The following is a 126,113-nucleotide window of genomic DNA, read 5'->3' on the forward strand; positions in this document are numbered from 1 at the left end:
CACCCTTAACAGGTGCCATTGTAACGAGATAATGTTATTCATTTCAGCTGTCAGTGGTTTTAATGATATGGCTGATATAATACATACATTTTTTTCATGACTCTGAATGTCCCCCTTGTGCCAATCAGGCCCCAAGCAGCTGGCAGGTTTGCCTGGACCTGGATCTGGCCTCGAGTTCGGACAGAAAAGGCTGCTATAGAAGCTGGTTGTCAAAGGGAAGGCTGTAAGGTAGCTTATCACAGTTAGCTACTCCCCCAAAGCACTGCGAATATTAAGTGTGGGGGTTTAAAGCTGGGGTGTTATGATCATCTCAGTTAACGAGCCACTTTGGATCAGGTCCAATCTCAAGTGGGCTCAACCAAGAAAATCTATACGTTGCTAATAACACATTAACAACACCTTCAAGATTTTTCTGCACTTACATAAGCAGGATAGCGGGATAGCAAGATACATTCTGAATGCACAAACAGGCTGATCAGAAATCACCTACATATGCAGTGCAATGTTCATTTTCCAAAGTATCAGTAGTTTCCCCCATGCAGGGCATCCTCAAAAGCAAGTGCAGAATATCAGTGGTGCTTATAAGAACATGATCATATAATGCGACCTTGATAAGCGAAGCTGTCAGGTTGAAGAAGGAGATTAGGGTTGCATGGTGGTCTCCTGAGATGACTGAAAGGTACCGACGGGCTTCCACATAGGCAGGCAGGGGCAAAAGCTTGAGCATTCGTAGATTTTGGACGGGCTAAGTTGACAGATAATTAGCTGGCCTCAAAAATGTTTTGGGTGTTACCGATGGCCATGATGAAGGACGGACGATCCATGTCGTGCATCACAAAACTGGACTTCATTAAACCTCAAAAAGAACAAGAAGCAAACAGACCACAAGGGATCAAGAACAAAGCAGGTAAACAAAACTAAGGCAGGGAGCAACAGAGGAAAAACAGCAGCAAGCAGCAGCTACAGACACACAATGACCAACTGAGGAATAAGGGCAAGAGCAGGCGCACACATTCACGGAAGAAAAAGGTTGGGGTTAGGGTTAGGGTTAGGGACAGGTGTGGGCCAATTACAATCAACCAAACACTAGAGCTTAGAGCAGCAAGACACAGACGAGAATCATAATCACAAAAGACTCAAATACTAGGAGTAAATACTAATACTAAGGGGTGACTAGCGACACCTGCTTGCCAGACACAGGCTGATCCTGACATTCTGACAATCCATTCAGCACCTCAGATGGTAGAACCGTGACCTTGCTGACCAACTCTGTGGATATTATCTAGACACTTTGAGGAGCTCTTCAACACAGTAGATACGCTCACTAATCAGGAGGCAGTGTTGGAAACCTCTGGTGGCCACCATAATGGAAAGTTTGCAGGGGTAGATAAAATCCGTTAAGGGATGATGAAAGCAGTGGGTGTTGTTGGGTTGATGTGGCAGAGAGGTTGGCTTTATTTTGACAAAGGAGAACCGGCAGGGGTGTACAGAGAGGGGGGGGGGGGTTGGCGGTGCCTGAGCACATGGCCCTTTTGCACAAATGATTGGATGTGCCCCCCTTCTGAGTCCTGAATGCCCTTTCCCTCCAAATGTCTCTGTACAGCACTGGGAAGCAGAAGATGAGTTTCAGCTAGAGTGAGATCAGCACCGCAAAATCCAAAGATGATACTCCCTGGGGAGAAACTTCAGACACAGAGGGAGAGCAAAGGAGTTTTAGTGCCTTGAGATCTTGTTCATAAGTGTTAGCAAAAGGAAATGCAAGGTGGACAAGCAGTTCGGTTCAGTGACTCCAGTTCTGTGGACACCTGTGGTAAAGTGTGAGTTAAGTCCTAACACAAGTTTACCAGTCAGTCTTTGCCCGTATCCTCACCTATGGTCAAGAGCTGTGGGTAATGACTGAAAGAACCAGGTCACAAGCAAAAACAGCCAAAAGCAGGATTCTCTGCAGGGTTGCTGGACTGACTCTCCGTGACACGGTGAGGAGATCAGAGAACCGCAGAGACCTCGAAATAGAGCAGCTGCTCCTTCGGATCAAGATTAGATAGCTGAGTTGGTTGGCCGTCTTATAAAGACACCATCTGGATGATTCCCAAGGGAGACGCTGAAGGGATGCCCTGCTGGGCAGAGGACCTGGGGAAGATGCAGGACAAACTAGCTCAGGAACATCTAAGGAATCACCACAATGAACTAGAGACGTCTGGTTTGGGCTGCGTGACATGCTGCCACTGTGACCCTCACCAGGAAAAGCGGGGACAAAATGCTGACGATGGTCACAAACTGGGACAGTGCAAGCAAACAGAACTTCACCTGCCTGCCATCTCGGCTGCAGTAAGGTAGCCCTATCACTGCCTGTCCATGCAGTTTATGCAGTCAAGCCATGTACGGTTATTCGCCAAGAACGATGAATAAAGGAAACTCATGTGGTTAAAAAAAGCATTGCTGTCCTGCAATGCATTTGTTCATTCTGAGTTGCCCTTGTCTTTCAGCAGGGTCTGATTCTGATGGGGATGCTGTATGTTATACTCTGTCAGCACTGTAGTGCCCCACAAGTTTGGAAAAAATACTAAAAATAGCACAGCCTTTTATGGTTTTTAAGTGTGGAATGCCAAATTAATGCCTCCATATTTCAAAATCAACTTGTGTCCTTCATGAACAAACCGTGAACGTCATGATTTGTACTGAGTCGTTCCCTTCCCTGTCTTGCAATGATACACGTATACAGACATCTGAAAGAGTCACACACACATATATATATATATATACACACGAAATTTGTAGTTTTTGTCTTAAGTGATGCAATTAATGAATGAGTCTGAATGAATCTTTTAGCTGAATGAACCCAAAAGGATTGATAAATTCTGAAAGAATGACGATTTCCATCTGTACCCATGGTTTAATGGTATGGTACTGTCATAAATTTTATTGTAATTTGCATTCTTTCAGTACTATAGCCCTACTATACAGTTCTGGGTTAGTGATTGCACTTAGATGACGCAAACATTCATTGACTAAACACGTCTTATTGCTGGACATAAAATATTGGGTTCTGTGTTTTTCTCAGCGTAGTGCTTTATGCACGATATACAGATTTACAGCGATCGGCAGACATTGCTTTTAACAAAGCATGCTGATAATGCATTCACAAGTAGTACAGAGAAAGTATAAATTGTAAAACGATCGGAAATGTAACACGATTCTTCAGAAAGTGCTATTAGCATTTACTTACGAGTGTGACCTTCCATGAGAAGTTCCTGCGCTTTCTTCTGATATGGAAGATGATTGACAGACTAACCATTATCATTACTATTAATATTGCATATGATGACTGGAGGGACTATGAATGTTCCTGATTCCATTAATTATTGATTATATACCTTGTAGCTTTGAAAATCGATTACAATTAGCCGTTAACATTAACAAGCAAAAGTTTTGAAAATCCTCGGTGTTGACAAGCAAAACTTCTGTAAAATATATAACAAAGTTGTGCAGAATTATGAGCATATTTGCCATTATACGGTTTCCTTTGAATTCCTTGTTATCAGCGCATGGTTATATCACAAAACTGAGAGTTTCCCAACTGAATTTTTTTAATGATAAGGGATACAACATCTATGAAATGATTCCTCTCCAAAATACAGTTAAAAGATCAAATGAAGGCTCGTTCTGCAGGCAACAGACTTGTTCATGATTTGTAATTTTGCAAAATCTGATTAAGGTCAACATCAATTCTCCCCTGCCCTGAGAGGGTACAGGAAATAAAAAGTAATTTCCAACAGGCCTGTCCTTTGTATCAGGGTGAAGGCACATTGCTCTAAGGAGCATCAGCAATGTAGCAGCACTAACATTTTTTGCAAATTTACAATTTGGTTACAGAAAAGAAATGATATAGTGGTTTAGCGGTTAGCACTGAAATCTCTGTTCTGTGTGGACTTTGTATGTTCTCCCTGTATTTTGAACGATATCCCTGTATTTTGCACATTGTCCCTGTATTTTGCCAGTTCTCCCTGTATTTTGCCAGTTCTCCCTGTATTTTGCACATTCTCCCAGTATTTTGCCAGTTCTCCCTGTATTTTGCCAGTTCTCCCAGTATTTTGCCAGTTCTCCCTGTATTTTGCCAGTTCTCCCAGTATTTTGCCAGTTCTCCCAGTATTTTGCACATTCTCCCTGCATTCTGCCTGCTCTCTCTGTATTTTGTAGGCACCTTTTGGATCCTCCTACAGTCTAGTAACTCATGGTTAGATGAACAGGTGTCTCAAAATTTCCAGCAGTGTGATTTCCTGCCACAGACTGGCCCCCCATCCAGGGTGTCCCTGGCCATGTGCCCTGCTTTCCTAGAACAGGTTACAGGGACACTGTCACACTGAGGGGCAATTCTAGGCCCCCTGACAAAATGTCACCTTGGGCCCCACCTGCCGAATAAAATTAATAATTTTTCGTATTCAATGGCCCCTGGAAAGTGCTGGGGCCCCGGAATTTGCCATGGTACCCATGTCTCTTGTACGCCTGGTCACAATGCATTGGATTATTTGCTATACAAAACTTATAAGACAAGGTAACTTTCTGGTGGAAATGAGTAAACATTACTCTGTATATAGATTATAATGTTCATTCTGTGTTGGTTGGATTTCCTGGAAAATCCAGTTGACCACGGCCATTTTTGAGCTAGTATCAGGTGTAATTCATGTCCCGACCTGGGAAATATGCAGGCCTTATAGGATGTGTTACCCCGCCATGGGAAACACATTTGCTTATTTTGCTTTTTCGTAACGACTCATTGAATTCGCTTTCACTTTGGTGCGATGACCCGGAGACGTCCAGTAAAAACACGCATTCAAATCAACTTCACAAAGTCGTAAACCCAGAGATGACGGCTGGGAGTTTCATCTGGAAGACAGATGAACTTTGTTTTGGTTTGACGGCTAAGATTGTTCCTGAGGGTGGGCCCTTTGCCCTAAAATGGGGGCTTTCCTCGACGGTGTGAATTTGCAAGGGCAGGGTTGGGAGGTAGTGCGACTCTGACGAGTCTGCAGAGGATTTTCTCTTGTCAAGGAACGGCTGGCAAGTGTCTCTGTTTAAGCTGCTAGCAGAATTACAATAAATCAAGCACAGGTTACAGGTATGCAAATGAACGGATTACACGGGGTTTGTACAATAATCCCCTTGGAGTTCAGACAGTGACAGCCCACTGCGCACTGCGCACTGCATAACCCTACAGGCATATTCTGGGATATTTCTCACTGGGTTATTGCAGCATATATGTGGTAGAAAGGTTACATGAAGAACAAGAGTTTTCCGTGAGTTGCGTCACTTTAAAGCTGAGCTCAGCGTTTCAGAGTTTGGGCAGTATCCATCAGGTCTTTGCCAGCCCACAATTCGGTCCAGAGATTTGTGATGCTACTGATTCTGCCGTTCTGAACAGAAGAGTCATTCACTCCATCTTTTGTTGTTTTCTGAGATGAGGCCAGCAGTGATCAGGCTTCCTCATCATATGTTACAGCACTGGGAGTCAAAACTCACTCAGTCCTCTTGTAATACAACATATAACTCACGTTACATTTCCAAAATCACTAAGTCCACAGAAATTTTCTCAAAATTGTGTCCTGCGGACTGAGAGAGTTCCGGAAACGTGCTCTTCGCTTTGTCGCGCCCCCTCATCTGTCTTCCTTTCCTCCTGCTGCAGAGTCACCCGTGTGCTCATCAAAAAATGAAGAGGAAAAAAAAAATGCTTAATTGCAGCATCAGCCACCAGCTGAAAGTGACCACCAGGTGATCGGGCCTCCCCAGCGCGCGTCACCGTTACCGAGACACGGGACTAGCGGTGAGGGGGAGCTGGAGCCTGCCATCGGGTCGCGCGCCGTTGAGCTCTGGAATAATCTAGAAGGGCGGCAGATGGCTCAGCGATGGCGCAGTTTCAAGCGGGACGGCGGGGATAATGCTTGGGCCCTGTCCCTGTCCCCGGCGACTCCTCATGATCTCTGATCGCGGCTGGTGGCGAGTGCCGGGCTGTTTTTCTCCTGCCCTGAGGAGCTGTGCTGTTTATTGCATGATCGAAACCCCCCCGCTGGCGTTCGCTTATATGTCAGAGAGCCTGCGTCCGTCCCCCGGGGCATAACACAGGGCTAACTTGTCCTGGCATAACCTGTTTACATCCACTCAGCCATGGCAGCTTGTCGTCTGCATTCACCCCATCTGCTCTTTTTGCACTAGTGTTATTTAGTGCTACATTTCCACTATTATTTCTGAGCACCCGCCACATGTTGCTGTGCGACTGGCTTATGTAATTACTGACCAGGCCGTTTAATTGCTAGCTAAAGGGTGCGGGGGCGGGGGGCGGACGCGAGCGTGTCAGCGCTGCCCCAGACACCACAAGGACATAGACATTTGGGTGACAATTGGTGCCACCGTGCCCCGCCCCCCTCCTTCTCGAAGCTCGGCAAGGCCACTGCGATTAGGCCCCGGAGGACGAGAGCTGTGTCAAAAGCTGGTATTCACCATGGCTGCCAAGCGCTGGGGCGGCAAAGATCAGAGATTTTGTCCCATCAGAAGTATCACTCTGCAATCCACCTTTGACTCACGGGTGCCAGTAACAGAGCATAAATGCCGTCACTCGACGGGGTCTTGAAACCAGCTGTGGTCTTTCTCCAGGAAACTTCATGCAACTCTCCTCCCAGTTTCAGTCATAAATACCCCAGGTCCTCCCCCCGTGACCAAACGGCGTGACTGCAGACTCGCACAGATGGCTGAGGAGTGAAACAGCCATTCCCAACTCTTAAACTATCATTTCACCGCAGATTCCCTTTTCGCCTTTCACATTAGTCATGAACCGCTCTCTTTGAGTTTATTTAGCGGGGTGTGATAAGTAGAGTAATAATCATAATTAATCACGGGAGACTATGTTTGAGCCAACAAATCTCATTAACGACCGGCTGAGAATCGCCTTCAGTAAGTAACGCGTTTTTTTCCTTCTGTGATCTATTAATAAAGCGTCCCATTCCGCGCAGCCTGTTGCGCACCTGATAATTTTGCGATTGCATATCTGTTTCCTAGTGTCTGCCTCGCATCCTAAAGCACTATGTCCAAGGAACTGTCAGCCTATTTGTAGAAAAGAAATAAGATGGTTACGGCTGTCAAAACAATCTCCAGTTTCATTTTAAAGGAGCTGAATCTGTGCCCTGAAACAAATTATTTAAATAAACTGTGAGATGGTAAGATGTGTCCTTGAAGACCAATTTATGGTGATCCTACAATCCAAAAAAACTACACTGACCTTCAAAGGCCACATTTTACATATATGAGAGCTTTCCACGTACTGGCCCTCGGCACTAACCCCACATATACGAAGGTAACGCACATATTCTCATCTCCTACAGCGTTTTTTTTTTTCTCAACGGCAGAGGGCGCTGTGACCACATACCACCTGTCAGATTAATACGGAACTCGACTTACCAACTTCCCGGCAAACTTTACCAGCAAAAAAAAAAAAACACTAGAAAGAATGTCTTGCATTTGCATTAAAATGGCATTTTATCGGTGAGTCTTTCGATGTAATATATTGCTACGGTATATTTTATGACGTCTCAACATTGTAAACACTTTATAGGAATTACTATTTGTTTTTCCCATAATGCAAAGTGTCAGCCGTATACTTTCCCATTAATTTCACATACCTGTTCGCTTTGTGATTTGCAGCTGATCCGCGCCAATGTTGACACAATGGCGTCCGCGATAATAGCTGGGAGCAGCAGGCCAGCTACTGTGGCACCAACACAATTGCTTTAATTATTTCCTTGGACGAGTTTCTCTGCCTATTAGCCAGTTCAGGTTCTGTGGTTGCTCGCCCCCCCTCCCGTCCATTGTCGTTTGCGAAGCCATTGGTGTGAGCTGGCCCACTTTCTCTGTCCCATCAGTCAGTGTGAAAGGCTGTGGAAGGCCAGACCTATTGGGCTCTGATCCGTATCTGTGGGCCCACGACATGGGAAACGGGCATGGGAAATTGCAACAACGCTGGGGAGACCAAAAGGCAGTGTCAACAACGAGTTAGCTATGTTTTTTTTTTTAAAAGACAGGCCCCTCCCCCTCCCCAGGCTGCCCATACAATGCACAGAATAGGGCCAGCTTTTCATAGGATGAGCTTCAGCAGACCTGGGAGAATAATGGAGTCAAGGCCCAGCCAGAGTACTGGGGAACACAATTAGCAATATTGGCTGATTTAAAGAGGCTGTTAACTTAAAAGGCCCCTCTGCACATCTCTAGTTGGGGTAAAAGACACCGATGTGCAGTTTCTGGCTCTTTCTAAGTAAAAAAAAAAAAGTAACTGCAGATTTTACAGTGTCCTACCAGAAAAATGTGATAGGCTCACAGAAATGCGTTGCACCAAGAGTCCTTTCCCCAAACTCTCAGAAAAAAAGAGTACCGGTTTGTACCTTTGCTTGTCACTGGGGCTGTACCCTCAAGGGTCTGTCAATTGTACCCTTAGCTTAAAATGTACAGAATTGTAAGGTACAGCCCCAGTGACAAACAAACTGGTCCCCTTTTTTCTAACAGTGCAGGATAATCCCGACATACGGATTGTAAGGCTTTCAAATTTGGCAGATTATGATATTATTTTAGGATCTGGAGTTTGAAAGAGCTAAATCGCATGGATGGAACGTGAACATCATGGGTCTGAACGTAATTTTTGTCCTTTATGTTCCTCTAGAAATGAGATCTGAGATCTAAGTTTGAAACTGCACGTATGTCAAAGCAGAATGTGAAAAACGTGGTACCTACAGGTTCTGTGAAAACAAAAACACAACACTAAATGAAAACCAATAGTGCTTTATCCTTGTTAACCACAATGCTAGGGACACAGTATTTTTTTTATGAAAATGAAACGTCAATAATACCGTGAAAAAATGAGAAAATTCCGGAATTGTGAACGTAAAAACACCGTACATGACCTTACTACACGTATCTACACGTACAGAGGAGCCAGTGTACATTTCTTTTTGTAATATTAACCGCGCTGACATATCCGAGGGGTGTGTTCGATTTAATTTGATATATTAAGTAACAGGATTTAGCAATAGTAAATTCCAGAAGACTAGGCAATGTGCGATTATGGTAATTCTCCCCATTTTTGCGCCCATTATATTTTCCACTACTTGCTCATAGTACATGTTTACTTTCACGCTACCATGAGAGAGGCGTCCACTGCGCCAGTATTACATGCTGATTGCATTTTCAATAGAGTATAATCCGACCCCATCCACTCGGTGGATCCAAGCAGGGCAGTTTCTGTGCATAACCCAGGTGTTCCTACAGCTCCTGTATTAGTAATTCAGATTTCTGGGGAAAATAACGCCCACAGCCTGCCTCTTTCAGTAATTTGAAACGGGATAAAACATCGTTTGATTTTAAGATGTGCACGAAACAAACACCCAGGAGATTGTGCGTGATTCACGACAGTAGTCTGTAGAAGGTGCTTTTATTAGTGTTGTTTTTTTATTTTTATTTTTACTGGGAAGCAAACGGGAGTGAACGGCGACGTAGATTTTTTTCCCCCCATCTAGCTTCCTGAGAAATTTTTGCTTCTTTCCCCAGCCCGTGTAAAACGATCTCCTCCGGGCAAAGCCTTTTGTACTGAGTAAGGGGGAGGAGAAGCCCCATTCTCTCCTTCATCGTCATTTTTTTCCTTCTCCTTCTTCCCTGTTTCCTGTTCCCGATGTAACTCCGGGCGGATGTCAGCCGCTCTCACAGGTGTGCCTCGGTAAAGTCGCGGGTTTCAGAGGAAACACACCTGAATTAATCATGTGATCCGGTACCTGGGCGTGGAGAAAGTCTTCGTCGTCTCTCCGCGGCGTTTCGTTCCCAGCGCCAGTCTCCTTTTCTCACTCGCCAAGTGCTTCTTAAGCTGCCCCGTTCCCCGGGAATGCTTGTTTCCTGTTGTCTTCTGCTTAGCTTTGCCAGGAGAAAGATGTGAACTTTTTCCCAATCCACATTGTTCGTATCTGGAGGATTACATTTTTTGATTTTTTTCCTGGGGAACAAAACAAGAAAACTAGGACGACAGAAGTGTTCGCGCACGAATAGTGTTTCCAAGGTGAGTTCGATTATATTTGTTCTTTTTTCGATTGGTGACGTGAAGGTGTCGGGGACAGATTTGAGTGCCTTTTCGGGTTTATCGTGGCCATCAGCTGTATCCATTGCCGAAGTTTTTTTTAAAAAACGCCATGAATTAAAACAATCTGAGGGCGGAAAACACAAACTGGTTACAGAGTAACTAGTAGGAGCCGCTACGGCGGATCGCGGCTGAGCTGCATCTGCAACAATGTTGCGATCAAAAGGGAGCCCGATCCAGCTTTGTTTGTCAACAGCAAGCCCACAGTACGCCGTATTTAAAGGTGTGCAGGTCGGATCTCAACCATGCAAGTCCCCTCATCCGCCATGCGATCCCTCCCAATTTGTGACAATTCGGAGAAAATGTTTAGAGGAGAAAGGTTGGTTTCCTATAATATGGGTAGAAAGGATTTCGAGTAGCGCGGACCGGCGTGTGATCAGGACGCTCCCATCAGTTTTTAAATAAATGTTTGTTTAAATTCCTAGTAAATCAAAACGATTTGCCACATTGTATCGCGACGTGAAAGTAAAAAAAGAAACTACACTGTGTATTCCCAACTACAATCGGCTGTGAAAATCGCTGGGAGCAGAAAAGCAGATCGCTGTTTTGTGCCGATCGTATGTGCTTTAACGATACTTTGCTTTCGTTATCACATGGAGTCCTATTGACAAAAGCTGGGCGGCATATTTTCCACACTGTTGCTCTGGATCAAATTCCACGTTTCGACATATAGCTTAAGGAGTCTTAAGACGGACTAAATGGACCCGATCCCTTTGTCGTACTGTATATAATAATAACACAAATAAATGTGATTTATTGATTATATGGAATGTGGGTTTCCCTCGAAAGAAGTTCTTGGTTTTATCACGTTTTAGGTCGTCAACGTGACTGGAGTCCTCGATTTAATGAGAACTGTTAGCACCTGAATTCAAAAGCCGTAACTGATAAAAGGGACTATGTTTAAATGTCTCATTTTCTAGTGAGTAACTCCGCTGTTTGTTTTTCTTCGTGTTGAACATGAAAACAGTGGGTCCATTCATGTGCTTCCTGGGTCTCTTGATCTGTGCTGTCAATCCGTACCCCCTAGTTCCTGGACCTGTGTATCTCTCACTGTACAGCCTTGTCTCCTCCTGAATCGGGTAAAAAAAAAACCCCACCCAAGCATCCCGTATCTTTACATACAGTCCCTGTTGGGGGAAATGCCTTACAGTAGGGATTATATTCCTATAAATAATTTTTTGATGTTGAAGTAATGGCTGCGCTACAGGATCAGAGTAGATCTCGCGAAGGGGAAGCAGTGTTGCATGGATCTGGGTTGGTGGAGGTATCGTTGCCAGACATTGGTCATGGATGAGCTGGACTCTTCAGTCTTGTCGATTGGCCCTGGATTGCGGGTGTTTAAAGTGGGTCTCTCTGTCCAGCCGTGCAGGTGTTGGTAAATTCCTTTTCCATAAATAGGAATGGACTTTCCTCTTAGGCAGCCCTGCTGGTAATTGCCATGCAGCCCCCAGTAAATTCTTCAGCCGTCGGGCTTTCGAAACATTTATTAGTCTTAAAGCTTTTTGCTGCTTCCTGGTTTGTGGTCATGAGTGTGGGAAGTTGGGCAGCTACAATGTAAATCAGGAACATGGATTATTATGTAAATTTCCACTAATACAGTCATACTACATTTCATTAATAAAGTGGTATTTGCTTTACAAACAGGTTATGGCGGGTGAATCGCCAGTTTCCGTATTTGTTGGGATGCAATCATCTCAGTGGATTTTTTTTATTTATTTACTTATTTAGAAGTTTTAGTTATACAACTTGTTTCACTGAAGGTTGTGAGGACTATTGGGTCTCACCTGAATATAGCTCAGAGGTTTGGTTTGTGGTCTCATTGAATATTGATCCCCGTCGCATTCAAATATTTGCAGCCCATTGATCTGCTTCTTCAGAAGGGGGCTGCTATCTTAGATAAGCAGCCTAATGCAGACTTGCTGTAGGCCATCAGAGTCTCCACTTGATATCTAGTTGCTGTTTACTCCTCAGCTCCGCTTGACGCAAGCTCGACTGAATCTCTCGGCCCACGAGAAGCCCCGCTGGGGGGGCACCGTGGGTCGGCCTCTTCCCACCCCCATGCTTTGACCTTATTTCGGGGTGAGAGTGGCTCTCTGTGTCGGTGTGCGTGTGGCGATTGTGGCTGTCCGGGTGGAATGCCCGTTTGGTATGTCTCTCTGTGGCGGTGGTCTACGCTCACGAGGTTGGGTAGACGTGCTTTTGGTTTAGTGACCTGACTGATGTGGTTTGATGGTGGGTTAGCTGTGTATGTGTAAACTTGGAATAGGAAGATTGAGTATATGTGTGTGTGTGTGTGTGTGTGTGTGTGTGTGTGTGTGTGTGTGTATACGTGTAAACACTCACACATATTCACATACATGTGGATTTCCTGTTCTCAGGTTTCTGAGTTGCGTGTGGCTCAGTGATCAGGGGGGCCCTGATTCAGCAGACAGATTTCACAGCTGGGCCGTTGATCGAGGCCTTTAACCCGCAATTTCTTCAGGGACGGTCTGACCCTGATCTCCTTCCAAAATGTATGTTGCTAAACAATTGAATGAACGTATGCAAAAATTCAAGATTAACCTTGGACTGGGGGGGCAGACTATAGCATAGGCTTTCCGAGGCTATAGCCCAGGGCAATGGCAAGGAGGGAATGGTGACGCTTCTAAAGTTTGGTTGATCGGACTGCCGGCAATGCCCCCCCCCCCCCCACCCCGATTGGTGAGTTTTATCGCTGAAATTCTTAGTTTGATTAGCATATTCTTACCGTTCCATCTCTTAAAATTCCCTTTCGTTTCTCTTTCGGCTCCAAACAATAGCTCAAATTGCCCACTTGGGGGGGGGGGGGGGCTACCTCTGTCAGACAAGGGGCCCCCAGAGAAGCTGCTGCATCCCTGCTGTCTGTGTGTGTAGATCATGTATAAGTTGCATAAGGGGACCAAATGTCCCCATAATGTGATTATTAACCTGTTATTTTGATGTTGTGAGGGACATTTCTTTGGTCCCCACAAGGGGAAATTCAGTTTTATAAAAATCTGTGACTGCAATCAAAAAACGAAAAATGTCAGAATTCTTATTTTATTTGCTTACTTAAGGTTAAGGTTAGGGCTGGGTGGGGGTTAAGGTTAGGGCTGGGTAGGGGTTAAGGTCATTGTTGGGTGTAGGGTTTTGGCCATAGAAATTAATGGATGGTTGTCAGAGTGATTTCACCTAGAGAAAGGCCCTTAATCCCAGTTACATCAGCGCTGGGTCAAAATTTCTCATATGTCTATCTCGTATGTCCTTTGCCTTATATAAAATGTAATACATATGATATATGCGTATTTGGATTCCTGGCCCATCGCACCGTGTCTCAGCTCCGCCTGTCAGTTACGGGCTCTAAGCAGCCGCACACCGTCGCCCACTCACCAGCTCCTTCAGCTTCATTACCGCGGCTAACGAAGGCGCCGTGGCAGGGACCAGGCCCTTAGGTGAGATCACACTCATTCTCGCGCCTTCTAATGAACAGCTGTTGGCACTGCCGAGCCCGTGGGCCAGATCTCGCCTGTGTTGTCGCGTCACCCTCACAATAAAACACCTCTTCCCCCCCCACCCTGCTGGGGCCACCTTCTTCTTCCTCCTCCTCCCATGGCTCCCCCCTCCCCCCCCAGGCCGTATGTGAGTGTTAAATCTCTGACCCCAGGGCAGGCTTGTCCATTCGGACATGACCGGGTGTTTCCATGGACGTACTGAGGTGGCCTTGCCCCCCCCCCCCCCCCAGCCCACACGCAAGAAGTCACCTGCTCTTCAGTACATTCTCCAGCTGAAGATCTGACCCAGGAGTGACATCTTGGAGCTTTTTATGTGATATTTTTTCATGCTTGCTTGTGAAGTGCTGAACAGACTGACATTTAGTACTTCAGATATCAATATGACTCTTTAAAATCTCATGCGGGATGAAATAAAATTAAGTTGTCTAATGTGTCAGTCAATTCAGTGTTAAAATGTTAAGGAATGATTGAATTGCAGCGTTGAAACTAAACTGGTAGGTTTTTTTTTTTAAGGTGCAATAATGTATTTGCTTCATTCAAATGAAACTCTTAAGTTAGTTCCTGTAGTTCGACATGCAGAGCCTCATGCTAAAGACGCAAAGGATTGTGGGTTCACATTCCGGGGAGCACAGAGAAACTGCAGCCCTTCTCTCCACCCTAAGTTGATTTGGATAAAAGTGTCAGATAAACGAGAAAATGTAAATTGATGGATGGTTGATTTTAGGTAGAGTAAATTTATTTATCTTCGTCCCTGGAAGGTAAACGCTTGTCTCGGAAGTGGCCTGTCTTTGTGAGGAATGGCTGAAAAATGACAAATCTCGTGGCGCTTCCTGTCTCCTTAGTGCGTGTTGGATGTTTTGTAGGCGAGTGTTGTTGCGATAGAGGCCAGTTTCAACACTCGGCAGCAGAATCCATTAAAAAACGTAAGCGGAAATGGGGAGGATGCTGCGTGTCGAGATCATTTAGAAAATATTGGCTATATTGTACTAATGATTAACCCCTCCTGTGTTTTATGGTAATAGCCCAGCACGTCCCTGTTTTTTTCTTTCTTCCTCGTGGACTTTTGAAGATTAATTTTTACGAGGTACTAACAGGTTTTGGCCCCGGACTGGGCTTTCATCTGGCCGAACGCGGCGGCTAGTGAGCGCGTGCAGATATCGGCGAAGGTCAGTCCAACCTGTGCGAGTGCCAATGCCGCGGTTGCCAGATCATGCCTGGACTTTGAGTGTGTGCATCCCAGTTGAATCTAATTGTATTCAGCTACACCGGGAGATCACTGCCAGCTTAGTAAAGCAGCCATAAAATTTAGCTGGCTTTACTTGCGGTATTGCCTGTCTGTATCGGTTATTTATAACCATGGAGTAAATGAGTTTTCGGCGCGGTTGCAACTCTTCTTTGACTCTGTACGCCACGGCTCGGGCTGAGGGTCGTGTTCTCCAGCACTGAGAATGAGTTTTAAGTCTGTGTTGAAGAGTGCAGCCTAATTAAGGTTCTGGTGTTTTTCTGCTGGATGAAGGTGATTCGTCTGCTGTGTATTTTTTTAATGACGGTGACGGAGTCCCTGGACTGAACAGTACTGCGGAGGCTGTCGGCCAGCACATTCCTTTCTAGGTCTTGTTTTCGTTTAGTCTTCTCCCCTCAGAAAAATGCGGTGGGGGAGGGGGTGTTTTGAGAGGGCTTGGCCCTCATAGCCGCCCCCAGCTGTAGGGGAAGGCCAGAGAGGGAAGCTGATCGTTTTGTGACCGGGTGTCATTTCTGCTCTTCCACTCTAGATGGCGCTGTCCTTGGCAGGGCGATTAAATTCTGGGGATGTCATACAAAATGAGACGACTCATGCTCCGGTCCCTGTGGCTGTCTGGGAAACTTTTTCCCCACCCCTCCCCCCCCAGCCAACCGCTCTAACCAGAATCCACTCGCATCTGAGAATCGATCCAGTCCCTGCCTATGGCAGGACGCGAACACACTCCTAGGTGGCCCCGTGTGCCTTCCTGGGCCTGATAGCTACCGGACTTCGCCTTCCGGAGAGGTGATGACGCGCATTCGTTCAGCCTGACTCACCCGCTCCACTGAAAAAGGGAAGAGTTTCTTTGGGGGGGGGGGCTACACCACTCAGGATTTGCAAGTCTCCGCTTTGTGTAAACATGCCAAATGGTTTTCCAGTTGGTCGGCACAGGCACATTCTTTTTTTATTTATTTATTTTTTTGGGGGGGATGGTGGTGTGGATTTAAGGGTTTTTCAATAGAACGGCATGTGACCATTGTCTTGCCATAGCTGAGTATATATCTATTGTATGTATGAGAGCCGTTGAGAACCAGAGACAGATTCCCTGTGTGTGAACATACTTGCTGAATAAACCCGATTGTGGTTTTTGCGGTGCTTTACTTTTAATTGGACCAGCTTGTCTGCCTGTTGAATTCAATTTGGGCTTTAACGTCACGCCACAGCGGCTCTGGTCCGCACTGTATCTCCCAAACATATATAGACGTTGTTCCTATACAAAGTGGTATTTCCTGTTGGGTTACTTCCTCTCGACCTGTCGCAAAGCTAGCGTTGATTTTTCTCCTGTTCAGACCTGTAATGGCAGGCTGAGACCGGGGTCACGGACCTTTCTAGAAGCTGTGCTCTTTTCTCTTTGTAGCCGTTAGGGGCCCTTGGAGTCCTGATGTTTATCGCGAATCCTCTGGCAAATTGGGTCTCTAAATTGCATGGCCATCCAGAGCGTTGGGGGGGGGGGGATACTTTTGGAGGTTTATTTCGTTTTTTGTTCTTTTGCTCTAATACATTTTACCAGAAAGCCTCAAGGGTTCTCCCCAGAACTTTGAAGGAAATTTCCAGCGGACTCCAGGTGTCCTGGAGAAGGGCTGAAATGCAGACTTGCTGTCCTTTCTGTACCTCTCTGTCTACCTGTCTCCAAATCCTGCCCATTTCAATATACGTGACTGACAGAGCACCCCCCCCCCCTCCCCCCCAATCCACACCATCTCAGGACTTTGTGTGTTTTCGTCTGTTTTCCATGTTCCTTGCTGTTTTATGGGTAATCATTGTTTTCCCCCCCCCCTCCCCTGGAAAGTCCCAAACGATTGCATGGAATTCTTTTACCTTAACCTCCTATTTTACCCTGAGAAAAAAAATAATGGATGTCTCTGCCGTTGAAGTATGCGACAGCCCTTTTAGAAATGGTGGCCCTAATTTTTTTCTTTAGAGCGACGTTCTTAAGTGCTTTTTGTGAAGTCTGCAGGAGGGGTGGTAGCGTTTCCTTCTAGCATGGTTTGCACCTAGACAAGTTTCACACGGCCGTCTGAACATGAGATTCAGAGAACCAGGAGTGCGAGGGAGGGGGGGGGGGTGCAGGCGTTGGTGATGGAGAGGCTGAAGAAACCTGTCCTGGGGGGCTGAACATGTAAATCCCGGATCTGTAGCTGGAGTTTGCGACTGAGTACCGATCACACATCTGCTCACGTCATACGTGTCGACACGTATGCCCGCATGCCTCTGTTCTCATCCCAACACACTGCCTGCCATGTGAAGGTCTCCATCGGCGCCACCTGTGCAACGTTCCGACTGACCCGTCTGCAGGCGACCGGAACGTGAACCGGGTCCGATAAGGGGACAGCTGCCAGTCCCGACATCTCGTCAGGTCCCCGTCTGATCCAGGTTCTGCCGAGTCGCCCTCCCGGTGGCTTGACCCTGGCGTGACCTCTGCCCGTCTGATGCATTGCCAGTCCGCCCCCCCATGTGTCTTGGCAGCACGTTGGGCTCGGTGACCTGAGTGACCTTTAGTCGCCCGTGTGACTGGCTGGGTAGCCTGCTGGCATTGTGAGGAAATTCATTTTCTTTGTATGCCTACGGCTCGTGACGAGGAGACCATTGATGGGAAGATGGTACTGGGGGTGGCGTTGATACCAGCATAATATTTAAAAATGTGTCGGGTTCATTTGAAAGTGCTGATGTTTTAAACTTGGCTACTGATTTCTGAACTCTGAACAAGCCATGTTTTTATTTATTTATATATATATATATATATATATATATATATATATATATATATATATATATATATATATATATATATATATATATATATATATATATATATATATATATATATATATATTTTAATAATATAAATATAATAATAATAATAATAATAATTTTTTTAATGGTTCAAGTGAGGGAATATGAATCATTCCTCATTTAAATGCCAGGAATGGATGTGGGGGGTGGGGCCGAATCAGCCCAAAGGGGCCCAGACATGAAAAGCCATGAAGGGGGGGGGAAAATACATGTCTGTATATAATACATAATAAGAATAATTACACAACATTAAAATAATAATTAAAAAACTAAATCATATACATCAAATGAACATGCTTATGTGGAGGTAGAAAAAGCAGAGTGTTGACTGGAAGGGGGGCCAAAAATACTGGCTGCCTAGTATTCTGTGATGACTTGATCGGCCCTTGGGGGGTTCATTCCCAGTTGGGCGCATGCAGTCCCGTGCGAGACCACCTCTGATCAGGAGCCACCTTTCCCGCTGTGATTCCACACCCCTGATTGCATGGCCGGTGATTCCATATCAAATTGCTCTCCTTTTGACGGAGGGACTCTCGTGGTTTTGTGGGGAAGCATTCTATTAATAGCCCTGAGTGACCAGCTAAAAGTACCAACCCGCGTCTTTGACGTCCAATTTCCACCGAGCACCAATCCAGCCTAATGTGCTTAATGGTATAATTGGGCCCTGTCTGTCAGGTGGATGGTGGCGCGGAAAGGCTCTGCTTTTTAGCTGCGCTTGTGTGGTGTCATGGCTGACGGCTGCCGTTGATTGGCTGTGAGCCTGATCAGGTTACGTACATACTGTGTGTGTGTGTGTGTGTGTGTTTGTGTGTGTGTGTGTGTGTGTGGTTTTTTTTTTTATCAAAGACCAAGCCCGCATCTCCGCCCTTCCAGAGAAATGTAATCCCAGCCACTGATACCAGTCCCCGATTTCTTCATGATGCAATCTGTCATGTGATCAATAATTTGATTCTGCTGGCGAGTCGGAGCATCTGGCTTCAGTCACATCTGCTCCTCCTGCTGTCCTGATGCCTGTCAACCAGGTATGGGTGATGTCAAAGAATGGTCCAAAAAATAAAATAATCAAACTGGGTATTATCAGAGACGAGGGCCCTCTGAGGCGATCTCGTGTCTCACCCTGCTGGACAGCTGGGGGTGGGTTGCCACCGGGGGCGGGGCTCAGTTTGCACATTGCTCCCGGTCACCGTCATGCCTTGAGGATGGAAATGCCTGTGAATCCTGCCCCCGGTGGGGCAGCTTATCGGCGACCTGACATGCTCAGTCGTGCGTTATTTTATTTTTTTTTGGTTTCTCATTCGGTTTGTGCGTTTTGTTTTTTCTTCCCCCTCCCCTCTCCGCGGGAAGCATGATGGTGAAGAGGAGCGTTATCTTTTACACTCGCCCTCCATCAAGGCTGCAGTCGGGGGAACTGGCCTGAATCTGCTGTATATCAGTATTCCTGGGGGGCACAACTTACCCAGCAGGCACCTCTTTGGGGTTGTCGCCTGGTCAAAGAGGCATGCCCAGCTCCTCCACAGACGTCAACGGCCACGATTCTACCAGACCGGCTCTGTCATGCCGGTCGTACGCTTCTTAAAAATACCCTCTGCAGACGTTCGTTTTCCCAGGTAATCTCTCTCCATTACTGTTGTGGCCTGCCAGCCTTATTTCAAAGACTTATTTCAAATTTCGATGAGGATCGCAATTAATTATTTTGTTTGCAGTGCGGTCGATTTTAATAATTGCCTTTTAAGGGGCGCAGCCAGATCTGGGGGTTTTAAAGACATTTGGGGCGTAATAAAGAGCCACATGTTTGATATTCCGGCCCGATGTAATTAATCGGACAACTCCTCCGCAGTTCTGTGACAAGGAGACGTGACTATTAGTGACTGGGGGGGGGGTTTGCCTGAAGTGACATTGGTGGTGGGAGAGGTTAAATTATCCTCATCTGTTTATCTTTCTCTGCCCCCCAGTGCCTCTCTGGAATTCTGGGCCTATCCAGCCCCCAGTCCCCCCCCCCCCCCCCTTGTGTTTACTATGGCTTGTTTACCCCACTATAAACAGGAGATCTGCAGGCCTTGTCTGTTTTTTTAGGGGTTCATAGCCTTTCTGAGACCAGAGAACAGAACATGAGCAGGGCTGCTTCTCCACGGCCCTCTCCAGATCCTCCTTCTCATTCATCTGTTGTTGTTTAGGGCTGCTTTTAGCCAGTCACATGACCCAGGCTCTGTTGGCATTTCCGTTTCGGTAATTGCCTGACTTTTTTTTTTTTTTCCATTTCTGGAATTTTCTCCCTCTTGCCAAAGGTGTGCAATTACCCCCCCCGCCGAGGCCAGGTGAGCCCCTTCTGTTTCATAGCTGTCCGCCTCCATTTTTGTTTGCCCCATCATTGTTTCTGTTTTGACGCTGTCTGATCACGCGCGTCTTGTCAGCCTTCCTAAAAGCGCGTCTGTAGAGGCCCGTGAACCGCCTGAACCTGCTTTTAAGGTCGCAGCGGAAGGCCGTCGGGTTTAATAAACGCTTTTATTTATAGCACCCCCACAATTCTCAGTCGCTTCTGAGGAGCTTCGCGCAGGAACCAATTAAAAAGGTGTCGGTTCCCCGCGTTTAGTCGCTTAATTAAGCACAGGATGGGTTTTCGATCGCTATTGGGCGAGTCCCCGCGCCGCTGTGTTGTGGGGAGGGCGTCGCCCGTGCAGTGATGTCATAACAAGACTGACCAGGACCGGTCGACCACTTAGGGCGCCGTCTTCTGAGGGGGTGGAGACCTTAGCAAGCCAGTTTCTCGGGGGGGAGGGGGTGTAAGCTGACTGTGTTGGTTAAAGTCCACGTGCTGTAGCTGGATCTTTAAAATCCAGTCGCGGTAACAGCCCCACCGAACCAGGCTTCCCCCCTACAGAACTGGACGTTAACCTTGCCGATTAGACGGTTTAATTGTTCATAAAGAGATGTTCTAATGCGCCTCTTTAAACGAGCCGAGATTTTTCATTTTAGTGCTACATGAGCCATGCTATTAATTTACTGCATGAGTCATGTCGGATGACTGTTAAGCCTCAGTGACAGCGCTCCGTCACCGATCATGTGTGTCCTCCAATCCCCCAAGTCTGGGAAGCCATTAAAGTGATAACTGGAAGTGTTTATTGGGGGGGCGGGGGCCAGAGGCAGTTATACATATGACGGCACGTGAGGTGCGGTTTATTGAATTCCCAGAGTGCTTCCCATATGTCTGTCGTACTGTTGCTAAGGTATATGTACATATGGGTAGGTTATTTTCCCAAAAAAATAAAGGAATCCGAAAAATTTCTTTTGTCGACGTGTGATCCACTGTAGCTTAAGTTCGTTTTAGTTGTGATGTGGCCTGCCGATTCTACGTTCTCAGGAAAATGTCGAGCTCTGACTTACTCTGTATAGGACCTGGGCTTGTCCCGACTCGTACGTTTTTGTGAGGCGTGGAAGACAAAGGAATTTCCGAATCCGGACTCTGCGGCGGAATGTAGAGAAGCAGGTCGTTGCTACATAATCGGTTATAGGAAGGAGAAGAAAAAAACCTTTTATGAATGAAAAAGTTATGGATTGTGCTCAAAGCTGCACCCCCCTGGGAGGAGGTTACGTCAATCTGAAAAGGCAAACGTTTTTAACGGGACATATTTATCTGCAGATATGACGTATATTAGCGGTGTCACTCCGCGGCCCTTCCGATCGACTCTGACTGGCAGTAAGCCGCCGCTCTTTACGAGGCCTCTCCGTTCACTAGGATTTCACCTACGGTTCTGACTGTGACGAAAGGTGACTCTGTCACTTATAAACAGGTTTATAGTCTGCCGTTAGGTCAAAGGTCTGGGCTGTGGTCTGCACCTGTCAGGTCATGCTCCCAGGAGATACTTTGATCTGGTTTTGTTTTTATCTTAATTTGCGTTGCCCCCCGTCTCCGAATCCCCACCATTGGCTGCCAGCTATCTACCAAGCTAATGCGTCGCAGACTTTCGAATCTGTATAGACGGCTTTATATTTAACCCAAAAAAATGTTTTAAGTGGATATACATTTCCTTTGTGCCAACCCTATGTCTGTCCTTGATATTTTAATGAGCCTTTTAAGAAATTGATACGTGTTGCTGGCAGTGTAGATGAGCCATTCATCGTGTCTTATGATTGCTATTTATCTTGAATGCATGTATTTATACATCAGTCTGATTTTCCCGACAGATGCTCGCTTGTCTTGATGTGTGTGACTTTCCAAGGTCTTGTTATGCTATTGAGTCTTGCTCTTCCGGCTGGTAACCTTTTGAACAGAATTTTCAGATGCTGTTGCTTTTAAATAAATATGCCGGGCTTGGTGCTGTCGGCAGACTATCATGTGACACGCAGCCTATTTTGGATCCTCGCCGGGCTGGTTATCTTGGGAAAGGCCGGTGACGAGGCTCCCACTGTCAGGCCACCACCCGCTGGGCGCTGCGGCTTCTGCTGGTCCTGGTTCCGCTCAGCTGTCTGGTTTAAACTCTCTGACAGATGTTTATCGTCGCGAGCTGCCCATGTGCCGGGTTTGTTTGCTTGTGCTGTCAGAAGCTCTACGGATGGAAATCAGACACTTGTTCAAATAAACGCTCGCTCTTTGTTTGTTTGCTTCCTGTGTTATACATTTTTGCCATATTTAGCCGTTCGGCTGGCCAGACCCAAAACAATGTTAAATTCCGTTCGTGTTTTTGCAACATTTTCGCTATTCTGCCAATTGTCATCTCAAGAACGGTTGGTGGAGAACCGGATTTCATGAGAGGCTGTGGGGGCTCTATCCGCTCTCGGCTGTGCACGGTTCCTGTAAGGAATTTCAAAAGAATCTTGTTGGCTGCATTTATTTTTAGTCAGATGCTGGCATGTTTAATTCCAGTGCTTGACATAGTGGCGGGTGGCAAGGTGGCTCAGTGGTCACTCTGTGTGTCTGTGTGTGTGTGTGTGTGTGTGTGTGTGTGTGTGTGTGTGTGTGTGTGTGTGTGTGTGTTAGGTATAATATATTATATGTATATTTTGTGATAACATGCTACTTTGACATTATAGGGGCCATTTTTTTTCGGTCCACACAAAGGTAAACAGTTTTATAGAAATCTGTGACTTCAAAAAAATAAAATGCAGACAGTTCAAAATTCTGGTATTTGATTTGATCATGAAGAAATATATATCATGTATATTGAAGTAAGATCTTGTCACGAAAATTTGAAAATGCCGCAGTACGTCCAGAATATCTCGGTATATCGTATTACTCTAATACCGACTAAACCTTGGTGGATTACCGATATACAGGTAGCCTTGGCTAACCCTGCAGGCTCTGTGTAGCTCGTTGGGTGTGGGTTAGCGCAGTCCTGCTGGATGGATGGGTTTTGAAGCCCCGTTTTTGCTTTCGTTACTCTGGCACGTACACGGCTCTTTCCCGCCGATTGGGTGCCGATCTCTGTCTTCCGACTTCACTGTACCATCACTTCTCTGTGTAACTTGTCAGTGGTAATCGCCGTCCACTTCAGACGGTTCGTTAATTTCAGTCGGTTCGACGACCACGCTGGAATCCGAGGCGTTTAATAACGTCCAGACAATAGTCTTTTAGAGGAGGATTTGAGTAAACGTTCATTTCAAATGGATTGTAAAACTATTAAACCCCCCCCCCCCCCCCAATGTGTGTACACACCAGAAAAGGCATGTATCGCATATTTCAAATTATTTAGACAAAAAAAATCTTCAGTCTTGATTTATCAGACTTTCATTATCAGTTTCAGGCTTTCATTAATGTTGGCCTAGGTTTCGTGTTTTTTTTTTTTTTTTACTAAAAGTTCCATAGTGATTTTTCATCTCTCTGATAAGGCTGGCAAAATTCAATACTTCATTAATTTGCGAATTCTCCTCCAGGTGTTCCCAGACTTTATTAACCAGACTCGTTAACAAGAGGGGCATGTATTTTTCTATTATTTTTTTTTAAATATTTTGTTTTTTGCTGGCTTCCCTCATATTCATACGCCATGTGGCTACTACCTGATGGGACTCATTTGTCAAACACCCTTTACCACCTGATGCCCCTCCAACCCCCAGGAGCACCCGGAAGTGCCTGGAAGTGATGCCCGTGCCCCCTGTGTAAGGAGGTGACCCAGTGTAGGAACACTTCTCTGCAGAGAATCTTTCACTTAGTGTGTATCTTAGCCTCTGATTAAATCGATCAGGCCCAGGGCCTCTGCCGGCAGCCACGACACCAAGCAGTGGCTCTTGTCTGTTCGCATGGAGACCCAACGGATAGCTGCACACTAACTGGACTTGGCTCCCATGTTTTGGCTGCATGTTAGCCCCGGTGCTAACAGCACCAGACGGACACGTTTGATAATGAATTCTTCAGGGTTGTCGGGGGATGCTGGGATTTCCACTCCTCTTTGGATCTTTGACGTTTAGCGTGGAACTAGGTCAGCCCTCAGCTGGCGTTTCTTGAAAACTGTACCTTCAAATCCTTTTTTTTTTTTTTTTAAATGATTATTTTTTGTCGGTATTACCTGAAACTTTGTCTGAGGCGGGGGTTGTGGGTAGGGTGGCTGCACGCTGTGTTTCCAGTTTGTATCTGGCTGGGGATTGATAAGACTGCAACCCCGGTAGTCCTTTTTCGCGGAGTGCCGTGGCTGTTTTGGAGGCAGTCTGCTCCTGTCGTTGTTTATCTACCTCGCCTCTTCCAGATGGCGCTCAGCAGAAAGAATCCCTCTCCTGATACGCTTCCTTTCTCTTGCCTGCTATCTTGATCCCAAGCGTCTGCAAAAGACGCTTGCGTTTTTATTTGTTTGTTTTGAGTGTCCGGTGATCATGCCATGAAAGCGAGCTTGCAGGCCAGCTACCTGCCAGCCCCGGAAAAATGGCAGAGAAGTCTGGCAGTGTGTTGGCTGTGTCCTCTCAAGGTCACTGGTTTGGAAAGTCCCGTGGGCTCTGTTTATTGGGTTCGTGGTCGTCCCGTGGGTCCAGCAGACGGATGAGCGATGCCCAGGCCTTGGATAATCATGCAGAAGCAAGGTGCAAATAAACTCAATCTGCCTCAAGATCTCGTATTTAAAGTACGGCCTGCCGCAGTCGTCCTCTGAGCTTGTTAACCTGGAGGCTTGGGTCTCCTGGATCTTATTCACTTTCCCATAAACCTCGAGTATAAGTGGTGTGTGTCTGAGGAATGGTGTATGTGCTTTTTACATTCTGCACTTCAAGCCTGCTTTTGGAACAGAGTGCACGTTCTGCCCCATGGGGAGATTAATAAATGGAATTTGCCGGCTGTGGTATGTGCCTTCAAACTAATTAGACTAATGGTATCGGGGTGGGCGGGTCCGTGAAATGACTGGTGGTCTCTACTGTAAAACCACCGCAGCTGGGTGCTTTGGTATCTGCTATGTTATGTTCAGCTTTGGCTGGTTTTGAGCTCCTCCTTGTCTATGTATCAGCCAGACTAAGCTTGATGGCTGCTCTTTGTGGTCTTCTGTCCTCATTTCGTTGCAGTCTGGGTTGTTTTTTCCGGTACTCTTCAGGATGTGGTCACCCTGCTCGATGTAGCTGTTTCAGCCCGTTGAGGTGGTCTTCAAGGGGTGGGGCAGAGCTCCTAGGTTTTGAGTGACTCAGGGGCGTTGGAAAGTCGCCTTCTGGAGCACTTCTTCTTGTCATCTGTTTGTAGGAAGCTGATCTCCTCTGGCACTTGTGTGCCTTTATGTTAATGAAAAAAAACTCCGGCCTCCGCTCCTCATTGTTTGCTCTCCCCGTTGACGCCCCGTCAGAAACTATTGTGGGCAGCACCATTCAGGATGGATGGTGAGACCCCAACTTGTAATCATTCAGAAGGTTCATAATAATTCATGGTGCTTGGGTGTAGACCTTGAGTCGGGTTGTGGCTGAAGGTGATTTATTGGATCTCGCATGAGCTGGCAGGCCTGCTGTTCCGACTGGCTGAAATGATCTTAGTGCCCAAGTCCTCGTTTATGGGCTGCAGATATGAGATGAAGAGTAAGTGTAGCTGACCCTGCTGTCCTGGGTTACCATGTTAGAGGTGTCAAATCAGAGTGCCCTTCGGGACGCCTCCATCTCATTTTTTTTCCATGCTGCAGGCAACCGGAATGATCTGGGTCTTGCACTCATGCATGCGATGACATGCCTTTTGCAGGACTTCTGCTCTTGGTTTCACTCTCTCTCGCAGGGAAACTTTTTCAAAAGCTCCGCTGTGTCAAATGAGTCTGTATTTAAGCTCATTAAATGTTTCCGGGAGAATTGGAAATCAATGGTGCATGCCAGTGAGAATGAACTTTTTCTTTAACAGCCCATATAGTGGCACATCTCTCTTTGTTCTAGTTAGGAAGGGGATCGTCCTCTGGGGAGCTGATCAAGAAAACTGAGCAGTTTCTTTCAGAAATGATTTAAATCTCGACGCCTGTAGCTCCGGTGACACGCGGTTACCCATCTGGTTTTTTCCCCCCCGTTTTTGGAGGCTGCACAATGGTGCTATATTTGTCTGGCTATTGCAGCTCCTCTTCATGCTTTATCGACCTTCCCTTGGCCTGGAATTGGTTGAAGGCGAAGCTTAAATGAGCTCTAAAACAAAGTTGGAGCTAAGATGGCAAGTCTGGGTGGGGGGCAATGGCTCTGTCTGATGCAATCCCACCCCTTTACTATGGAGCGTGGGGGGCCTTTTCAAGGTGAGGGTCGGATCGACACCTCTTCCCGAGTTCAGATAATTGCTCTTCTGGGGCTGTCTCCTGTGTTCGTTTGCCATGCTCATTATGAGGTCTGTAGCCACTCTTCCCCCCCCCCCCCCCCCCCCCACCTACCTAGGTAGGCCTAATCAGACTGCCATGATTCTATTCTACCCAGAATGCACCAGTCAGCATTCTTCTCTGTGCACACCGGCGTACGACGCTAAGCTAGCAGATGCCTTATGGATGGTGGTCTCTCTCCCCAAGTAACTGCTCAAAGATTTGGGGCCTCCCTTTCCTTGTGAGTGGCACGGATCTGACCCAGGGCCTATTGTGCCAGATAATGGATATAACGGCGCAGCTGCTTTGAGTTGGGGGGGCCCTGGGTTGCTATCAGTGGGGCTTCCTAAGGAGCTTGAGTGACCTGTGATGAATGGCTGCAAGGCTGGGCGTCTCTGCAATCGATAAGCCCCCATGCAGGCAGATTCATGGAATGGCCAGTTTCGCTGCCCCCCCTCAGCAGCCCGCCTTACTTCTTTTTTCATCAGCCTACAACTTTTGTTCCATCCCTTTTTAATAAACCTCGATCTCATTCCTCTTCCTTTTGTGGTCACCTTGCCTGTTTCTTATCAGCCATTAACTGCGTGAATCTAGCCCCCTTTTACTAAATCCCTGACTTTTTTTTTTTTTTTTTTTTTTTTGGTTGTCGCTATCTTTTTGCGCACGGACGCATACGTGTGTCCCCCCACACCCCCCCCCCCCCCCCCACCCGCCCCGACAGCTGCTTCAGGAACATCATGTTTAACGTCCCTTGACTCTTCAAACCCTTGAAAAGCCCTTGAATTTTAAATGCTTTGTCTCTTCCACGCGGACGCTTTACTGCTTTGGCTAATTACGATATCCTAACTTCAGAGATTTCCTGACTCGCATTCGTTATCTCGCTGCAGCGATCTGGCAGCGGTCAGGGGTTGGGCCGCAGTGCCGTTATCTTCCCGGCTCGACCTCGGCACGCAGCTGGGAATGCACGATGAGATCCTGCCCCAGCCGAAAAAGATGCGGAGGCCGGCAGGAACCAGCGAGCTGCTTTTTGTGGACTTTATTTTGAGTGAATCACGCGCCGAGGCTTAGCCGTCCAACCGGTGATGGCCGCTCTCGCAAGGCTGAAAGAGAGTGCAGACCTGGCGCTGCTCAGCATTGGGCTACCGCTCCTGTCCTCCTTTTGATTGAAGGATTCCAAGCTCTGGAAGCCCCTTCTTAGGCCGAGAACTCCTGCCTCATCCCCTCCAAATCCCGCCGGCACAATGGAGCCACCGGCACAATCTCCACGCCGCTCTTGGACCCTGGCCAGTTTCCATCTCTGCTGGTTTTTTTTCTCGGGATGCCGGGGCCGCCATAATTAGCGCAGCTTTCCCCACCCCCCCCCCCAGCCAACCCCACCCCACGGCTACTGCCACCATCTTCACGCAAAAGAGACCCAGCTGCCATTGTTTTGCCTTCACACCCAGAGTCGGTCATGTGACATGGCTGTCCGCCACAGTGCCGGATCATCTGAGTCTCCTGGGTGTCTTAAACATTAAACCCCCCTCCCACCCACAATGGGCACGTTCCCCCCCTGGGTGTGTGATCCTGACAGAAGGACGTACGTTGTCTGCTAAATATTTTAGCCAAACTCGTGCTGTATCTGCCATTTCCACATAGTGACAGTCTTGCTTCATATGTTTTTTATAATTGGAAATTGAGTTCTTTTCCTTGCAGAGCGTTCCTTTTCACTCTCTCATTACATCATAGCTTAGTGATGTCCTCACAGGCGCCCCCTACCTTCATTGCATGGGAATGACACCCTTGATGGCTCCTAGTTAATCTTCACGAACCGGTAGATAAACAGATTTACCTCCTGGCTCACCTTCTCGGATACGCCATCCCGGATCTGCGCATCGCTCACCTTGATTAGCACAGTAATAAAAAAAAAAAAAACAACAAATGGAACCGGTACAGCCTTTATCTGCCAAGAGCATTACCTCATACGTGGATTTGTCTTGGGGTTTGGCTGCGCTCAGCAGGAACAGGGTGACAACACTCTCGCGGGTGTTCGGAGGCGCGCAGACGAGCGCAAGCCAGCCAAAACATGGCGCTTGGCCGTGTGAGGCCTGCACACGCAAGCAGATAAACCCCCCTGAGAGAGCGATCGTGTCGCCTCCCCCCACCGCGAGTACGGGCCCTTCCCGGGTGAGAGAGCCTCATGAACCATCACCATGGTCGCAGAACAGCGGGAACGGAGAGGGGTGTGTGAGTCGCGGGCCAGACATGCACCCACCTCCCCACTTCCTGCGGGAAAACGGCACACCTTCTGGCCTGGCCCGGCCCGGGCAGCTGTGGGTGTCGGGTAACACAGCTGGGAGCCGGTGGGCGTGGGGGCCCCCTCTCCATGGCCCAAAAGCCCTCGTTTTCACACAGAGCGGCCCGCCTGCCGGGGGGGGGGGGGGGGGGCTCGCCCAGCGGGGCACAGGCCGCACCTGCGTCTGTCTGCTGCCTCACGCCAAAGCAAAATGGGACTCAGCAAAGCTCCTCTCCGGAAGATTCCTTAATGCTAATCGACGGCCTATTAAAAACACATTACTGTCACAGGCGTAAATAACACTCTTTAAATTAAACAAAAAATTATTCAAATGCAAGTTGATATTGAAATGGATATGCAGCCACTACTGCAAGAACTGTTTCTATGAGTTTTTTTGAACAATGTGAATTATAAAATGTCTCATTAATGCCGGGGGGGGGGTAGTGAAGAGTTAATCATGTAGTGTTTTTAAGGCAGTAAAAATGTTGTTTTGGCCTTAAGGGCCGTCCAAGTTTATTCAGTCTGCACATCTTATCTAAGAAAAAAATGCAATGATTGAGGTTTTCTTAATGTGCATTTCAGTAGGTTTCCAATCTTTCTTTTTCGCCCTTTCCTTCTCCGGTGCCTAGACGCGTGCCTGTCCCCCGCCCCCACGTCCCGGCCTCGCTGCTGCTTTTCCTGCACCACCGTATCCCATTACCCCCCATGCCTTTCCAAGCTGCCGCAGCCGGCTGGGCTTCCTGCGCCGTGCCAAAGCCGCCGCTGGAACGGATCCGACACTCCAGGCCGAAGCTCTTCCCACTCGAGCACCTGCCAACGGGTTCCTCGCCGGCTCAAGCGCCGCCCGAAAGCCCCCCCCAATGGCATGGGTCCGGCCTGCTAGTGGTCCATGGCTTACACTCACGCGGTTGGCCGGGGGGCTGTGACTGAGGTGTGAGCGACCTCGGGCAGGCACGGCGAGGACGGGCACAGCAGGCAGTGGGGGGAGGGGACATGATGCAGAAACTTGTGAAATCAGTGGGTGGAGTCAAAAGTAAACTCATATCTGGAGCAAACTAATAAGGGCAAGTGGAAAAGAGGCTCAGACCAAAGCACGACTCCTGTGGGTTTGTTTACTCCTTATTGGCATTGATTTGCCCAAGTGGGAATTTTGATGTTCGGGTGACTGATCAGTGCTGGTTGAGATATGGAAACGTCATCTGAGATGTCTGAGGAACTGCATTTATTTATAGTTGGTATTTGGAGAAACGGGAAAGGAAAGTGTGACGGTCCTTATGACCATGTTTCAGTGGCGCCTCCTTGTTGTATCTTGAATCTTCTGAGGCACCATCTAGGCCTTTGACTGCTGGTTGACTTTTGGGAAGGCGTCTGACCCCTGTGCTTGGAAGCCAGGCCATGTCGCTGTTCACCGAAAGCCTGATTTGTGATCTTCAAGAGCAGGAGGAAGTGAGTCTGATGTATCATGAAGCAAATTCTCATGTCTGACAGCCCTGCAAGGGCATTCGTGTTATCTCCTGCATTCCTGAAGAACATTTTGGTTTGCGCGTGTGTGTGTGTGTGTGTGTGTGTGTGTGTGTGTGTGTGTGTGTGTGTGTGTGTGTTTGTTTAAATCCCCCCCCTCCCCCCAGTACTTGCTGAGCCCTACTTGCTAATACAGATAGGAAACATCTGCCTTGGCTAAGTTTACACAATGCTGTCAGCTTTTTTCCCTCTTAGCCAGCTTAGTAATGGATGACCCGTTACAGACTGAGCCGTCAGTGTCTGTTTACCCCCCCCCCATCACACTTAAATGGTACGCTCCATGTTCACAATATCTCCCTAATAACACACCTGCTAAACATCGCCATCTGAGGGTTTGCCATCCATTTTTCAGGAGATGGGAAGTGGTCACGTGGATTTTAATTGGCCAAACGATTTGTCCTGCGATGTGGGCGATCTGAAGAATGGAGGGGGAATTTAGAGGAAAACTGTTATTTACATATGGAAGGCATGTCCAGGGTCTGGGCTTAACTGTAACAGGAAATGTTGTGTCTGTTTGGGTCATCCCACGTTTTCCTGCACTTTTCCGGGTGCTGAGCTCCTGCAGGAGGGTGTAGCAGTTTGCTGTCTGACGCCGTCTGGGACCACATCTGTAGTTCAGAAGCCCCACGGCGCTTGGACAAAGGCAGTCTGTATACAGTGTTATTGTTCTTTTAAATCCCTTCCCAAATCCATTCAGTACTCACAACACAGCTGCCACTGGCTGAGGGCCCCAAGTTTCTGCTTCTATTGACAGAAATTATATCGGGCCTGTAATCTCCATCGGCACTTCCTGTTAATTAGGACCGGGGTGTCAATGAAGATGTCACTGGTCTTTGACAGGCGAGGCCCTATCAGGAAATATAATTACTAAATTTGTGTAGCATCAACAGACTCCGGTATACCCACATCCGCAAAGTACAGAGTGTTTGATTCCCCCCCCCTCCCCCGCTGAGCTGGCGAAGGGAGTAGATGCCTGTCAGTTGTTGCAGGCACTAATTTCTATCAGTGAACGCCTCACCACCATGATAGTCATGCTCTTGGTTTTAAATTTTCTGCTGGGTGAATCTGCAAGTGTCTTGTCCAGATTTTCATTAATCAAACAGTTTGACTCTTCCCTGCCAACAGCGTGTCGGCTGGGCCCGACCGAGCCTTATCAAGCATCTCAGCTGGGTTTCTGATACCCCTGTCATTTCTCTCCCCGGCGCCCCTGGCGTTGTTCGGGACCAGAAGAAATCCGGGCATCTTTGTCTGAACGGTACGCCCCCGCGCAGGCCGTGTCCGAGCGGAATCCAAACACGGTCATGCGGCGATAACCTCGCGCTTTTGGGGCGTTTCCTGCCGCAGGCAGCCTGGAGCAGGGGTTTGTGGGTAACCCTCCCCAACTAGGGCTGCCAGGTGGCGATCTCTTGGCCCAGTCACGCCAAGGGCCCCACCAGTAGAGCCCGGGACGGCGTGGCACTAGAGTGGCGCACATCCTGCTCGTTAATAAACACAATATGTCAGGCCCCACCCGTGCCATATGGAGACGAAACGCGTTAAGGAGTGTTTGCGCTTGATGTTTTCATGGGGGCAAATGGCAGATAGCTACGTTTTATTTATTTATTTTCCCCCACCCCTCCTGCCTTTGAATTATACATTTGGCGCCTCTTGCCCCGGGCGTGATGGGTGCGTAGACGCATTGCAGTTGGGCGAAATGACTTTTTAAGTAGGCCATTTACAGGGGGACGCGGTATTCATTCGATTATTATATAGCATCCATTATTTCTCGATTGAGCGACAGAGGCAGCGGATGACAGCTCCGTAATGACCGTTCCATGTCGGCTGTCAGCGGGCCGTCGGTATACAGGGCTCCGTGTTTTCATTTTTCTTTGCATGGGTGAGATGCGCCAATATGGTGAGTGGAGGTAATAGACAGGGCAGAATGGCGTGGTTATGTTGGGCAGGCACTAAAAACATTGGGTACTGTAAAATTTAAATAATGCCCTATTAGTGACTCTGTAATAAATGGGTCTCTTCTGACCTGCGGCGTCGGTGTTTTCCTCCTCCACTAGAAATGTTCCCCTCCCCCGTTTTTGTGGGGGGTGGTTTAGTCCCGCAGTCACCCATTGGCTATTGTTCTTGCTCTGTGAAGGCTAGCCTCCTTAGCTTGTAGCAGCTGAGTTTAAGAGTATTGCAGGTTTGTTGCACTATATGCCTAGATGTGAAAGGAGAGTAAATGGTACCATATGTGGTGATCCCGCACCCTGGATGTTTCCCGAATTAGCATGTGTGTGAAACATGATGCAGTGTGGCACGAATACAAGGTACTTGAGATTAGATGTGAGCGATTTATTGGTCAGGGCACGACCCCTATCTCAGTCGGGACACAGAAATCTGTGGCTCTGTAGGCAGACATGTGTGTGTGTGTGTGAAAATGCATCTTTGTTTTATTGCACTTTCTGATCTTTCTGAAGACATAAATAAAGTTCAGAGTGATCTGTGTATCTTTGATTGTCTTGTTGATGCATTGTCTCTCCTCTCAGCTTGTGATGTCGTGTAGATTAAACCCCAGGCCTGCTATGTGGAACTCTCTCTCTCTCTCTCTCTCTCTCTCTCTGTCTCTCTCTCTCTCTCTGTCTCTGTCTCTCTCTCTCTCTCTCGTTATGGGCCGTTTTTGAATTCAGGAAATGCTGTTTGTCAAGCTGCATTAAAATCCACCCCTGAGGAACCTCGCCAGGCCATTCAGGAATGTGTCAAGGAGCGGCCCTCCGACCGGATCGACCCTATGTCACGGTCCGGGCCGGAAAGAAGGCCTGCTTTGTTTTCCATAGCGTCTTCCCAGGCTGCCAGCACTCCTGGGGTAATAAGAAGCAGGCCGAGGAGGAATCCGAAATATTCCTGAGCAGATCCAGATGTGTGGCTCCCGTGTCCTGCTTCCCCTGCATCTTCTGGAGATGCTGGTGGGAGATAAACTGGGTTAGATGCTGATAGGCATATTGGCATGCTGAGGAACATTCCTTTGCTCCCTTGGGGGCCTGGAGCTAAAATCTGCTGCCACACATGTCCGAGGTCCCTGGTTTGGATACGTTTCGGGGTCTGGATTCAAGGTATAGCACTCATTTATAGCTTTGTAGCTTTGTCCAGTTTGAACTGCACCCCCCCTCCCCCATTTTAAAGGCCTGCAATCAAGGCACTGCACTTCATCTTTGGCTTTGTGCAGTGCAAATGTTCAGTTGTTGCTTTGTTGTGCCATACACAGTGAAATCATTCTCGATATCTGTATGATTTCGTCTTGGTTGGACCCCGCCCCCTTACTATCAGTAACTTGATGCCTGGGGTTGAGTCAATAAAGGAAATTGGGAGTGGGCTTGTTGTTTATTCTGCTGCTGCGTTGCCTACGTTTGTTTAGATATCCCGCCATAGAACCTTTCACATTCACGATGGCGCCACTGCAAATCTGCTGGAATCTTCTGTCAGGTCATGGAGTCACAAAACCAATTATCTAGAAGTTCTATTCTGTGTTTTTTTTCCCTGTACTGGTGTAGAACATCCTGATTTTTATTTATTATTTTGCTGTGCATGTTTGCGTGTCGGTCTGCAGCATTTTAAATGCTCATCAAGGATATTACCATCTCTGCGAATCGGCCAGGAATCGATTTGCGTATGCTAAGAATTATTTGGTTCTCCGAAAGAAGCTTCTTAGGGTTTAAGTAGAACGTATTTGTGAGTCGATGCAGCTCAGAGATTGTAAGACGTTATGTAATTAAGTGCCCATTTTGACCCAGAGACTAAATGTACACACTTAGTGCACATTATTGGGGAGGGTTTATAAGTTAGTGATTTCCACCGACACTGTGGGGGCGGCCAGCCGTCGACGAGGAGCTGAAAAGGCTTGTTTAGGTCACGAGGCAGCAGAGGGGGAGGGTCTTGCAGGGAGCTGCCTGTCGCTGAGTCCTCTGAGCCTCCGGGAGGGCTGGTCGCCCCAGACGGCCGCTTCTGCAAGGCCTTACATTGAAGGAACAGACAACAAGTAGCCATTAAAAGAGAGTGACACCATGGGCTATGCAAATATGCAAATACCCCCCGCTCTTCCACTGCGGGGAGGGCCGCGGAGCCGTCATAGCTGACTGCCACCCATAAGGTCAAACATGAGTCCACCTCGCCAAAGTGATCATTATCCCTGTCGACTTCCCACCCACTTATCCACCTCCTCACACCCCCCCCCCCTTCCCTCTCTTCCACTTATTTCATGTCTGAATCATGAAAGTGGAGCTGGAATTAATTGGGTCACAGTTTCAGTGGCGAACACGTGGCCCCCTGCTGCTCAGCCAGCGTATTGCGTGGCCCCCAGTCGCTGCGCTCCTCCAGCAGCCCGGGTGGGGCCCATGGCTCTGTGTGGCGCTGATGTTGGCCAATCCTGAGCATGCGTACTGCCCCAGACTCCCTGCCAGGGTTTATTTTTTTCCTTTCTTTTCTTTCATCACCGCCCCTTTAATTTTTCCTTGTGCGAAGCAGGGGCCCGTCCCGTGTCACGCGGGTTTTTGCGTCCTGTCACCTTCGCCCCACCCCCCAACCTCAGGCTCCAACATGGCAGATGAAGAGGTGCACCTGGGCTCGTCCCTGTTAGAATCTCCTGCGCGGCCTGCCTGTGAGGGGCGCTCATGTACCAGCAAGGTTAGAAATCCCGTTAAACGCTGATCCAAGCATGTCGGCGGCGTGTGGGGGTGGCAGACCCCCTTAAAAGCAGCTAAAATTAATTATTCCTTGAAAGCAGGCAAGTTAACGGTCCTCTGCGAATCCGTGCTCTACTTGAGGCCTTCAGTCAATCTCGGCAGTAGTGCGGCAGCCCTCACTAGTGCTTTAGCCGTCCCCCTGAGTGGGGGTGATTTATTGGTGGGGGTGGGGGTGGGAGTTAATGACACAGGGATGGGGGGGGGGCTCTGGCTGGAGCCGTGCCGGCTCACTGGGCTGTTCCCCTGTCCCTGCCCCCACTAGTCCATTAATCTTCATCCCTCCACCAGATGGACATGGATGCTGGTGTTCTTACCTCGAGACAAGGCCGCTCACCAGACTGTGCTAGGCCCACGCCCCAAACCCCCCCCTTTCCCCAACCTGGAACCGTGTTAATTAGCTGATGAGCCTGGAGCCAGGGACGTGCTGCCCAGCAGTGCCCCCTGCAGGTCTCCGGAGAGTCGTCCCCAAGCCGCTGTGTTTGTTGGGGGCCGCGGTGGATGTCGGTGCAAGCTGTCTGAGCTGTGGCCTGCTGCCAAGTCTGGGTGTTATGGTGGCTTTTTATTTTGCTCATTTATTAACCCATTTCCACGTATTTATCCGTGTGGGCGAGCGAGAGAGAGAGCGAGCGAGCAGGAGACAGCAATCGAGATGGAGAGAGGGAGAGATGCACACCATTGCTTGGCATGGTGCGAGCTGTTCTGTTCCCGCAGCCACACCCTTGGCATAGCCTGGCACACAGGGATTAAAGGGATGGCAGGAGAAGTATCGGGCTCCGAGCCCCGGGCTCCGAGCCCCGGGTTCGCAGAGGGCGCCGTTGCCAGAAGAAAGTAAGAAAAGCGTTGTAAATGTATCGTTAGCTATATGAAAATAGCGACATTTGGCATTTAGTATCTTGCTAAGAGATTCTGTAGCAAAGATGCCCATTCCCTGCGTTTCCCCGAGCAGAGCCGCAGGAGGATAACAAACGTGAGGCCGTCTGACTGATTACCGACCCACAAACTCAGCCCATTTCGCCTCCGTACCGTTGAATTGCATTATATATTTTGAAGGCGCATAAGTGCCTCTTTGATGGAACCCTGGTCACACATTAATCTGTTATCGCTGTTGCAGGAGCACTGCTGCGTTTCCATCGGCAACGGTCAGGTGTACTTAGGCACGTCATGTCGCTTTTAGTCTTTTTTCCCCCAGTTGTGTGTGTGTGTGTTTTTTTTTTTTTTTTTTTTTTTAAAGGTGCAGTATACTGTGGAAATACCCTGGTATGAAACGGGCGATGGCTGGTGGATCCTGTTTTCCATGACCATGCAAATCACCTATTTTTTTATTACTATCGGCCGGATTGTCCAGAAATTGCCACATTTCCGCACGTAATGGGACTCGCCGATAAGTAAAAAGACGGAAGGTTGACAATTATGAGGGGGGGGGGTGTTGTGCCTGTGTGAGATTGCACTCCGATTTCACTGGGTCGAACGTGATGAAAGGAACCCGGTGGGGGAAATTGGATGGCTGGGGTCTCGTTTTGTGGATCCATTTACTTTAATCCCAAAGAGAGCCACGGCTGATTAGACCTAAATGGCAGCTTACCTGCTTTGTGTGTGCGGCCCCCTTCACCCCAAAAGGGAATCTGCCCCATACATGGCTGATTCGTCTCACCGCTCGCGTCGTCCTGTACGTGGACACGCCCATGTGGAGAGCAGGCTCCAGCAAGCTGATAGATCTTCTGTTAATGACACTGAGCCACTGGTCTGTCATCTGCGTTCACAAGGACATGGTTGGGCCCAAGAAAATATCTATCGGAATCGGCCCCCTCCCTTCTCTAAAACAAATCTACTACTTGTTAAAAGTTGGAATTTGCTTTTCCAAACAAACTTCATTCAGTGATACTTTTCCATGTTGTTTTCACCAACTGCAGCGTTTCTCATGGCGCCCCCTAGTGTCTGGGCTGCTTAATGTCTTCCCCTGTCTCCCCCTTAATAAGTAGCGCTGCCTATGTCACAACTCGCCCTTTTGAAATCACTCTGTTGTCTCTTGCCCGAGAGTTAATCCGCCGAATTCCAACCGGTGACCCTTGACACGTTGGGGATTCTGGGACCGAGTTTCTGAATGTGACTCTAGTTCTGCTTGACCTGTCGACACCTGGGACTCTGGACGTGTCCCCTGCTACGAAACGTAATCGCAACACCTTCGCTCTGGCTCAGAGACGGGTGACATTTCCTCCCTGGCGATGCCTCGCGCCTCAGGTAGACGCGTCGGCGTGCAGTTGGACATGAACTTCGACAGCTGTGACAGGGAGCTTCAAACGGGTTTTGTCGCTCTGTAGGCATGCATCCAGTGAGCGCGGGAAGCTTGAGGTGTTATGTTTGGGCATGTTCTGTCTGTGTCCCCAGCCCCCCCTCCCCCCCCCACCCCCCAGAAGTTGCTCGGTAGACAGACTGTGACCTTATGTTGTTCCACGGAAATCCTGCAGTCCAACCGTCAGATAATCTCTCGATTATTGCTGTCAGACAAGCAATCGATTTGCTTTTCAGCTGCACTTTTGCTCAGTGCTGTATTTGCTTCAGATCACTGTATTTGCTTCAGATCACTGTATTTGCTTCAGATCACTGTCTTCCAGCTAAAGGAGTGCTATATTAATTAGCTGGAGTTCTGAATAGCATTAAAAAGTTTCATCCAGTTTTCTGCTCTGCATCTTTTATTGAATAAGCCCCAATAGTTTTGAGCCAAGAAATCTCTTGCAGACATCCGTTTGTTGAATTCCAAGAATCCAGTCTATTCCGAGACATTCTCTGGCCTCTAAGTCTGTGTCTGTATCAGAAATTCCGACTTTTCTAAACATGGAGTGGAACTGCAGCCATTTATCGCGTCTACATCTTGAATGTCATGTTACTCACTTATTAAATCGCGTTCCTGGATAAGGTACCTCCCCCCCCCCCCCCCCCCGCCTTTCTTTTTTACGTCTGACCATGAAACTCTCATTCCGGGAAGCCGAACCGCTGTCAGCTGAGTGCGTTTGCCCGAGTCCTGCCCTTAAATGAGAAGGGGCGCAGAATGAATATAAATAAAAATTTGATGCGGCGATACACACATCCGCCGCTTCGACGCTGGCCTGCATGCTGCGGCCAGCTTGCCCTTAATTCTGTGGTGCGGGAAAATCTGGGAAACGCTTTTCAGCAAAGCTGCCACTCTGTGTCGTTCCTGTTGCCACTGCTGTGAAATGAAATTACTTTCTCATTGGGGTGTGTGTGTGCTGTGTGTGTGTGTGTGTGTGTGCTGTGGGTGTGTGTGTGCTGTGTGTGTGAGAGAAATTATTTATATATCTTATATATATAAATGATGTAAAATCTACCCCTTTTGCCTGGAGTACAGGCTTGTGGAAGTCCTTGGTCCTCACTTGAGGACTGGCCAAGAATTGTGAAGGACTGTTGATCTTTTTTTAATTGCTTTAATTATAGCTGTTTAATTATAGCGCCCCCCCCCCCCCCCCCCCCAACAACTAGTAAATGAATTTGAGTCGCGTTGTCATTTTACATTACAGCATGAAGCGCTCCCAGGCTGCCCGGGACGACGGGTTCTCCCTGTTGCTATGGTACCATTGCCTCACTGTACACTTTTGGGTACCTTCTGTAGTTCTGTTTGCCAGAACTCCTGCCCACTTATTTCCTGTGTCTGTTGGGGGGGGGGGGGTGTGATAAAATGCGCCCTTTCAGATCCCGTCTGCAGGCTATTTATGTTGCACGTTACGATGGATTGTTTTGACACGCGTCTGAAAAATGGCTATTCCCAGCCGCCATCCCTTTGAATCACCCAGCGTGTCATCCACTTCTTCTGGGAAGCCACTGGGGGGGGGGGGGCAGGACACTGTTAATGGGGGGGGGGGGTGGTTAGTGATCTCATGACTTGAGAGGCCTCTGTCCAGGCTTCCTGCGAAATAAGCGTGCATTTCCCAGAAGCCGTCGCTCCCACCTCGATGGGGCCAAATCTGGCAGCGCTGCGGTGATGTGCACCAGGCGGGACGTGTGGCGAGCGGCGGTGCATTAGCGGAGCCCCCCCCTGCTCTTAATCACATCCCAAGCAACGCACCTGTGAAAACAGATGCTGCGCGGGACCACATGCTGGGCCGCGATCTTCCCTGGCCGTCGCTGCTGGTGCTTGATCGCTACTCCCTCCCGGCCCCCAACCCCGTCACTCATGACAGAGCTGCTCCACCGTGGAAGCTCCCGAGCCAGAAACAGGAAGTGCACTTTGCCCTGCTTGTTTGGATTCCAGAAGCTTCTCCTGTTACTCATAAAAAAAAAAAACCGCTGAGTCATATCTCTGTTCGCAGCTGGGGTTGATGTGGAAAGGAGCAGAAAATCATTTTTAATCTTAGCCCCCCCGCGCCGGCCATAAATCTCACGTCTGGGTGTCGGGGGTAATTAAGGGGTTTGTTTTATTCCATTTTATCTATCAAGATTTTTTCCGGAAAATTAATGCATAGGATCCCATAACTGTTTAATGAGAACTGATTGCAAAATATCTATTATTTCCTTCTGCTATAAATCTTGGTCCAATGAGTGGAAATTAAAGGTGTTAGCCATCCCTTTGTCATCGATCACCCGCTTCGCCATTCGCGTGCACCGACTGCACGAAACACACCTGAGGAAGTTTGCGTTCATTTATTCATTTTTTTGGAAACATTTTTGATTTTTTTTTTTTTGTGTCTGAGAAGTGGCCACTTTCACACTGACGGTAACTTTTGTCCTTTTTTCTTTGGGGTCGTAATCCATGTTTGCCAGAACTTTCCACATAATCACAAAAAAGACACAGTTATATTTTGCTCTTTTGTCTCAGTCTCTACCAGCATCTTGGCAAAAGTGCTACCATCTGCCCTGTCGCTGGGACTGGCAGGCTAGCCTCTCTCTCGGCCGTTTTAGTTGTGCCCACATCGCTCAGATGTTGATCTTTACTTGGTTGAACTCGTGGGCCCGTCTGGGCCGCGGTCCATTTAAAGCCTCTGCAGATAGACGAGGCCTCCAGAAAGGACGTTCGGTTCATTTCTCATGGTGCTGTCTAGCTATGAGGCTCATCTACGAGTCTTCAGATTCTGCATCTCCTTTCCACACCCAAAAATCCCCCTTCTTCCTTCTACGCCCCACCTAATCCGTGCCGTCTGGCCTGGGGTGAGTCGCTTTGCATGCATGCGAATGAGTCACTACTGCATGAGGCCGGCCTTGTTAAAAACAGCCCACACGAGCCACCAAACCCGACCCGGATGCCGTGCTGCCTTCATCGTGCCGTAATTTCCCAGTCTGCTCACCGAGCGGCTTTGCCGACTGATCAGATGGCTATCAACAGCAGAGAGGGATAATTCTAAGATTTTTAAGATGGGGGGGGCATAAGAGGAGCTATAATTCATATAGAGGGGTCAGCCTTATTAGCCAATGACATGCTCTGAATCAGTAAGTGACAGGAGGGAGTACTCCGAAGGCCAATCAGCTTTCAGCTGGTGCCATTGCCCCATTGGCCACGCCCCTTATGTACACCCCTAAGAGGGAACTCTATTGTTTTAGTGGCACATCTTATCCTTCTACCCCTCAACTGTAAATATTATTTTCCTTTATGAGGAAGTTTCACAAAAGAATTGATTTATAATAGAATTTTAAAAATGCAAATTGAGAGGGGGGGGGGCTGAAAATGATTTCCTGACCCTTTGAAATGGGCTATCAAGTAGCAGTAACTATGGAAGAGTGACTGGGACCAGGCCCCTAGCTACCCGCTGGATTCGGCTGTATGAATCTAATGCTCTTACTTTCTCTCTCTGCTGGCCGACGCTAAATCCTGCCCTTAGCTGAAATTTAATGCTGCCTGGCCACAAGAAGATCTCGTGGTGTTTATTTAAGACCACATAAACAAACCTGGGATGAATTTTGAAATTCATGAGATCTGTATCTGATGGGCTGATGGGAGAAAGTGAGGAGGCTGCAGATTTGTGGATTAAATGAATAATAACTAAGCAAAAATGCCTGTGATGGTTAGCAGACGGGAGCTGACCTTTGACCCCTGCCGTTTCAGACAAATTGCAAAACAGCTGCACGGCGGAGGATTATTAGGGATTTGGTTCATGTGAAATCCTTAGCCAGGAAAGTGGGTGTGGCATTTTCTATACATCTTATGTAATTTTCCATTTCCTCAATCTTTCCACTGATTTAAATGTTAAAAAATATTAAGGCAGCTGAAAGTTTAGTCAGATTTTGACACCCTTTGTCTGTGACGTCAGGGTTAGAACTTGCTTGTTTCCTTTCGGATCCTTCCGGTGTGAGTGCCCTCCTGGGCTGTTTGGGGGCGGGGGGGCCCGCTGTGGCACCTCCCCGTGGTCCTGGGAGGGGCCCGTGCCTCCCTGCGGCTGCTGGTAGTGTCCCCTCGTGAGGTGGGTGGGGGAGCTGGACTTCCCAGCATGCCTGCGCACATCTGGATCCTGTTGGCTGGAGTGGGATTGTGCCAGGATCCTACTGGCAGCGAGCACAAAGTGTGTCGAAGTCTCCACCCCCGCCTCCCAGCTTTTAAAGCTTTGCCATTTCCCATAATCCCTAAGAAAAGCCCTTAGCTCTGTTTCCAAGTACTGTATCCACGGTGATGTTGTAATCATGGCCTGGGGCGGGGCCGGGGCATGGGATAGGCAGGCTCTTAATACTAACCAGGCCTAAATTCTGCCCCCCCTGAATTTGAGGTAGACCATGAATATTAAAGGTATGAAGGGCTTTGAAAGTGAACTTCACTCCCTCCTTTGTGCCACTGAAAAGAGCCTCTTTGTGCTGCTGCTAAGTCTTGGCCAACGGGGAGAAGCATCAGGTGTCTAACGTCCTCTGTCATTGGCTTGAAAGGTGGGGCAGTGCCTTTCTTTTGAAGGCGGGGCCATGGTGCCCACCAATCAGAGGCAGCCATTGGCCTGTGGGATGCTAAAGGGGGCAGGTCCGGCTCCCAGTGGAGTGTACTGGGGGAGCATGCTTAGCCTTGTTGCCTGGCACGACGGCCTGCGATGCGGTCTGCACTCGGCTTGCCCCGATGAGGCTTTTGAACTGTCAGGGACGCTTAGTCAACACCAGCCCCCCATTTTCCTTTTTTTTTTTCTCTTTCTCTGGGAAGCTTAACACTGTCCGTTGCACATTTGCCAAAACCCCACTTCCCCAAGCAACTTAGAAAACGTCGGCCCGGCTTTTCATCCCCCTTTACTCCGCGGAGCTCGTTCAGTTGGGCCGACCCCGGGGTGTTCAGCCTTGTCCCGCGGCAGGAATTGCTGTATTGACCCGTGGAATCCAGAATCGGGTCCATCCGCAGCCTCTGTTAAACAAAGGTCCTGTTATCACAGCGGGCGCATTGATGTAGCCAATGACGCCATACTTCCTAAATACTTAGTGTAGCCTTTAAACGTGAAAGTATAAAAGTGCAATTTACGGACTGAAGGTGATTTGAATATGAAGCTGTAATACTGTGTTTAGCATGGCTAGAGAATGGCTCTCTGAAAGCTAGCCAGTGCTCTTTGTGACCACACGGCCATCTCAGTTCCTTTTTATAGCATCGGTTAATTAGATTTCATGTGGAGTGGAAAGCTGGGGTTTCAGCACGAGTGTGTGCGTGCGCGCACATGCCCCCCAACCCCCCCCACTTCCCAGTGCATCATGGGTACTGCCCATCAGAGCAGATATGCCAGCGTCGGCCGAGAGGCTTGTTAGCCGCTAACTGCTCCGGTGTGAAGGTCTAGCGTGGATGTTAAGGTGCCTCCCCTAGGTCGACGCCGGTGGAGCGAGTGGACTCAGGAAATCGATTCAGGAGGACTAGCGATTAGACAGTCATAGTTTTATTTTTGCTTTTGAGATGAGCTCTTTGGTGTAAGATGCTATTCATGTTTAATTTGTATTTGAACCATTGAATGCCACGACGTCTGGTTCTGCATACCCCAGAGGCCGTGTAGATTCTAGATTAGGTTTTCGTCTCCTGTGTCCCATTACACAAGCAGTGTGTTTGTATGGGTCAGGGTTATCAACTAGATTGATTTGCACACCTTAAATGCTGTAATACTTCTGCATATTTTATGATTTACTCTATCTGAGTGGTACAGCTGCCACGCCCCCATTGGGGGCCTTCATAATCTCATTTTGCGGCCACCTTAGCTGCCTGTCCTTTTATTACCAGCCGATCTTTGACTGCCTGCTAACCGGTGTGACAAAAGCAAGCAGTCTTACCGCTCTTTTGACCCGAGTTGTTTTGTTGGCTAACATCTAGATAGTCTTTTTCCATTTACGGTGGATTTGGCATCAAACCCCGGTGATTAAAATTCAGCAGGCATTATCCCGGACGGCCTTCACCTGGCAGGCTGCTACCGTGAGTGAGGAAGGGCCTTTGAGGATGGTTAAGTAGAATGGCATGATGTGCGCTGAACTATCACCGCTCGCCACTCAATGCCACGCGGCTGCTTGTTTCTGTAATCAGGTAAAGCTGATCGCAAACCTCTTAATATGTGGGCCAGACAGTCCCTCACTGGGCAATGTTTTCCAAGCAGTTCCTGTTCTCCCTCCCCCTCTGCTCTCCCCAAGGGTCACTCTAAGCTTTTTTTTTATTTTTATGATGGGTGGGCGGGGGGGCATGAGAGAGTCCATTATTGATATAGATGGGCTAATCTTGTTAGCCAATGATATGTTTCTGATCCCGTGACTGACACGGGAGGGGGCACTTCAGGGGTCAATCAGCTTTCAGGTGGGCGGTCCCAATGCAGCTGCTGTCCCGCCCCTGTGCACGCCCCTGTGCACGCCCCTGTGCACGCCCCTGTGCACGCCCCTGTGCACGCCCCTGGCCCTCCCTCTGATTACCCTTGTACCTCATGCGAATCGGTGACTATGACCCTTTGTGCGTGTGCATGTCATGAGATGAATTGGGCTGTACTTCCCGGGATGGGTTCTATAGTGACTCTAATAGAATAAACTGTAATTTGAAAGTGGGCCGGGTGGGGGGTGATTGGGATAGATTTATGGGTACTCTTAATATAATGCAGCTCCAAAATCAGTTTTGTGATTGGCTCTAAATTAGTTATGAAGGCCTCTCGGATCATTACTTACATGGTGAAACAACCCAAGTCTCTTGTTGACTGACTGGACATTTTAAGACCCCCCCCCCCCCCGCCCGTTACTATGTCCCAGTTGAGAGACCTGCAGGTTTTTTAAGGCACTTATTGAGGGTTCGTGTTATCTGACCCATTCTCTGATAATGCTCTATGCTCTATTTGGGAGCAGTAACTCTTGGGGGGGGGAGGGTCAGCCTCATGTTTGAAACTTCAGACAGGAAAGGATTTATATCCCTCCTCCCCAATCATTTGTGGTTCTAGGAGAAAGCCAGCGTCCCTGCTTAGGACTGGGGATAAGCCTCCAAGCCCCCCCCCCCTCCCCCCCCCATCCCTACGCCGCTTCACAAACAGCCTTCCACTGTCCACATACATCTTGTTTTGTTTCTCATAACCTAATTAACCCAAGATAACATGACTTAAGATCTGGGCTAGAAAGTGCCCTTAGACTAATTCACTTCCTGTTGTAACTATTTTTGTTCATTTATTTATAATCTGTCATCAGGTTTTAACTGTTTAAGAGTCTGATATATATTTTCTTATTTTAAGCTGGAGCAGGGCTTAGCTTAGCAAGATTTGGCCTGCCAAATTTTTAACTCTGTTTTCATGTGTTTGTTATTTAAATGATCTAGCAGCCCGTGTGTCCTGGAGCAAATGGTAAACATCCAAGGCTCTATTAACACACAGATTAAGTAGGTGTCAGCGTTACATGCTCTCACAGAATAAGAAGCTCTAAAGGGGAATTTCTCTCAAATATGATTGAACACAGCAACACAGCAAGAGGAAATCAATTAATAAACTAAATACTAAGCAATACTTGCCGTATGTTGTGTATTAAACTGGAGGTGGATCCTTGCAGACCCTCTGGGTAGCTTTGGCAAGAGCCCCGCGCACACGCACACATACACACACGCGCGCACACACACACACACATCACCCTCATTGGGTGTGGCCTGTTGTAAGCATCTTGAAATTCTCCACTTCGCTGCTGTCCTCAGTTGCACAGATGTTTTGGACCCTGGTTTCTCTACCCTGAACTTTCCAGCCAGTGCTGACAGAGGACATCATCACACTTCGTTGGCAAGCGGCGCTGAACGTTCAGGACCCCGGGGCCCTGGTTCCGTGGCATTCATCACCAGGCCGGAGAACACACAGAAGAGGGAGGCCATGTCTGCCGTGGACTTTCTGATCCCAGGGCTGGGGAATCACCTCGTTTACACGAGACTGACGGATGGCGTAGTGGGGCGCCAACCTTGCGTGAAGCTACCTTTTCGGCGCCAGTGAAGGAAGTGAATCTTCGGTGGCGGTCTGGGCAGCATGCGGAACGCCGCGCTAGCAGGATGACACCGTCCCGGGCGAATGCCGCCGGCTGTCAACCGTATGTTCCTCCGGGAAGATGGTTCTCCGTCATGGGCCTAGTTGCCTGGAACCAGGTGCATTCAGATGGCGCGGAGAGAAGCCGTCGTCGGGCTTGGCTCAGGCAGCCCGTCCCATCACCGTGACGACGTGGCTGTGCAGACTGAGGGTGGGGGGCGTTTGGCTTCCCAGCTCATACCCAGCTGTTGATTTCGTCTCTCAGATCTAACCTTTGTACCTCGTGTCGCTATCATTAACCAGAGGGGAGATGATATCCCAGGTGTATATAGCAACCTCTTTAGAAATAGCTAGTCTTTGCTGAATCACAGCTACAGCGGCATCGATGAATTAATCCCTGAACCCATCAAGCGCTCTACTGGACATATTCAAATGACGTGAATCACTGAGAAATCTTTGAGTCCTGGTGTTAACCAGAGGGACCTTTGGGGGAGATGTTCTGTGCTCCTGCAACGAGTTGTAGACTTATAGATTTTACCAGATTAAAGGGAACTTCGATATCCTGTGATCCACTTACTGAGGTAGCTCAGAGTTCTGGGATTTTCATGTATAGATGTGGATTCACAAGGCAGTGTGGAAGAAAACCTTTGTACCAATTTCAGTATCATTTTCTCATAATACCTATGATATGATTCTTTCGAGAACATTCTGCTGGTTATTTTAATCTGCGGGAGTGAGCTGCTGAATGGTGTAATCTCTGCACACTGAAATACCACAGGATTTATTTTTTTAACCGACGGTTACAGTTGGAATCAATGGTAGGGCAACCACATCACCTTCTTATCCCAGATCAGGTTGTTCAGGAGTCCAGAAGAAGGCCAGTCACTTGAACCTAAGCTTTTACCGAATCTCCACGCAAGTGATCTGAAGTGCTCAGAATTCAATTATAAATTCGACGAGGAGCACTGAAGACCCTGGTGATACTCTGCCGGAAAATCCATCTGGAGGAAGAAGCTGTTTGTTTTTCCTTGTGTGTAAAGTCAAGACGTACTCCCCCCAGTCCTGGTGATTTGCCTGCCGCTGGGGAAATTTTATGTGCCTTTCATAAAAGAGTGGGAGCTTTGGAAATCAACTTTCTTCCTCTATATATTTGTCCTATTAACCTAAAGCTGTAATTAACTTGACTGAATCCACCGCCGAAGACTGTATTCGTGAAGCATAGACACCTGGTCTCTTCTTGTTCATTGGAGTCTGATGTGCAGAGCATTGTGGGTAAAGTTAAATGCCAACCGTGATGCCTGTGACAGAATCTCTGGAAAGGGTTATCCAGTCAGACGGGGAGGACAGCCTTGCTAAGTGACTATCCTTTGATATATCAAACTTATTTTAGAATTAGTCATTGTCCCCCCTGGGTGGTTAGCATGCTTATTAAGGACTTTCAAAATGATGGTTGTCAGCTTTAAAAGATGGGTGCTTTTGCTAAATACTCTGAATTGGTCTTGCAAAAATATCTAGCCGTTTATACTGGTAAAATTGTCTCTGTCAATGTTTGTGGGCTAAGTAACAGAATATACACATGTTCCACAATCAATGCTGTTTCTAATCAGTTGCCAGCAGTGTTATTTATCAGAGAGCAGCTTGAATCAATAGTAATGTTAAATATGAGAGAGAGATACCTGCTAATGCCGCCGTGTCGTTATCAGAGTAGGACATGAGCTGTGCTTTCAGGTGTCTCGCTTTAAAGGGCATCTGCCCTGAGAGATTCTCCCAGTCAATTGAAGGTCTTCCAGGTTAAGCTTCCAGCTTCTCTGTGGTCGCACAGGTTGCCGTTGCATTTATGTTCCTGGTGGGTCTCCAAGTCTGCCCTAAAATTGCTGGTGCCCATGAAATTTGTCAGTTGGTCAGTTTGGCGGGCCGCCCAGCCATTTTGACGTCCCCAGCGCAGCACCATGCTCTGAATGCAAACGTCTCTTTAAGATCCGAGCCGCCTCAGCGCCTCCATCTCTCACCTTAAAGGGATGAAGAGGTTATGTATCACAGCTGCGGCCAAAAAAACCGGGGATCCACTGGGAAGGATGAGCTTTCAGCCTTAAAGTCAAAGTGCCCATCACCAATTTAGTTGGGGGCATTGTCATTTTTTTCCATCTGTCAGAAGGGGGGTCGGAATCTGGCCCTGGGGTTTGGGAGGTGGAGCGTTTCTTTTATCGGACTCAAGACCTTAGGGCTCATGTCCGTATCTGGGCTGAGAGACAAGACACTGGAGCAGAGAGGCCGAAGATCTGAGCAGCTGGAGTGCAAACTGACTCCTCTTTTGGCTCTGTGGAGCAGAGGTGAGGCTCACCACAGCGATCCGCTGCTAACTGAAGACTGGGGAGGCCTTTTTTTGGGCTACAGTGAGGTATGGGGGGCAGCATTTTGGTTATTAAGACTAGATCTTAGAGTGATGGCAGCCACAGCAGTTTGTGGCTTATTTCCTCCCGAAGAAATGATTTTTTCCCTTTAATCTAGCAAAGCTAAACAGGGTGGAACAAAACTAAAAAGAAGACCTTCAAAATTAAACTCTGTGCTCCCTTTACACTAAGGGGGAGATATTTTGCGCCCTTTTCTCTTGCTCACCGCTACCCGGAAAAGAATTAGCCCAGTAGGGTGAAAATTGTGAAATGGGCTGGACTGTATACTAGCATTGTACTGTAACTAGAAATAAACAGCAACATGCATTAACCTACTCTTCCACTGACCTCCATGCCAGCACATTTTACTGCATTGAACTGAATTGCATGCCAAGTGTACAGATGATACTATGAAATAGAGCTTATTCTGCAGTTTACATATGGTGCAAATGACCGTAAAGGCAAGTGTATAGGACCACACCAGAAAGATGACAGACACGATCTTTGCCTGCTTCCGAGAACAGTATAAAGCATGGGTTTATTTTAGAGACTTGCTGTTTGTCTTGTACAATGGAAATCTTAATCATAACTTGTGCTGTTTTTGTTTCGCTGTAAATGTAAATAATAGTTGCACTGTTAAAAACTGGCGTCGTCAGGTCCCATAAATCACAGATTATGGTGGCAGCTTGATATTTGTGTTTTAAGGGCGTTCTGGTAGGTTTCCCAAATTTAGCTGCGTTGAGCGCTGTGAAATCTGGCAGGATGATGACAATAGGTGCAATAACTCCGAGTAATACTGTGCTGCTTTAAAAAGCGGGCTAGACTTGTTGGACATGTTGAATCAAATGATTTCTGCACATGAAGTCATTTCTGGTTTTATGTTATGAATAGACCTTTTTTAATTTCACTTAAAAGTATGTGGGGGGGAAAAATGTTTGTTTGTTTGTTTTCTTGCCGTTTAGTTTCTTGGGCGAGCTTAATTAACTCCGTAAACATTCCGCAGGCAAGCTATTTAAATCAGATGAAGGCGACGCAGGCTACATTTTCTGACTTTTTCATGCTGTACTTCCTAGATACGAGCTGCATTGTTTTGGTTTTCTGAGCTGTGGGCCAGTCACAGCGTTGCAGTTCCGTACATTTAGTTATAAAATATAGTGTGTGTGTGTGTGTGTGTGTGTGTGTGTGTGTGTGTGTTCTTTTTTTTGCAGAGAATGTTCTTGGAATACGTTTTCTGGGGTTTAAATTTCAATGGCCTTTCCCTCCTCCCTCCAGATTCAGTCACCTGCCAAGATTCTGTTCAGCCCTGATCCCCAGTTGCTAATGTACCCACCCCCCCCAACTCCCAAGGCATTTCAATCCAGCATGATTTCCTCCGCATTTGTAAGATTTAATGTCTTATATATTGTGATAGGAATTAATTCCCCCCAAACCACCCACCTCCCTACCCAAAGGAGAACTCAGGAATTGTCATTTCTCACCATCACATGACTCGTTCTACAGATGTGCTCTTTTCCCAAGTAGAATCAGGGCTTTGAAAAATCAGGGGCAGAGCTGCTTACTTTCTTTCTCATTCGCTTCTGTAGGGATTTTGTTGTAATGGTTTAGCAGGTGTATGGGTACGGAGCGCCTACGTCTCCCACTGTTATTCAGGAGATTGGTGTCAAGCTCCCAGTGGGGGTGACCATATGAAAAATGCTACTTTTGGACCTGGGTGGTCGACCTATTAGTGATGACTGGGTTTATCTTGGGAGTCCAAAGGTGTGTGAGAGGGTTGGGGGGGGGGGCTAGTTTGGTTCCAGAAGGAAGTGAACAGCATGGAGATTAGTGAGCTGTGAATCATACTTTGTTTTTCCCCCTTGTTGACTTTTGGGACTCGCACGCAGAGTGATGTAAGCCTCCATCTCCCATCCCCAAGCATTCTCTGATCTCATCGCCCTGGAGCAGACTCTGGACCCCATTTTAATTCACAGAATTTGAAAAAGTCCAAGTGTCATTTATACTCCTGAGTCCATGGAGTGGTAGGGCCTTAACTTGAGCCGACAAGTTCATAGACATTTTTAAGATGAAGAGAAATCAAAGAAATGTGTATTCCTGATGTTTCCTTTCCTGTATCCATTCACTGTGCACGGCATGCAGGGTTGTATATCATGGCAAACATACAACTTTTACTAGGCTTAATGTCTCTAGTGGGTGTGCGGGTTCTGCCTTAACTGAATATGGAAAGCCGAGTTTCTTTTGAGAGCCGAGTTTCGCTCGCGCAGGCGGGGAGGCACATTTGCAGGCCCGGAAAGCGAGTAGAAGCCATTGAGGGAACGTGTCCCTCTCACTGGAAGTCTGGTTCCTTCGCTGTCAGGCCCAGCGGCAAGTGCTCCCGTTAACAAAAGGCGTACTGAGATGAAACGCATGCTGTTTTCTTACCCCATTCCGGCTTTTGATTCTCAGTGGGCCCTTATTATTTCGCATTTGTGATGCCTCCTTATGCAGGCGAACACTTGTGAAATGCATGCGGCTCAAAAATAAATGCGCCGATCTGAGTTGTCACCCTGGTTCGTGCTGCTGGGATGAACGCCATCGATTCCCATTGGCTTGGCGCCATGTGGACAACAGGTTGGCCTGGAATAGGCAGACCACAATAATTCTGCATGGAGGACGGTGCTCTGTGTGGTAATTAAAGGTCCTTTCAGGTGTGATTGTATTAAGCATGTGGACACTGCTAGCTGTTTCTTAAGACCCGTGTAGGGAGCCTTACTCGTGGGAGGGTGGTGGGTGGGTATGTGAAACCACATGGCATCCGCACACCCCGCATCTGCACGCGTGAGCTTTCCTCAGAAGATGACAATTGCTGACAACTTCTGGCCCATGTGAGCCTTTTTAAAGCCCTTTGCAAGGGTCTTAAATCAGAAGAGGCACTTCAACTTCGTTAATCTTTGTGAGCTGATAATTTAAGCCTGTTTAAAATATATAGATAGCGTGTTTATTAGATTGTTAACCCTTAGTTGTGAGATTGTGTGTTCTGCGCTTGGGGGTCTGTGTATTTTTAACAGGTAGCTGATAGCATCCAAAGAGACTTAGGAGGGATTCTGTGAGCAAGCCACAGAACTGCATGCTAAATCGGGATTCCTGAGCCAGGGACTTGTGGACTTCTTCTAATCAGTGATGTTTGTTGAGAGACAACTTTGTGGGTGACTACAATCCCGACCTCCACCCCCCAAAAGTTCCCAATAATCCAGCTTGAATATCCATGGTGGTTCTGTGGTTGCAGTGATGGTACCGGGAACCATGGGCTAATGCTGCCTCTACTTGCGCAATGGGTGAGGCACACCTAATCGTGGGCTGGTGCTCCAGAGTCTGCAGCCCAGAGTGAGAACTGCATCCCATAGGGATTATAAGTGATGTGCTTTTCTAGGGCTATGGGGTGAGGTTTTGTCCCATTATGGAGCCTGAATGTGTTCCTTGGCAGATGACAAGGGTCAAGTTGCTTGACATGGCTTTTTTGAAAAGCCAGCTGAACCTTTCTATGGTGTCACCATACAAAGCGTGGCCTCTAGGGAGAGCAGGACTGATAACTCACTTGAGGGCCTGTTACATCTGAAGACACCGCATGGCAACCACCCATTTCGGTGTCTGAAAGTGTCTGATGCATACCTAATTAGCCGTATGTTTGCCGCTGGTACCACGGACACTGCTAATTAGGCTTTCATTCGATTAATGATTTAGTACAGATAGGTTAAGCATTTAGTGAGTGAGTGAGTGGGGAATTTGTCACCTGGCAAAATCCTTTATCTGTTTTCAATCTCCATAGCAGCTCTGAGTGGAGAATTACGTTTTTCTTTAACACAATGGGATTTCAGATGCCTCCAAAGGATGTCGTCTGTGGAACAGTAATGAATTTTGTGTGATCCTGCGGGTCCTCTTTTATCAGCGGCAGAATGATGGATAGTGACTCCTCTCCCAGTCCTCTGGGGTGTCTCCGTACCCTTTCTTCTCCGGAGACTTTAGTCTGAGAGTACCTCTGGCACGTCGGCGTTTCTTTTTTTCCTCTTTGTGTTTGCACCCATGAATTCCCTAATAAGGATGCTCCGAGTAAATCCTTTAATCTCTTGTGGAATGGGAGTTTTATCTCTCGCCCTCACTGGAGTGAACAATCATCCCGGCAAGAAACAAAGGCTGCGTTGTTGGTGTCACGCTGTGCTCTGCAGTTCAGGTCGGCTTGTGCTCTTGTCCTGCTAACGGAAGTCAGTTGTCTTCCGCCGCCTCGGGTCCTTTTTCGGGTTGACCCTGAGAAAGCCTGTCATAAAATTGTGGGCTGGATCGGTGACCTTTCTTTTGAAGACTAAAGGAGGCATAGGCTTCGTATTCCTGCTGATTGAGGCCGTTAAATGTCATTGTGATATAAATCCATATATTAAATAAGTTTATTTTACACGCCTCATTTCCATCATTTCGCTGTTAAGAAATATATGTGCTCAAGTTTCCCCCTCTGGAATCTAACAGTAATTATGTACTGTGAAAAAGCCCATTAATCTGGGTATTATATCTAGCATAAGTTAATTGATGGCAGTGTAGTGAAAGCTTCAGTTATTAATCGGCCATGTGTAGAACAAGTTAAAGTGGTACACAGAGTAATTACATTTCGAAAGCTCGGCCTTTAATAGCTTTTAACGGTTAAGCCGAAGGTGTGTATCTGAGTTTTTTGTGTGTTGTGTTGACATAGGTAGCCATCATTTTCCGGTGGCCTTTCTGTCTGGGCCTCTATGACAGCTGAGAAATTGGCTGCACTCAGCCGACCGTGCCGAGATGGGAGAGCCTCAGCTTCTGAAGGGCTCCGAGGCTCATCCTGGCGCTGAATCGTCAGTCTCTGGTGAGGTCCCTTTTCCAGGGGGTTGTACATAAGCAAGGGCTCTTTGTGCCCCTGGAAATGGGATCGACCGAGTTGAACCGGACGCGGATCTCGGTCAAACGGAGACTCTGACCAGCACGGCGAGCCTCCCGTGCTGTGTGACGGCAGCAGTGCTGCTCGCTTTGATCCGGCCGTGTGGTCTGGCCGGCCCACTGCCTCCTGGGTGCCAGTGAAAAGGGGGCGGGCAAGATAAAGGGCTGGAATTTGCAGGCGACTGGCAGCCGTCGGTTCTGTTCAAGCCACAGACTGGTGGGTGGGCGGAAGATGCTAATAAACCGCTGCCAACCAAAACAGGGGTTTGATGTTGCATTAGTGCTGCCAGGCCCCAGCGAAATGCCACTGTTGGCATGACGGGGGGAGAGTGAGCTGCCTCGAGAAGGAAGGATTGGTAACCAGTACAGATGTGGCTGCTTGTCACTGTGGTCTACTGTACATAAGTCAGAATTTAAATCTGATGAAATGGGAATGTTTTTTTCAGCAAGATATAATCCCCCCCTCCCCCACATTGAACAGCTGGTTTTCCAATAAAACCTGCCAGCTACAGCGGTCCAGTACCCGCGTGCAGAGCGGCATGCTTGGATGCCGCCTACGCTGTCATGTGACCTTCTGCTTACCTGGGCAGTTTAATAAAAACAGATGCGTAGCCGTGCTACTTTGCCTGATTTTGAACATAATTGAAGCTCTCCCAGCCGCTGACTGTGACCCGTCCTCCAACGATGGGGAATATCAGAGCATTTCGAGGAGAGATGCCCAGATTTCCGTGGCTGTGGTTTCAGCAAAGGAAGCCTGTAATTAAATGCCAAATGCACAGCAAAGACCAGCATGTAACAGTCCACTAGCTGCTGAAGATGACCCACCCGTAGCTGGGATGAAGTCAATCCCACTCTGTCCCTCAGACCCAGCCTATTCGAACACGGTGACATCAAATGCTTGTTCTCCTGAGCTGCACTGGTAGGAATCAACAGGAGGTTTGGCCTTCTGCTCCGTCATACAGACATCTTGTACTGAGCAGAAGTTATTAGCGTCTATAGTCTTGTTTCTACCAATGCGGTAATGGTGGTGGACTTTTTCCCAATCAGGCACTGGTTCCACTTGTTTCCACCGTAAAAAAAAAAGGCCCTGGGCCAGAAAAATGGCTCCAGCACGGTACCACAGAAAAACTGGGCTCAGAATGTGGCACCATAATGTCAGCAATAGTGTGACTGGCTATGGCATCCAAACCTTCCATATTCCCTGAAAGTTCAATCCATAACTGATTAGTTAGTCTAAAAACGGCGGCGACAGTGAAACGTCTTGCCAGCTCATTAGCAGAATAAGTTTACATCGGTTTTTTATTCTGAGGAAAAAAAGTGGTAAAAATAAACTAACACACAGAGACTGGGGAACCTTTTCGGAGACAATGTTGTAAAATAGCATAAAATAGTATGGATTGTATATGCTGAAAATAAGATGAACTTTTTTGCATAAATGATGCAGCATTACATTGTGTTTTTTTTATTCTGTGAAAAATGGAAGATCAATCTGCTGGCCAGATTTAATAATTAATTATAAATATGTTTAACAAAAACATATGAGTATGTCACAGGTTGAATAAATAAAATGTTGTGGCGTTCGAGTGGCAAAGAGATCATGAGGCTGAATACAAAGATTAGTTTTTAGCAGACTCTTCTATTGTGCAATCCTCAAAATGATTAGTGTTTGTTTAGACAAGCCATATTGTTCAGGATGTTTATTGAACTTGCGGTAAGAGCTCAGGACTGCTCAAGAAGGTCCTGTTTTTGGTAGCACCATGAAACTCAACTTCAGTGCTCTTTAGACCAATCAGGCACAACCTGCCAACCCAATAGATTGTAACGTGTATTTAAAACTTTTCTTTAGCCTCTAACTTTTAGATGGACTTAAAAATTTTTATTTCATCCCATCCTTATACTCACAAGGCTCATGAATGACAACCGATCGCTCAACAGTTTCTTCACATGTCAAATGTAGCCACAGAGGGATGTCTGTTCTGTAATGTATCGAAATGCTGATCATGATGCTTCACATCTTGAGTCTGAGATGGTGTGTCAGTGGATTTAGTCATTTTGTCAAGCAGTGGGTCATCTTTCAGATCTGACATGCAGCCATGACCTGAAACTGGCCTCTGCTGCCCAACACTTGCACTGTCATTCGCCAAGTGTGAAGTCTCACGCACCAAGCAGTGCTTCGGGAAGCAGATTCCAACTACAGGGGACTCTGAGTCAGAAAGTCTATGCTGAATTGTATCAGTGGGCTGTGACATTGATTGTGGCTTTCTTACTGCAATATGGTCTGCAGGCCACAGATGTGTGACCAGCCTAAGAATTGACGCTGAGTGCTCCAGAGGTGTGATCTGCATTAAGATTGCTGTATCCCTATATGTCCAAACACTGAAACAACAGAGCCAAGTGAACTGCCACACAAACCTTTATGCCTCATTGGCGCTAATGCTTCTGTAGACAAATTATTAGAAGCACTTGGGTATGTAACTGATTTTGTGGATGCATTATGATGAATATTTAGTTGTTGTGGAATTATGGCTCTGACAGTACAGGGCACAGGCTGGGGGAAGCGCTTTTGCTGCAGACGACTTGCTGGAGTCATCGTGCTCCATTTATGATGACCCTCCACGTTGACCAAGCTCTTGCAATCGGTTCTGGGTCAATGCCCAGTGCAGTCAACTGCTCTGTTCTGCTTTGTGGTACCTGGTAGCCCGTCAGAAGTCTGTGGAGGTGTGGTGGAGGAAAGTAATTTGGGTGCTGTGCAGTGCCATGGTCTTCCTAGCCTTGGCCGTGAAGGGAGCCGCCCTCCCCTGTCCTACACTCTCTCCATGTTGCCTCCCATAGTTTTTTTTCCCCAGAAGTTTGCAGGCTTGGTAGCTCCCTTAATCTGCCATATCTTGTTTTGTCATGTTCTACTTGTGAAAGGGTGAGGAAACTAGGGTTCTTTGGAGCAATGGCCTGTGGGCCACTGGCATTCTCAGTGGTGGAGCCCCCTTTGCCAGCTCGTCCTGATGTGTTGGTGGCACAGTCAATCAGATTGAAACAAATGAACTGTCAGGCATGACGCTGGGGTAATTGTTCATATGGAAATTGAATTGCTGTCATCACAGGAGCTTCCTAAGCAGTTTAGAATTTTTTTTCTTCCCTCCACTTACTTTTGCTTGGGGCTAATTTAGAGAGCTGAGGCATTCCATGATTCATACAGAACAATGTGTGTCCCCCCTTCCCCCCAACCCTCCTTTTCATTTTAATTTGGCTGGAGCACGTAGGGGTTTAGATGTAGGAAACGTTGGTTTATGCTGACTGTACTTGTCGCTCTCACCTCTTTTGTGCCATTTTCTGGTATATTCTTTATCAGGGCTGAACAGAACACCCCAGCTGGGGGAGCTGATGACTGAGTAGCTGCTGTACGATCACCCTCTAGGCCACAGGTGCCCGAGTCGGACTGGGGTTGGATCTTACTGGATAGCAGGCTTGAATCATAAGGTTGCCAGTTGTGCCCCTTTGGATTAAGTCGCTTAACCTGAGCTGGCCCGAAACGCGGCATGTTGGTAAATGCAGTTTATCAGCGGATGACCTCGACCAGCATTTTACAAAGTGCATTAGGCAATACCGACGTAAAAATGCTCCGACAGAATTCCCCGCAGCCGCATAAAAAGCAGCCTCGTGCTTGTTCCGTTTCCTCTGGCGGATCCATTATCTTTAGCTCGCACGCTGCTCCAAAGTGCCCCATCAGCTCCAAGACCAATGACTCACGGCCGTTTCGGCGGACGCCTCGTGGGTGACAGCGCACACTTCCTCCTGTGGTAGGGTGATATTTCGCAGGCGGCCGCTTTGTCTTTTTTGAGTGAGAGGTACCACTGTGACCAGGGTGGGGCAGGGATGGGACCAGAGGGCAAGAGGAAGCTTTCTTTCGACAGACAAATGCCGGAGAAGGTATGTGGCGGTTCTGTCGTGTTTTCCAGGTTCGCTGGTAATCGGTTGCCACGCTCTGCTTGTGCAAACATGCCATGATTACCTAGGGTGGGCCAGCAAGTTGAACGAGCCCGCACCGTCGGCACTGTCGAAACAAAAATAATTATAAGACACACCTCTCCAGGCCTCAGGTTTCAGGCCTGTGCAGCTGGGCCCTTTGTCCATGCTCCTTTTAGGTTGAACTATATGAGGATTAAAGGTGAACTGCTTCACTTTCTCACGGCCATTGAGGCAGATATCTTTTGGTGCTTTGTCACTTTGAGATTCCGCTCTTCCATTCCTTGTTAGGGCTTGGCCGGACTCATCGTCATGTGTTTCTAGCCATTAGGGGCTTCATTAGTGAGGCCTGGAAACGTGGCAGCTAAATTTAGCAAAGTTTGTTTATTTCGAGGAGCATGCAGGTCCCATCTGGGGAGCCTCCTGTGAGATCTTGCTGAGGAGAGCCAGAGACACCCAGAGGGATGGCTCTGGGGATCCCAAACCACGGGAGTCACCACCATCCTCAAGCCCTTTAATTTTCTTTGACGTCAGTCCTTTGGATCGGAACGTGCTTGGGGATAAGGGCAGCGTTCCTGCCAGGAGCAAACACACTTCTTTAGCATTCCACATATCTCTCCAGTCTTTGTGAGAGGTGGCTTGGAGACCAGGTTAGGAGGTTCAGGTGTTATCCTATAGGAAGAGCTTTAAGATCTTCACGTGAATTATGCTTAAAAGCTAATAAATGTGTAATGTGGCAAAAAATGCAAGAAAAAAAACTACTATTGTAGGTAGGTAAGGGGCACACGCTGGTTACAGTACGTTGCCACACCCACTACACGATGAACCACCTCAGGGATGAGAAGCTGAGTGCAGTGGGTGATACCTCAGCATCACACTAGTTCGAATGGACCAGTGTGAGTTTTTTCCCCCAGTGGTTGGAGTGCCAATCCTGCAACCACCCTCCAAATTTCCATGTAAGTTGGAGGACCTCCTTACAGGGCTGGATGAAGATTAACGTCATACTCGGGCCAAAGCAATTGCAGGTTAAGAGCTTTGCTCAAGGGCCCAACAGAGTAGGATCACTCTGGCCATTCACAGGATTCAAACCAGCAACCTTCCAATTGCTGGCACAGATCCCTAGCGTCAGAGCCACCACTCTATATATATATATTACAAATAAAAATAAATAACTGTCAATAAATGCAAAGGGGCCCAAAGGGTGACTGTACAATCAGTCCACTATCCACATGAATCTCTTGAGGTGGGGTAGAGGTGGAAGTGTCCATAATAAGAGTTACAATGTCAAATGAGAAGTTAGCAGTGGATGGCCTATGATGGAATGGGTATTGAGATCTGTCTGCAGCTGCATAGCAGACATCTCTGCGGGGTGTGTGCACATGTTTGTGTGCCGATGTAGCCTCATGGTCTCTGGTTGATTATATGTCTAGCCTTCTGAAACGAAGGATCTGACCACGTCTGTTTGGCAGGATGCAATATACAGCAACAACAGCCTTTTCATCTATGGCGGAAAGAAAATATGGTGACTTTTCAAATCAATGTTGCGATCCAAGATATATTTTTATGACATTCTGGGTTTTGTTGTCGTCCCCTCCACCCCCCAAAACTCAAGAGGTTGTTTTTTCAGCTGTTTTCAAAGTTAACATTTTGGGAAATTCCATAATGCCCGTAACCTGTATGTAACGTCTTAAGAATCATTTTATAATCTATTTTAATGTGAAAAGTAGCCAACGCATCGAAAGACACATTGTAATGAATCATTGCATAGACTTTAACTTCCCCTTTCGGTTTCTTCACAGAAATGGCATCTTGGACTCTGGCAGCCCTACTACTGTCTCTCTCCACAGTCTGCTGTGAGAGATACAAGGAATTTGTCACTCTCACCCCCATCAACAATGTGGTGCAGGATCCGCGCACAGGCCGTATCTACCTAGGGGCCGTCAATGCCATCTACCAACTGAACTCTTCATTGGAGAGGGAGAAAGTGTTAACTACGGGTCCCAAGAAAGATGATCGCCAATGCACACCACCCATTCAGTCGTCTTGTGCACATGCAAAGGACACAAACAACACAAACAAGCTTCTACTGGTTAACAGTGCCAATGGCTCGCTCATAGTCTGTGGAAGCCTGTTCAGGGGTCTCTGTTCTCTGTGGAACCTCAGCAATGTTGAGCATCAGATCTACTACAATGACAACAAGGGTGAGAAGACTTATGTGGCCAGCATTGAGGAGACGGTGTCTGTGGTAGGCGTGATGGCAAACTTTGTCAAAGACTCTGAGACCCTGCCTGTCTTTGTGGTGGGGAAAGGTTACGGAAGCCAGGACAGCTCCAAGCTGATCAGCACGCGCATCTTGCAGGACTATAATGACTGGGTCATCTTTGAAAACATCGTGGATGCTTCTGGTGTGCAGGCCACCCCCTTCATCACAAAGTACTTGCACAATTTTCGTTACTCCTTCAAGGAAAATGGGTTTTTGTACTTCTTCTTCACCCGTACAAGGGGAGAATCAGACAACAAGAACTACACCTTCATCTCACGGCTGTGCGAGAATGACCAAAACTACTATTCTTACATTGAACTTCAGCTCAACTGTAGCCAAGACAACAAGTACAATAAAGTGCAGACAGCCTACATTTCCTCGGCTGGGGAGGAACTGGCCAGAAATTTGAGTGCGTCTGGTCAATATGGTGTCGTCGAGTCAATGGACAAGGTTCTGTTTGTGGTGTCCAGCACCGATGGGGACGAAAGCCGTTCAGCACTCTGCATGTACCCTCTGAATGCCATCAATGACCGATTCAAGGAGATCCTTCGTGCCTGCTATTTACAGCAAGGATATGACAATAACAAAATAGCTGTTGATTCACCATACTCAGCTCGTCCATCTTCATTTTGTTCTTTAAATATGGTGAGGGGTCATTTCACTACGGGGTATTTCTGTAGATTCTGAAATGAAATGATAGGCTACTACCTGTTTCTAAGATTCAGTAGAAATCCAACAGTTAATATGTTCCCAAAAGTTTACTGATGAGTTTATGACCTTCAAATAAGACATGTCTTCATAAGTGTAGCCGAAAATGCTAGACTGCCGAAGTTTGTTTTAAATACTCGTGTTTCTGTGCCCATCAGCAAGACAAGTGGTCACAATTCAATTGCGGCGCCGACTTCCTCCCTTCACCCTTGGCCAGCGCACAACCCCTCGCTCTGACTTCTGAAGCCTTCTACAAAACAGACGACCTACTCACGGCTGTGGCGGTTGCCGTGGAGAACCAGCATACCGTGGCATTTCTGGGAACCAGCAATGGAGAGGTGAAAAAGGTGAGCAGAGTAAGGTGCTCCATCACAGTCCTGTGCCAGGTGCACTGGGCGGTTTGCAGAATCGGGTCAGTTTGCAAGGTGAGGTCTTGAGTCCCTTTCTATTAAGGGTTCCCATTAAGAGATAATTAGAGAACAAACATCAGAATGTTTACCTCCTGGAGATTCTGGTTTTCCTGACCCACTTCTCTGCACCTTTCAGCTGCACCTGCCTGGCAGCTCAAAGGACTACCAGACTATTACTGTATCCAACTCTGGTGATATGGTCAACAAGCACCTCTTATTTGACACAAACTACACTCACCTGTACATCACCACCAGAAAGAAGGTACAGTTCCAAAAAAACAGACTTTTTCAATTTAATTTCATTTATGTTGTAATTAAGTATGTGATCAACACTTTTGGCTGTGTGGCAGATCTCCAAGGTGCCAGTGCAGGTATGCCATCTAAAGAAGGACTGCCAGTCCTGCATGGCCCTGAGGGACCCATACTGTGGCTGGTGTGTGCTTGAGGGCAGGTAGGGAACTGTTCATCACTGGCAATCACTCTGCTTTTGACTTTACAGAGTAGTAAGACAATGAACTTTTATCCATGTGATAATCACCTATGTTCCTTCTTCAAGGCATTGTTTTAAAGCAGGAAACTAAACTTTGAAGATCTGATCTACTCTTTATGGCATCTGTGTGTAGCAGGATAGCATTGCTGTAGTAGTAGTTGTTGTAGTTGTTGCTTGTTGTTGTTGGGGAACAGGAAGTGGCTGAGATGGAGAGGGCTGGAGCAGGGTGTCTGACTGCTGTCATGCCCCATTTAGGTGCACCCGGAAATCTGACTGTGAGAGAGCAGGGGAGCCTGCTCATTGGCTGTGGAGTCCCACCAACCAGTGTGTGGAGGTTGAGTCTTTTCAGCCACCTAACCTCAGCTGCAAAAAGACGAAACAGGTACAATGGAACCGTTAAGAGTTAGCCATGTTCCAGTTAGCTTGGACTAATACATTATACACACTATAACTTTATTTATATATGTGTAATGTCCTCTACTACTTGGGCATGGTTAACATAGTGTTCTGCTTCTTTTATTCACTGCCCATTCAAATCTATCTAGCCAGAAACAAAATGAATATTATGGGAAATCCTGTGTTTACGAAAAAGAGACTTTTCTAATGGTTACTATGTGCCATTAGAGTAAAAAAAACGTTATGCTGGACTTTTATCATAATGTACATGTTGGTAAATATATGTGCACATAACAGGCTCAGTCTTTCCTTCCTTTTTTAGGTGGAAATCACTATGAAAAAAGATTCTTTCCCTAGAGTCAACTCGAATGACCATGTTATGTGCAAATTTGGGAGTTCTGAAAGTCCTGCGACGATCAAGGAAGAGCAGCAGAAATCAGTGGTCACCTGTGAGGCCCCTGTTCTCGGCAAAATAACAAGCACTCCTGAAAATCCTGGTGAGTTGCTCAGCGCTGAGGCTCAGCGGAGAGCATGTGTCGATGGAGACCCCCCCCCCCCCCGCATCATGTTCTATAATTGTGTCCACCTGTGTGCTGTTAAGATTTCATGGAAGTGCCGGTGACCATCTTCGCAAAAGGCCAAGTGGAGCTCACCTCGAAGCACTTCACGTTCTATGACTGCAGAGCGGCCCCGAGGCGGGTGGAGAACATGCCGTGAGTGCGCCACCCTCAGGGTGGAGGACGAAATGTCACCCTTGTATTTGTCCACACCAACCTTTTTTAACACAAGCTCATGAAAATGAAGCCTTCACAGAATTCCTGGTGCATGACTGATTCAGTAATTGAATATCTCCACCTAACACAGTTTTCTTCCAAATCTGTCCCCACACTGCCTTTCATTTTGATTAAATGAACAGGAGTCATTCTTGCATAATTTTCCAGGAGCTTTCTGGGTGCTCTAAGGCTGATGTATGCGTTTCAGTGTTTTTCCAGTATCTTGATTTAATCTGTCCCCACACCCTTGTCTACACTGGATGAATGGATAGATCTTCAAAATAAATTCATAAAATGCTTATTTGATGATCTCTGACTGCTTTCTTTGTAGGTGTATTTCTTGTGTGACTAGTTTATGGCAATGTCAGTGGAACACTCAGGATTTCACCTGTAGTGACAGTGACGATCGGCAGGGCACGTACATTATCAAACCTGGCGAGGTGAGAAATGAGAGATGGGGGCCTTGGTCACTTCACAGGGGTAGCTGGGCCTTCTAACAAAAGGGACTGATGTTATTGCTTTTGTCCAGGATTCAAAATGTCCACGGTTCGAGAAGCCAGAACCTAATTTGATCTCAGTAGGAATGAAAACCCCCATTACTTTCACAGGAGTTAATCTCGATGCGAGCAAGGTAAACTGATGGCATCATTACTCAAGAATATTTACTGCGTCGCGGAAAGTGGAATTTATTTGAAACTGGCATCATTTGTTTCTAGAATTCCCTAACACTGAGTGATTTAACAATTTTTTGGCACTTTTTCAGGATTCAGCCTTTAAGATTAGCACGGAGCTCATGAAACCTATGGAGGAAGAGGTCAAACTTATAAACAATAAGTACAAGTTCAGTGGACACGAGGTCAGTGTTTCCCAGAATATGCATTCTACTGGTTACCCTTACGGTAGCCTGACCCCAGTGAGCTTGGGGACTTTAAAAAGTGATGCAGAAAACAGGGCATATTAGTTTGAAATTGTTATATATACAGGCAATTCTCCACTGACATAAGTAATGTGTTTCATAAACACTTGCACAAGTCAAACTTAAAAATCGGATTTATCTTTTTATACCACGTAAGGTACCGTATAGCAAAAATCACATAAGCCAAAAATATACTGGTAACGTACCGAAGAATACACATTAAAGAAATTAAATGAGAAAGCATAAATTTACTTATGGGCATGTCACCTTTTTGTATTATCGCTTCCACAAACTGTATGTATCTTGGATTCTTATTGTGTCCAGATATAATGAAGTCGGTTTTACGCAAGTCAAGAGCTGCCTGCATTGTCCTTTTGGGAAGCGTTTTGTTTTGTGGGGCACTTTCAGCTTCAGAGTGTCTGTGTGATGGCTATCTACCAGGCATTGTGGGTTGAAACATTGCTTGCTGTATAAATTGGCTCTTCGTTTCCATCGCCAGTTCACCCGATTTCTCATGTGGTGTCGCTGTAAAAGCCGCCCTGACAGACTCCCCTTTTCTGTGCTCTCAGCCATCTGCTCCTGGTCCCTGTTTGACCTCCTGGTTTTTACTGAGTGATGTCACATACTCAAAGGACAGCCATATTTACCTCGATCTACGTAAAGCCCAGTAAATGCCCAGGAAAAAAAATAGACCTTGCATTTCAGAAGAGAAACCAAGATATCTGATGCACAGTGGAACGTAGGCTCATTCTTGTGTTCCTCTGTGTCTCTTCACCACAGACAATGTAGCTAATTGTGTAATTTTAAGCAATACAGTGGTTAACTGGTAATTTTTTCAGCATGCAGATTTCCATAATTCACGTGGCACCTGCATATTCTGCAAGGGCTTTGGCCAATCATATAGCACATTTCCAAAGGGTACTTTCTCCACAATTAGCAAAAGGAGCCCCCACCCTCTATGAGAACTGCAAGAGCCTGCACAGAGTCTCAACCCCCCTCGTTTGTGCGAGTTGCATGCAGGCCGAAAAGGAGGGAGAAAAAAAGTTTACCATGTTTCTCAGGTCCGACTGGGACCATACTGAAACAGTCTGAGATTGCAGCACCCCCTTATGGACACTGCATATGTTTTGGGTTAAACCCTTTTCAACAATAAGCTAAATGGCTTCCAGAAGCAATGCTTTTAAAAATATTTAAGGCCTTGTCCACACGTACATGGGTATTTTTAAAAACTGTTTTTCTTGTCTACACATCGACACTGAAAACAGTGTTTCTGAAAATCTTCACCCTAGACGGAGTGTTACGAAAGCTGCTTTCAGTGACGTAAACGCAGTTTGTGTGTGGATGACAGGCCAAAATGTATAGAAAAAGCTGTTTTAAAAAATTCCCGTGTACGTTTGGACAAGGCCAAAAACTTCCATTTCCACTCTGCTTTTTAATGATGTATTCCATGGTGCTTTGAAAATGTATGTGCATTACCAGCTCCAGCCATTTGTAATTCTAATATTTTGTTTTTTGTTCTCTTGTGTAGTTTACCTACGGCACAACACAGACCGTTAACATACTGTTTTACATCATGGGTATAAATTCAGGAAAGAAGATTGACAGTCAATTAAACGGTATGTCCAAGTTATGATCGCACCCACATTTTTGCAGCCATCTACAAAATAAGTATCAGGAATAGAAGGCATCCTTTGTAGTGGCCCTGTGTAAAACTTTTGACCTGTGATTCTTGGCCTATGATTTCACCAAGCTTTTCGCGTCTGTCCCACAGTGACCCTCTACAACTGTTCAAAGGGTCGTGAAGACTGTAGCTTGTGTAAGAGTGCTGACCCTAAATACGACTGCGTCTGGTGTACCAAGACCAGTTCTTGTTTGTACAGACAACTTTGCCCCAGTGGTGACCAGCCAGACTGCCCTGGTCCCACAATTACAGAAGTAAGTTTCTGAAGCTCACCCACTGAGTTCTCATGCATACAGAAATATGTATTTTCTGACCTCAGAATCCGGCAGATAATTCCTAGACTGTTCATGTTGTTTTAGTTTGTGCTGATGTGAATGTCATAATTCGTTCTTTAGATCGTCCCTCGGTATGGGCCTTTAGATGGTGGGATTTCGGTTACTATTAAAGGATCCAACCTGGGCATCAAGAAGGAGGATATCGATACCATCTCTGTGGCGGGTATCCCCTGTGTGCACCAGCAAGAGAAATACTCGGTGTCCACAAGGTACCTCTCAGCACCTGCTCACCTATCTGTGGCGGATGGAGAAGGAGCTCGTTCGGACCATGTTCTGCATAGATCCCTAGATGGGAAGCAAAGCAGACCATTCAATATCTGAATGTCTACTGTACTTATCTGTACCTTAATGTAACCGGCTGCTCATCCCGTTTCAGCGTGGTGTGCGAGATAGGGAGTAAGAGCACAGCCAACTCGGGTCATGTGGAGGTTCATGTGAAAGGAGGGAAGTTTGGAAGGTCACAGGTTCTTTTCACATACAGGGTAAGAGGCCATCATAGGGCCTAGCAGCATGTAGATTTTGCATGTTCTTTCCATGCTGATATGGTGATTCCGTTGCACTCTCTGATTTACCCCTCTGACACAGTCCAAAGACATGCTATGGTGAACTGAAGTTGCCAAATTGTCCACTGGGGTGAATGTGCATGTGAATGTTCTGTGGACCTTGCGATGGCTTGGCGCCCCATCCTGGGTTATCGGTTCTGTTTGCAAGTGTTTTTGATCTCTTTTTCTCACTGGCTTTTGTAAAGCATTCTCATGGAATAGTCTAAATGCCATCTCCCCCACTCCCTCAAACCCTGTAGGATCCTGAACCTGACAAGATTGAGCCACTCCAGGGCCCACTAGCAGGGGGGACAGTTATCACCATATCTGGAACAGATTTGGACACAGGCAGCAAGGAGGACCTCCACATTTCTATAGGTGGTGCTCCCTGCACTGTGTAAGTGTGCATCTTGGCACTAAAGGGGTTATTCTCCTCCAGTAGCGCCTGTGATGACGATTGGCTTTTCACAAAGGGGTGTTCAACATGGTGCAAAAAAAAAGCAGTAATGAAAAAATATGAGTGTGTCCACTTCACAGAAAGGGGCTTTTTATAACAGTATTTTCTTTGTGATGACTCAGTGTGCCCTGCCATATAATAAATTCATGTCCCTATTCACAGTGAGACATTCAACAAAACAATTACATGTAAAACTGGCAAGTATGACCCAGATGTCCCATCTGACGACCTGTTGGTCCAAGTCCGTTATGGAAAGACCACCACAAAGCAGGTTAAGTCGTTCAGGTTCTTACAGAACCCCAAAGTAGACGGCCTTTACCCAGAAGAGAGTTTTTATTGGTGAGTCCCTGTTGTATCATTGACTACTTAATGTGTTTGACCCAGTAGGAGAAGTCATTGAAAAAAATTGTGGAGACAAATTAAAAATAATTGGAATTGTTGTAAATGCATCAGCTGCTAGTAGGATCACTTTGAATGAAACCTTCGCAAGATATCCAAAATAAGGATTGTGTTTATATGGCTTGAAGTGTTAGGCTCTTGAAGTGTGCTCTTCTGCTGGTTTCAGCGGTGGGAGGAAGATTGAGGCGAAAGGCTCTAGATTTGCTCCTATCCAGAAAGCCAAAATGGTGGTGGAAGTCAAGCACTCAACCAGTAGCAGCCCAGTGGAGGTATGTGTACAGTGAAGATGATGAAATTACCATCTGTAGCAGAATACAAACACTGGGTAATGAAGTTGTGAATACTGACACCTGATAGGACAGACCGATATCAAGGTTACAGCCTTGGATTATACCCTTCACTGAAATGTCTGAACACATCATGATAGCAGTGAATCAAGTGTCCAATTCCCCTTTCAGTATGAACAAGAGGCCTTCAGCAGAAATGATACGACACTTCGCTTCTTCTCCCCAACTGTGAACAAGACCGAGGACATCCAGTCCTGCAGAACCTACATAGTTTTGGATAATATCAGGACTGAAATGACCAAGTTTAAATACCATAGTGATCCTATTTTTGATGAGCTTCAAAGGAAGAAAATAACAGAAAACAGTATCATATCTGTCACGGTAAGCAAGACATTCAAAGAAGTTACCTCAGTCATCACTGTCTCCATCGTGCTCTTTCCTGTAAATTTGGATTTTGTTTACGTTGCCTTAGGATTACTTCCTCCTTTGCCTATGCAGGGCAGCGGTTTTGCCAGGGCAATGACTGCTGAGGAGGCAGAAGCCTTTTTGGGAGATGCCAAATGTGTGGTCAACACCTTGCAGGATGACAAATTGTTCCTAGAGGCCCCAACCTCTCCCCCAACATTACGTTCCAAGAGGCCCAAGAGAGACACCAGTTCAGACCAGCTGGAGCTCATGGTGAGCAACTGTGCTGCCTTTGAGCATTAAATGTATCAAGCACACTTCAGTGAGATTAAACACGACGTCTGAATCTCTTCTGAATGCAAGTTTAACTGGTAGTCTACTCATGCCTTGGATTTTTGGTTTCCTTTCAGATCATATTTGGTAAAGGCGAATGGATAGTCGGTTCGGTCGAATATGGAGGGAGAACAGATGTTCCTTTGGAGATCATCATTCCTGCCGTGATCACTCCCATGCTGATTATAATCATAATTGCTGTCTACTGCTATAGGTAAGAGATTTAGTTTCATATTTCTGACCCTGAATGTGCTTGTGTGCACTTGAGTGTGCATTCACATGCATGTCCTGTACAGGAGGAAAAGCCAGCAGGCTGAAAGAGAGTATGAAAAGGTGAAGCACCAGCTGGAGAACCTGGAGGAGAGCGTTCGTGACCGCTGCAAGAAAGAGTTCACAGGTCTCTCAATTATACATATTTCGAGTTTAAATTTTAAAGCTCAGTCTCCTTATTTTCCAAAGGTCATAGCCAATTGTCATCAACAATATTCAAGCAAAGCAATTGTCTGGCAATGCTTTACACTAACTGCACCTTCATAATGCCTTTATAATGCATTCATAGAACATTCAGGGCACCTTCATAATGCATTCATAGTCATAAGCAGCATGTAAGTGTACCTTAGGATGCAACAGCTTTAATGTATTAATAACCAACATTATATGAATATATGATATTAAAGTATGTTACAGATGTCATATCTTGTTCATTGAAAGTGTTATGAATGTAATGCTTTAAGACAGGTTAAAGTACATATGTTCTGTGAATGCATTATACATACACTTCGAAGGTGCAGTTAATGTAAAGCAAATGTCCTCTCAGTTGTGGGGTTTAATTATTGGACCGTTATGCCTTTCAGATCTCATGATTGAAATGGACGAGCATACCAGTGACCTCAGTGAGGGTCGCATCCCCTTCTTGGACTACAAGACGTACACGGACCGCGTCTTCTTCCTGCCCTCTAAGGATGGTGCCAAAGATGTCATGATTACGGGCAAGCTGGACATCCCTGAGGGAAGGAGGGCCACTGTGACACAGGCCCTTAACCAGTTCTCCAACCTGCTGAACAGCAAGCCCTTCCTCATCAATGTGAGCCCAAAACCATCCATGTTATTCTTGAGCAAAGTGATGCCTAATCAAAGAGTTTCAAGTCGTGAGTATTTTTCTTGGCTGTATCATTGTTACAAAGACATTGGGCATGACTTCATTTGCTGCCTTGCCAGTTTATTCGCACCCTGGAGTCTCGGCCAGACTTCAACGCCCGGGCCAGGGGATACTTTGCCTCCTTACTCACGGTGGCATTGCACGGTAAGCTGGAGTACTACACGGACATCATGAGGACTCTGCTGCTCGAACTCATGGAGCAGTATGTCCGCAGCAAGAACCCCAAGCTAATGTTGCGCAGGTGAGGCATGTTGCAATAAGGGACCTATGCACTCAGAATCAACATGCTCTACTCTTCCTGTTGGTGGCTCTTGAATCATGATGTCTATTACTGCCCCACCCCCATAGATCAGAGACTGTGGTTGAGCGAATGCTGTGCAACTGGATGTCCATCTGCCTTTATCAATTCCTAAAGGTGAGGGAAATGTATGACCAAAGGTTCTAAAAGACAAATATGGAAACCTTCAGTTTCTTCTCTCTGAATTATTTCCTTCTGTTATTACGGCAATTTTAGCAGGATTATACAGGATTAGTCGTGGCTGAAACAGAATAAGTTGCTTCACATGAAGTCGCAGGCTAAGTTTGGTCTGGAGAGCAGCTCATGAAGTTGCTGCGATCAGCTTGGTTGTCACTCACTCCGCATTTGTGCTGTTTGTGTGGGCAGGACTCTGCAGGGGAGCCTCTGTACAAGCTGTTCAAGGCCATCAAGCACCAGGTGGAGAAGGGCCCCATCGATGCGGTGGTGAAGAAGGCCAAGTACACACTGAACGATACTGGTCTCCTGGGGGACGATGTGGAGTACTGCCCATTGGTAAGCGAGGGCCAAGAGAGCCATGTTCTCTTGCAGTGTTCTCTTTATGTATGTATCCCCAGGTCACCTCGGTGAAATACTTGAAAGCATCAAAATGCTTTAAGGTTGCATGATGGGAGGAAGGCAAAGGTGGAAATTTCAGGTTCAGAAAGTACAAATCCAGACCAGGATTTTATTTCAACCAAACAGTTGAGTGTAAAGAGTCACAATCACAGAGTACTCTGAAACAAAATATTAGTCTGAATTTGTACTTTCTGGAACTGAACTTTCAACCTCTGGATGAATGCCTTAGAGGGGATCAGGCCCAAAACCTACTGATAATTACTGTCTCTCCAATTAGACTCTGCAGGTGCTGGTACATGGAGAGGGGCCGGACGTCACCCTGGTGAAGGTGCTCAACTGCGATACCATCTCCCAGGTGAAGGAGAAGATCATCGACCAGGTGTATAAAAACCTGCCCTACTCTCAGAGACCCATGATGGAGAGTGTAACACTTGGTGAGGACTTCATAAATCAATGAATAAGAAATCTTTGGATTATCTGGAATAATATGTAATTACTCACTGTTGCTATAAGTACAGCTACAACTTAAATGGGCTCAGTGGTGAATTGTAGTATCAGAGTGACTGGGCTATATATTTTATACTTTCTTGAGACGGTATTTCTTCCCACTATAGAATGGCGCCCTGGCTCCACTGGACAGATCTTATCTGACCTGGACTTGACATCCCAGAAAGAAGGTAGATGGAGAAGAATGAACACTTTGGCACACTATAATGTGAGTAACAGAACAAGATATTGGTACTTTGATTCTGGCAGAAATGGCTGCTTTGCGTCTGCACCACACGCAGATCTGACCTGAAGCCTGTGTTTCAGGTGCGGGACAATGCAACCCTGGTCTTGTCCAGGGTCCTTCATCCACTACAGTCTTTTGAGCAGCATCAGGACAGCCACGAAGAGAGTGAGTGGTCACTTTGCACATTTGTTTCCTTCTTACCCCATTTACCAACACCAGTTGACTTGTTTTCTGCACCCTTTTCTTCCTGCATCCGCTTCTCCAGCAAATAATTTGCTGGATGACGACAAAGTTTTCCACTTGGTGCGGTCAACGGACGATCTGGATGAGGTCAAGAAAGGCAGCAAGGAAAAGTCAATGACCAAAGCCATCACCGAGCTTTATCTCACACGGTTGCTCTCTGTGAAGGTCAGATTTCTTGATACATTGGACTACTGAAGCCTGTGCAATGGTTACAAAACTGTTAATGTAGGTACTCTTTTTTTCAAATTGTACTTAAACTTAAATGATATCTGTGGGGGGATGGGGGCTGTGCAGTGGGTAGAGCTGTTGCCTCATACCTCTGAGACCAGGGTTCAAGTTTCCCCATGGCTCTATGGAGTTTGTAGGTTTTCCTCCAGGTACCCCAGTCTCCCCCTTCCACAATACAAAAACAACCCTGCAGTGGGTTGGCACCCTATCCTGGGTTGTTCCCTGGCTTGTGCCTGTAGCATCCAGAATAGGCTCCAGATCCCCTGTGACCCTGAATAGGACAAGCGAGTATGGATGGATGGATGGGTATCTATAAGGATGCAAAACCAAACCAAGTTTTCTACAGTCATTTGGTGTTCGGAAAGGATCGTTAGGATGAGGTGTGTCCTCTTGTGGCTTTGACTTTGTGTGTGACATGCATGTGCCTCATTTGTGTATTTCAGGGCACCTTGCAGAAGTTCGTGGACGACTTCTTCCGCGGCGTCCTGTGTTCAGGGGCAGTGGTGCCCCCGGCTGTTAAGTACTTCTTTGATTTCTTGGATGAGCAGGCACAGAAGCATGACAACGTGGACGATGAGACAATCCACATCTGGAAGACTAACAGGTATGCCACCTGAGCATCTGGCGAGCGAGAGCATGCAGGCATGTGCGGGCATTTCTATAAATATTCAGTTCTTCCTGCTTAGTGTCCCCTCTGAAAGCCTGGTGAATGTTTCCATCGCATTGCTAGGGAAAAGCAGATGTAAATGTAATGCTCTGATATCCCATCTGTGTCATAGTCCTTTGCCATTGATTGACAGATGCTACCGGGGGTGGGGGTGCAGACCCAAACATGTTAACATTCTGCACATGGGTGACGAACCGTGCAATTATGCCACAGCTGGCTCACTGATGCCTTAGTTTGCTATTAAATATGGATATGTGTTGTACTGCTTAACAGACAGCATAATTACGTCCCTAGCTAATTTATTAGGAGCAGTCTTTGTTTGTTTACCTCTCTTGGTATCAAAATCAGACGTGACTTAGAACACTCATTTCAGAGTTTCCATTGCTAAATGAATATGTGATCAATGTACCAGTTTCATACTTGGATGATTTATAATACATTTTATATAGATATTGCATTCAGTACGTGTTCCCTGACTCGCAGTCCTCCAGATTGTGGGGCTGTTAACCATAGCTGCATGCCTGTAGATCTGAGTGCTGAAAAACCGAAATGGCATATTGATTGATGCGGAATGATCTCAAAGATGATGCAACAAGACGTTGTCCATGATGAGTGTAACAGGTGTGACATTCCTGTTGGTTATTAGCAGAGTAGACGTCAATGTGTGGTCGTTGTAAAGACGAGTCCCTCTTGTTGGCAGCTTGCCTCTGAGGTTCTGGGTTAACATCCTGAAGAACCCCCACTTCATCTTCGACGTCCACGTATCCGAAGTGGTGGATGCCTCGCTGTCGGTCATCGCCCAGACCTTTATGGACGCCTGCACCAAAAGCGAACACAAGCTGAGCCGGGTGAGTGGGAGCTGCCAGACAGTGTTGAAGTTGCATCAGGTTGATGGGGGTGAAACAGATGGTAGTCTCCTGAGCTGAAATGTCATTTCAGAACCTTAATCCCATTGTCACACTGGCTGTGCTTGCAGGACTCTCCAAGTAACAAATTACTCTATGCAAAGGAAATCTCCACATACAAGAAAATGGTGGATGAGTAAGTGCCGTCTATATTATCCATCAGTTATCCCATCTGTGTAACAGTCGTTCATGAATATTTAATATTTTTAGCAATACTAATGTATGTTATCTTTGTAGATACTACAGGGGCATCAGGCAAATGATATCCGTCAGTGACCAAGACATGAATACCCACCTGGCAGAGGTGTCACGGGTGAGAGAGTCTTCTGAAATTTGGTCGAATGTTTTTTTTTTTTGTGCACGGCTATGGTGTTCATTGCAGTCTTAACTTGACAACCCGAGAAATAGATTAAAATGGAACAAAAAACAAAAGTAAGTTTGTCTGCCTTGTTTTGGGGAGTCTTGCTGATGCGTCCCGGATGAGCTTCTGCAGCCAGTTCCCTCTCATGTCTTTCAGTCGCACACTGACAAACTCAATACCCAAGTGGCCCTGCACCAGCTCTACCAGTATGCAAGCAAATACTACGATGTGGTACGTGTCTTACCCAGCATCCAGTCAGCGTTTTATTTGAACACCTGGATCCGAGTCTCAGCTATGGGTCTGCGGTGAAACATAAAGTCTCTCCCTTGTCTGTAGATCATTACCTCCCTGGATGAGGACCCCGCAGCTCAGAATAAACAGCTGACCCTGCGCCTGCAGCAGATAGCTGCCGCGCTGGAGAACAAAGTGACTGATCTGTAACCTCCGAGGGAGGCCGGCAAGCAGATGCGGTTCAGTATCGCCGGTGTTAATGTGGGGTTTATTTCACGAGAGGAGGGGGCTACTCCGTGCTCTGAAAAAGAGTGCACAATTAAATGTCCGCCGTCACCTGCACACAGCCATCAGAAGGACCAGAGGTAGTGCTTACAAGACCAAGATGAACTGAAAGCAATGACATTTGTCTCATAAAACAAAAAAAAATAATCCTGCCAATGACAGCAGCCAGTGCCAAGACACAACTGAATTCTCAACTGTCTGTGGGGTCCGCCGCAGACCCTGCGCCAGATCATGTTAACAGGTGGAGATCACCAGTTCTCAGCCATCTCCATGGCGACTTGGCCTACGAAATAAGCCCTGCATTAATCATGAGCTTTGATGATAATCAGATGTTCAATTTCTTCTTGTGTAGAAATGTTTAATAATAGTATTGTATATTTTTTATTGTATTCTTTATTCAGAAAGCTTTATAAGAAGTAATTCACTTTTTAAATTGACAGCCATTTTAGTTTAATTGTATTTTTACAAGTAAATACAGGGGGATGCAGAGAATGGATGGAAATGTATGTTACCTATAGAGCCTCTACCACCGTTGGCAGACACGGGCAGTACCCCCCCCCCCCGCCCCCCAGAATCATGTGTTGGAAAAATGTAGTTAAAACTGCAAGACTGAAATGTGGCTGGCTAGTATTCAGTGCAGTTGGTTTTAATTCATCCAATATACTGTCATTTTTTTATTGAGTTATTTGTTCTTTGTGCCTGCTAAGAGATGCCTGTTCCATAACATCTTAGATGAGGTGTTTTTGAGGACAGGTATTGCTGGGAATTTATTGCTTTTTAAATTTCCCTTTCTATAACAAAACAATACAAAAAGCACACCAGAGTCATTTTAGTTTTTATATATATTTTGTACAGTCCTTAGTGAAAGATGTTTCTGGACCAATTGTATTGCAGAGATGAAACATTTAGAATATACTGCAGAGTGTAACTAGAATCTATGTGAACTATCCACAATCTCAAATCCATTTATATAGCCTTAGCATTAAATCTTCATGCAAGCCAGACCTAAGGGTTTGCTAAAGCACATGATAAAAATATCAGGTGTCATTTTTTCACACTAATAGATATGAAATTTGATTCTGGTAGCTATAATTCATTATATATGCATTGATTACTCATCATGCAAATGCCAGATTCTGTGAGACACAGGTGGAATTGCAGGTCAGTTTGATATCTGCTATAACACATTGTTAAAAACTGTTAGTGTGTCATATGTTCAGCACTGGCTTGTTTTAAAGGCGCAGGAATTCTACACTGAAATAAGGTACTGCAGCACAAACTCAATTTTCCTTTTTTAAAAAAAAAAAAAAAAAAACTCAAATCTACTAAAGTGTGTGTATATATGGTCCACAAAGCCCACTCCAGAATTTGAGTATAATCAGGTTCCTGTTTTTTATTTTTTAAAATATATGTGGTGGCAACTCAAACGTAACGTATTAATTTCCTTACACGAATTAGCGCATTCAGTGGTTAATGCTTAGTGGTATTGACTGTTATGTCTGTTAACAAAATGTGCTTTCACCTCAGAGAACAATGCACCATCGTAGTGGATATAAATGATTATGCTTATCAATAACGAGATGAGTAACCGAATGGTACTTCAGATTATTTATTGCAAAGCTGTCACCCCCTATAAGCTATCAGTTCTGGGATTGGACTGGTGCTTTAAGATCAGTGATCACTATCTGAACCCATATAGAACATAATATCACTTTGAAATCATTATAGCACCAACAAATTATCACAGCTGATTTCATATTTGAGATGTGCAACAATTTGGCTATTGCAGCTGAATGCTAACACATTTTAGCATTAGCATAATGTTGGGCCTCAAGTTTGAGATCAGCCGTCGTCTGCCTGCAGAGTAGACTTTAGAGCCAGTGGCTGCACTACAGGGAGGATCTCTGCACTGTGAGGATTTACACTAGCAGTTGATTTTGATCTTAATCACCTTTCTTCAAAAAAAAAAAAAAAACACACCAATGTCAGTTGTTTACCAGTCAGCCCAGTGCTGATAGCTCAGTACGAAGCTTCTGCCTTTTTTAAACCAAACTGTGCCTTATAACTTCTATTCGTGATGATACCATTTTTATGGTGACAAGGGTGCAGCAAGGTTGATGTTGACATTCTGCCAACAACTACTGCGGCGGTCTTGTGCCAATATGTGTGACAAGCTTGACAAGCTGAATGCCTAAAAAAAAAAAAACACGCAGAGTTTTCTACATAGGTGAGCTATGAGTTAGTGCTGAATGTTCGTTAGCTTCTTATGGGTTTGAAGGTTAAGGCAACAACTTAAAAACCCAGATTATTACTCAAGTGAAAATTCGTGTTTTTCCTCTTCCTGTGTTACAAAAATAGAATCTTGTTTTACATATTGTACACACGTATGTATGAAATACATGTAAGAAATGTGCATCTGTATTCTTACCTTACTGCTGTGCAGTTATTTTTTATTTTCCATTATCCTAACATATAGACATTGTAAAACTTGCTGTCCCTGTATTCCAGTTGTACAAGCCTATGCATTTAAATACCCAGGGTTAGGTTTGTTGTGCCGGTGGTCTATCTTTCCTTGTTAGTGCGGGTTGGGGGACATGAAGAATACCACTGTTTATTCATAGGCATCACTGAAGAGGTACGCTACACCTGATTTGTCCACAGTGGAATATGGATAGTGGTTTCTCTTTCTTAATGTGTGTGTGTGTGTATGTGCGTGTGTATATGTGGTTTTTCCTTGAGCTGTATGTACAAAGTCGGCTCGTACTTCCCTAGGTATCCTGGCACCCCTACAGTAATGCACCTCCCCCCCCCCCCAACACAATATCCAACAGCTGTAAACTATCACCAAGTCTAACTGACCAACATTTTGTATTTGGTGAATCTTAAAATAAAATATAAAAAACGAATTGTATTTTAATGTAAACTATTTCATATATTTAAGACCTCTAGCAATGCCTGGAAGCTCTGTAAAGAAATACTCATTAAACCACTAACAGCTTCTAAAAATAAATTTGAAAAAGGGGGGGGGGAGAGATAAAGTACCTCCTCTTGTCTCATTTCCCAACAAACCTCGAAGCATTGGAAGGGGTATCAAAGAGCTCCCTGATTCCCAAGAAAGCCCCGCTATATACACACTGATTAGCGCCAGATATGCACATAGAAATTGACTTCAAGGGTGGCAGCAATGCCGGCATAATTACATTCCATTATCAAAATCCCCACTTGTTAAACAAACGCTGAGATGTTTTTCTTTTAACCAAGAATCAAGTTTAAATTTTTTTTTTTAGATGAATTCCTACCGAGGGGTTTTGGGGAACCACAATGGCGGAACACGTTAAATACCATGCAGTCGGCCTAATGCGACGTCTTGCCGAGAAACTCCGGCTCCTCCCTCTGTGACGGTGGAGATGAAACCCGCGCGGTCTATATCCACGTGCACCTGCGCACGGCAGCGACGCCCCCTGCAGGTCGGCGGTGGCCGCACCTCCTGACGCGAAGCTGCTTTTGATAGTAGCTACCCCCAGGAGAGGAAGTACACAGTACACACAGCTCAAGGATGCGATGGGCACCTTTTCAAGGGACGTGCTCAAAGGGTGGCGGCGGCTGGGGGGGGCAGGTTGCGATAAATAATTCACCCGCCGATCAGTAAACAGATGTTACAAGGCTTCTGCATGTCGAACTGCTTCCTTGTTTTAGACAAAGATATTGATCTAAGCCACAGCTTCACGTCGGTGTCTGTCTGGTGTGAGTCGCCGCAGATGGTTTGAAATCGTTACTAATTAAAATTAAAAGCTAACTGGAGATGTGTTACGCGCGCAGTCTGAAATATAAGCAGTGCTTTGGGTAATAAGCCCATTAAGGATCGTAAGGTTTCGTTCCTGCAGCATAATTTGTTCCTTTTTTAAATTACGGTGATCCAGTTGATGATAATGCATGAGTCTTAATTTGTGCTCTGAAAACAATTTCTGTTTGACATACTTGACTAAATGAGGAGAAAAAAATAAAATAAAATCTGCCCCCATTGGCAGCAGTAAGTACACAAAAAATAGATTACTTTGAGACTGCTGCCATGTTTAGTGCTGTAGTTATTTATGAAACACACTTCATTCTCCTTGGAGACGGCACTGGACTACGGCAGGGTAAAGTCACATTTTGAAAAGGGCGAGACGACTGATCGGTTTTCAATTAACTTCTCGCCACGGCGTGGTAGCTGGGTTCAGAGCGTTATCCTAACGCAAACTGCCAAACTGGGCGTTTTTCCTGAGTTACTTAAGATGGGGTTAGGCAAAGGAGAGAGCCAGCTGGTCCCAGTTTATAAAATTTGACACAGCCGCAAAAAACAACAGCAGGTCTAAAAAGCCAAGTGCTCATAAACTGCTATTTATATGTATTTTTTCCCTAGAAAACTTGGAATGGCTTACTCTGAACTAAGCTGTCTGGCAATCAAGCCTGTCAGACACTAGGTTATTATAAGTTTGTTAAATGGGCATGTTTTTATTGCATTTGCTAGATTTCGTTATGTGTTAAGTTTATTTATTCAGCAGATGCTTATATCTAAAGTGAAGCATGGTTAGGAAAGCAGGACCAGCTCGTTTTTGGTGTAACTGGGAGTTGAGGGCTTTGCTGAAGGACCCAACAGTGAAATCACTCAGCCAATCAGGGGATTTGATCTGCCGACCTGCTGCTCATAGGTGGCGTTACTTGCTGAGTCATACACTGCTCAGACAGCTGACCTTACATGTCTGAATTCAAAGAAATTGGGGTTGCAGATGTCATTTACCACACCAAGTTTTCGTATTTGCCAGGCAGAGCAGATTAACTATCAGGATTTTGCAGATTAGTTGAGGAAACACCTATAGGACAACCTGGGCCCCTGTTTGGAGGCTAATGATATTCCAAGTAGGATTTGTAGGGGGGGGAAGGAGCTGGGAGGGAGCAAAAATGTGGACTGTCTGGCAGTGAGCTGGGAGGGAGCAAAAACATGGTGTGCTGATGGTCTCCGAGGACCGGATTGCGAAACACGGCTTTAAATTACTAGGGTTCCCTCTTTGTCCTTGCAAGTGTTTGTCAAAAAAAGTTAACAACCATCTGACTACAGTTTTGCTAATACCAGTCTTCATACATCCAAAGTTTCACTGATATTGTCTGAACGTTTCCTTACAGTGATGTAAATATCAATCTTTCTCCAACCAAATGTTGAGAGATCACAGCTCTTGCCTATGGTTTGAGGAGCAGCACACAGGGTCTTAGTGGTACACATTTTTTGGTAGACTCTTTCCAAAGCGACAAACTTCATAAGGCAGAATCTGGAGTAACTAGGGGTCAGGAACCTCGCTCAAGGGCTAACCCTGGGATTAGAGCCAGCAACCTTCTTACCACAAACACCCATGAAAATATTACTCCTTTAAGCTAGATTCAAACCAGAAACCTAATGATGCCCACATCTTTCTGCTATAGCCCCCCACTCTACCACATAAGCTATCAAAGGATGTTGTACAATTTACAACAATATTCTACCCTTTAAATCCTATCACAACCAGCAGATTGCAGACTTGAGTTTGTTCAGTGGGTCCTACATCATCCCAAGCCCAGAGTGAAAGATACTCAAACCCACTGTTTTATGGAGGTTCCTGGGGTGCAGGGACCATTTGAGAGTAAGAATGTGCCATCCCAGCACGTCCCACCCTCTGTTTCTCTGGATCCGGCTCCCGTTCCCAGTATAACAAGGTCATGGAACTGGCAACGTGACCAGATTCACACGGCGCCGGTCCCTGGCATTAGAAGGAAAATGACATCACGCAACTGCGAAGTGCCATTCTCAGTCACCGTGAGCATTATTTAATATTCATAACATCCAGAGGACAATCGTGCACAGTTGATTGTGACCAGTTCAAACGTCTTCTATTGTATTGCTTTGAATTATATAAGCTTCTCCTTACAGGAAATTGAGAAGATGGATTATTGAAAAGAAAAAAAACCCCACTAAGCTCAGGTACAGCAATACAATCTCCCCACCTGCGCTACTTAGGTTATTGAAACGCGGAGACAATTGCATTGGGCCGTGTAAAAGAGTCACGCCATGGAAGCGTAGGACGACAAGATGGGAATGGTGCTGGCATTCAGGGCAGCAGTCCGTGTCCTCAGACTGAGCTAATCAATCAGGCTAAGGGTGCTGTCACTGAGCAAAATGCTGGAGTGTGACACGCTGGCTGTTTGCAGCTGCGTCAATGTCAGCACTACAGCATTCTTCACCTCACACTGAAAAACACACTTTCCCGGCCTATGAAAGGCCATTGTCCCGAAGACCTTTATCCACAGTAACATCACACCTTATCCCACACCTTATCCGTTAGTAAATCCTATTCCGGTGAAGTAATCCGAAAGCTTGCTTAACGGCCTTCGGACAAATCCGGCGTCATAATCACCGTCTTTTGTGGTTTAAGTGACTGAACGAGCATCTGAACCGCATCCAGTCGGTCCAGTTTTGTGAGACTGGTACATGCCGGAGCCTCCCTCCTGCCAGCAGGACGGTAAGTGTGTCAGCGCCCGTCCGACGACAAGCCCAAGGACAGCAGCTGGAGATGGAGTGCCAGGTGAGGAGGCCACTGCCGTCACACTGACTCGTCATCTGCCACTTCTTTCATCTTGTCCTCTTCTCGTCTGTCACTTTCACCCGTCAATCCCAGCGAGGTTCCTATCGACACACTCCTGACCCCCGAATTTTAATTATTACATTAATATGCTGATACCACACACTATTTTTAGTGACATGCTAAGAATTAATTTTCAGAATAGCCATTCATCCTAAACTCAAAAGGAAAACTGGTCGGCAGTTCCGGAAAATTCTCTAGTCCTCCATGATAATGGTCACGCAAGTGATACTTCGGGGGTGGAATAAATAAAGAAAATGTAAGAAAATACAAAAGAAAAGGCGTTTAATTTTATTAAAGGTCAGGAATAAGAAGGATTTATGAAATATTAGGCCAAAGTATGTTAAATGCCTTACAAGAAGTGGATACATGGGCATCTTAATTGGCTGTAGTCCTGAAAAAAATTTAGATGCACGAAAAAATTATAAAAAGCATTTGCCAATCAGTGAAGAGCACGGCAGTTGAATCAGGAGGCGTTATGGGGAAAAGGACAATTGACATTAATGGAGACTGCATCCCACTGATGAAAGGACTCCTTCCACAGTTTGACATGTAAACAATGATAAAGCTCCACACCTCCCATTCCTTCATTCTATGAATACTAACAGCATTAGACGAAATGAATAATCTGTGACAACAGCCTTTCAGAAGCCAAAATAACCGTTAGGTAGCCAAAAAAAAAACAAGATCGGCAAGGAGCATTATGCAAGGACCTTTAGGAGAGTCTACAACAATTAAAGGCAAATGTGTCTTTCAATTAGTGTGCAACTTTGCTGTTTTTCTGACCTCATTCTTATGCAACTCAAAGAATGCAATGAGCAACAGATTCTGATTGTTAGACTAGGCGTATATTACATAATGTAAATAGATATCGGTTTTCTTAATGGCTGGTATTGAATTAAATGCAAACAGACAAATCTCACAACCGCATGCATGCACTGTAAACATGATACTTCACCGGTCACAATCAGGTGCACCTTAATGCAAGCAAAATACACTCGTTATCATGTCATGGCTCAAAAGACAGAGGCCCGATTGTGAGTCAAGTGCACCGTTTGCACAACAGTGCCATCAAGTGGCCGCGGGTGTTATCACAGCTGATACAGCCCCTCAAAGATGTTAGATGGCTTGGGCACTCTATCCTTCCCAGACACGATGTCATTATTTTATCTGCATTGCTGTAAGCATTCGTCTGAGCCATAGTTACTGAAGCCCCATTTTACCTTTGATATAGCGACATTCCAGCATCAAACCTCAGGGACGTGCTCGACATCGTTAACGTTGCTCTTCCGTCAGATCGTTGCAATTCGAAGCAGATATTAAAACCTCAGCACTGACAGTACAGCTGACAGATATGCCTTGGGTTAGGTTTTACCTTCAAACTTCTCTGTGGGATCTCTTTTCAAGGCTTGTCAAAAAAAAAAAAAAAAAAAACTCGAAACGTCTCCCACGTGAAATCAGGTTATTTTTTCCCCCAAAATATAATACAATCTTGGCCCGGTGGAATTCACCCCTGTGGGTTCATTCAGCCAAAGCCAACTTTCAGAGGATTTCCCCATCTGGCTCCTGATTAAAAGACCACTAATTTAAATACGGGGTTAAGGTCAGTCTGTCTTCGACAGAGGATTACCGCAAATCTGCATGGATTAACGAAAAGAAAACCTGCCGTCTGTTTGAACCCCCTCCCCCCCCCCCCCTTTAAAGTGCAACTTTTTGTAGAGATGCAGAAGGAAAGAAAAATGCAGTGGGGTGCTGAGTGCAGAAGTGAGAGCGGGTTTTCCTCTACCTGTGGGCGGGGTCAGGATTTTGGCTCAAGATGAGCCCTTTACCTTAAAGTCACATGGAAAAGTCCACCTACTGATTACAGGGGCGTCACAGATCAGCCGCAACACAAACTCTGCGCTAAAAGCCTTCCGTAACTTCCACCAGGAGAACTGCTATGTTAACGGTCCCGACACGCCGTCCCTGTGTGAGAAAGCTTCTCCCTAAAGACCCACGTGAGGGACGTGTAGAGAATGATGGGCTGTACAAAAGTTCTGGGGTAGAGATCCAGGCACCCGCCGTCGCCGCTTTCTGGCTAGGCCTCGGACTCCAGCCCGTCTGGGCCCGCACCGTTCTCCGCGCCGCCCACCTCGCCCTCCAGCAGCAGGAACTTCCCGTCGCTTGTCAGGGGCATGGACTTTAGCAGTCGAGCCAGGGCCTCGGGGTCCTGTGTGCACATGTCGGGGTCATCATGCCGGGAAATCCACAGAGTTCTACAATAAAATTCACCGGCCTAAAGCTAGAGACACCTCAAAGACAGAAACAGAGGAAGTTTAGTGTTGGGAAGCAATTTCTTAGACCAACTTCCATTTTCTTTACTTCTCTGTTTCTTAATTACAAGAACCAGTAGGGTACAATCATAAAAAATAACTCAAGCTTAAAAATGCGTCTTACCTTTTTGGCCTCGATGATCTCCTTGCCTAGACTGATAGTATAACATATCTGTAAGAAAGGGTTTATAATATTAGTTATTGCTACATGTCTATGTCCTTCCACTATGAAGGTTCTCACATGCGGGTTTATTCTGCAAGGCGACCCGCACCTTCTCTCCTTCCGTGTTGCTCTCGAACACAAAGGCACTGTAGGAGGCTTCACCCTCCTCGCCTCCCTCAGCCCAGTCCTGGCTCTCCACCACGAATCCCACCAGCCGGCTGTTCTCCTGGTGGGCTGCAAACTGGGTCACGTCCTGCAGCTGGAACTGGAAGGAGCCAAGATGATGTCACAGTGAGACATGGTCCTTGTCGTAGCCATGCAGGGCACGCTATACAAATGGTTGAATCTACTGCCAAGCACCAGAAGACGAGACAAGACAAGGAGACTAGGAGACACTTACACTTATCTTAGTAACTTGTGTTTGAGGGTCAATCAGCCTGTGAAAAATAATATAGACAATAAATAAACAAACAATTCTGGTCACAGGACGGTAAAAAATCCCCAGATACTGTTCTTGCCCCAAATATCAAGGATACATCGGTTGCATCCTCACCAAACAAGACCAATCCCATGATTCATTGCGCCCCAAGTTAGTTCTTGGGAAGCAAGTTAGCAAGACCGTTCTTGCCGAGACCACAAGTATGATGCATTTTTGGGAATGAGAAACATCCCTGGTCTCACCTGAGGGAACCGCTGGTGACCATGAGGTGCGACTCGGCAGTCCGGAAGATGTTATGGATGGCGCGAGCAGCCAAGACCTGCCTCATGGCCTCGTAGATGACCTCGGGGCTGTGTCCAGAACGTACAGCCATGGAGCCCAGGAATCGCACAGCGAACACCTGCTGCAGCAGTGAGTCTGCGCGGAACACAGGCCAATCATGACTAAGACCAGGAAGAGCCCACCGTCTGCCATGTGCCCCGAGTGACTCCGGACTTAATTTGGAGGCCGTCCTAATAAGAGCATATCCTGTGCATGCCTCGTGAGTCTCCTACTTCTTAAGATTAATCTCCAAACCCCCCGATGACGCTCACAGACTGTTCACAGCTCACCAGCCGACTCTCCATCTGTGACACTATCCTCCTCAGTCTCCCCAAATGGGTTTGTACGTCTGTGGGGGGAAAAAAACACAAGCTGTAAACCCCCCCTCCCTCACCAGCCCACGCCCAAACCCATCCTGAGCAGACCCACCCCCCTCTGTTAGCAGCTCATGGCTTCATACCTCCCACCAGCCCGGTTCTGGTCCAGGAACTCCGAAGCGGGCAGCATGATGTCAAACTGTATGGGTGTCCCAGGAGCGATCAACTCTTCTGGCTCTGGGGCTTTGGGCTCCCTCTGCTGGGCCTCGCTGGACGGCTGCGTGGAGCCAGCCTTGGCTCTGTGGCCACGGGAAGGAGAACAAGAACTTCAGCACACTACCGGCAGCATTGGGTTCAACGCCCAACACCACCCCAGTCCCTCAAGTAAAATGGCTAAGTATAGCGGCCTCTGACCTTTCACGGTTGGGTGACCCCTCATGCTTCTTCTCGAAACTGGTGATGGGAGTGACCGCCTGGATAGCCGTCTGGTTCAGCCTGATGGCCACTGCCTGAGAGCGTGAGAGAGGGATGGTCAACCTCCATGACATTCACCGGGATTAGGTCACTCTCAGACCATACCCCGATTATCGGGGCTCGATAAGGGACAAGATTAACAGCAAAGCAGGATAGAGAGACATTAATCTAGAACATCCTTGTTTTTGAAAAAGCAAACCCTGGGGGTGAAGGGCCTTGCTCAAGGACCCAATGCTGACGTCACTACGTCAACCAAGGGATTTGAACTGGAAACCTTCTGATCATAAATGGTGTCCTACCCCGCAGGTCGCAGCCACTCCCTACGTAACAACGGAAGAGTAACGTCATAAACTTCATATTTCATGTATGCCATGTGTTGACTTAGCAAATCACTGTAATTTGCACTTGCCTTTCCAGTTATCGTTCACCTGTGACACCTCAGAGAAGACGGCAAAATCAGGTCTGTGAAGCCTCTGGGAAACACCCAGAACTGTCAGCGCCACTGACAAGCAGACATCACTACTGCTCAGAGCTGTGGGGGGGCTTATAAGCTACAAATTACATCCGCAATCTGCCGTTTTCCTCACTTGTACGTCGCTCTGGACAAAAGCGTTTGCTAAACAAATGTAAATTAGAAGTCCAGCTTAAAATGTGGACATTTTGTAAAATAATTAGCCGTTTCTTTTTTAGAACATATGCTATGCAGCGTTGATGTGCTATGTGCTTATTTCTAGCTGTGTTGTCATTGCCATCTGGCGCGGCAGATGTGTCTTTTTTTGATCATAAATAGTATCTGCTCTGTACGGCGTTTACGTGGCTGTTCCAGCTTTCGCCACTAGAAGGCACACTCCTGCACGTTGGAAAAAGCGACCTTGTAAATGTGCTGCGTCTTCAGGGACCAGCCCTTCTTCTCCTCAGAATTATACAGCAGTGTGGCTGTTAATAGCCAGCGGTTCAATTAAGCCTAGTTCCATTTGGTATGTCAGCCCTAAGGCTATGCTTCTACAATCTGGTTTTTTTTTTTTCCCTTTTGCTTGCTGTATGATGGGATACGAGCAGGGAGAGGAACCAGCTGAGGAAACGAGGAACAAAGTCCACCAGCATGTTTGCTTTGGTGTAGCCGACGGAAACAGGAGCCATATTTTGTCTCCAAGGAGACAAAGGGTTAGGTACTAAGCTGTCTCTGCCCCTGGGCCGCTATGTAAGACCTGGAGATGACTATCAGCCCATTCGGAGTCCAGATGGAGAGACAGCGGCACCTTCAGCCTTGCGCCATCTCTGACACACACACATGCACCTGGAGGCATTAAACCCTGATTAAATCCCATTAAATATTGTGGGGTTTTGTGCACTTTTCTGACAGTGCGAACATGTGATTAGAAACAGTGTTTGATGGAAGGACAGCATATCCATCCATCTGACCGAGAAATGTCTCATTTTGAAGGACAGAACGTTCCAGAATTGGTGAGGTCTAGGTGAGCCGGAAGAGCTCCTCTCCAGGTTTCGCTGTGGATGTCGAAGGCTGAGGTGTGACTGGTTTTCTGGCAAAGGCCCACCTCGGGGTTGTCTGTCAGGTAGATCTGCCGGGAGATGTTGTTCAGGCTGCAGATCCACTGTAGGACAAGAGGTTCCCATAAATAACTCAGCATGTCCTTTCTGGAGAATATATGTCATTAATAATATGAAATAAATACAGGCTAAATACTAAATGGATATATACAATTTAATTTCCTCAGGGTGTATAATATAAAGGGTATTTTCATTAAAAAAAAATTTTAAATCAAGGGTATAAATTTTGAGGGGGTGGGGGTTGTAATCCCCCCAAAAAAATAATCAAAACCAGCCGATTAAACCCCCTTAAATGGAAGGAGACCTGAACTCCTCCAATACTCAATCCACAGCTATGATCTTGCATAAAATCATAAAACATTAAAGAAATACCTCTTCATATTCTTTTTTGCTTTCTGCTTGCAAGGTTAGAGACCTGAAACATAAACCACAGGCTTGTAATTAACATTTGACAAATTTCCCTTCGAGCCCCTTGTACCTGGTCGTGCGGCAGATTAATTACCCTCCTGCTCTCAAAGACGATCATTTTTAAAGCAACTACATAGAAGCTGACAGAGATGAGAGAGAATCCTCACCAATGGCCGGAATAAGGCATCACGAACAGTCTGGGCCAGTTCTCAAGTCATTCATCTCCCACAGCCTTTTGACAATCAATCACACACGTCTATATTTAGTCATAGAGTACAAGGAAGCAATGACGAGCAAAGGGGGGGCCTTCTGTAGGGTCTGTAACCACGGAGACAGGTCCATTTACCTTCCAAATGTAACCCAGCCATCTTTCCTGAGGCTATCTGATAACACGCTACTTCTCATCATACTAGTTAACCAATTGGACACTCACTCACTCTTGCGCTGACAAGTAGGGCAGCAGACGGGGGGAGGGGGAGGGGGGGGGCTCGAGATGCCATGAATGAACACATCTCACAGATTTATACTCCCAAAGGTACAGTCCTTGCACAAAGTCTTGGAACACTTTAATTTTGTAATAATGTTGCAAATTACTGGCTTCATAACAAAAGTCCCCTGACAGGCAATGTTTAACATATCTGCACTCATCTTCTATACAGACCTTTTCACTAAGTGTGACAATTTTTTTGACTGACTTATTTAATTCTGTTCTTGCCGTTTTGCTATTAATTGCAACTGTAGTCACTGGCTCCCAAAGGGATTCTATAAACAAATGTTTGGTGTTTTTAATTATTGCAAAGTACCAAATGAGACTAACTGTCAGTGAAATTTAACTCAGAACAGTTCTTTAAAAACTATAACGTGGGCTTCAATTTACTAGTATTTGAAATGTTTTACTTTAAAACAACCAGCTGTTTCTCATGCAATATATATTTCTTGTAAATGAATGAAGTAATGATTCTTGTTATGAAACCAATCATTTTTCAATTGTTTTACTGAATGAAACAAGTATCCCAAGACTCTGAGAGCACTGTGTATTGGAAATGCGAACTGTTTGAGGAGTACAGCCATCCCAGCGGCCGAAATGCTCTCTGACTCAACCGAGGTATGAATAATTGAGAAGCAGAGCTAGTGGCACCCGGACAGTGGGGCAGAGGATGTCACTAACTGAGAAGGTGACACACCCTCAGCACTTCAGTCAGAATACTAATTTGACAAGCAAAAACTGAAGTACTACAACTGATGTTAAAGATCCTCTGAATGAATAAAAAGTTTTTGTTTGGTTCTACAAAGTTAGGAAAAACAGACAATAATTTGCATGTTTGATCGCTTATCAGTTGTACTACAAATGAAGGTCTACCAAAGAAACCAGTCACTCACTTTCTAATGTTAGCACAGTTATATATCGACATGATTATTGATTGGTTTAAAAAAAAAAAAAAAAAAAAAGACCAAAATTCCCCTAGCAGAGACATATTCCCCTAGCAGAGACATATTCCCCTAGCAGAGACATATTCCCCTAGCGGTTTACGTACGTTTTTCCAGTCGGGGAGGCGATCTGGAAACAGTATCGCCTGTCCTCGCATTCCACCGCCATCACGGAGCTGTTATCCAGGTCCAGAACCATACCCCCCGCCACAGCGCCTCGCGGCTGGCACATAAGGTTACCTCCCTGGGTGAAGAAATAGAGCCGGTCCCAGGCTGTGGTCACTAGGCCTGTTTTGCTGGGGGGGGGGCAGGGAGACAGAGGGAAAAGGAAATTTGAAATGGCTCATTTTCTGTAAACACAGCCTGCATTCCGTTTGGAAAATTGCTCATAATCTGTCTTGTTCCTGTTGCGGAAACGCAGTGCTTATTCCCATTAGTTTAACAGAGTCTTTAAGTATGCTGTTGTTTACGTTCTCATTATGATAACAGGCATTTCCGGGACAATCTTTCATTACTCTAGTGGTATTTTTTAAACAGCAAATGTAATATTACCACTAATTGGGAGAACAAAAAATTTATTAAAATCTTGTAAAAAATACACAAAATTGAATCTAGTGATGTCACAGGCTGCCATACTTCCTGATGTTGAGGTAGCCGGCTTTCTGGATGAGGGTGCGGTTTACGGGTTCACGGTCGCGGTCGGGCATGTAGACCGTGTCGTCTACGGAGAGCAGGTCCCTCTGAGACATACGCATAGATTCCGCCTCCGAGTCCAGCTGGGCCTGAATGCTAATAGTGAGAGAGTAAAGAAAGAAAGAAAGAAAGAATCTCCTTATTTAAATAAGACACAGACTAAAGGCTGAACTGCATCATATCCACCGGCCAAAGGGAGACGCTAACTATGGACAGCTGTTTATGCATTGCTGTTTATGCTCTGTGCAGCTTTCCAGAAATCACGCTATGATCAGTAAGTCACATGATTCCAATTAATGGGAATGATCATATAACCGGCTTATTTGATCATTCTCTCCCCTGTCAAGCTTACAGAGTTTATAATGACTGAGAGCCTTTAAGGTGCCCTGTACGAATCGGCAGTAGTAATGTGGCTTGACCAACATTTTGATTTCCAAAGTGGCACAAGACTCAATAAAACACCTCAGAAAACTATGTAAGAGTCACTCCAGGTTCACAAGCAGGTAAAACACCCAGCTTTACCTCTGTGTCATGTTAGAGACTGACATGAGGAAACTGTCCATCTTCTTGGAGACGACGTCCATGCCTTTTCTGAAGAAGTTCATCTGAACAGAGAGAATAAAGAATGAGAAACCCTGAAGTGGGACATACCGCAGTGGTGTTCACTATTCAAACCACGCATTTTCATGGGGCTCCTGAGGTTTGGGAGCCCCCTACTGGCCAAAAACAATCACTACACTAGGGGTGGCCCCGAAGTGACTTTTTGAGTCGGGCCCTAGAAACAACAAACCCGCCCCTGTGGACTCAGCAGATGAAAGGCGAGAGACCGGAACTGGGAGGCGTGTCCGGCCTACCTGGGCCTGCGTGTAGCCCAGCAGAGGGTCCAGCATGGCCACCCGCTTGCGGAACTGTAGCGCGTTCAGGGCACAGTAGTACTGCAGGGAGGCCTGGTGCTGCTTCCTCCGTGAATACGCCACCTCTGCAACAACCTCTGCCTTCACCTGCAGGATGGGGCATGTGCAACACACTTACCACCTGCATCAGGACACGCGCAAACCTCCAGATAAAAGCCAGAAAACATTAACACACCACTACATGGACAGATATGCGCCTATAACCAATAACGCACCACAGTAAGGACAATGTTCTACATAAAAGCTACAATGGACACATGTTCACCTCAAGTACGTCAACACCGTGCCACTGTGTGAAGATATATTTACTACTTAAATTCAAACAAAACAATAACACCACAGTGGGGATCGTCATCAGCTACAGACAAGACAACAGCTTACAAATATTCACCTCAAGTAATACAGTAACAGGCCACTGTGCAGAGATATAGTCACCTACTGAGAAACAATGACATCTCCATAAGGACAGATATTCATCTACGAACAAAAACACTCAACTGTGACGACGGGTATTCCACATAGTATGAAGCACTATAAACAAAATCACTATTATGATGACAGAGACTCAACTAAAAACAAACAGTAATGCAACGGACATTCATTTGCCTCAAGCCACATTGTACCACATGACCGTTTAGACTCATACTCACCCACAAAAAGATGATAACACAGCAAAGGGCTGAGGGTTACTCAACTACAAATAAGCAATATCACACCACTGTGTGGACACAGAGACACATACAAACGTGAAGCATATTATGCTGATGACTGATATCTTCCCCCCTCCCCCCACAGACATGCTACTGTGAGGACAAGGTCATCTATCAGTGTCAACAGAGCATCCGGTACTACAAGGTCAACCCCACTGAATACACGTCAACCAACACAAAGAGGAATCACCATTAAGACGACTGACAGGTACGTGAAAAAACTTCACTCATGAACCGTTTCTAGCTGAAAGTGTTGGCCTGAGCCTCTTCAGCCTGGAAGCTGTACCTTTTCATTTTCCCTCTTCTTCGGAAGCCTGCTGTACTTCACCATGGACACCTCATGCTCTACAGGGAGACAGTAAGAAGCGTGAAGGCTGTGCTTCACCATGGACACCTCAAGCTCTACATAAAGGCAGTAAGAAGCGTGAAGGCTGTGCTTCACCATGGACACCTCAAGCTCTACAGGAAGGCAGTAAGAAGCGTGAAGGCTGTGCTTCACCATGGACACCTCAAGCTCTACAGGGAGGCAGTAAGAAGCGTGGAGGCTGTGCTTCACCATGGACACCTCAAGCTCTATAGGAACGCAGTAAGAAACGTGAAGGCTGTGCTTCACCACGGACACCTCAAGCTCTACAAGAAGGCAGTAAGAAGCGTGAAGGCTGTGCTTCACCAGCATCTCCAGATTTTAATTAATCAAACCACAGCCAATTGAGAAATTTCAGCAAACATGCTCAAACATTTTTGGGGAGAATGTAATTGTATGTACATACCATCAGTGGCAATGCCGAAAATCTCTTTCAAAGTGCTTATTTCTAAAAAACAAAAACAATCGAGGAATGAAGCAGAGTCAAACCTGTTCAACAGGCAAAGCTTTGCAGTCATGGTTTGTGTCACTGTGAAGCTTCTGCTGTATTATTATCATTATTGTTATTGTTTTTATCTAATAATAATAATAATAATTTCTTATAAAGGTACTGCAATGTAGTTTTATCAGTATACATCATATTTACATACATGTATGGACTGGATACATGCAAAAATGTACAGAGCTTCTTTATTGAAAATATTTCCTAGTGATCTCACAGATATATATATATATATATTAAAAAAATCCTTGATCCTTGAAAGGCCATTTCAACAGGTCAGCCTCATGGATCACAGCGGTGTCAGTATCACAGAAACGTGAGGATTACCTGTGAGATCCTTCTCTCTGAACTGGATCAAGGGAAAGACCATCTTCTCTGCCATCTGAGTGGCCAGCTCAGCGTGGAGGGAGTTCAGCTACGGAAAGAGCGAATGGACACACTGAGCCTTGTCCCGTGTGTGCAAGCAGAAATTCTACAGACACCCCAGCACTGCATGCTGTATAGTTCCCTAATCCCAGGTTTAAAATGCCGCATTGTAAATATAAGCAGAGAAAGTGACAATCTCAAATGACACCATGATCATCATAGATATGAATCAGGCTTATTCTGATCAAACACTCAAGTGATTTATTTTGTTTCATGTTTCTAAAGCCAAGCATCATGGCTTCTCCTCGATATTCACTGTCAAAGACACAGAAATATATCTCCGTAATATTTCCAGGCAAACTGTGGGAACTTACCCTGAATACTAGGACTGCAAATATTGCAAAACCAATCCAAAGCAAAATCAGCCTGTAATTTAGTTCTGCGGTTTTACTGAAGGTTAAGAGTTTTTACTTAGACTGATTTCTGAATAGTTTATAAAAAACTAAATCCCAAGAGGTTGAGACACGAATTAAACTGTTGATACATGCAAGTTTGTTTACACACTCAGAGTCAGCTTAGACCCGCAGGGCAGCTTTAGAACCAGGAAATAACTTTAGTTTTTTTTTTTTTTAATATTACAGTTGATGTTCTTCTTGAAGCCTCAAAAGCCTGCTTACATTTTGGTCTATTTTAAAACTTGCACACCTGAGTCGAGTGCTGTCATAGGCTTTTATTATCTGGCTCGACTGTGTGAACTGTGGACCAGAACAAAGGTGGAGAGAGAGCAGGAACTATCCGAGAACCTCTGCTAGTCTCTCCGATGACGAAACAAGTATCCTGTCACCTGGGTCCCTTTCATCTAGCAAAATGCCGCCTGAGGCTTGGGTTTTCACCTCTGTTATTTTCCCTCAACGATCATAAACAGGCCCTCGGATCGTGTGTCGTCCAGTTTCAGGTGGCAGGTTCGGCCGCGTGCAGTTCATGCCAAAGAGACCTCCTCCTGAGCTCAGCACCCGGGGCAGTCCCAGGAAGAGCCACTAGGGGCTGCGCATCACCTTCTAACTGTCAGGTGCCAAAGTTCTCAGCCACAACAACAACAATAACATCAACAACAACAACACTTTACCTGGTGTTAATTTTCTAATTTTAACTCTGCTCTAAAACACTACACAGGAAACTCCATTGCAAAATTCATGAAAAACAACTGGCTTACCTGTAATTCTCACATATTTATATATTTTTTATTTGGCAGATGCTTTTAAGTAACTCAGCCTTGAGAAAGCAGGGGTAGACAGTCCCCTGTGGGCTGTACTACGAAGCGGGGTTACTGGATTATTGGGGTAACTTGTCAGATTTAAGGTACCACAGTTTAAATGGGCTTCATATTCGCTCACTTACATTTTGCCCAGACTACCTTAAGTCTGACAAGTTACCCCGATAAGCCAGTAACCCCGCTTCGTAGTACAGGTCACAGGTCACAGGCCACAGGTCACAGAGAAACTGGGCACTCAGGAGCCTCGCTCAAGGGCGCGATGGAGAAATCACTACATCAAACCCGGGATTGGAGCCGACGACCTTCTGATCATGGTGTCCGAACCCACAGAGCCACACGGCCCCCACCATAATGTACAGATCTAGAGTTTTCTATTAGTAACTGTTTACTTCCTCACCTTTTTTTTTTTTTTTAAATTAACGAGCAGAGACATATTCCACAGTAAAGGTTTACATCATGTTCCCAAGCTGCACTTTAATTTGTGTCCCCCACCACTAACACCCCTCGCTGCATGAACGGGGGGGGGGGGTTTGCTCCCATCTTCCACGCCCTCTCCCTTCTGTTCCCCACCTGGGTTACTGCCAACCCCTTTCCTCCTACATGCCCCCCACCGACTGTTTTTCACACGCGAGAGATGCTGACTGTCTCCCTGGTGCTGGTGAGAAACACGTGGCATGGTTCCGTGCGTCTTGCTTGACCCAGAAAAGACGCCGACCGAGCTTGTAGGTGTGGCACGTCAATCTGAGTCTCACCTCTTCTACGACTTTAGCGAAATGCTGAAGCACGCTGATGACCTCCTCGTCGCCCTTCCCCAGGGCAAAATTCTACAAAAGAAAAGGTATTAATAAATAAAAGTGGTAATAAAGGAGTCTGCATCAATAAATATTTTGTCATGTCTTACATTAGGAAAATAAAACAACAGCTGATTCCATGAATGCTGTTCCCAGCCTGAAGAATCCACCACACCCTCCAGCAAACAGGCCAAACGGCTCATTAACGTTCACGGTGCGTAAATGGGGGTGTGTTTTTTTTTTTTGTAAACACACCTTTGAGATCATGAGATCTCGAACGTCTCAGTCACGTAAGTGACCAAAATCCGATCATGGACTGCTCACTGTATTCATCTCAAGGCGGTTCATTTTTCGAATGCTTTTGGACAGGTGATGCTGTACGAGCGCTGTCTCCGTCTCTGTCTCTGAGGAAATGTTTCACGCACGGCAGGGTTTTTTTTTTTTTCGCTCCTTGTCTTCAGACAGTTTGTGGACCACAAACTGTTCTGCAGCAGAAGTCGGTATTAACACAACCTGCCACTCCGCCTTCGCCCATCCTCTCGCTGTCAGGTAATGGCTTTAAATACATTGCGGCGTGACATCGAACTCCTTTGCCGAAACTCACCTGCTTCTCATACTCCAGTAGCTGCTTGGAGAGCTGCTCTGTGGCCAGGCCCATCTCGTTCTAAGGAGCACAGCAAAGCAGCCATGATCAGCAGGGGTTCCCCTGGAGATTCTGGGCCCCTGACCCAGACCAATCCAATCATGTTCCAAATATTTTGAGGCCAACAGTTCCCTGCTCTATGGCACCCCTGACAGCCCCGCGATTAGCACCAAGCTTAAGTCCTGCTTCCTTACAGATTGCTGGTTCAAATCCCCGACCAGCAAGGTACTGTCCCCAAGCACTGCTCCCCATATGGGTCAAATGTAGAGGACACATTTCGTTGTTGTGATCACCGATCCCCAAATTCTATGACTTCCATGCTAAATAGCCCAAAAGATACTACTAATAAATATTTAACAGTTGAGACTGTCATAAACAGAAGTGCCCCCCCCCCCCCCCCCTGCTGTTGGAGTTTCATACCTGGGCTCCATACACCCTCTGCATGGACTGCAGCAGCTGATTGGTGTAATCTGTGAGCGTCCCAGCATCCTCTTCAAACACACTGAGCAAAGAACGAGTCTGCAAAAGCAAACAGCGCAACAACAAATGGCTATAATGGAGCACGTCAGATGTTCACCCTGTCGCTCCGTGTGCACGCCCTAGGGAAACACTGATTAGATGTTACGGGGGTTTTTGGGCACGATCACTAGGAAGATGGGCACACATGCCATCTTCTGTGTAGGGTGCTCACCTTCCAGGTACAACACCTCTAAACACTCCTGTGAAGTCCAACACTCTGCTCTTCTTTCGTCTGTGACAGAAGCTTAACTACTATTTACATAAAGAGCAAAACACGGTCATGAGTCTCAGGTCACTGCTTCGTCGGCACTGGCCAGAGGAAGTCATGTGACACCCCTCCCAGCATGCGTCAACATTCCTGCCGTATATACGGCACCCTCCCCTGCAATGTGGGATGTTCACATTTGCCCATATTTTCAAAAAGCACGTGTAAACAGCAGACGACTTTCCAGCAAACTACAGATTTCAAATCCTCTAAATTCAACCTGAGATTACGATGTTTATTATTTTACTTTTTTAGAAATGGCATGCCGTACAAAAGCTTAAGATGTACATGCCTGCTCAGCACCTTCACATCCCCATCCAATAATATTCATGCTTTCTCAACAGATGTTTACCCAATGAGGGTCACTGTAACACAGAAGCAGTCACAGTCTGGTTCCCTCATAATCATGCTGACAGAATGTCTTCTTATACAATTACACACTCAGGATGACTGTGAATCACCTGTTTGCCTGAACAGTGTGGGAGGAAACTGGAGTAAATGAAGAATTGCCACAGAAGGAGCCTGGGTTGTATTCAAACCAATGACCCAGTTTTTGCATCCAAAGATATCCAATCATCTTCCACCTACTCATCACGGGGGCAGAGATGGAGGGGGGGGCTGGAGCCTACCGGAGGTATCACAGGGCACAAGGCACCCAGGACCCGGTGCCAGTCTATCACAGGGCATAGAAATGCCAATTCACGCACACATACTGCATCATCCATGTGTTTTTGGATAAACATACGCATCTATTGGAAATATATAGAAACCAACTGCACGTTCAGATAATCTCTACGACAATCTGAATAAAATCAATTAATTTTAAGGAATGTAGATAAATATATATCTGTACAATTACTGACCATGAACAACGGTAATAGATCTGATTTCCACAGAAAGAACAAAGTGTGAGCGGGATCGAACTGCCTCCGCTCGTACTTTAGATGGGGGGAAAGTTCCGTATTAAAAACACTTCCCGAAACCTTCAACCCCGATTATTTGCATTAACCAGTAGCTGTGGCATACAATTAAACTTAGGCGGTGACAAAATTCACGGTGTTACATTAACGTGCATATCACGAAAAGCATAAGAAAGTAAAAGCCAAAGGCTGTTTTTTGAAGGATGGTGTTTATGGTCGCGACCAGCTTGTGATTTATTATCATTGTTTTAATTTATACATGGAGATGGGCAGAGTATGGGGTAAAGGAGTGGGAATGCAAATACCACGATCAGCCCTAGAAACAGCGCAGTCCGACAGATCAAAACTTAAAGTGTAGAGGGAATTAAGCATCCTTCTGAAAGGCTGTGGTGGTCTTCAAGCAGAAGATGTGTCATGGCGATCTTAAGATTGCTCATTTTTACGGATTCCTGCACATCGGAGCCGTTTCCCACCGCGGGCCCGATGAGGCTGGTTCTACCGTGCAAATGCACACGATAGGAAGCTGCCGCTTTCCGACTCCAGAATCCAGATTTCAGCGGTGGCTTTGCTATTAATTTTATACATCAGACATAGGATGACATAATGCAATATTTTCGATCTATTCCTTGTAATCGTTTTTTTTTTTTTTTTTACTCTGCCACGGGGATTTATTTATTTCAACGGGGAAACGCGTCATTAATTGGATAAAACCGGGGCTGCATTTCTTGCAATGCTACATAACGCCGGCGTTATTTAGTTATTTCGTATAACTTAGAGCTGCTAAAATACCTTTATGGACGCTGGGCAGAGATCAGCGTCAGGACTGGGTGCTGGCCATGGTGATTCCATTAGGATATAAAAGTTTACACTCAGGCCATTTTGCCGCAGGCAGATTTATAAATTTATTAGAAATAAACTTGAAAAGGTTACCTGCGGACTGTCCTGCAGAGCCTCCTCCAGAAGCAATTTGTGGACGGCCGGCATCTTGTTCACGGGGCAGGGAACAATGTTGAATTATTCAGGATATGGACTATGTTTCCCATGAAGCCGTGTGTTGCAATGGGTGACACGTAGCGTTAGCAGACTATCATTGCAACTGCACGGAAAGCAGACCTCGAAAGGAATCCTCCAGCCCAGAATACAAATGCAATTCACCTTTTCCACATAAGGGATTTTGCATGGATGGGCTATCTCTCCCAGTCTCTCGGCATTGCGTAAGTTTCCTGAAGTTGCAATGGATTTAATAAAAACATGGCGTTGAGTATGTTTATTACCTAATAAACAATTTCAAGCCAAGAGACTTCCAAAGAACTCGCACGTGTGCTGTCTTTAAATATTTGACACAACATATAACTACAGCCAGTAAAAATGAATCACTTACACAGAAAGTTAAATACTGTACACATGGTTCATATTTCCCTCGCCAAACGTATCTTGTCTGCTTTGAGACTTGGGCGATTATGCTTTTCGATTATTCCAGCTTGTGCAGCAATTTCGCCCCCTAGTGTGTAAATTGAAGATTATTCATTTGTAATCTCTACACGACACGTAGCACGCTTTAAACGTCCATTAATGATGCCCAGTCAATAAATTGAATCGAAGGTTTCAAATAATTTAAATTACAATGTATTACAGTTTTAAAAGCGTAGATTTTAACAGTATGTCAGCATAATTCAATGTTTTAGTCATTTGAAATATCTCTGAGACAGATTAAAGTTCCTCTGCTCCAGAAGTAAAAACTCAATAAGGCAGATTAATAAAATAAGAAGGCTGTGTTGACTGTTGTTGTTGTAGCACACATTTCTGCATATCTTGCTCACACATCTGAGCATTTACAAAACACAACACTCACGTTTACAACAAGGCACCTGGTACAAACGAGATTTTAAAAGCATTCTTTGAAAACATGAAAGGTTTATAATTTGCCACAAGTGGACAGATACAGTACAGTAGCAAATCCAATACAGTTGAGTTAATGTCCTCCAAGCTCAGTGTACTTAGGGGTGTGGAGACACAAGATGGTGAATCGCACCCGAACATAATTATGATTACCCCCGATGACCGCTATAGAAGTGTTGAGAACGATCCCTTTTTGAGGAAGATTTTTGAAAAGGACAGAGAACTGGTTGTTCTTAGAGCAGACAGGTGTGTTGGGTTGGGGAGTTTTTTAGTTGGGGTTTAGCTAATCACATGACAGATGTGTGGAGGCAAATTTGAGATCTGGGGACTGGCCAAGGGTGTAGATTTGGCTATGGATGATAGGCACATGTCCCTAGCAGTATTTGTAGGAGAACCATGGCTGATTTGATTTGGGGCTAATTTGACCCCTACTGATGTTGAGACCAAACCTACGCCGTTGGGGGAAGCTGAGTACTGTTCCACTCCAGACGGCACTCTAATTTACTCAGTGAGTTCCCTGCTAGTCTCCTCTCTCAGGGCTTCATGGTGATGCAGCTACATTTTCAGCATAACTGTGGGTGGGGGTGGGGTGGTGGGGGCAAACTCTGTCACAAGCATATTTATACTGCCTGTGGTTTGGCCAAATGACATCGCTGGGGGACAGTTCCCTCTTTCACTTCATCTATGCTGTGTTTCTGTGACCCTTAACAGAAGGACATCAGAAATCTAATTAGCAGATCTGTTATGAATCCAGTGCTGCCGAATCCGAAATGGCTAAAAGGAGATGACCCCTTAAGTGAGAGATGTGTGGACTGGTACAGAGGTGCCCTGTAAATGCACCTCATCTTCCTTATAAAACTCCCTGCCAGCCATTGGCCGCGTATCACCCCGCCCCTACTCATTCCCCCGTTGCCAGGGAAACTGTCAGGAGGGAGGAAAAGATTACGTATGAGAGGGCAGAGCATCTCTCCATGTCTCTCTCTCTCTCGCGCGCGCTCTCTCGCTCTATCGCTCTCTCTCTCTCTCTCTCTTGCTCTTGCTCTCTCGTTCATCCTCCCTTCTCTTCCCCTCTCTATAAGTGCTAAGCTCCATCCTTTCCCTTAAAACATTTCACCAGTCAGAACACAGGTGAGCCAGGGACGCCAGCAGTTGGAAGACCAGCCAAACGGAAATATCTGGTGTCATCATCCCTCCCTCATTCCAACATTTCTGTCCATCTTTTCCCTCTCATACCCTTCCTCCTTCTCCTCCTCTCTCTCTCTTTCTTTAACTCTCTCTCTCTCTGCCTCTCTCTCTCTCTTTCCCTCTCTCTCTCTTGCTCCTGAGCGTGGCATCGATGTGAGATGGGCTGTGGGAATTCCTCGGCCACCGGCACCTCCGGAGGGGGTGAGTCCTTCTCTCCGCTTCCGCGTCCACCACTAACGTGTGATCTCTGCACTCGTGTCAGTGACCGCATGCACGCGTGTGTGTTGCGTGACCTACAGAGACCTCACCTGTGTGGAACTTTGGGGGCGCTCGCTCTCGATTGGCTGATCAGTGGCCCTGACCTTTCACTGTGGCTGCGGGGGGGAACCTGGGGGTGCGGGGTGGACCAGGGAGCGGAAGAATGTGGTCATGTCTCAGCTAGTGGAAGTATTCATTTAGCTTCTGCTCTGTCACGGAGACATTTCTTATTAACCTGGGTAGGCTGGGGATATATCTGAAATCTCCTCTCAGTGCCGCATGTTGAGCACCAAGGTCCATCAGAATGAAGCAGAACAAGGTAGGCCTCTGGTAACAGGCTGTCGTTTCTGTCCTGTTTCATTCTGGCCTGATGTTATTTTAGGGTTTTTGTGGTGGATGTTTAGCTGAACATTGTAGCACCATCCTGCAGCTGGATGTGATGCCTTCCTGGGAAGGTGCTCACCCTGCACAGCTGGATGTATTTTTAGCTTCCTGTTTACATAACTCTGAAAGACTGGAGAAGGTCAGAGCTCACCTTTACTGTACAGCTGCGCAGGTTAGGCGATGGCGGGCAGGAGAAGGAGGGTGGAGGCTGCTGTGACGACCCTCATTGCACGTTGTCTGAAGGACGCAGGCCTATTATTTAAGGTCATCAAAGAGAGTTCTTTAAGGAAGCTCGTCTCCGCGTGGGCGAAAACAACAGCGAATGCCGATCAGTAAAGATCAGACGTGGCCTTGGTGTGAAAAGTGCCTTGAACGTCTCCACTCAGACCCTGGGGTCTTGTTCAGAATCAGCGAAAAACAAGGTGATTAAACCGCAGAGGTGATCAGAACGTTACTGCTGTTTTATAAGGGTGACCCACTAATGAAGTGATACAAAGTAACACAGCAGAGCTCTGAGCTATTAAAGATATTATTATTAGGCCATCCAACCATCATCCACCCAGCCATCCTTCTATCAGTCAATTAATCCATCCATCCATCCATCATTCTGTCCATCATCCATCCAACCAGTCTTCTGTCTGTTATTAATCCAACCATTCATCCATCTATTAATCTATCCATCCATCCAACCATACTTCTATCCATCAGTCAGTCCATCCATCCATCCATCTATCTTCTACCCACTGACCCTGGTCAGGATAAAACTATTTTCGATGTTATTAACTTGCTGTGTAGATGCATTAATATGTACTGCCAGTACTACATGGTATTCTCTCTGTCTCCATGGAGTTCATCATCGGCCATTAGCTTGGATGGCTAAACCGGGACCTCCCTCTCATTTTAAACCAAGGCTCTTATGGTGATTCTGGGCTTGGTGCTATCGTGGTGTGTGTGGCCATTCGCGCTGTACGATGTTTAGAGTTTGTTACATCGGATGACCAAGTGTCCGCTCTGACAGTATGGAGGACGCTGTTGGCCGTGTTCTTAACCAAGTGGCGCCCCACCCTACAGAACAGGCAGCCTGGGGGCCCTGCTGCTTACTCAGGGGGCTCACATAAGGCACTGCCTGGCACCCCGTGGGGGGGGATCCTGTGGGAGTTGTTGCCAATTAACGTTGCTCCTTAGACACCGGCACTATTCCCTCACGCGTGGCCAGGTGCTGTTTACACACTGGTGACAGCCACGGACGGTTGCACCTTCTGCCTGCTTCAGGACGGGGCCTAGGGTGAAGGTGACCCAGCTGCCATTTGCAAAGCCCACCCAGGCGTGATGCTAGCCTGTGCTCACGTTTCTGACCAATTGCTGTTCGTCTTGCAGTGACAGGCCATCCTGGATGGAACATGCACCAGAATATTAGGATTCTGCCCAAAAATGCCCATACTCAATCGCACCGACATCTCCAAAGTTATCCAGGCTACGGGAGCCCAGATGAAGGACGGGTGTGGAGCATGAGTTTTGCCTCCCCGTGCCCCGTGAAAGACGAACACGGTCTCCCATAAGTAGAGTGCTTTCACAGAGACATAAAAGGCGGCCGCACTCACACGTGGAGACACAGACAGATAGGGGGCCGTCTATCACGATTAGTCACGGCCAGGTTGGCACAGTAAACACGGAGAGCTGTAGTAGAGGGTAAAGGGATGCAGACGGACAGAAGCCACCGGAATATGTGCTTATTCTCAAGACCTTCAATCAGCCTCATAGCCGCTTGTGAAAATCTGTACTTACAGAGCATAGAACAAACAGCATATGACCCAAGCGAAATAAACCTGGGCCAAAGGCACCAGCGTGGAGGAGATCAATCACCCAACACCTTCCTGCTCTCCTTATTTCTTGCGGCCTCTGATTAATACGTTTGTGTCCTTTATTTGGTGTATCTAGAACAGCGGATTAGCCTTAGGACTCACATTTTTCCTTGGTCATTAAGGCATGACCCAATTTTTTATTTATATATTTTTTTGGGGGGGGTACTAGTGATAAAAATTGTCGACAAAATATTCCCACGACTTACTGTTAAGTCTCAGCCCAATAGCTGAGAAACACCTGATCTGGATAAACATGCTCTATGCCGGTGTTTCCCAACCCAGTCCTCAGGGAACCCCAGTCAGTCCAAGTTTTTGCTCCCTGAGAGGACTGTCCAGGGTTCCCCGAGGACTGGGTTGGGAAACACTGCTCTATGCTGTATGAGAACATATGAACATATGCCTTCTGCTGTGTTACACTAAGAATAAAATGCCGTCTCATGGTGTCTCTCTCCACAGGTCCCGCCGAAGCTTCCAAAGACATGTAAGTGTTGTAATCATCTGAAGGGTGCTGGGCAAACCTCGCCAGCCCTACTGGAAAGGAGGCCACCCCCCCACTAGCTACCTACCTTGCCAGTGTAGCTCAATAACTCCTGTCCTGTCCCACGTCTGACACAGAAAGCCCCAAAAACTCATTCAACTAACCTTCTACCAAACATATTTTCTTACTTCCAATATTTCCTCTCCTCTCTCCTTTTTGGGTGGTTCGAATGATGTGGGGTACTGGTTTTTTTGGGTCTGTGGATCCTGACCAGCTCAACTGCATTTCACGCTGCATTGCACTGTAAAATTACTAGAAAATCAACAGTATAAATTTCAAGAGATACAGCACAAGCAAAACCATTGTTAGTTAATCAACGACATCCACATGTGCACCTCTTAGAAGCAGGAGTCACTGTCACTATGGCAACGTTTTCTATTTGAGGGAAAAAAAAATCTGGGTATTATGAGGTTTAAATAATGTAGCTGGAAAACGAACCGCAGCTGGATATGTGTCCTAAAATGAACTGGCTGCGTGATCAATCAACACGCCATGCTGCCTTTGTGTGGAATGGAGGGTCGGATCCTTCCAAAACAGTTCCTGGAATTGGTGAGCTAGCCGTAGCTCATTTCCATGAATAAACACTGCGGCAGCCTGAAAGCCCCCGAAAGGCCCCTAACGAGGGCCACTCATCAGCTAATCAGGGATAATTAAACTCCTCTGTGTTCATCAGCATGGCTGCAGGTGGGGGTCCCTCCCACAGCCAGGGGGCACCGAGTCTGGCTAGTTAGTATTTTACAAACATGTGACACAAGGACCAACTCGCAGACATCTCCTCTCCTCAGTGAGGAATTATGTCGCGCGAGCAAACACTCTGTTCTCTTGTCGCTCTCTGATTTTTCCGTCACTTCCCCTGTTATTAGCTGATGTGCAGCTACTGTTTTCCATGCCACTCCTAATAATGGCGAAAAATGGTAATCGCCATAGTTATGCCCAAAAACAACCCGCAAGTCATCAGATCCGGCGGATGAAAACATGCACCCTGTTTCAGGTCATGCTGTACTTTGTGTGCTGATCACCTCAGCACCAAACCACACAGGCAAAGTCAAACTCCTTCATCCCCTACCAAACTAATTTTACCAATTCAAATTTGAGTGTTAATTCCTGATTAACAGCATCCCGCTGTTTCAGCCACTCTCTGAATTTCTATTACGAGTCCAGAAGATCTTAATGGCTTGATCCTCTTTTTCCCATAAAGGACAGAAGAATCCTCCCAAGAAGATGAAAAAAGACGGTGAGTGAAGTTCAAATGAACGTAAATAACAAATAATAATGAAGTAATAACTAACTTGCCTGTGGTGTAGGGGGGAGTTACGCCCTTGACATAGATCTCCGCACAAACTGGACGCGGAGCTGCTCGTTTGCCTGCGGCCAAGCCCACACAGTTCGCACATGGGAGGAGGGAAGGACAATATTCCAAAATGAAGACACGCGTAGTGTGTGAGGACCAGTGCGGTCGGTGGCTGCAAGGACACAAGGGGTGTTTCTCAATACCAAGAACACAAAGATAGTACTTGTGGTCTTGGCAAGACTAATTTGCTTCCCAAGAACGAACTTGGGGTGCAATGAATCATGGGATTGGTCTTGTTTAGCGAGGATGCAACTGATGCATCCTTGATATTTGGGGCAGAGCAAAAATGATCCCGGGATTTTGCCGTCCTCTGTACTTCTGTTCCTGAGTGTTGGAACTGGTCTTCAGCAAAGGAAGATGACATAAAACAGGTACAGGAGAACACAAGTGTGGTCAAGTGTGCATATTGAGATTCACCAAAAATCTTGATGCTGCAAGTGTTCGACTTCACAGAACTGTGTTTATTTCAGTCGTGTCATAAAAGTCAGCTCAGACTTGCCGGCAGGTAAACATGCGGAGAAATATGAACAGGCTTTTGGCGTAGTTACTTGTCTTTGGGTACTGTGGTTTTCTCGTCTATGGCCAATATGTCTTGGAATAGAATGAGAGGATTGGATATTGAAAATGGACAAATCGTTGTGATTTCCTGCTGTGGTTTCATATTATGTAGCTTTGCACGTCTGTGTTGTTTCCAGAAGGGCAGGTGTGAGTCCTCGTGCAATAGATGTGAAAACAGTGTCAGTCGAGCTCTATGTGCTCAGTGTCACTGTACGTGTTAACATGGCTGCCAAAAATGATTATCATCTGCATTGTCTGAGGCCCTTATTTTGTCTTTGACGCCTTGAGGAAACAGGCCCTCTGCAATGCTGTTCTGTGTGATGCGGTGGTGAGTTTATGATTTGACTGACAAATGCTGAGTCTCCCAGCCGATTCCCCTGATTATTTCGCTTCCTCTCCCACAATCCCATGATAATTTTACTTCCTCTTCCGCAGGAACTATGGTGGAGTTTATGTTGGGCTGCCTACTGAAATGAGTACAGTTGCTGCCAGCCAGTCCAAGTCCTCATCTCAAGGTAGGACACAAAAAGCCAAAGTATCACTGCTTCACACCTCTCTCCTTTCAGTGGAGCTGAGAGGAATTCCTCTCCATTACGTACATATTCTGTACGACAGTGATTCTCAACCCAGTCCTAGAGGAGCCCCAGACAGTCCACATTTTCGCTCCCGCCCAGCTCTCAATGCACCTGTACCAGGTATTCAGTGTTTTTGATTGGCTGGGAAATGGGAGGGAACAAAAACGTAGCCAATCCAGGGGGTCATCGAGGACTGGGTCGGGAGATGCTGCTGTTTTTATTTAATTGAATTTGACCTATTGCTGATTGCAATGTTTTGCTTGGGTTGAGAACATATTTAATTATGAAACTGCAAATGTCATGTTCATATGTAATTTCTGTTGTATCCGATGGGTGTGGTCGAGGGGGTGTGGCCTATCAGCCGAGAGGAGAGAGCTCTGAGAGTTGACTTTGACAATGGGGGTGGTCAAAAGTCTCTGCGTGATTTGTTGCGTTCTGCATGTATCAGTCATTCACCAAAAGCCTTATTTATCGGTAGAGAAAAACAACGGCTGTTTATGGTGTGCCAATGTGCCGGAACAATGCTGACACAAACTCTCACCAGACAAAACTCAGCTACGGGTCGCCATCTGTAGACAGTCACCTGGATGCCAGAATGTGAGAGACATGGCATGTGGGAGAAAAAAGTCAGAATGAATCCAAATCACCCAACAGGACAATCAATGTGGGATCCTAATCGCCTCCCTGAACAGATACCAGGAGCAAAGAATAACATGGAACTCATGTCGATAAAAACTATGATATAATGAAAGGAGAATCCTATTAATGCCCCCCAATTAATATACCCCAGTGGTACTGCTTATACTCTTCTCAAAGCATGTAGGCCTTAAGTATAGACTGTTATTTTCATCTGCCTCTTGCGATGGGCGGTCTTCAGGCAGAATCCGTCCTGCAGCGTACACTCCACACGCACTGCAGCGGGCTTGCGGTTTGCCGATTGAGAAATCACTGCATCCCTGTTCTCCGTTTAGTTACAACAGGTATAATTTACATGTCCCACCACTGCCCAGAGCAGAGATGAGTAATTCAGGTCGAGAAAGTAAAAATCCTGACAAATATTTTGCTTCAACCAACCATTTGAGTATAAAAAGTCATAATACTCAGAGTTCTCACTGGTTCATTGAAACAAAATCTTGGTCTGGACTTTTATTCTCTCGACCCGGCCTACCCACTTCTGGCCTTGAGGGATGCAAATAAGCTGGTGTATGAATACCCCCAAAGTTATGAGCTCTGTGTCATGTGACAGGCTTTCACCTGTGTGCGCTGCTGTTACAGGTGGTGCTGCCACATTTTGCCTACTCCTGAATGACCCCCCCCCCTCCCCAAGACAGACTCCCCATTATAAACATCCCAGAAGAGATAAGCATCCCTCTAATTAATTCACTTTTACCAGGCGTGGATAATGTGATTCTCCCTCGGGGGGGGGGGGGGGGTCCCAAGGCACCAGGCAGTCAGGATACGGCAAGGCTGTTTTCTTTTCATGTTTAACAGTCACTCCCGGACCCCTCTGCCTCGTACCCTCGTCTTCCTTAGTGTGACTAGAATCAAATTTCTGTATTGGCAGTGCATGACTGTATGTGTATATGCGTAGACTGCAACTGCAAATTTGATCAAAATTGAGTCATGACCGAAAATCGGCCCCTCTCAGGCTCTGATTTATATATATCTTGGTTCAGCTATGTTAGGTTTCGGATAAGTTGTCTGTCGCTTACATATCTGCTACACATATGGGTGGACAGTCAAAGAACTATATAGCCATTTTTCTCAGTTTCGGTATCAGCATGGTGCCCTTCTTAGGGCAGTGTGCCCCCTCCGTGACTGGCGTGGATGATCACAAGGGCGAGGTGCTCGAACCGAAAGCAGGAAGTGTTGTTCACCGATGGTCCTTTGGGCCTTACGCCAGTGAGGGGAGGTGCTAATTGGTAATATCTCAGCCCAGATGGGCACAGGTATGAGCCGCTCAGCATCATGCTGGGTATCAAAGCTGGGACGTGCATTTCGGCAGGGTGGCAGGGGCTCGGCAAGACTTTTCTGATTAGGTGAGCCACGGGAAAGAGCCCCCCCAACCCCCCCCCCGCCATCCTCCGAGCCCTGCACTCAAGGGCTTTGTTGATGACTCAGCACCGAGAGCAGAAGAGCAGAATAACAAACATCCCCCCCCCCCCCACTCGCTACCACTAACACTTCTATGCTTATGCAAGTGCAAAAAATGCACCTGAACAAGTTTGGGCTGGGCCTGTGCCATGGGATAATACATTACCCCCCCCCAAAGGAGAGCAGAGCTTAATGGACATAAACAACAAATAAAATATACAGTTTTTTTTAAGTGCGGTTCTTTCAATAGCTTCTCCACTGTGTTTCCTGCTTAGTCATCTGATGTCACCCTAATTGGATGTTGTTCTAATTTTGATTATTTCCACTATGTTAAAGTTGGTCATTGTAAATCTGTAGCTAATTTAAACCTTCTTTTTCAGTAGAGTTTGGGACAGACTGAAAATTTACAGTAATCATTAATGGCCTTTTGTTTCATTCCACAGATTAGCACAGGAAGAGGAAAAATGGACACATTTAACAGGTATTTATATTCCTTCTAGCTAAATATCAGCATATTTTTGTCCCTGTTCACTATATATAGAATGTCACTTGTGTTATGAGTAATTGCTTCCCGGGACAAAGTGCCATTAATGGAGCAGGAGACAGCTATCAGAGATCTACCCCAAGATGGGCCTGAGACAAGAGATGGTTTGGGGTGAAGCTGGTGGCTTGGTCTGGAACAATCTATGGGTCCTTTGTCTTGGGAAAAGCTGCAGCATCCGGGCCAGAATCAGGGTCAGACGAGAGGCATTTACAAGCCCTGATGCTCCAAGTCTTCAGGAAAAAAAACGCCGCGGTCCATTCTTCCTCACTGAGCTGTTTCTACACGTCATGGGGTACCTGCAGCAGAAATAAATAAAAAAATTATGAAATAAAGTGCACAAGTGACTTGTACCGGCAGGCTAAGTGATAAATATACTGATAGTGGATGGCAGGTTTCTAAAACAAAAGAGTTTAAAATAATTTTATATATATTTTTTTTGCCACAGATATCTCAGTATGCTACAAAGCTTTTGTACAGATCATATGTCAGGGATGACTAACAGCAAACCAACAAATACAAGAACAAGTTCAGGGTGGGTTAGGGTCACACTGGTTCTCAGATTTCTCTGCTATATACTGTGTGTTTGTGTGTGTGTGTCTCACAATGTAATAAAAACCTCTTATTTTGCCATCATGGGGACCATTTTTCAGGTCCCCACAAAGATATGTGAATGCAATCAAAAAATTTAAAATGCCAAAATACAAGAATTTTGTTTGGTTACTCATGGTTAAGGTTAGGGCTGGGTAGGGGTTAAGGTCATCCTGTTGGGATTAGAGTTTTCCTCATAGAAATGACTGGAGAGTCCACACAAAGATATAATTACAAACCTGTGTGTGTGTGTATGTATGTACAGTATGTATGTGTGTGTGTGTATATATATATATATATATATAAAACGATAACGGCTGAAGGCACTAATGTCCATGAGAAAGTGAAGTAATGGCTCAGTGATGATGGCGAATCACTCCTTTGGGGGACTTCAATATACTGCAATATACAGTACTTGTGTTTATATGATAAATAATAAATAATATTGTATGTAATGGTTATCTGATAGCTGATGAAGGAAGCATGGCCTTCTAAAATATAAATATGCAAATTGGCAAATCAATAATACATTTTGAACTCTAAACCTGGGGGGTGGGTGGATAATGACTGGTATATAAATATTTGTGGTCTTCTAAGATTTCACACACATTGCACAATATCACAAAATGTATGTAAATGAAAAGCTACTGGGCAAGATCTGGAGTTTCTAGACCTTTAAGATATTTTTGTCACTGCAAATCGTGTACGTTAAAAGCTATTGATCATGTGAATTTATGTTAACCGTGGAATATTTCTTTTGCAGCATACTTCAAAACTGAGGAAACTTCTAGGAAAAGGTTTTCGGAGATAGACTCAAGATGGATCACCAAGATAAATGACCCTGTGAAATGAGCACTCATGAATGTATAAACAGGCAGGTACGAAACTGCGGCTCATGGCGGTCATGTGACTTCCTGTGAGGAAAAGGGCTGTTTTTAAAGGGCTCTGTCCTGAGCAGCACACAGGCTCTGCCCAGCGATACGCAGTAGCCAATCATATTGCTGATTCAGCATCGCCCAAGGCTGTGTAGAAACAGCACTCCAGTGAAAACCAGCATCCCTCTTTCTTTTTTCTGCTCCCGGCCCTGGCTGGCCTCCAGCTCCTGCCTGTGATAGGCCTGTGTTTCTCCAGCCGTTTGTCCGTTTCCTTCTGGATGTCTGGTTGAGTCTGGTTCTGTCTGGGATGCCGTAACCCTGGGGTCACAAGCATATGATTATATTTGTCTGGGAAAAGGTTCGTATCAGAAAAAAATAGCACTATCAGGAAAGAGCCCTATGCACAAATGATCTACTCTGTGATCAAGAGGTCATCTCATATGATTTTCACTCTTTGGCTCTGCTGTCCCGATGGTATTATTGTAATGTAGGAATCAGTGGCATCATTCACACTCACTGACAAGGAAGGTCACAAGCTCAAAGAAGCACAATCTGATTTAGGTTCAATTCTGATTGACCTGTCTGAATGCAGAAAACCTGGGTGAGGAACGTGCTTCAAAATGACAGACACTGACATCTAAAGCCTCAGAGAAGAACTACAACTATTGGAACCATTTGAGGAGGTTTTGGAAAACCAAAGGGGCAACATACAGCGGGTCCTCTTTTACTTTACAGTTTTCCAGTTTTGATGCAAAGGACATGCCGAAGTGCAGGAGAAACCATTGAATAATTAACAGACATTTGAAGTTGTTGGAAGAACCTTCAAAGACCATTCAGATCCACATGTCGTGGAGTTGTCGAAGCCAACTATTTCGATGCTGTGTTTCTGAAAAAACTGATGGCATCCCTTTAGCTTGAACAAATACAGTGTAACACTACCCCCCCCCGGCCAGGAGTGATCGAAGCCCGCGTGACTCCCTGGACAAGCTTCACTGTTGGTACCCCCCACCCGAGACAAAGTGAGTCGCTGCCCCCTTAGAAGATGGCTCCCTAGGCCTGGCCTGCCTGTGTCGCCTAATGGGTTGACTGGTATTTCCCCCACCCCATTCTCACATGTGATAATGATACCTTTGGCTCTGAGCACTTTTCCTCATCACCTAGGGCTTCTAGCAACCAACCTTTAGCTAAAGGAATGCTTTAGAGCAGTGGTTTTCAACCTGTGGGCCGCGGCCCCCTAGTGGGCCGCGACGGTATTGCAGGGGGGCCGCCAATTATTATTAATAGAAATTGTAATATTGTTAATATAATAAAAAATGTCTAGTCAAAATCAAATAAATCATAATTTGATATATAATTACATAAATTACCAGTTTATTCAATAAAGACAATTAACAGCCTTGCTTCCGAGTACTTAGTTAACCCGACACAAAAAGCGGGATCGTTTAAATTCTTTTGCAGTGGGCCGCGGAAACATATGTGTTTGGCTGTGTGGGCCGTGAGTTAAAAAAGGTTGGGAACCACTGCTTTAGAGAGCTTTGCAACAAGAGCATAGCTTTGGATCCAGCATTGGTAGGGACCAGATCAGACCTGAACCCCCCCCACCCCCCTAAAAACACAAAGTACTACCACAACATTGGTAGGGACACGCCCGTACTGTCCATACCCAAATCTACGTTTCTGCCTTGCAGTAAACGCTGAAGACAGGCCTGATCTGCCCTCCTGCGTGAAGGATTTACAGCCATAATACATTGTCAGGCCTCTGGTTATCATCCATTATCATTTACAGCAAAATGTCCACCATTATACCATCATACGGCACAGAGAAATACAACTTGTTTATCTTTCATCAGATTTGATATTCCTGTATTATAATAGGTCGGTCATAGCATACGGACATGTATCCAGTCACTTTCATATTTGGTGCTGGTTAGTGATGGCCAAACGAAGCCTCATGATCCATTTCTTGTATTTTCTGATCCCACTGGATGGGGCTCTTGGCTTACTTGGTGCCATTTTTTGAACAGAGAGCGCCATCTAGTGGGGTCAGAAAATACAGCACATGGTTCATGGGGCTTCATTTGGCCATCACTATTGTTGATGTTAGTTGTACTCTGTTTACAGTGTCACTTGAGGCTATTAGACTATTTAGAAGGGACACAGAGCCGTGGATTTCAAACCACCATTAGCTAGTGATTTTCATTTCACTGTCTGTGACATTTTTCAGTGGAGCCTGTAGTAGACTTTGATTTTATAATCTCCTGAACCATAATACCCAACTGTAATAATGGCCCATGCCAGAATGCCAATATATGAATAATAAGGATTTTATACTGACAGTTTAATAGTCCATGTTATCATTTCTGGCCATGTTAAACATCTGCAGCTTCATGCACAGAATGAACCAGGCTCAGCTGAAGATCTCTGCTTGTTATTAATAATAATAATATAATCTTTATTTATTTAGCAATTTTCATATATGGAATGCAGCTCAAAGTGCTTCACATATGAGATTAAAATAAAACCAAAGACAGAGAAGCAACTAACATACAGGTCAAAGAAATTATAGAAAGATGGAATAAGTCTTTAAAATAAATGAGAGTAAATAACCAAATAAAATATAAAAGAATGAAAAGAGTAAAGTCATAAAAATATAAGCTAGTAAAAATTGGAAATTATGTATTTTATTGTTATAAAAACAAAACGGCGAGAAAAAAATAACATATAGTAAAAGAATAAAATCAAATAATACCACAATGATATAGTGATGGACAGCTTGTATGAGCAGGTTAACATTCCTCCCAGTGCCCTCAGTGACTGGGTCCGACTCCCTGTGACCACACTGCGCTGTGTGGGGACACAGCATCACGCCCGGAGCGTCCCTCAGCCTTGGGCCCGGTGCAGCCTGGGATAGGCTCCGGACTCCCGTTGATGCTACACAGGTTCAATTATACATGCAAAAACCTGGATAATTCTCCATAATAAATGAATAAGTTTGGATTCACTGGGTCATGGATTCCTCTGGTTAAGACTCAACTGGCTGGTTGAAACAAAATCTTGCTCTGGATTTGTACTCTCTGAACCTGAACCTTCCACCTCTGGGAACGTCTCACTGGAGTATTTCCACCAGTGTCCGGGAGATTAAAGGAACACCCTGCGCTTGTTTGCATTTCCATTTTCCATCACAAATACAACATGGACACGCACAGATGGTGCTCCTTAACATTAGCATGTTTTACAGTTGCGCCAGCAGCTGATCGGGGCGAGTAGCTGCAATATGAATAAATCATAATATGACAAGCTGAATGGTTGAGGGAGGGGGGGGGGCTTCTGCATTATAGAGACTTCATGGATAAGGCATGATTTTCAAGACGCAGACCTATCTCTGGTAGACCCAGAAGAAGAGTCTAATTGGCAGGTTGGTATCACAGCAGATCTCATTTTGCCCCAGTCCTTTGTACATCATTTGCTTTTAAACATGATGTCTTGATGTTCCGGGATCAACATGGCAGGACGACAGGGAGCCTGGTGTCTATTCCAGGATGCATCGGGCACATACTGTCCGTTACACTATCACACCATCATATTTGGGCTTTGGGAACAAACTGGAGGACACTTACAGAGAGCCAACCACACATACACGCACACAGAACTGGGGTAACAAACGCACAACCCTGTATGCGTGAGGTTAGTGTTACCCATCTTGTATGTGATATTATCTGGCTACACAAGACATTTGTGTGTTAATTAAACTTTACAGACAGTTATCTGTAAAACTGTGGGGAAAAAAGTATAATAATGATGATTTCACAATTGCACATATCATCTGTCACCAAATGTTCCATAAAAGGCTTGAAGGATAATAGTTAAGTTAAATAATCATCGTATATACATACGAATGACATCAAAACAAAAGAAATGAACTGGCTCGCTATTCACTGTGCATCTGAGTCTATGTTCGAATGCAGTGTTCTTCACTCATGACTTAAACTAATACAAGGTTACATTTTGGGCGATGTAAATACTGCAGCAACACCGCAGACAATGAAAATGTTTTGGGTAGATGCTGCACTCCCATATTTCACCACTAGGTGGTAAGGTTGCACAACAGAAGTCCGGTACAGCTTTGCGATGAGACTGTCCCTCTTTCAAACACCAACAGCACTGATACATCTCTGCTTCGTTGGTTTATTGGTTATATTCAGTTAAACCACATTGGATGTTGATGCTGATGCCAAATGTCTCTGTGTGTACCTGCCCGCTGGTAATACGAGCAGCACTTCCCAACATTTCTTAGTCAGTATATTTCTGGTTTTATCCTGAACTAGATGGTTTGCTACCATTTCCATGGTTTAAAAAAAAATGTTTCCAGTGGCTGACGGTGGAAAATTATGCCTCACACTATAAACATAGAATCCTTCCTTGTGGTTTAATAGAACATAATTAGCACTAATCTAAATTCCAGAGTGCAAATTTAGCTAAATGAATCCAACAGGACTGCTAATCACTGAGACAAAATGGCCCACTGTTGTTTTTGTTTCAATCAAGCAACTTATCAGTGTGTCCCATGTTTATGCGGATTGAGCTGCTGTGTTTACTATTGGTGTCAAGCTCAGTTTGGGATCAACACATTCCTGGAGGAAGCAAGTCTGATACGGGGTGGATACTCACTGTCCAACATACTAATGTGCCAGTTAATCACATAAGTGCTCTGGGCTGACTCAAATAGCTTGTGACCTACAAAGAGCCCTAGAGAAAATGGAGCAAAAATAGAATATTTTTAAATAAAACCCTTAGGCTACTTTTAGCACTGGAGATGCAACTTCCTACAAGGGTGGTTCCCTGTAGTAATTAAGGAGGAGGGATAATGTGGAGACCAGGTTAGCCTATTACCCCATGTCTAAATGGAGAGTCAAAGTGGTCTTTAACACATGACCTTCCCAATAAAGATCCTCAGCAATCCAAATGATCCTACAAAGAAAATGGACCCACCGGTTGACAATTCAAGGTTGCATGATCAGTTCAGTGGGTGTTCAGTTGTACATCTAAGATGTGGGTATAGATAACAGTTCCAAAACCCACTTTTGTAAGGCAAAGACCACACCCCGCTAGTGACACCATCACTTTTTTAATTACCCATGGTTTGCTGCTACATTCCTCTGACACGCCCTTGCTCAGGTCCTCAAGAGGTTCTTGAGTAAAAGGATTTGTCTCCGATATCAAGTGTAACCTTTGTCAACTTCTTCCATTCTTCTCTGAGGTGGTGGCTGGTTCAAGGCCTGGTAGCTTTCACTGGATCCCCGGAAAGAAAAAGTTGTCCTTCCCCCCCCATTCATCGCCAGAATTCTTAGCCCAATTGTCTGCCGGCCTTGCCCAGGGAGCCCCTCCCTGGTCCCTCTATGAGCCGGACATGTGCCTCTGATTATAACCGGCGGCCCTTCCGCATCTGGTTCCATTTAGAGCAGGTGAAACAATGTAGGAAAACAGATCCGTCATCCAGTGCATTCCTGAGGCTAGCGAAGACGGTGCTAAATCATGGCAGGCTAATCCTCTAGGTTGGGATGTAGGGGTGGGGGGCTATAGGGTGGGTTGCCAGTCCCGCCACCTATCACCGAGGGACTGCATCAATGCTTTCGGAACACCTTAAAGCACCACTGGAGCTCGAGCTGACCCGACTGTGGCCTCCATACCGTTATAATCATAACACTTACTGTTGTTTCCATTCCTGCCGCAGTTCCTGTTATGGCCATGGCCTACAAATTCAAAGGGGTATACCCATTCTGGCCTCATCTATAAGCTATTCAGGTATTTCTGCTAAAATCAGTGCAAGGAAGTTCATCTGATATAGGCTGACAGTAGTATGCAGTAGGGATACAAACTCAAGAGCCTCATAGACCTTCTTCATAAGATGAACTCTTCTCTTTCAGCTAACAAGAGATTATTTCGGCCAATAGTTTCAAATTCCTTCCGAATTTAGGTCAAACAAAAAATACGGATAGGTTAACCTTTCCTGACAGTAGACAATATCGCACAGCTTCAAAAACAAACTGTGGGAAGATGTTTGTGATTGCCTGGAGGAAAGGACGTGGTAAACTCTGCCGACGCACATGATCGCAATCAATGAGTGCACAAGTTTAAACTAAGGGATTCCTGGAGAGGCGAAACAATGAATTTCTGATTATTTTTTTGCATTGCCCTTTACTTCCTATGTAAAGTTTCTCTTCTCCCCATGCAATGATGATTACTGCCCCAAAACAGTTTGAGTCGCTAACCTTTTCCGTATGTCGGAGAAGGGGGTGAAGTACCAAGATAAACGAAGATAGTTTAAAGTAATTTCAGGAAACTCCTGCCAAAGCAGGCAGAATTTGTTGCTAATAGGTGGCCACCATCTTTCCTGCAGTTAGCTAGTTACCCCCCTGGCTTTCCAGAGTGTGCACTGGTTTTTCTGTATTTATGTGAAACAGGAGACTGAGGAAAACATTAATTTGCTTGCACGGTCTGTTCTCTTCTGAAATGAATGAACCTGAGGAATGCGGTCCATTTCCAAAGCATGACCTGAAACCATTCACATTAGTCATCCTCAGCCTGGTGTCCTGGTGACTAGCCGTTTCTTTCATTTCCATAACAGCTGCGCAACAAAAGCGCCCGAAAAAGCAAACTAAACAAATGCAACCAAAATTCTGCAGAGAGCAAGTTCGAAAATGCATTTTAACAAGGTCACGAATGGCAGGCCTCTTTGCCTGCTAATTGCATTTAATATTGGGAAACAGAAGATTATGAGTCATTAAGAGTTTATTCCTAAGCTAATTATAGCAGCCAGCTGGATTTTAGCCAGCTGTTCTGGTGCCTTAGCTTTCTCTTCCATTAACTATGTGAGCTTCTCCTGTAGTTTTATACGCAGCTATGACATTAAAGCTGAGGAGACACATTGTATATGCATGTGTTCTTAATGGATTTATCAAAATTCCCTGTGCAAGTTAGCTTCTCAGCTAGAACATTTCCATGGACAAATATGATGAGGCTTCTTCTCTCAGTGTTGATGTTACGGCGGTCTTTTGCTCACCCTACTGATTCGTTTACAGCAGTGTTTCTCAACACAGTCCTCGGGGGGGCCCCCAGTCAGTCCGCACGAAATAGTCAAGAAACACCAAATACCTGCCACAGGTATGTTGGGAGCTGGGAGGGAGCGAAAAATGTGGACTGTCTCTGAGGGCTGGGTTGAGAAACACCAGTTTACAGCGTGATGGTAAAAAGGGGGATTGATGAACGGAGGGAAGTAGTTGTTTGAAGGTAGGAAGATGAGAAATTACTTTCACACATGAGCAGGAAGTGGTGTGAAAGGATCTTGCGTGCTATGGGGTCTCCGCTGACCCCGGCCCGCCCTTGGGGATGCTAGCCGTCGCAGAATAAATGCACTCCCCTTCTAACGGAGCCCAAATCTGACACCAGCACCACTTTAACCAGGGCCTGGGCTATTTCATAAGGTGATTAATTTGGCAGTGAATCATCTTCCGCTGATATGATCATGATGCTTTTGCTTGAGTCCCAACTGTGGGCCGGTGGGGTGGTTGACGAATGAGTTCCGTTCAGGGGTTCTGGGAGCTGGGGCATTAACCAGTGTCAGTGGGAGACTTGGCCCAAATGCTTTCTTGTACCAACCCATTTGACTCGCTTCTTATGAAAGTGATGCAAGTCAGATATGAATTTGCTAATCTTCTAATTAAGTCGGAATTTGATTTTTTTTCTGTGCAATTTTTTAATATATATTTCACAGCCTCAGTGCAAATTCTCTCAGAAGTCTTGATCATGGGAATAGCAACAATCTTTCAGGGAAATGTGCATTAATACTTGCATTTAACCAGTTCAGTATGGGTTTCAAAGGACAAAACTGGCTCATTTAGATTCTGAAACGGTATAATTAAATCGTCATGCACCAGGTATTCATCTTTCTTCCCATCAAAAAGACTCAATTATTTTCCCTTTTTACTCAGTTCCCAAAAACAGTTTTGATGCGTGATTTATGCAGGCAAATACTCCTCCTGTCGAAACGTGACTGTCTTTCATGTGTCCTTTGAACTCTAACCCTAATTAACCAATCCGTGTCTCCCACCAATTTCATGGTGGTGTTCCGCTAGATTTTTTGCATTGAACCTTTGAGTGTTCCAGTACGCATGAGGTCCCACCTGCCCTACCACCGCACTTACATACTGTCATTTCCACACAGGTTTCGCTTGACTAAAACAAAAATCAAACCAAATCAAATAAAAGCTTATTTATCAAATACAGTTTAACATTCGGCAGTAGATACGGACAATGAAATTAGTTTCCATAATAAGTAATGTTAAGGATATTATATAAAAAATAAGATAATAAAACAGAATAAAGTATGAAAAAACAGAAATGTGCATTATATGCAACGTGTCCATATTAATAACCTAATAAGTTGTTGGATAGCCTTAGTGCCCAAGGCTAGAAACCATCAGTGAGTGTTTTTGTCCATGAGTCGATGCTCCAATACCATTTCCCTAATTGCAGTTAGTGGCTGGGATGCCTGAGCCCCTTGAGGATAAAGCTGGCTTTCTTAAGGCACCTACTTGCAGACCACCTTTGAGATAGTGTGTGAGATGCTCAGCCCAAGTTTCCCCCATGAACATCCTGTAAATCCACAGGATGAAAACAAAAACAAAATAACGAAAATGTTTATTCATAGGTAACCAGACAGACAGGAAAACAAACACAATCAAAAGCACACGGTGGGTTTCACTCCCTAATTATCCCACTTTTTGAGCACACACTCACACACACACACACCCACACCCACACACTCACACTCACACACTCACACTCACACACACACACACCCACACACGTACTTCTCTAAATGGGCAAAATCACGACACCCTTAAGCCCTACCCAGCCCTAACCTTAACCATAAGTAATCAAACAAAATATAAGACTTACGGCATTTTTATTTTCTTGATTATATTCATGGATTTTTATAAAATTGAGGTTATCCAAATGAGGACCTGAAAATATGTTCCCAAACGTTCCCAAAAGTCCCCAAATGTGATCTATGCAAACCCACACACACACACACACACACACAGCAGTGAGGGTAAACGAAAGAGCAGATTCCCGCATCCCTGCAAGGTCAGGTGTTTTGGTCAAAAGAGCATCCCAGACGAGCAGACATTGCTGACGGACGCCTCAGTGAGCTCCGTCCTAGACGAAAGGAAACCCCCCCCCCCCACAGTGCAGATGTGAAGCAGGAGCAGTAGTGGGCTGAACGCCAGTGGAGCATGATGGTCTTTGCTGGTACCTGAACCCACGTGCAGCTGTCACAGGAGCTGGAGCGGAGGTTAGGACGCTTCCGGAAAATGCCACAGGCTGTGGGGCGATCGCCCCAGGACGAACGGAACCTGCAGCTGCGCATTTAATTGAGAATGCATCAGTGATTGGTAACTGGTTTCCAGTGTAGAAGAGAAAAATGTTAGAGTGATGTTCCAATGAAGCCCCAGTAAAGGTTCCAGTTTAAGAAAAAATATGAGAACAAAGAAATTTTAGACACCTTATAAAACTCATTGCTGCGGCATATTTATTTAAGTATATCCAAAGCAACAAACAATTGAGAAAGCATGGTCCGACAGTCCCTAGAGCAGCTGAGGGTGAGGGGTCTTGCTGAAGGGCCTATTGATAGAAGCTATGCAGGAGTCACTGGGATTTGAACCAGCAACCTTTTGATCACAAGAAGAATGACAAAAACTCTGAATAACACAACGGGGCAGCTAGTCTCTTGTGTGCTCAAGCCTCTTGAGTACTGAGCATTAAACTTGTATGTTTTCGCCCCACCATGCTTCATCCAGATCAGGGGCCTCAGAGCTGGCGAGGCCCCCCCCTTTGGCCTACTCAGGTCATGTGATGAGGGAGTGAATGGGTCGCAGGGATCAGATGACTTATGTAACTCCTGCAGGTCGCAGCTTGTGTTTATCACAGGGGTGACACTTCTCTGAGGGGGTAAGAGGTTAACTGTGTGGATGTGTGTGTTTTAAGTAGACACATTCAGCTATCTCTTACAAACATCAGAACCTGAAATGGACCAATTAAAATGACTATGACTCACTATTGCGGTGCCTTTGAAGTTAGTACCTCTGCTGTGCGGTATTCACGAATGCGGCAGGAATCCAGACAGAACCGAAAACCATCTGGCAGCCTGGAGCATGAATGAGTCTCCACACTGTCATGGGAAACAAGCAGTATTAGACACTGGAACAAGACTTAGCCCTCCCTGTGACAGAAAGTAGGCAGTGTTACTCCTCTCTGCAACAGGAAACAGACAGTGTTACTCCTCTCTGCAACAGGAAACAGACAGTGTTACTCCTCTCTGCAACACCAAGCACAGTGTTACTCCTCTCTGCAACAGGAAGCAGACAGTGTTACTCCTCTCTGCGACAGGAAGCAGACAGTGTTACTCCTCTCTGCAACAGGAAGCAGACAGTGTTACTCCTCTCTGCGACAGGAAGCAGACAGTGTTACTCCTCTCTGCGACAGGAAGCAGACAGTGTTACTCCTCTCTGCGACACCAAGCAGACAGTGTTACTCCTCTCTGCAACAGGAAGCAGACAGTGTTACTCCTCTCTGCGACAGGAAGCAGACAGTGTTACTCCTCTCTGCAACAGGAAGCAGACAGTGTTACTCCTCTCTGCGACAGGAAGCAGACAGTGTTACTCCTCTCTGCGACAGGAAGCAGACAGTGTTACTCCTCTCTGCAACAGGAAGCAGACAGTGTTACTCCTCTCTGCGACAGGAAGCAGACAGTGTTACTCCTCTCTGCGACAGGAAACAGACAGTGTTACTCCTCTCTGCAACAGGAAACAGACAGTGTTACTCCTCTCTGCAACACCAAGCACAGTGTTACTCCTCTCTGCGACAGGAAGCAGACAGTGTTACTCCTCTCTGCAACAGGAAGCAGACAGTGTTACTCCTCTCTGCGACAGGAAGCAGACAGTGTTACTCCTCTCTGCGACAGGAAACAGACAGTGTTACTCCTCTCTGCAACAGGAAACAGACAGTGTTACTCCTCTCTGCAACACCAAGCACAGTGTTACTCCTCTCTGCGACAGGAAGCAGACAGTGTTACTCCTCTCTGCAACAGGAAGCAGACAGTGTTACTCCTCTCTGCGACAGGAAGCAGACAGTGTTACTCCTCTCTGCGACACCAAGCACAGTGTTACTCCTCTCTGCAACAGGAAGCAGACAGTGTTACTCCTCTCTGCGACAGGAAGCAGACAGTGTTACTCCTCTCTGCGACAGGAAGCAGACAGTGTTACTCCTCTCTGCGACAGGAAGCAGACAGTGTTACTCCTCTCTGCGACAGGAAGCAGACAGTTTTCCTTCACTCTATGACAGGAAGCATAGTGTTACTCCTCTCTGTGACAGAAAGCAGACAATGTTACTCCTCTCTGCGACACCAAGCACAGTGTTACTCCTCTCTGCAACAGGAAGCAGACAGTGTTACTCCTCTCTGCAACAGGAAGCAGACAGTGTTACTCCTCTCTGCGACAGGAAGCAGACAATGTTATTCTTCTCTGTGACAGGAAGCAGACAGTGTTACTCCTCTCTGCGACATGAAACACAGTGTTACTCCTCTCTGCGACAGGATGCAGACAGTGTTTATACTTGAGGCTTGCAACACATTCGTGTATGCATCATGATCAGCACACGTTTCCTGCATTCATTCCGTGCATGGTTTGTGCAGCTATGTGTAGAATTAACACTACGTAAGTTGCAGTACTACCAAAAATCTCAGATGGAACATGCCAGAACACAACTTCCTCCTCACCGTGACAGAAAGCAGACAATGTTATTCTCAGGCGGAGCACGCCAGAACACAACTTCCTCCTCACCGTGACAGAAAGCAGACAATGTTACTCTCAGGCGGAGCACGCCAGAACACGACTTCCTCCTTGCCGTGACAGGAAGCAGACAGTGTTACTCTCAAATAGAGCATGCTAGAACATGACTTCCTCCTTGCCGTGACAGGAAGCAGACGGTGTTACTCTCAGACGGAGCACGCCAGAACACGACTTCCTCTTCTAACTGCCCTCTGCTATGTCACGATGTCAAATAAGGGTTAAACCCAGAGGACACATTTTGTTGTTGTGCACTGTGTGCTGTGGTGTGTCTGCAATGACCACTGATTACCAAATGCTAAATTCTCTTCAACGTGACGGGAAGCAGACGGAAACAGTTCTGAAACCCATGCCAATGACCGCAAAGTATAGGAAAAAAATACATTAAAAAACAAACAGAATAAACTAGTAAAGATCGCTGTTAATGATTTTCTCTTTGTTTGTCCTCTGCCCTTAGCTCAGAATGTTTTTTCAGCTGCCCGTCTAGAGGCTCCGAATACCTAATTTATAGGCTAAAGCAAAACCTGAACAATGCATGCTGTCTCAGAGCACCACAGTACAGGGCAGGAAAGGAGACAGGCCATCTCAGAGCACCACAGGGCAGGGCAGGAAAGGAGGCAGGCCATCTCAGAGCACCACAAGACAGGGTAGGAAAGGAGACAGGCTGTCTCAGGGCACCACAGGGCAGAGAAGGAAAGGAGGCAGGCCATCTCAGAGCACCACAGTACAGGGCAGGAAAGGAGGTAGGCCATCTCAGAGCACCACACGACAGGGCAGGAAAGGAGGCAGGCCATCGCAGAGCACCACACGACAGGGCAGGAAAGGAGACAGGCCATCTCAGAGCACCACAGGATAGGGCAGGAAAGGAGACTGGCCATCTCAGGGCACCACAGGATAGGGCAGGAAAGGAGGTAGGCCATCTCAGAGCACCACACGACAGGGCAGGAAAGGAGGCAGGCCATCTCAGAGCACCACACGACAGGGCAGGAAAGGAGGCAGGCCATCGCAGAGCACCACAGGACAGGGCAAGAAAGGAGACTGGCCATCTCAGAGCACCACAGGATAGGGCAGGAAAGGAGGCAGGCCATCTCAGAGCACCACACGACAGGGCAGGAAAGGAGGCAGGCCATCGCAGAGCACCACACAACAGGGCAGGAAAGCAGGCAGGCCATCTCAGAGCACCACAGGACAAGGTAAGAAAGGAGACTGGCTGTCTCAGGGCACCACAGGATAGGGCAGGAAAGGAAGTAGGCCATCTCAGAGCACCACAGGATAGGGCAGGAAAGGAGACTGGCCATCTCAGGGCACCACAGGATAGGGCAGGAAAGGAGGTAGGCCATCTCAGAGCACCACACGACAGGGCAGGAAAGGAGGCAGGCCATCTCAGAGCACCACACGACAGGGCAGGAAAGGAGGCAGGCCATCGCAGAGCACCACAGGACAGGGCAAGAAAGGAGACTGGCCATCTCAGAGCACCACAGGATAGGGCAGGAAAGGAGGCAGGCCATCTCAGAGCACCACACGACAGGGCAGGAAAGGAGGCAGGCCATCGCAGAGCACCACACAACAGGGCAGGAAAGCAGGCAGGCCATCTCAGAGCACCACAGGACAAGGTAAGAAAGGAGACTGGCTGTCTCAGGGCACCACAGGATAGGGCAGGAAAGGAAGTAGGCCATCTCAGAGCACCACAGGATAGGGCAGGAAAGGAGACTGGCCATCTCAGGGCACCACAGGATAGGGCAGGAAAGGAGGTAGGCCATCTCAGAGCACCACAAGACAGGGCAGGAAAGGAGACCGGCCATCTCAGAGCACCACACGACAGGGCAGGAAAGGAGGCAGGCCATCGCAGAGTACCACAGGGCAGGGCAGGAAAGGAGGCAGGCCATCTTAGGACACCACAGGACAGGGCAGGAAAGGAGGCAGGCCACCTCAAAGCACCACAGGACAGGGATCACTGCCGTGCAGACAGAGTCATTTCTTCAGACGCACCCCCACCACCACCACCAAGGTGTCGCTGAAGATCTTGGATGGATCCCCCCCCCGGCAAAGCATGCTGCAGCCTCTTGACTTCATTAGCTAGGAATGCGCACACTCTCCCTCCCCATGTTGACTCACCACCCCATGTTCATTTCTCTTTTTATTTTAATTCCTCTGTTCCAGGCATCTGATCTCCTGGACTCCAGACATGTGAGACGCAGGAGCATTCCAGGCTTTTCAGACGGCGAGGCTTTGAACTTGGCCCCCAGAGATCAGATGAAACTGGAGGGCAGTGAAATCTTCTTGTAATGCTTGCTCCTTCATTCATGGAGTGGAAATCACTAGCTTTGTGGTTCCATGCTAAATTATCTACAGACCAAAACATCAGTTTTGTTGCTCAGCTTTCCTGGTGTCCCAGTTAGAGGTTAGGGTTGTCACCTTTGATTTGTGAAATGCTGCTGGCACACATGTTTTTGCAGGGGGGCGGGAATTAAATTATATTTATATATATATATAGTATGTTAATAGAGGAAGGAATCTTTATTGCCTCTCTTACCTATATTTGTCCTGATGCTTTTTGCACTCCGACACAGACCCACTCCCTGACACAGACCCACTCCCTGACACAGGCCCACTCCCTGACACAGGCTCATTCCCGATAGATAGATAGATAGATAGATAGATAGATAGATGATAGATAGATAGATAGATAGATAGATAGATAGGACTTTATTGATCCCACAGTGGGGAAATTTGGGGATGTGGACCCACTCTCCGATGCAGACTCACTCCCCGACGTGGACCCACTCCCAGATGTAGACCCACTCCCCAATGCGGACTCACTCTCCGACAAAGACCCACTCCCTGACATAGACCCACTCCCCAATGCGGACTCACTCTCCGACAAAGACCCACTCCCTGACATAGACCCACTCCGCAATGCGGACTCACTCTCCGACAAAGACCCACTCCCAGATGTAGACCCACTCCGCAATGCAGACTCACTCTCCGACAAAGACCCACTCCCAGATGTAGACCCACTCCGCAATGCAGACTCACTCTCCGACAAAGACCCACTCCCAGATGTAGACCCACTCCGCAATGCAGACTCACTCTCCGACAAAAACCCACTCCCTGACACAGACTTACTCCCCAATGCAGACTCACTCTCCGACAAAGACCCACTCCCTGACACAGACTTACTCCCCAATGCGGACTCACTCTCCGACAAAGACCCACTCCCTGACACAGACTTACTCCCCAATGCGGACTCACTCTCCGACAAAGACCCACTCCCTGACATAGACCCACTCCTCGATGCAGACTCACTCTCCGACAAAGACCCACTCCCTGACACAGACTTACTCCCCAATGCAGACTCACTCTCCGACAAAGACCCACTCCCTGACATAGACCCACTCCCCAATGCAGACTCACTCTCCGATAAAGACCCACTCCCTGACATAGACCCACTCCCCGATGCAGACTCACTCTCCGACAAAGACCCACTCCCTGATACAGACTCACTCCCCAATGCAGACTCACTCTCCGATAAAGATCCACTCCCTGACATAGACCCACTCTCCGACAAAGACCCACTCTCTGACATAGACCCACTCCCCGATGCAGACTCACTCTCCGACAAAGACCCACTTCCTGACATAGACCCACTCCCCGATGCAGACTCACTCTCCGACAAAGACCCACTCCCTGACATAGACCCACTCCTCGATGCAGACTCACTCTCCGACAAAGACCCACTCCCTGACACAGACTTACTCCCCAATGCAGACTCACTCTCCGACAAAGACCCACTCCCTTACATAGACCCACTCCCCAATGCAGACTCACTCTCCGATAAAGACCCACTCCCTGACATAGACCCACTCCCCGATGCAGACTCACTCTCCGACAAAGACCCACTCCCTGATACAGACTCACTCCCCAATGCAGACTCACTCTCCGATAAAGATCCACTCCCTGACATAGACCCACTCTCCGACAAAGACCCACTCCCTGATACAGACTCACTCCCCAATGCAGACTCACTCTCCGATAAAGATCCACTCCCTGACATAGACCCACTCTCCGACAAAGACCCACTCCCTGACATAGACCCACTCCCCGATGCAGACTCACTCTCCGACAAAGACCCACTTCCTGACATAGACCCACTCCCCGATGCAGACTCACTCTTCGACAAAGACCCACTCCCTGACATAGACCCACTCCCCGATGCAGACTCACTCTCCGACAAAGACCCACTCCCTGATACAGACTCACTCCCCAATGCAGACTCACTCTCCGACAAAGACCCACTCCCTGACATAGACCCACTCCCCGATGCAGACTCACTCTCCGACAAAGACCCACTCCCTGATACAGACTCACTCCCCAATGCAGACTCACTCTCCGACAAAGACCCACTCCCTGACACAGACTTACTCCCCAATGCAGACTCACTCTCCGACAAAGACCCACTCCCTGACATAGACCCACTTCCCGATGCAGACTCACTCTCCGACAAAGACCCACTCCCTGACACAGACTCACTCCCCAATGCAGACTCACTCTCCGACAAAGACCCACTCCCTGACACAGACTTACTCCCCAATGCAGACTCACTCTCCGACAAAGACCCACTCCCTGACACAGACTTACTCCCCAATGCAGACTCACTCTCCGACAAAGACCCACTCCCTGACACAGACTTACTCCCCAATGCAGACTCACTCTCCGACAAAGACCCACTCCCTGACACAGACTTACTCCCCAATGCAGACTCACTCTCCGACAAAGACCCACTCCCTGACACAGACTTACTCCCCAATGCAGACTCACTCTCCGACAAAGACCCACTCCCTGACACAGACTTACTCCCCAATGCAGACACTCTCTGACGCAGATTCACTCACTCTGCATTCCTTTGTCAGCTGCTGTCCCCTTCTGTGTTAAATATAGATTTTTTTACTAATCAAAATATGTCCAAAGGTATTCTCCCTTTAACAATTAAAACACCATTAGATGCATTATAATTAATTATAAACACCTTTTCGAATTTGGTCAATCTGACGCCGCATTTCTCACCTCTTCCTCTACGTGTCTTTCTCACCTCTTCCTCTACGTGTCTTTCTCACCTCTTCCTCTACGTGTCTTTCTCACCTCTTCCTCTACGTGTCTTTCTCACCTCTCTTTGCTGCCCTTTCTGTCCATGATCATCTAAAGTTCTGCTTTAACCAAAAACCTCAGTTGTTTCTTTTTTGCATGATTATCCAGTGGCGTTTCTCTTTCATATATAACTGGAATTTTGGCTGGACACGAAACAGAGATGGCAGAAAACGGGTCTCCAAGGGCGGCTTTTCCCATTCAGAAACGTTCTCTCTTTTCGCCCAGCATGAGTTATACATTTTTCTTTGACTCTGGTGGCTCGTCCAATTTCGTTCCCCTCATCCGTCTCTCCCCCCATTTAAGAAAACCAACAAAATAAATAGAAAGTTTTCTTGTAGTCTAATGTTACCTCTATCTAGCAAATAAAAATCATTGTGGGGTCGTGGATGTGGATGCAGAACGACAGCTGCTAGGCAATAAGGTAAGCTTTCGTATTTCTCCTATGATTCACATTAAAGTATAAACGTGGCCATTTGTTTGCTGTGTTTTATCTGTTTTTACGGATTGAATGTATCAACATAACCAGGAAGAAAAAAGAATAGCGGTAGAAGGAAACCAAGTGAGGTTTTATTTGAAACGATGAAATTCTAAATTAGTATATTAGTATATTTTCACAAAAAACCGAGTCCTAGCAAAGACTTGTAATTTTCTGGGGCAGTCAGAGAACAGAGAACAATCCCAGGAGTCCTGGGATGGGTGGTAACTCTTGTCCCAGCCTGAGGACATGTGGGATCGGATGGGGGATGGATCTGTGCTTTAATGTGTACTTTGGCAGTACACAGCTATGCTCTTAACAGTCGTACCAGCAACCTTTACAGAGCTGCCAACTCTCACGCACCTGGCGTGACACTCACGCTTCCAGACTCTCATGCTGACGCAATAAATCTTACAGCAAATCCATTTCATTCCATTACAAACCTAAAATTAGCTACATAAAAAGCCTTGGGGCAGTTTGCAAGCCCTACAGACTATTTATAAGCTAATAAAACTGTTACATACATGTAAATCCATGTGCATGTGTGTGCAGACTTGTCTCGAATTGAAAATCTCACGACAGTCCGCTGGCTGAGGTTGGTAGCCAAACCTTTACTTCTCTGCAGGTTCATGTGAACCGGGCTGTGTGTGGACAGAACAGGACTGCTTTAGTAAAAACTTCCATTGCCCTTGTTTCATAAATTAGCCGTTGACTCACTGCATTCCTTGGCGGTTTTGGGCACAGATAGGTTTAAGCAATTCTGATGTTTTCGTACGATAACGCGATTCCTCGGCGTTGGTTGGGCGTTGTTACGCTGCCCGATGTGGAGCCGCCACCCGGACCCCTCCTTCAGCTTCCTGTACGCTGTATCCCTCCACACTGCCATGGTGGGCTTCCTGGAACACGGAGCCGGCCTCCGCCTCTCGCACACAGGTGTCAGAGCTGGCAGTGTCCTGTGATTACTCCCTGGATACCGTCACAAGTGCTGCAGTGACATCACTGCCGGTGGTCTTCTGTTTGTTTTGGAGGGTCAAAACATAGTGAAGAGAAATGAACTGGACAAATATAGACAAGGCAGTTAAACAGGTAGCTGTTTACAATGAC

At 46.4% G+C, this 126,113-nt stretch overlaps 3 protein-coding genes across 4 annotated transcripts; 2 read left to right on the top strand and 1 right to left on the bottom strand.

Moving 5' to 3' along the window:
* The first annotated feature begins 6,878 nt into the window (after window positions 1-6,878).
* LOC111833234 (plexin-B2) lies at window positions 6,879-75,642 on the top strand. Of its 2 annotated transcripts, none has more exons than XM_023791282.2 (36): window positions 6,879-6,942; window positions 58,450-59,558; window positions 59,780-59,968; window positions 60,168-60,293; window positions 60,382-60,482; window positions 60,777-60,903; window positions 61,240-61,414; window positions 61,519-61,630; window positions 62,022-62,130; window positions 62,220-62,321; window positions 62,454-62,546; window positions 64,135-64,222; window positions 64,378-64,541; window positions 64,683-64,831; window positions 64,999-65,104; window positions 65,425-65,561; window positions 65,784-65,960; window positions 66,187-66,289; window positions 66,479-66,688; window positions 66,806-66,985; window positions 67,123-67,259; window positions 67,342-67,442; window positions 67,900-68,129; window positions 68,264-68,445; window positions 68,553-68,619; window positions 68,869-69,015; window positions 69,356-69,512; window positions 69,693-69,793; window positions 69,892-69,976; window positions 70,077-70,219; window positions 70,726-70,886; window positions 71,650-71,797; window positions 71,926-71,990; window positions 72,092-72,167; window positions 72,372-72,446; window positions 72,552-75,642. In XM_023791282.2, the coding sequence occupies exons 1-36, from the start codon at window positions 6,894-6,896 to the stop codon at window positions 72,654-72,656; spliced, it is 5,586 nt and encodes a 1,861-aa protein (XP_023647050.2). In that variant the 5' UTR covers window positions 6,879-6,893; the 3' UTR covers window positions 72,657-75,642. The 2 variants fall into 2 exon arrangements, with proteins under 2 accessions (XP_023647050.2, XP_023647051.2); XM_023791283.2 differs by lacking the exon at window positions 6,879-6,942 and adding an exon at window positions 9,274-10,081.
* Window positions 75,643-79,649: 4,007 nt separating this feature from the next.
* On the bottom strand, window positions 79,650-96,228 carry appl2 (adaptor protein, phosphotyrosine interaction, PH domain and leucine zipper containing 2). The gene is made up of 21 exons (XM_023791284.2): window positions 95,703-96,228; window positions 93,489-93,587; window positions 93,030-93,089; window positions 92,387-92,458; window positions 90,323-90,410; window positions 89,900-89,941; window positions 89,416-89,474; window positions 88,360-88,506; window positions 88,028-88,110; window positions 87,449-87,601; window positions 86,920-87,108; window positions 85,349-85,391; window positions 84,964-85,020; window positions 83,348-83,442; window positions 83,077-83,232; window positions 82,907-82,965; window positions 82,538-82,712; window positions 82,257-82,293; window positions 81,966-82,121; window positions 81,818-81,865; window positions 79,650-81,590 (listed from the first exon to the last, which is right to left on the bottom strand). Exons 1-21 carry the CDS (start codon window positions 95,754-95,756, stop codon window positions 81,459-81,461), a joined length of 2,004 nt encoding a protein of 667 aa, XP_023647052.2. The 5' UTR covers window positions 95,757-96,228; the 3' UTR covers window positions 79,650-81,458.
* A 1,416-nt stretch (window positions 96,229-97,644) lies between these two features.
* LOC111833232 (overexpressed in colon carcinoma 1 protein) lies at window positions 97,645-110,441 on the top strand. The gene is made up of 6 exons (XM_023791280.2): window positions 97,645-98,057; window positions 100,817-100,841; window positions 102,097-102,132; window positions 103,243-103,322; window positions 105,920-105,957; window positions 107,372-110,441. Exons 1-5 carry the CDS (start codon window positions 98,015-98,017, stop codon window positions 105,922-105,924), a joined length of 189 nt encoding a protein of 62 aa, XP_023647048.1. The 5' UTR covers window positions 97,645-98,014; the 3' UTR covers window positions 105,925-105,957; window positions 107,372-110,441.
* The last annotated feature ends 15,672 nt before the right edge of the window (window positions 110,442-126,113 follow it).

Source organism: Paramormyrops kingsleyae, chromosome 1 (assembly GCF_048594095.1).
Source record: "Paramormyrops kingsleyae isolate MSU_618 chromosome 1, PKINGS_0.4, whole genome shotgun sequence".
NCBI lineage: Eukaryota > Metazoa > Chordata > Actinopteri > Osteoglossiformes > Mormyridae > Paramormyrops > Paramormyrops kingsleyae.

Coding starts and splice junctions, on each gene's coding strand:
- LOC111833234 (XM_023791282.2), top strand. CDS start 6,894: ATGTTTGAGCCAACAAATCTCATTAACGACCGGCTGAGAATCGCCTTC. Junction 60,294..60,381: donor ACATCACCACCAGAAAGAAG/GTACAGTTCCAA, acceptor GCTGTGTGGCAG/ATCTCCAAGGTGCCAGTGCA. Junction 67,443..67,899: donor CTGCAAGAAAGAGTTCACAG/GTCTCTCAATTA, acceptor TATGCCTTTCAG/ATCTCATGATTGAAATGGAC.
- LOC111833232 (XM_023791280.2), top strand. CDS start 98,015: ATGGGCTGTGGGAATTCCTCGGCCACCGGCACCTCCGGAGGGG. Junction 98,058..100,816: donor CACCGGCACCTCCGGAGGGG/GTGAGTCCTTCT, acceptor CTCTCTCCACAG/GTCCCGCCGAAGCTTCCAAA. Junction 100,842..102,096: donor GCCGAAGCTTCCAAAGACAT/GTAAGTGTTGTA, acceptor TTTCCCATAAAG/GACAGAAGAATCCTCCCAAG.
- appl2 (XM_023791284.2), bottom strand. CDS start 95,756: ATGCCGGCCGTCCACAAATTGCTTCTGGAGGAGGCTCTGCAGGACAGT. Junction 87,109..87,448: donor GGCTACCTCAACATCAGGAA/GTATGGCAGCCT, acceptor CCCCCCCCCCAG/CAAAACAGGCCTAGTGACCA. Junction 85,392..86,919: donor GCCTCCCCGACTGGAAAAAC/GTACGTAAACCG, acceptor TTTATGTTTCAG/GTCTCTAACCTTGCAAGCAG.